This window comes from Temnothorax americanus, unplaced genomic scaffold (genome assembly GCF_048541705.1).
Source record: "Temnothorax americanus isolate GAGA-0224 unplaced genomic scaffold, ASM4854170v1 Scaffold1, whole genome shotgun sequence".
Lineage (NCBI taxonomy): Eukaryota > Metazoa > Arthropoda > Insecta > Hymenoptera > Formicidae > Temnothorax > Temnothorax americanus.
The window spans coordinates 1605658-1709374 of record NW_027509230.1 but is presented as its reverse complement, the minus strand read 5'-3'; the positions used below and the strand labels follow the sequence as shown (position 1 = coordinate 1709374).

Genomic DNA, 103717 nt, shown 5'->3' with positions numbered 1-103717 from the left:
CAACAAAGGAAATTTGATAGGGGTGGATAAAACTTTCAAAACAAAGATGGAGTAAATTTACAATTTATAAGATGCACCCTCTACACTTACAGCAGACACTTATTTTTATGACCTCACGTTTAATTATAGAAAACTATTTATTCCCAATCTCTCTCTCTCTCTCTCTCTCTCTCTCTCTCTCTCTCTCTCTCTCTCTCTCTCTCTCTCCCTCCGCCCTCCCCCTTTTAATTACGGAAGTCAAGTCATATTGAAGTACGTTTGGCGTGAAACATGATGACATCGCGAAAACGGCATTCGACTGAGAACCGCAGAATGATCCGGATCTCGTGAAACGGAAATGTTATCTGACTGACTGACTCCAGCGATTCTAGTGTCTTGCGCGCACGAGCGCTCCGCCCGGTGACCTCATTTACTCGCAACGAAAAGATATTCTTATCGCCCGTGTGTCTCGCACAACGTGCGTGAACGAATGGTTTCAAGTCCGGCCCGTTATTCCCTATCCCCGCTAGATACCTTTCGATCTTCTTTGTTGTTCGTGCTTTGCTTTGTAAATCGCTCTACGCCCGACGCGCGATACCCGACAATTCCCGATAAACGATCGTATTAATAGCTGATTTTAACTTCCTTCTGTGCGTTTCTTCATATAGAATATGATTGAGCTTAACATATGTGTTAAGTTCGCCTTGAAAAGCGAACATGAGATCAATGTCTCATTCTCTGAAGATACAATAGATAAATGCGAACAAACAAGCTTTCAAATTAAATTGATGTTTCTTTTAATCTACTTAACTCACTACTCGTCTATAAATAAGCTGAAAGATTACATTGATTAGTTGCAGCATTAATTTATATAAAAATGTATAAAATGATTTTAAAACTACTAAGAATCTTTTTAATTATGCTCTTCGTTGACATTTAATTTTAATTTAAATTTTATTTCACCTTAAGATGAAAAAAATAAAAAGAATCATTATATTTACATGCAACGTTCTTATATTTTCGTAGTTAATCTTGACACTAGAATTTTGTTAAAGTTTTCAGTTAAAACTAATTAAAGCTAATTAAAGATTGTAACTCCAAGTATTTGTTTTTCATCTTCTTGAAGTTTAGCTTACGAAAAATTTAGTCTCAATCGTTAAACTCTGTAAGAAAATCATTAGTGTTGCTACGATACGTAAAATAAAAATTATTTTAAAAATAGCCAGCAAATAAATCTCAATAATGCTCGCATATAATGCTTAAAATTAATATTAGAAGACTTTAATAATCATATCTGCAATATTTCTCTGTTCAAAAAACCGTATTATTTATTATTTATCACATATCAACATTTTCAACGTTAACTCATATTAGCGCGTCGATGCTTCTAATTATTCCGCACATATAGTTTATTCAATAGTTAACATATATATCAATACGTATTGTTTTGTAAATATTATTCCGAATAAATTACTACCGCAGTCCATGACATTGATGATTCCTCTAACAACAAGTGCGCTATCGTTTATGTCTATTTACGGTTGATAACAATCGCTGGCTAGCCAAGCGAGAAAACCGTGACTAATTTAGCTCGCGGATATCGTAACCGGCTCAATCTCCGAACGCAAATCGGACCGGTCGGCCTTCCTCGGAAGTGGTTCCGCGATGATGCGATCTACCAGTGCGAGAAGAAAAAAAGAGGAAGCACGAGATGAAAGGAGAAAGAAAGATAGAATGATGCTCGTTCACTTTGTGACACGATCGGGACAGATTTCGCGAACGAACGACAAGCGTTTTCGACAAGTTGACAAAGAAAAAGGACGCAAATAAAATTAATAATAAGAATAAATTTAGCTAGACTAGACAACGTAGTTATAGTGCGCGATAGTCGGTGAACAGCGTCGGCAGAAATAAACCGTCTCGATGAGTCAGAAAATCCTCCTTCGTCTCATCGTTCACCGGGCTCTTCTTTATATTTATTGTAAAGCAGATGCACGGCATCCGATGCCGACGCTCGAACGAAATGTTGGTCAACGCACCTAATAAGCGTTCGACGTTCGAGCGTTCGAGAGATACGCGTTATCGGCCGTCAATCTGGAAATGATAAGGCCGACTGTCTGCTCGCGAGAAACAAAATCAAATTCCTAAACCTACGGTAATGTAAAACGAATGAATGAAGTTAGAGGCATGGCAATGGACACGAATTATCTGCGAAGTTTTCATTGAGAATATACAGTGGTCGTTACTCTCGTACCTCGCTCGCTTATTTTGTCGACTAGCTTGATACCCGGTACACTTCGCTACGGTATGCGAAGAATTTTAAATTCACCCCCGAATCTATGATTTGCCCCTTTAAGGGTTGATTAGAATAAAATCTTGAGTTATGTTTTTAAGCATTTGTACATGGGTAACCTTTGTAAGCAAAAACCAAGTCGATATCTCATCGGGCCTAAGAGATATTGAAAAATCCATGAAAACAGATTTTACCCTTTTTTACCCTCTTAAGAGTCGAATTTCTAAAAATCCCTTCTCAGTAGGTGCTTACGCTATGGAAGGAATATACTCTCCAAATTTCATGTTTCTAGGGGTTGATAAGTCAGTCAGTCAGAGGACATTTGTTTTTATATATAATATATAGATATTTGCGTTGTTGATTTATAATCAGTTGCGTTGTTTCTTTGACTCGCGGCGCGTCTACTATACGTGTCTCACTTTAAAAATTCAAAAAATAAATCTCTCGCGATATTATTCCCGTAATTTGTTTTCTCAATTATCCGATACTTCTGTTGTACTTTTATTGTAAGACTGATAAGTAAACGCTTTTTGATTATCATTGTATATATATTGTACTTATATATAGCAGCACTTTTCCTACCGTATCTGTGTAAACGTTATTGCGCGTGACACGAGGCACGACCGTGTCTCTTGATTTTCCTACGATATCTGTGTAAATATATATATATTATCTGTAAACACTCGTGTGTGTATGCGTATGTGCGTATATCTGTGAGAATACATTGGTATCATCAATATCTTTCGGCGGCTTCGACGTGCACACTGATGCAATTCATGTCTTGCGCAACGTTAGAATATTTTTTACGTTTATAAATTAAATCTTCGTTTGAAATCATTTTAATTTAATATCGATTTGTCGTTATTTTGTTCCGAATTTGAACGTAAAAGCAAATTTTTTACGCTACAAAAGACACACCGCCATCATTTCTATGCAGTCAAAACATTGTCATCTCTTTTTTAATGCTGAATCATTCATTCGTTATACATTCGATTAATTAATATTCATATTTAATTCTTGTAATAATATTACAAGAATGCAAAGTTGTCAAACGGTTTGTTCGCGCACAGAATGCATGCAATATCGTTAGGTATAGAAAGCGTATAGATTTTCTTTATTGCTAGCTGCCATAAACAATTCGTAAATAGGTATTATGCGCGCAAGCAACGTGGAATCGTTAAAATAAAGAGCGAATACATACTCGTTAGCTACGCAGAAATATCCCGACGCGTAAAGCTAAAAATAAAAACAAAAACCAGCGGAAACCGGAGATAAGACACAGTTGTAATATGCATTGAAATTAATGCATGTTTTACTACGATGCATAGTACGCCCCGAGGGAATACATGTATTGTATATTTAGTGGGTGTGAGAAATATGCTAGTGAGAAATACAATGGAATATGCGCACGACGCAAGCGAGCGTATCTGAAGAACGACACGAATGACGATGACATCATCGACAACGCATGCGCTTGAATGGTAGATCCGATCCATGACCGTAGCCTCGCGTACACACGACGAACGGGAATTCGTTAATTCTCGCGATAAGAACGTAATTTAACACTTTAACTAACAGAGTCCTTTTATGTTTCCAATTTCATCCCTTTTTTTCGCAACTTTGAATTTCTAAGCATAGTATACACATATTTTTTGAAATTTTAAGAGCTTTAATTGAAATGATTAACTGATGTAACACGACTGCGTTTCTTTTGATTTTATTATTACCTTATCTATCGACAACCTCTTTGACAACATGACTTACTATATCTCGATATTTCACCAAAGTTTCATCACTCTGACGTTCTTTGAACTCTTTGGACTATGATCATTAGCCAATTCTCATTCGGACTTCAAACTTCGTGTGAAGCATATGTTACTTTTAGATCAATCTTGAAGTAATTAGCTCGTCGGAGAATGTCAGATTTTTCTTCTGCTTATATCGAATATATCGCATCGCTGAAGATGATTTGAAGCAGATCCGAAAAATTTGATATTCAACTCTATATTTTATTGCTAATTAAAGAATATTTTATACAAATAATTTATACTTCTATACAAATAACTCACGCACTGATAACCGTATTGTACTCTTTCAATGCCTCTTTGATTTGTTTAGCTTCTCGAATGTCGCCCGACCTATGTGGCGTACTGTATATTCACCGCGTGTCCTTGTGATATTATCTGTTAGTTGTATATCTAGATTTCTCGATCTTTATTATATTAAATAACGCGAAATATTATCTCCTCTCAAATATATTTAGCTTAATGACGACCTCACGAGAGAGAGAGATATTTCTTCGAGAGAGAAGAATTTTTATTAATAAGGATAGGACTATTCGAAATTTTTTCTACATCGAATTAAGCACTAATTCATATGTTAGTAGATAGTAGATAGTAGTTTATTTTAACAGATATGATGATATTACCGCATCAATAATATTATGCTTCATCAATTTATATGTAAACTGCATTATATAAAATACTTTGTAAACATTATATTTAAAATTGTACTTAAAAAAACGTACGTATCAATAAATTCATCGGTGTAGAAGAAAGAAAGAAAATGCTTGCATAAGAGAAAGCGTAACGATATTAATAATAAAGAAATTTGAATATTATACCACAACTACTAAATAACATCGGAATATCCAAAGATATCCAAACATCCGCAATGAAAATCGGTCGACATTTAAAAAGTTCAGAGCAATCTTAACGTGTTTGGAAAAAAACACGTACATATATATACACTCGACGAGCTTATAAACTCAAAATTACGTAACGGCAAAAAACTTGATAAAGAAAAATAGTCTCGGCATACGATAACGGTTATCATACCGATACGATGCGGTGCGGCGCTCCGATACGGTGCAACCGTCTAAAATGTACATATACGTAGGAGTTTCATTTGATTGCGACATTCCAAAACAAGGTTACGTGCTCGTCGCGCTCGATGTAACGATATATACGCCGAAAACACAAATACCTCGAGTCGTACATCACCTGGTACTACGATCGCACGTAGCTACGTTACTGGGGGGGCCGCCGCGCCGCGCCGCGCCGGCCGCGCGAGAGCGGAGAGAGCGCGATGACGCGTCGCGACGCGTCGGGGTTACGTCCGTCGCGTTGCGTCGCGTCCGCGTCGCGTCGGGTCGTCGGCACGCGTTCGCTCGAGCCGCTTGCCGCGCGCGGCCGCGCGGTCCGCCAGTCGTGCGCGCGTATCGCTCGGGACCGGGCGCGTCTTTGAGGATTCATCGGCATCGAAATCGTGTCGCGCGACCGCTCGCACGCGAGAGGCACGGCACGGCACAAGGGAAGGGGCAGCGCGGGGGCCGTTTCTTATTTTTTTTTTTCCACCAATCAGCCGCGAAACTCCCGCGAGAGGTTGCGCGCGACGGCCTTGACGGGCACGCGCGTCGGGAAATACGCGAGCGATTAGAATAGATATACGAAAGATTATAGAGCGGCCGGGCGCGGAAATCCCGCGGAAAAAGAATCAGCGGTTTCCTCGGTCTCGGTGTTGACGCGAGAGACGAAAGGAGAGAGAAAGAGAAAAAGAAGAAAGGAAGAAACCGCGAAGATAGCCGCTGCCCACTACTGCGACGCGGCGCGATGCCGCGCGATGCCGCGCGCTGCCGGGCCGACAAAAGTCGCGGCCGCAGATAAGGATCCCGCGAGTGTTCGCTCGATATTGGAGCCGCGCGACGTAGCGCCGAAGGTCGTCGGCGACGTATACAGCGACACGCATGATCTGGACTAACTCCGAATCAGAGCACGCGGGTGTGTTTCGGCCACGTTGCATTGGTGCGTGCGTGCGTGCGTGCGTACGCGCGCGTGTGTTTGTGCGCGTGCGAGAGACTGGATCGTTCGCAGAATCGCAAACGAGTCTCCATCTTTCTCTTTCTCTCGCCGAGATCTTGGCAGATCTTGGTGGAGACTATAGTCGTTTATTATTATCGCGCTGTACGACGATCCGTTCTCCAGTCGCTGGTGCCGAGAGAAAAACTGAATTTTGAAGCAACGTGCGCGCGCGCTTGTATCTTCAGTCCAGATCGTTGATATAACTCTAAATGGTTGTCAGGATTGTTAATGCGGGTACATGTATACCTGAGGCAAGGCGCTCGCCCTACTTTTCCCGGGATAAACCCTAATTGGATGCAACGTGACGCGGAAGTGACGGTGTGCTGATCGCGAGGAGAGCGGTGGAAATCGAAAATCCGAGTAGGAGAACGGAGCACTTGGGTGGGACGTGCGGCGAAGAGGCCGAGATACGGAAACGACGCGTGAAGCGTCGAATATCGCGTGTCGATAAGATCGTGGAGTCGATCGCCTCGAGATCGGCGCACAAGCGGACAATCGCGCTCTCCGAGCGCCGAGCACCTTTGCGAGCGGAGGCTTGATGAAATGCGGTTTTTCTGACGCGGTGTTACGACGTCGACGCGCGACTCACGTGGCGATTTCGAGAGCGGAGCGTCGAGACGACTCTCGTGTGAAAGCGATCTGTCTTCGCGATTGCGAAGCCATCAGCGATTCAGCGTTATTCGGAGAAAACGCATGAGGTAATTAATTACCCATTACCCTATTACGCTACGCGACGCAATTTGTCCGAGCAATTTAATCGACTTGACTCATATCTCAAGTCTGTCATTGTATTTGCAAATGTATCAGTTTATTGTAATTTAAAAAAAAATGAAAAAAATAAAAATTCTGAAAGGAATTTCGTGTATCGCCTTTATAGACAATAATCATGAATAATTATTAGGCAAAAACTTTTTAGCATTTATGTGCGAATAACATTTTCAAGTTCTATAAAGTACTGTTAGAGTTTATTTATGCATGCACATATGAGATTAATAAAAAAATTATTCTGTAAAACAGTTTTGCTATATCGATAATTATTTGTTTATTCTACCACTTGTAATATCTTTTAAAAAAGCCTGCTATATGTAAATTGCTGAAGCAGCTTAATTAATTATCTCGACCGACTCGGATTTAAAAACTGTCATGGAACTAAATTAATTCTTTTTTAGAGATTTCAGATCTTTTTATTACATAGATTGTACAAATCAGTCGCATAAATATATATACGTAACATATATATATAATTTACATATTATTTACAGTTTGAAGTATTCGTCTGCGATATAGCTTTTTAAAGACTAAAGATAGCGGAGAATATAATATTTTCTTATCTATTTACGTCTTTGAAGTACAGTTCTTAGAAAACACTTCATCATTTATCGTGTTATTCCAAAGTTGTTAATGGAGGAGAAAACATATATATGTATGCTTTGAGCTTGGCGTTGTTTCTCTTGCGATTTTGTTGAATTTTTACAGCGAAAACGTCATTATTACGCACGATCATGCATGTGTGCGTCTGTCGTCATGTACGAATGCGTGCGAGCTGCGGGCGCGTGGTTGACGGTCGCGTGCTCCGCGGGCGGAGCTTATATCCCGGTATATTGAATTAACACGATTACTCAGAACCGTATCGATATTCTTAATTGCTTAATTGCTTTTAAAATGCGTGTCCGTTTCTCGCGACGCTCGGCCCTCCAGTGATCGTGCATTCATTTTAGAGTTACGAATCTGAAAAGGCAAAATCGAGAACGGAACATTTCATCCGGAAAATTGAACTTTCACTTCCATCTGAAATCTAGAAGTCTTAAAATTTTTTGAAAAAAGTAAAGTTGCGAAATCGCGATTTTAATTAGCTCATTTCGTTGAAGACTTATTTGAATATGATTGTCATCGTTTGCTTTCGAGCCAATTTTATAATCAGGTTTTATTTTTCATTCGACGCGGAGTTAAACTTTATTGAGAAAAATTTGTTAATCAAATTCTTAAACGGTCAACCTGGTCGCAACCTTCGATCGGAGATTTCACAGCGAATTTAAGATCGAACGTGAATATCAAATGAATTGGATTATAAGTCGAAAAATGTAACCAGCTTAACGAGATTTGAAAGTAATTGTATTTAACGATGCACTCTTTTGTTGATGGCAATTACAGTAGACCCCTATAAACGGGTTTATACAACACGCATTTTTAATATTTATTTTATATTTCTCATAATAATATATTATATATAAGGATTCTCGTATAACACGGAACGTACTCCCCCGCCCCCGTATTGTATACGAGGCGAGGTACGAGGGTCCACTGCATTTGTGAATTAATCCTATAATGCTTGGATAAAGATAGTGAGCATTATTAAAAGATCTTTTAATACATCAATTTGATGTATATATAAGTTCTCCGAATTGTTTACTTCGGCTAGAGCACAATTGATGAATAACGAACTTCCATTTGATTTCCGCTATTCAAAGTAAAATTAGTTCAATGACCGAATAGATCAATCAATTAAATCGTCATTTCTGAATCACAAGTTGGATTCTTTGGACGTAGTACTTTTATTGTTGCTGCTTGAACGTTCAGCTTTTTTGCTATACATCACTATTTTCAACGTAACATGTTTTTATAAAAGTTTCTATAAAAATTCCTTGATATTAATGCATCTCCATTATGCGTTTGAAGAGACTAATTAAGATCCTAGGACGATAATAAACGACTATCAGTCTATTTATCTAGATATATGTAACATTGTCACACCTGAGGCAGCAGTCACGCGTTCTGTGTATGGCGCATTATATTATTACCTTGAGGCATACATCATGATAATCTTATATAATTAATTAAATTAGCGTGTTGAAATTTTTTAATACACTTAATAAGTCTATTATTTTAAAGACTAAATTTAAATAAACTCCACTCAGCTTTTAAAATGTAAAAATTTATTTCCAATTTCCACGTTTCTACAATTATGGATCAAATATGAAGATTTGCTGGCTTGTTGTTAAAAACATTTAAAAAAATAATTCTATATATAATTAAATAATTATATATATTATATATTTATAAAAATATACGAACAAGGAAATTATTAATAATAGTAATTAAAATAATCAGAACTTTATTTTGCATGTAACAAACGTTATGATCCATGTCGTAGAAATCGATTATTAAATGATGATAACGTAATTTTTGTTGTCTCGGGAACGTAGGTTATCACGAAGTTTTTAACGACCTCTACACTTCGAATGTACTCATGACTTCGTGATGTTTTGCAAAATTTTCCATACTTTTATCAGCAAACATTATTATTAATTGAAGTAAGAAGACTTCTTGATCTGGTTCTTGGATTCTGGGAAAAGTTTATGCAAGCGTATGCGCGTGTATTTTCTGTCAAACAATATGTGATGTTATACGTTAACACACATACGCTTACGTTTACAACAACTAACGAGCGCGATAAAACTGCAATGTCAGCAACAAAATACATCATACTCCTAGATATCAACGCGTATAATAATGGAATATATATGTATATTAATCTTACAATCAGCTCATGAATGTTTTCAAGATGGAACTTGAATTAATTATACTTATGTTGGATTAATTTTATGGTATTTATATGTAATTAGACAATGAAAATTAATTTAACAATAAGTAGCTTTAAATGATATATAGAATACTTGGTTTAATTAAATTTTATAAATATATATAATATATAATACTTATCTCTCTCTCTCTCTATATATATATATATATATATATATATATACTTTTTTAAAGATTAATGAAAGAATAAATTGTGTAATAAGTACACAAAAATGTAAATTTTGAATTGAAGTAATATTTTTATGTATAAGTCTTACATAATTTTTACATTTAATAATAGATTTATAAAAATCTGTCAATATTTCAACTATCCTATAAAATTTACTTTTGCTATTATTTATTTCACAGATTCACATTAGAACAAAGTCTCTAGAGATCAAGAAGACATTAACTGAAGAATTAAACGTGCGGAAAAAACGCGTAAAAACGGCCTTTATTAATTCTCTTTGAGCAGTTATTTATATTACTTGTAAGAATAAGAGAAATCCAGGCAGCAAACCATGGCCAATTCCGCCCAAATTACGTCGATCCGAATCGAGTTGAGGTTGCAACGCGTCACGATTCCGGACTGTTCATCCGTGAGCTCTTTGGAGGAGGATTACGGATCAACCGAGTCCGAGGATATGTCTATTAGCCCGAACAGGTCTTGCCGCTCAAGCGCGGACGCGGACAAAAATTTTGACCTCGACGAGGACTTCCGCGAAAAACTGACCAAAGATATAATCGAAAAGTTCGAGAATCTGCAGCTTGCGCTTAACAAAGATACCAACGAGAACGTTGGTATCGACAGGACGCGCCGCATCAGTAGCGAAAAAGTGGACAACATAGAGTATTGGGACAGTTGCAAGTCGCAAACGGGCCATCGTGCTAATAATGAGGACATAAACAACAACGAAGACAACGTCACGGCTTATGACAATAAAGGTTGCCTGCCGCTTAACATACGCGATGACACCGGTGACGATTCGGAAACCGAACAGGCGGAACGACAGGAGGAGCATGAGGACTCTGATGACGATTCTGATTTGATCGAACGAGGACCGATTAAGCCCAATAATGTCCAATCCCCTCGGGAACACCCATACTCTATGATAAGCTGGCTGTCGCGTGAAAACAATGACGCGCTGGACTACGACAAGACGGCCGAACAGATCCTGAGGATCAAGGATTATAGCGAGAAACTGAATCCCTGCTTGGATCAGTTGTCGGATTCGAGCCGAAATCAGGCATCGATCGGAGCGATGGGTCTGGCGATGAATATTAGCTGGACCGGAGAAAATAACAATGATATCTTTCATAACGGAGATCTTGGAAACGATGTAAGTTTTGTTAAATTATATCTTTCGGATATTGTGCTAACGATGACGTTTTTACGTGATTATACACGATTCTCGTAAAGGTGTCATTATATCGCGTGTTGAAATAAATTGCGGCGATTCAAATTGAAACGCATTCTTCCAGATAAATTTACACAAAAATTTCAAAGAGAACATAAGAAAAAAAAGAAATGCCATTTTCAATTAAAAATTGATTTTTGCTTTACCCCAATCTATTTTTTTTTTTTTTTATAAACACACTATTGATAACGAACGTATGCCTGCAAAAAAAATCATTGCCATATATATAGAACGCTATTTGAATGTATTGATCTGGATATTTCGAATAATTATAGTCGGGGAACAGCTACGTATATTGTTATGTTAATTTCCTCAATTTATCTTTATGAGAAAAAAATCTTCTGATTATATACGCGTGCATATTAGGGGAATAAAGAAAGTAAATTAAAAATTTAATAAATATTCTTCCCTTATGTATGTCGTTAGCAATTACATAATTACTCGGCTGATAAGGGAAAGGTCGCACGCGCGTGTCGACGACCGAGATTCGACTATCGAATACGACGCAAAAAAAGGTCCCCACGAGTCCCGCTCTGTGAAAAAAAAAAGGATTTAATCTTATCTTATTTCAGACCGCGGCACTTCCTTCCATAGTCGTCGACGAGGGAGAGGACTGCTTGATGGACATCCTGTCGCGTAGCGATTTACAAGCCGCGCGGGTGCTCTCAGACTCCGGCAGTCACTCAATTCCTTCACCAGGCGCGAAAACCTGGTCCGATTCCCCGGCAAGCAGCTACAACTACGTCATCTCGAGGTCGAACAGTCGGGCGTCGAGTCGCGCCCAGTCGCCGGGTTCTGCCACGAACTTGGAGTCGCCGCAGATGCATGTCAACGTTATTGGCAGCCCGCTCGGTTCGCCGCAGGTAAGTCCCGCGATGGCGCGATAATTTGCATAAATGTATGAGGAGCGTGCATAAGTAGCACTTGGACGAGTCCCGCAGTCTCGGCGCATGCCTGGATAAAGTGAAACGAGTCCGCTGAAGCGCTAGCTAGGCTCTTGCGCGAGCGAGACTACACTGCAGGCGACTGCAGGGTTTAGCCGCACTCCGAAAATATGTAATATTATGCCCGGGTGGAAGATTAAGCTGAATTTGATTAAATACAGTCGCAAATTAAAATACAGCGCAGCTTGTTTATTTTGCCACATTATGTCACGGTATCAGCTCGTCCGATTTATCTCGAGGCTAACAAGTAAGCCGTTGACTATACATTTTTATAGACAATACTTTTACGTGTTGAATAGAGATTACTTTTTTTTTATGTTACTTGCATGATATTTCTTTCGTCTATTATATCAATTTATTTAAAGTTATTTGATTACAAAATATAATTATGTCAAATATGTTAGAATTTATTTCTTGGACACACATATGTGCAACTTGTCTGTTCACTTATCATGACATATAGAAAATGCTATAAAAATTAATGAATATGTGCACATACACACTATAAATCCATAATAAGAGGTTCAAATACTTAAAACTGTCCAACCGATGCCTACGTCGGCGTCGCATCCATAAAACACCTTTTATCGCGGTTTGACAAGCCTTATAAAATATTCAAACAGCTAGCTGACAGCTTGTATAAGTTTTAGTAGCTACTTGTTCCGCTGCGACCTAATATAAATACGAAACGAATTCACGACAGTTAGTACGATTAACCAGACGCCTCCTTTTTGCAGGTCGCATCGTCGTATCGGGTGCCGCGAGCGTTGTCCTCCTCGTCCTCGTCCAACCAGTCTTACAGCGACGTGTCCAGCCCGTCGAATTACCAGACGCCCCTGAATTATCAGAACGAGGAACAGCTCGGCGAATCCTTATCCGGTTGGAAAGGCGTCTACGATTCCTCGGGATCGTCAACAGTAACGATCGTCAACAGTAGCGACACTATCGATTTGCTCCAGCTTGTAGAGCAGGTCATAGAGGAGGACAAGCAGAGCAAGACGTTGAAGGAGCCGCAGGTTGCCTCAAACGCCCCTTCCTTCTCGTCGGCCTACAACGACCAGTGCGTATCCGTGCGAGCGTTGAGGAGTGATCCGAATCCCGCATCGCGCAAATGCCCCGCGAGCGGCATGCGAAGCGAGAAGCTGGAGGCTTGCTTGGGCGTACTCAACGCGAACTCCATACAGGTCGGCGGTCTGCCCATCGACGGCAGTCTCGTGTCGGTCTACGCGAGCAAGGGAAGCACCGGCGGATGCGCGATCGTGAATCGTGCGGTGAACGGGCACTCGGCCGATATCGAGCCAAGATATTACGAGCCGAACGTGAAGAACGGTGGCCAGGTCAACATTGTGCCGCAGCACGACGCGAACACGCTGCACGGGGTCGGACTGGCCAATGAGACATCCGCAAAGACTTCTGAACAGAATTTGCGCGCGTCGCGGGAGAAGTACACGATGTTCCATGCCGCTGGTGGAGAGAAGAAATACGACCAGCCGCCGTCGATGTTTGTACCTAGCGACTATGAGATACCAACGATGGTCTCTTCATTTGTACCTAGTCGTCCACAGAGGTAAACTTGAAAAAGTTATTGCGAAGACGCAGGATGTAAAAATGAAGTAAATGAGTGAAATAGATGACGGTGATTCGAAAAAATTGGTTGATTCTTAAACGTTAGTCAATGTTTGAAATATTTCATAAAATTGACAAAGAAAGTGATTATTTTTTAAAATGATACCTCTCTTTTCTTGGAGATACAATCAGAGTTTCAGCTACGTTCCATACTCCTAAATATGTTTTAATCGCATATTATCATCGCGCTGATGTTGCTCGCGAGAATGAAAAAAAAAATACGTGTTCTTTATTTCCACGAAGTTATGTAATCAAAATTAATGGCAGATATCCCAATGAAACGAACGATAACGAGAAGTATTGCAATAAATCAACTGTTTAAGTTTTCAATGGCATATTTATGCTGTCGGTACCTTCGGGCAATCGGAAAATACGAGTTTAATTATAAATCAGTAGCAATCTAAATGCACACACATATCATGTATATTACAACTAATTGTAAACATTTTTTTGTTAAGTTGGATTGCTCGATATGATTTTAATTTGCACTTAAGTAAACCGTCTGTTTAAATCGAGTCGTAATACGGAGTTTTGAATGTTGTCGTTTTTGCGCTATTCGTGTTAAAATAATCATCACGACTTTCGCGCGAATAAGAGTGATAAGAAATGTGGTTAACGACCCGATTTGCCTCGGCAGGAACTCGAATCGAGACATAATACCGTGGCCTTCGCTGAATTTGCCATCTGTAAGAGCGAGCGAGAGGCTGAAGGAAGGATTGCGTCCTAAGGAAGTGGAAAGAGCAATGAGTAATCTGCTGAAGAAGTCCATAGAGGAACTAGCGGCCACGGACGAGGATGGTGACACGTAAGTAACGTGCTCCATACTTTATATGTGAATGTACGTGTAGAGCGCATTAAAAAAAAAAAAGCGTACATCTCTCTCATACCGCGTTTATTTAAATACATTAACTGACACTGTCAAACCTTCTTCCGATGCAGCAGTGTTGCATATGCAATTGGATAATAAAAGCTAATTACAGTCTGACGTTTGAAAAGTAAACAAAAAAGTGACAATAAAAGCCACCTTTTTCCGAATTTTCTTTCTGACCGCGTGCTAAATTATGACTTTCGCGTGTAATAGAGCACTGATGTGCCTGGTGGGTAATCCAGAGGAGTTAAAGAAGAAGAAAGCTTATTTGGTGCCATTGGTTGAGAGATTGGGCAACCTGCCGGGTGCTCTATCAATGGTGAATAATCGCAACGAGGACGCTTTGTACTTGGCCGCCATGAATTGCCCGGAAATGCCGTACGTCACCGGATATCTGGCCGCCGCAATGCTGCAGAAAGGGATCGATATCAACCAAAAATTATATCATATGCGCGTGAGTTTTCTCATAATTCCTTTACTGCGAAAGTCGTTTTTGTATGCTTAACTCGCCCTAACGCGAATCGGTCGCGCGTTTGCGCTTTAATCGGATACTTATATTACAATCACAGATGAGTTTGGACGAAATAATTCCAATTGCGTGGAAAAGGTTCTCTCTTATCTCGCCGAAGTAATCGCGCGCGCGATTATTCATTAATAAATACATTTTCGAATACATTTACGATTAATTGCGCATAATTACTGAATAATCGCGCGACACATGATGATCATATTGAAAAAAGAACAAGCGTAATTAACGCGGTTTAACACACGTTAAAGACAATTTTACAGGCGATGGCAAATTTTCTGATACTATCGTTTCCGTTATTTCAGGGTGACACGCTGATACACTCGGTCGCGGCACGCGGCGATTTCCACGGGGAGATCTTGGCGGAGCTGCTAGCGTTGAAGACGGTGCAAGGGAAGCCTGTGTTCGACCTACTGAGGCGCAATAACGATGGTTAGTTAAACGGGAACAAGATTAAAGAGAACGAAATTACACAGAGGTCCGATTCTGGAGATAGGGAAATAAGAACGCGTGTGCGTTTCAGGGAGAACCGCTCTTCACGTCGCAGTCGAATCGCACGATCCCACCGGAAGGGGCGTCAAGTCCTTGGCCACGACGCGTCTTCTCTTGCAGAACGGCGCAAATATCCTGGTCAAAGAGAACAAGTGTGGCGACACCGCTTTACATATGGCAGCCTCATTGAGTTGCGATCCAGCACTCGTAAAGGTAATCCACCTGAGGGATTTCCCGGCTTCGCGCGTTAGTTGTCCGTGAAATCGCGAAGATACCTGTATAATAATCGGCTTTTTGTTTTGCTGACAAAGTGATATTTATACGTTCTGCATCGTATCGCCTCTTGGAATTAAGAAGAAACGTTGTCGATATATTCGAGAAACCTTGCGATTTTTTTGTAAATAAGAGAAGATAAACCGAGAATAACAGCAAACTGTTTTGATACAGTGATATTATCATAAAATAATTTTTCAATTGTTCAATCCTAGGAGATTTTTCTAAATTAATGCTGACGCGCGTTAATAGATTTGTCTTTCAATTAATTTTAAGGGACATTTAATTATATTCATTTATAACAAATACTATTAAAATGTCAAATTGTTAAATATTGACAACTCGAAATTTGCAAAGACGATCTTGTGTTACTCAAGTTTAATTAAAAAAAGATTTTACTCTAAATTTTCCAAAGACCTTGTAGCTAGAAAGAAATGCGCGTCTTCTGAAACACGTTACGTGATAACTCAGTTATAATGTTGTGCTCGAATAAAATGTTTATTTTTTATCTCTTTTTTTCCATGTCTGACTGGTGGATAAGACCGGTAGAAGGATCCACCAATCAGAGATGGCTATAGAGAACAAATAGTTGAAGCAAGAAGTAATTGATCCATTCACTTTTATTCACCCAGAATTTCGCGCGATAACCCCTGACATGCAATAGATAGTGTTATCAAATTTGTTTGCGGATGACAAAACAAGTGTTATGTTAAGCGTTAATAAAAAATCAATTTCGTGCATTTGACGCGTTTGTTCCCTACCGTATTTACATTGCGAACACGCACGATAATTGTCTCTTCTTTGAAAAAGACTCTACTGTAATATCTGCCAAACTGTTATTTTACATTTTATCCCAAAAGAGCGTTTAATCATAATAATATTTCACAGAGAATTACCCCTTTTTTCTTTCACAATTAACATAGTACTTCTAAGATATAAAATGTCACATTTAGCATTCCGTATCCCCAAATAAATGAAATCTATTAGTAACTTCAATATTATTAAACAAACAAATTATTACACAAAAGATAAAGAATATTATTAAATTAAAGAGATATAAATATTTTGAAAAAAAACACTATAATGTTTTTTAAGGTAAATTGCGGATATTCTTTAATACACTAGGGATTTATTTGACACATGCAGACTTTATTTTAGAATTAAATTTTAAAAACGATGTATACTGCGCGATATCGTCGATTTCCATGCAAAATATGTTCAGACTTTTCTCGTGTTTTCGCAGGTGTTGCTGTGCAAGGCCACTTCGAATGTCGTGAACGACATCAACTACATGTTTAACACGCCGCTGCACATGGCCGCGTCAGTCTCGAATACCGTAGTAAACTTAGAGAAGCAGAAGGAGGTCTGCCGACTCCTGATACAAGCCGGAGGTCAAACAAACATAGTAAACCGGCAAGGGAAGACGCCGCTGGCGCTCGTGTCGCCAGAAAGAAAAGAGGCCATCAAAAGGATATTCCACAAGAAAGCGTGAAAATGATAAACGCGGAAATGAGATGATAATGATAGTGACGCTCGATGATGGGCTCTACATAAGACTGATCTCTGCGGAAGTATTTAGGAGCGCGAACTTGGACTCCTTGGCGCTTTCCGCTCCATTTCGTGAACTGCTGCGGCAGGATTCGCGACGTTCATCACGAGCAAACCCTCAAGACTGTGACTCAAACCGGAAAGGAGTACCAACGATACGTACAACTTTATTAATAGCGTGAAATTGCGGGGAAATTGTTGTAGTCCCCCCCCCCTCCCCGAGTTGCCAGTCAATATGAAAAAACGTAATTTACTACGCTGGAACATCTTTGTATTCGTCTTGTCTGTTTAACACTAGATATGAACACAAGTCCTTATTTTTTAGTACCAACTATCAATGTTCTTCAAACGGAAGAAATGAAAAATATACATGTTACATACATGTATTTAAAATTATACAATATTTTCTGATTTTTACTTTTAGAATTTACTATTCTAGTTGCAATCTAGTGATACGTATATAATATAAATTTAATATAAAAAGAGACTAAAATCAAACAGGCACATTCAACTAAACATACGAAACATAAAAGTTAGTGTGTCTCAAGATATCTTGGTGTTATATGTCGCTATGCCTTTGACTTAACAATTTATGCAGTTAAAACAAATATTATTATTCCCTTAAATAATATAATTGTGTAATTATATTGCACTCCAATATTTAAATGGCTAACGGAAACGGATATTTCTAATACCTCAGACCAAGTGTTTTCTAGAAAATAAAATTATTTGATTTCGCTTATCTAATTCATAATATTTCCTTCTCTTTATTTCTTCTCAATTATATGAGTAATGCCAGCTTGCATTCTCTTGGTTTACAGTATATACTTATAGTTTGGATGTACAGAAGGTACTTTATTCAGTTGCTCAAAGATTCACTAAATCACGATATTAGCAAAGCGAAATTGTTTTATTCTAATATTTACCGTGTCTTTCTTTAATTAACGTGTACATATCATTTACTATCTTGTAAGCTAACGTTTAAATATGTATTAGTTTCAGCCATCGAACGCCTATATATGTATATAGTGTAAATTTTACTCTAACAAGCCAGCTTGTTCCACGAAGCGAGTTTCCCCACAGTTTCCCTAGCAACTCATTTGTTACACTGACAACAACGGGAAAGAAACGTCTCATTGAGAAGTTTCCTTTAATTTTCTTCTTTGTATTACATTATTCGTCATTTTTACTCGGAAACGCGGGCTGAAAAGAATGAAGTGCTAAGTCAGACAGCTACAAAAATCGTTACGTGGAACACTCGTAAATATTGTTACGGCATATAAGAGGGAATAAATCGTGGCGCCAGTTTTTTTATTAATATATACTTTCTGGTTGTTCCACAAATCGAAAAGCTGGCGCCCGCGCCGTAAAGACAGATTCCGCTATAGCGAGCGGTGCGGAAGTATTGCGGCATGTTGCGAAAGCGTGTATGCGTGAATGCGCGAGTTTTGTTGGACGTGCGTCGATAAAAGTGTGCTACATTAGCATATATGTAAATCGTAAATACATTTTTATACACACAACTGGTGTGCGCCGTTTGTGGTATTCCCGTCTTTTCCGCACCGCGAGCGATGTTGTAAAATCCCCTGTTTAATTCTATCCGAATCGCTTCGTGCGATGTATCATAATGCACATTGAATTCTTGTTCATTGATATATAATGGCAGTGATCGAATAAATCAAACGTTTCGATACGGTTTAGACAGCAGAATTCGGAGGCCCTGATGTGAAAATAAAATGGGAGCGAGTCTTGTCTATTCCCATAAAAAGTATTCTACTGTTAAAAATAAATAGTCAAAAACGCGCTACATTTTGTCTTGAAAAAGATCACATTTTAGCGGATAATTTCTTATTCAATTATAGCGTATTTTTATTATCCCTAAAAAATGGGAATAATGATTTAGTTCTACGATTTCAACGCCTGTTGTGTCTATAATGATCAATCCGCCACTGTTTAGCAGCTGACCTAATGTAGATTAACACAATTATTATTCTCAGCATTTCAAAGTGATGAATTATTAAATTTACAAAGTTAATGGTTGCACAACCTCTCATCTTGATCCATCACACGATTTCTTTTCCTTATATATTTGCGTCGCACATGTATAATGACTTAATTCAGGGAATCGTAGGTATTACAAATTAATACAAACTAATTAATCTATAATTTAATTTGCTGTTGCGTTATCATAATGCGATTATAACGAGCATGTCAACAATTTTTACAATTCTATAACAATCACATATATGTAATTGTATATTGTATATATACAATTATATAATTTTCTATAAGAATCATAATCTCTTTATAAAATGTTCAATTTGAAGATGTATTTATTGTTCTTTCTACGTGTGACATTGCAATATTAATCTAAATAAAGATTATGTGTTACTTAAGCTATAAATACGTTTAAAATGATATTATTAAATATAACGTACTTTTATTTTTACATTCACAATAACCACGTAAGAAATGCAGAAGCGATAATTATAATACTTTGAATGTTATTATACCGAAGCCTTCTCACAAATAACTTTCATTATGAAAAAAAGATAGCCATATAAAATAATACATGGCAGACAAAAATCAATCAATAAATCTTCGTATAATATAAATGTAAGTTATATCTCATCTATTTCATAGGTTATTCTTCAATTTCTGTTGACCAATTCGAAATTGATTTTTATTACTTGTTTTTAATAAAAATGTCGAAATACTTACGATTTTCCGTGTTATCAGAATTTCAAAGCGGAACAAAATTGATTTAACTTGTTTATCCGGATTTATACTTCATTATAAAAAATAAATTCAAGAAAATGGACTATTATTTTTTATAATTCCATATAACGTTACATGCTTCATATTACATACACTCATCTTTCTTAAATTAAGTCCTAAACTAAATTTCTATTAAAAAGTAAGATCTACTGGAAATTAAAAGAATAATATTTTATTATCCATCGCTAAAGTAACTAAGTTTATAAATCTAAAATATTCTGAAAGTGTATCATTATAACATCAAAGCCCACAATTATGATGCAACTTTGTAGCCATTAGGATGGTGTATCACAATAAACGTTATCAGAGCAGTTAATATTACAACTTATCGTGGTAGTTCTTAGATATTCTCTGCCACACTGACCGCGTTTATCCGGTGCATTCTCTCACCGTGCAGCACAAACGCGCTAGTATTGTCAGGCTGCCGATTACATTGTAATATCAGCGAGCGTGCCAAACCCTGGACTCCACGCGGCTACCGGAATATATTTACTAAATAGCACGTTACGATACACGTGTGTCAATCACCATAAAAAAGCGGCGCGAAAGAACTGTCTATCTTAATCGCGCACTCGACTGTGGATTCATCCGACGCGACGGCTGAATGCGATACCCAAAACTAGTCATTGTCTGCTATCGTTACGATACGTTCAACATCGAGGAAGTGCTTGCTGTTCCGGTGATTTCTTCTTGAAACGACAAAGGATTCACCGACAGGAAACGTCGCCGAAACATCACCGGAAACTTGAAATCTGACTATAGTACCAAGTGCCAAGAGATAAGGACTCGTAGAAAGCGCGAATGGGGAAATTTTTAAAGGAAAAGGCGAGAAAAAAAATCTAAGAAGTTTTACCGTGCGGAAAACCACCAAGTTCGAAAATATGAGAGCGTTTCTTTCTTATTTTTTGGTTTCAAAGTCGGATTTATTGAGACTGGTAACTTATACGTATATATATTCATTAGCGTCAAAAAATTCGTCTTGGAGTTTTTACTCTGCGAACTAGTGTATTTTACTTGTGTTCGAAGGGAAGTCAATCTAGAAGAAGTGCGTTCATCTAAAAACAATCTTTAGCTTAACATTAATAATAAATAACATTATTGATTTTCTTGGAATTAGTTTCTTCGACTTCATCTTTGTGCTGTCCCACAAAAATATCGCCTGCTTTCTTCTCTTTCATGCTGTACTCCGCCGCTCGCTCTTACACAAAGAATTTTTTTATATTTACAATAAATTGGCACATATAAAGAATATCCTTATACTCGTAGTAAATTTTATGTAAAAAGACGAAGTATGGTGGAAGACTTGACATTCGAGTCTGATAAATACTTAATCGCTGAGATTTTCATAAATTTTCGCAACATTCAGAGATAGAGCTTGATTTACATTGTTTTATCCAAAATATGCATTAAATTCAATAGAATTATATTAAAATACAATTTGTGATTGATTAATATATTTGTCTTTAATATGTGTGTGCGCATTTACGATATTATTATTTATTTTGAATGTATATCTGCCTTTGATTAGAAATTGTTTAAAGAAAAATCAATTTTTTTAGTCATAGGATCGTATCTTTATCAATCTGAAAAACGAAACATTTCCTTTCTAATTTCCCTTTCTAATTTCAGTGCAAACACAATCGACGGTGAGATTTTATACACAGATATAGCTGTATGTGCTGAATATGGGAGCGACCCTACTCGTTGTAATACTCACTGCGGCATTGTTCGCGACTGCAAATAAAATCAACGAACAATGTCAAGTTCACAATGAAAAAAGGATTGCGTGTAGTTGCATCGGAAACGAGGTATGCTGACTAATTCTTCCGTGTCATATCGTCGTATCTTTCCTTTTATTCTATTTTTTTATTAGCTTTAAAATAATATTACTAAATAGTACTGTGTATAACTAATGATTTCGCTATCTCTTCGTAAAAAGTGCTGATAATAAAGCGTCCGTTAAACACACAAGGACGCAAAATAAGTTGACGTAAAATAGCTGGATACGGTGTGTGCACTTGATTGATGGTTCTGATTTTTCAGGAATTTCTCCTACCAGAGGAATACGATTACAAGAACATTACCAGCGTGTCTGTCACAGGATGCGTTTCAGCGAACCTCCATTACGCCAGTTTTCCGGAGGCGAGCAATCTCGAGGAGATGATAGTTCAGAATATCAGCGGCAGCCTCAACTTCGAGGTCTTCTTTACGTCGAACCGCGTGAAACTGCTGAAGCTTTCGAACATCGGCCGGATACCAAAGATTATGGGCCATACGTTCACGAATCTGATAGCTATCGACACACTCGCGATCGAAGACGCGCTCATCGAGAACCTCGAAGAAGAGTTATTCTCTCACATCAACGTGTCGCACTTCATCATGATGAACGTTACGATCGAGCGAGTGGACCGGCTGCATGTCTCCGAGGAAGGCGGCGCGACATTGCGCATAGTGAACAGTGAGCTACGTAATGCCAAGGAAATCTTGAACTTTGCTAACTTCGACAAGATCGAGATCACCGGCTCCAAGTTTGAGATGCAGAAACCGGGGGTGATGTCTATCCAAGCCACCGTTGCTATCGTGAGGAACAGCATCTTCTCGAACGTGAGCATGAACCTGGTCACCACGAACGTCATCGTGATAAACGGCATTTGCGCGGATGGCAAGAGCACTCTGAGGCTCAGTTCGAAGCACATCAATAGCACCGACAACAGATTGCCGAATGAGATAGCGTATCCGGGAGGTGATCAACCTGGGGGACCGGAGCCGTGGGATCCCCAGGGGGGCCCCCGGAACCTAACGATTCGGAACAACACGGTCTGCAAAGCGGGCAACTGCAAATGTTCAAAGAGCAGCGGACAGGCTTTGTATCAAGCGGCTATCCTAATATACATTTTCTTGTTAACCATAATTATACGTTATATTTGATGCGTTCATGCCGCGACACTAAATGAAAACGGTCTTATAATTTAAGTCTGATTAGATGAAATTGATCTGTGAAAAAACCAATCGAATCTTGACTCGATATATCAAAAGATGAAATGATGATCTGAATAACGTATAAAATGAAGAAACAAGAATCCAAGATAAATCCAAAAATAACATTGGTTAAATAAATTATGGTACTTGCGTCCCTCAAAGAATAAAAAATCAAATCAAGATTGCATTGTCATAACATAATCACTTGGTTTTCCTTTGTGGATTACAGAGAAAAACATAATGACCAAATTTTCGAATTATTTTCCTATTAATTAGGTTCTCCAATTTGAAAATCTGTTGTTTTTTTTTCTTTTTTTTTTACTATTTCTTAACTATTTATTATATTTTTATCATTCTTATTTAAAAAATGTAATTACGTTAATATTGAATTACAATTGCATGTATAGAAAAAATGGAAAAAAATAGCTAAAGAGAAGCCTGAGAGTAACGTATTCACACTTTATATGGAACCCATTCACATTCGTCTCTATGTATATAAAATATGCACATTGAATTACGTAGCTACGGATATTTCCGGTGGGTAACACGCTATGTCTACAGTTCTGTTCCACGTTACGTACACGATTGTTTGATTCTATTCCGTGCCATACCCAAAATGTAAGTACGTAACAATCCATTATAAAAATAATAGCTAAAATGGGAGTAAATGTTTTTTTAAGCGTCAAGTATACTTTTTATTTTAATAGTTTTGTGCAAAACACGCCAAAAAAATCTTATTGATATACACGTTTTGTGCATATTGAAGCGCCAGTGGACGAGTCCACTTAAAACGCGTCCACTCTCAGGCTATTTTTGGCTAGAAAATATATCTATGTCAAAATATGAAATGTATATATACGTTAGGGAATCACAAAGCATATCTTTATTCAATTCACAAATCTTACAATTAAACAAAATTTCTCTAATACGCATCAATACATTAAAATAACGAAACTTATTCAAAATACAAAAGCTCTCTAGTTACAAATTATAGAACAATTACAGATTATAGAACAAAATAAATATTACTACAAAATTCCGTATTGCTGTGTTTCTAAGACTATACATATTTCTAACAATTGTATGCACTTTTTTCCTATATATACGTCTAAAAGATATGAATAAATTATAAATATCAATTATATTTTATGTTCAAGTATCTACATTGACCCATGTTCCTCCGGATGCTTCGATATGTAAATCAATTCCGATCTGATGTAACTCCAGAGCTTCCTTCAGATTATTAATTTCTTGCAACATCTGTCTATTGTTTTCTTCCAAACGGCAAATGGTTTTCTTGTATCCAGTTAACTCCTTCTCATGCATTTTTTGTAATAATTTGTCTCTTGGTGTAAAAGAACCTGTATGGGCCAAAAAATCATTAAAATCTCTCGATTTTTATCACATAGGTATATTTGTAGTCAAAATTGCGTTATGTACCAAGCATCAAAATCTATGTAATGCATATACAAAATTTTTGGAGTATACCAACTCCTGGCCAATATAATCAATTCATAATGCAGCCAAGTTAAACTGGCTGTATTTATTTTTGCGCACGAAGAATTTTACTTGAGAATAATAAAACTGTATTTCATTAACTAACTAACTCGTTAACTAACTCAGAAAGTATCCTGTGTATATATATATATATATATATATATATATATATTATGATACATATTATATAAATATAAAAAAACACACACACACCACACATGGTCGTACGTTTAATAAGAATAATTAGCTTAAAATCATGTTAAGTACTAACCAGCAGATTTTTGTAACTGCTCTTGGAGCTTCTGACTATTCTGCGTGATTCTTCTTATTTCGTGCTCATGTTGAGTCTCTTTAAACTGAGCTTGTTTCTTTAGCTTTCGTATCTGTGAATCAGACATTTAACTTCAGTTTTTGTACATTATTCAAATCAATCTGTATAAGCATATTCTACATAAATTGAGAATTACCTCTTCCTTTTCCTGCTTCAGGTCGCGTGATGCATCCTCAAATTTAACAGTAAGTCTCCTTTCTCTCTCCTCTACTTTACATATCGTATGTTCCTTCTTCTGTAAGTCTTCCTTCAAGCGCTTTATATGATTCTGTACATACATTTGTTATTAAATATTATAATTTTATAAGCAGTACATAATTTCCACACATACTCACCAATCATTTTACTGTGCAGCGTGGAAAAATAAAAAATATCTCAGTATACTTATACATGTTTTAAGTAAAAGCAAACTCACCTTAAGAGTAACATTATCATTAACAGTTCGCTGATTTAAATCAATCAATTGATCGTGTAATTGCATTAAGTATCTATGCTTGTGTGTCAACTTCCAAGTGGCATTTATCACTTGTACACATAGCTTTTTCAACGATTCTGCGCTTTGCCGATCATTGCCTACGGCTACCGGTGGGATACCGATCAATGACTCAAATTCCTATAGATTTAGACATCAATCAATATCTGTATATATACTTATGCGCATTTTAATAAAATTATTGGCCATATCTATCTCATTACTTCATTCAGTATATGCAAAGACTGTTCTAAATTGTCCTGTTTACAGAATACAGTTTCTTCGCTAATAAAGTCGTTCCGTTCAGCAAGCATACTTCTCAAATCCCTCTTTGGGTAAGTACCGTTGGAAATTGCACTCATATTTATCTGCACATATTTTTTTATCGTTAGGATGTATATCGAGAGTAAAAATAAGTTTTTCAATCTTTTTTAAAATTAACAAGTAATATTCAATTGTTTCAAGCAAACTACATAGCAAATAAAGCAAACTCACACAAACAAAAATTAATTATATCCGCAATTTAATACTTCATAGAACAAATTCTAATGCTAGTTAAATTCCTCTTTGTCCCCAATTAAATGTCGATTGTTTATCGAGCGACTCATGTCATATGCAAAGTATATCTATACGAATGTAATAACAAACCCGCAGAAATATGCTACATCTTATTCTTTACTGAAGTAAACCGACTCTCTTTTTCAAGCATAATTGAGCAGTCACATAATAATCACTTTTACATTATCTTTAATATGAATATAATTTTATCAAAAGATAAACATACTAAAAAATTATAAATTTTTCTGATATTTGTTGCAGAGATATTAATATTAATATTTATTTTTCCAACCGTTTTATATTATAGTCAAATAGAGTGTTTATATTTGCACAATTACCCTAAGGAGATTGATCTGCTCTCTGTAATTCCTAACCTCAATGATTCCCTTTTTCAAACATATATCTCTGCCCCTAGATATTTTATATTCAGCTAGATAAATTTTCTAATAAGTCCCTTTTTCATATTTTTATACTTACAATATAGCACTCTTATTTTATTATAATGTCCTTATTTCATTGCAAGAATATAGTTTGGTTATTTTCTCTGTTTCTCCTGCACTCACACACACAACAACAACCCCCTACAAATCCTACGACCTACGATCACTAACCGAAATCTAAACCTAAACTTTACCCTCTCCCGTGCATGTAGATTCCTCTTTCTCTCGTTTTAATTTTCAAATAGATTTTCAAATACGCCGAATATCACAGAAATTTTACAATCAAACAAGCCAACAAGTTATTTACAAAAAAAATGTGTACAATTTTTAAATAAAGATAGATTTTTATAGCAGGTTATTGATTTTAATAAAGTAATTATTGACACTTGAAAGTTTTAAATTTAAGAAGAGCAGATGTCATCTTTGATTTCTGATTGAGAAAGAATCTATAATTTTCTACTTTTAATTATTTCCTTGAATAATTTAATAGTTATAGGTAGAATTCTATCCTGTAAAATCTCTAACACGAATTATATATATATTTTTTAAATTGGGCTTTATAGAAGAAGAAAAGTAAATGAATTATAGGTATTCGTGATTTATTGATCACAATACGTGCACCCTATTACATATAAATTTGAAGCGTGTGTACTTATTTATCATATACAATATCAAAATTACAAATTGAATTTATACATATATATATGCTAGCATATATTATTATTATGATATTAGTTACATTCTTCTAGCAATTATTATCACAATTTGTTTAATTGCACGTCTCAATGTATTAATACACGTATTTTCTTCTCGCATTCATTCCTAAAGTTATTCAAGATTGACTGGAAAATACACATTTCCGTTTTTTAATTTATAAACTTTGAATTAAAAGTTGACCACTTTTTAAACTATGAAGACTATTCTTCTTAAATCTTAATTCCTCTTAAATCAAAAAATTGATTTTAAAAATCAATTATTTTGCCCATTCATAAATTTTCTTTCGCAATTTTCATTATTAATAATAATCACATTTAAATAATTTAATTTCATTTGACTATGAAGTTAATTTATTATTCAATTTCTTTAATTTAACATTGTATTTTTTAAACTTGCTTGCGTATATTAAATACAGTATATAAAACGCTAATGTATATTAAGATACAGAACAGTATACATATAAAAGCTAATATTTCGAATAATTAAATAACTTACATACACACACACAAAGAAACACTATATGACCTGTACCTCTATAATAATTCCTTCTCATGATTAATTTCTTTGCAAGAATTTATCTATATATTACATAATTTGTAATGATTCATTGAATTTCGTTTGATCGTGTTTCACGAAATATAGCCGATAATTTCTTAACAGTGACTGACTTTTTGTCAAATTTATAATGATTTTGACGTTCAGAAACCAATAGGGAAAATTTATGAATCTTTTATATTAATGTTGTACTGCTATTTAAACTCTTGAACTTAAGTTTTAAAATCAATAATTAATCAAATCTACGTTGAAAACTATATATTCGGAGAAAAGTTAATCTTAAACACGTGACAAGGGATGCGATTAAAGTTCGCTGCCGCATTCCTGCTGTTCATTAGGAAACGTTAAGATTTCTTCAAAAAAGTATTTGTGTCATTTTTAAATCACCCGCATTTAATTATAAAAATGTACTATACTTTTTCAATGTACTTAAACACTTGTTATATCGAACTTTCGTTTAATCTTTTCCACAATGCCACGAAACGGATAAAGTTTAAATCGTGAAGTTTTAAGATTAGTAATTAATGAAATCTACGTTTGAAAACTATAATATTGGGAGAAAAGTTAATCTTAAACACGTGACAAAGAAATGCAATGAACGGAATACATCTTAATACTTCGCGTGAATTTAAAGCCTGCGTCAACGGCCATTTCCTTGAGACGCGAACAAACGAAATTAAATTTGACGGTTAGCTTTGTATCTATTTGAAAGCAAAGATTTAATATAAACTACATTTGTATACTACGTGTGTGTATATACAAAAGACATATGTATTACCTCGCCCTCCTTCTAGTTATCTTTGTGACAAAGCAGGGACCGTATATCCGGTTATTGTTCTTTGAACCAATCTCTCGCGCAAAACGACCGTTTGATTAGACACGATGAAGCGATTTATCCGGACGGCGTTATACAACTTTTATTTCTTCATAGACAGAATAGGCTCGCAATCAGACATAAATGTGATCTGGACGTGTTTACGGTATTTAGGCACACATCTACGAAGGAAGCGGGAGGGTACACCTTGGAGGATCCTCGATAAAGCGTTCTTCGCCGTCAACGGCGAATAAGGCCCTCCATCGTGTACCGTTCTGCTTCTTTTCTTATACGGCGTTCATCATACGTATATAACGGAAGATCCCAGTTAGCTCATTGCATCGACAATGAGCTGGGACTTCTGGACCGATCCGTATTTTCCTCTTCGCAGATGAGATCCATAGCTCGCATCCGTCCTATGTCATTCCACAGCACATAGGAATGTTTAGTGCCGGACACTCTACGCGCTTGGCTAAAAATCAGTAAACGCATTGTGTGAGAAATAAAAAATCAATTACTATAAGTGAGAAATATAGGTAATTGGAATTTGTCTTTCAATAAAATCTTTCTTTTAACGTTAAACTTCTTTGTAACCAAGTTAAAATAGTCAAATTAAAATTCTGTATAAACGTGAGGTTTATTTGAAATCAAATAAGATTTCAGAAATCAAGAAAGTTCGTCATTTATTTTTTCATAAAGAACTTAAATTTCAAGAAACCAATTTATTTTTAAACAATTATAATTCGAAAACTTTTAACATTTTGACAATTTATCTGAATATCTAAAACTGATGTAGGTACTTACGTTTGAAACCAGTCGTAATTTGTGACGTAAGTTTCGTCATGGCAGAACTTTGTGTACAAATCTATTACAGGATAGTTGACAAAAGAGGTATCTCTTGTAGACGGATCATCCGCCAGAGATCTTATCCAATTGTTGAAGGAAAGGAGCGCCATGCTTTGTTTCTTATAAGAATAGATGCTGATATTAGCCAAAGGTGGAAGAGTACAGATAGTGATGGCTGTGTTAGAAAGATGAAATTTAGACCGAAGAACTTGCAAGAGCTCCGTCATGTCTTCTATCATCTCGTCGCAAGTGGCGTTCTGAAAAGAATCAAATATTGAAAATAGTAAAAATCTGGTTACGTTTTTCAAATGCAAGTAAATAACAAGCTTAAATTCATTCAAAGGTTTTCTTATTAAGATAATTTTTATCTGAGATTTCAATAAACACAAGTTGCCATTAATATTTATATTCAATTTACTTCTCGATACGTTTAGTCGTGTGCGACCCGGACACGCCGAAGATAGGGCAAAGCCAAATTAACATACGTTGTAAACATCAACCGAGCCAAGCAGAATCACAACACGATTGGAGATGGAACGGATATTCCTCAAAGCTCGAGTACAGTCGCTAATAGTCTGTCCGGAGATACACAATCCACAGTGCAATGCTAAGCTATCTGCAAAGTGTAAAATAATGAGAAATACAAAATCCACAGTTTTTATCTTAACTTGAAACATATTTATTATCTATCTTGAAAGTTATCGTATTTTAACTTTTTTATTGCGCATTAACTACTTTGATATATATATATATATATATATATATATATATATATATATATAAAGTAATAATAATTTTAATTAAATAAGAAACGGAGTTATACTTTTTTTGAGTGGAAAAGGAATAGGAATTATATATAACGAAGCCAACGCGTGGATTTCAATATAAACAGAACTTGCTGGAAATTTCGTAAGAAAAACTTTCGTGTGCGACCTCGTACCCTTGTATCTCCAAATAGAATGATGAAGATTTCGTATTGCAAGTTGTAGGAAGAAATCGTCACCAAGTAATTGTCGGCCGTTTGCAACAGGTTCATATATGCTGTCCTAATATAATATTAACGTAACAGATTAAATAATACTTTGTAATACTTTTCAGAAAGTTACACTCACTTGTTTCTTCACTTCATTTGTTTCTATTACTACCGGATGATGATTTTCTTCTTCTCTACTCAAGAAGTTATTTTTATACGCGCCATCTAAAGTAAAGCAATTTATTTATTTTAAAAAAATATCTTTTTTATAAAACACGATCGCTGGTATTATTCCAAATGACTTGTGCGACAATGATATTAAAACATAAAATTTTTAATTGTGAAGTACAGAGTTAAATATAAAGAGCGCTGTTTCTGAGAGCACAAGCGAAAACTAAATTAAATAAAAACTTCGTAAAATGTAAAATACTATTATCTCTCTTTACAAATTTAAAATGGATTGAATATCTTACTGGTTCCAAATAAATTTGGGTTACGACGATGTGCGAGATCTTGATTTCGTCTATTGGCGCGATTGGTATTATAAATTAATCTGTTCTTTTCTCTACGTTCATCATTATTGTATCTAAGATTGCCATCATTTCGCATAAATTGTTTATAGTATTTATTCTGAAATAAAACGTTGTTATTGATTTTTTCAATATATATAATTATTATATTGACTTTATGTTGTAATACAAATTCCCGTGAACGTACTCTTGTCTTTGAATAATCTACTTTTTGCCTTCGTATAAGTCTGTCGATATGAGAAATCTTAGAATCGTTTATTCTTAACGTTACTTCGTCGAAATCATTCCAAGTTGTTTCCAAACCGTCTATAGTTTGCAAAAGCGCACGAAGACTTGAGAATCCCAATCTACGATACGGAATAGATTCTCCGACGACAGTTTGAAACTCATCTGCAAAAGCAGCACATTCTCTTATTCTTACATTTATTATTTTACGGTATAGAATTCCCTGAATATATATAATATTTCATCAAAAAATTTGAATAATAAAAGCGTTTTCTTACTATAATAATTTTACAACATTTTAATGTAATTTTTATTTGGATAATTTTTATGTTAAATTAATCTTAAAGAAGTGAGCTTGTATATGAAATAATTTAATTGCGAGAAGCTCACAAATCTTACTATAAACAAGAACAAATAAAAAGTAATTCATAAATTTGCGAATTTTACAACTGTATATAGAATCTGAGTTATTAGTTATTGGTATCTAAAGAAATCAATGAGGTATTATTTAACAGTTTTTATACAATATACTGATATTTCTTAACAATGAACATTCTTTTTCTCTCACGTAATTTTATAAATCGAAATAATATACAAAGAATGATAATACTCACCGTTTAGATCTTCAATTGGCACGCCGCCTTTCTTCGAAATTATGCACGACTTGATCAATGCCACCGTTTCTTCCATTTCTACGTTTAATTATTAAGTTTCATGTCTGATTATTAAAAAAAATAATTTTTGAATTTAAACTTGCTTCTCAGAGAAACTTGTAATTTTACACAAGTGAGTACGTTTATTAACAATTTTGCACTTGTACGCGATACGTGTCTTGTTAGAAAAATTAACTTTTGTAAAAGTTCTGCAGTCCTGCTGCTGTGATCATAAGTTCAGACATGATTCAGACCGACGTTCGCACTCGCGAACGGTATACCGAAGAATGAGAGTCGATTCATCACACGACGATACGACCTACCCCCATTCGTATATCCCAACAATGGCCTGGAAAATTCCGTCAATTCGTAAGCACGGCTCGCCACGTGATATGATCTATGTAGAAAAAGTACTGATATAAGAAGAATGTATATGTTTGACAACAACGTTCGAATGAATGTAGCGTGAAATCTTCCGCATTCCTACCGTTCGTTACGATTCTGACGGTTGTGACGAGTCCGAAGAACCACGATCTTAAATATTCCAGAAATTTCGGGCATCTTTAATAATAGCTTTAATATAACTTACATAATTTTATTTTCTGTATTAAAATGTTAATTTACAAATTTTGTTAAGCAAATCCTTGATTTATAGATTATAATTGAACATATTAATTTTGTATTTGCAGTTTATCATATTTTTCAAATGCAAGAATTATTTTAATAATCTCTCTCTCTCTCTCTGTGTATATAATTATTAAATAAATATGTATAAAAATTTTTACGAATTTATGTCATATATATACGCGCTATCTTTTCAAAATCTTAAAACAGACAAATTGTATTTAACATGTACGTTAAACTTTATGTATAATTTAACATATATATTAAAAACATATTAGATAGTAATATATCATGTATCATATATCATTTTAATTACAAATTTACAACATTCAATATTTTTAAAAGTAGCAAAATATAAAAAATTAATTAATGCTTACTTAAAATTAAACAAATAATGAAATTTTATCATCTGATAATATTTTTGAAGTTTAATTTTTCATATCTTTGTTGAAGATATATATATATAACAGGATATATAACAGCTCTTCATTCTCAAATATTTATAATTTTAAAAGTATTAATTAAAAATATATAAAATCTGTCCAAAATAGAATAATTCAAATATACATATGTATGTACGAAAACTCGATAAAAATATCCTACATTACAATTCTAATCAGGTGATCAATATGCTCAAATATTCAGCTCAGGTAGCCGAAATGGCTTGAAATAGAACCATATTATAATACGGACTAAAGGAATCAATTATTTTTATTTATTATTATTGCTTCTAAATACGTCTTTCTTTATTATAATCTATATATTTTTATTTCTATTTTGCAATATGATTTGTATATATACAATTATAAATATTCTACAATAATTATATTATGATATATATCTCTATTCACGAGTTCTTAAATGTGCGTCTTAACAGTACTTTTAGAACAGATTAATTCTTTTGATATTGCAGAGACCGAATATAAGTTGCAATTCACCGAAGTACAATAATTAACAAATTAATGTAAAAAAAATGTTGAATTTTTATGCTATTATACATAATTACATCCATTAAGATATATGCCTATACATTAATACAACAGAATATGTACGTATAGTGAAGTATTTCTCATGTATAATATAATGCATCTAAAGAAAAGGAATAGCATAATTTTACATGCAAATATAAAATATAATCATTCAATAAAGAAATAAGGAAAAATTTGACATTATCAAGGAATATATTAAGATCATGTAGAGTCAGAACCAAAGTATATTTTTCGAGAGGTGCCGATTGCGTGAGATGTCGATACTTACAAGGCCTCAGCCTCTCGACAAAGTTCTGGAAAGTTTTGACGGGTCAGTAACTCCGAAAATATTTATGTCGTCCCAAACTATTCTTACACTCGCGACATGGATATTTTTGGCTAATGTTGGGCAACTCCCATATATGTTTTGTTGCTTTCTCTCTAATTACGGCTATTCTCTGAGAGAACTAAAAATATAGTTTTATAAATCGCAAAAATGCTTACGTGATTTATTTTAACGTCACCAACAAATTTTACACAACCGTGTCGTGTAATCCACAAAAAATTGCAATATAATTTCACATTTTTAATATTTATTCCCCTTATATATAGATTAAGTGCCAAATGGAAACACGCAAAATATCTTTCTTTCATTGAAAATTATTTATTGACACATTTATATCCGAGAAACCTTAACATTATATTATTAATTTTTTTTCAATAAATAAACTAATTAACACAAATCTTTGGAATAAAGTTTTTAGACTTCTTTTTAGATAATCTATGTAACTTCTTTTAAAGCTATTTCAGCGAGAAATATGTATATTTCTCAAGTCATTGAAAAAAAAATCGCCTCAACATTGTTTTTGAATAAACAGCACAATCTAAAGAATTTAATTTATTTTTCCATTTTATATCTTTTCTTTAAAAAATTTTCAAGATTTATATAAAGAGTGTATATAAATCTCCGAAAACTTACGCGTTAAGACAAATATATTAAAATAATGAGAAAATACAGTGTTTTTTTATGTGTCTTTCATTTTTACTATATAAAGGAAAACTTGAAACGCCTATCATGAAAGCGTTTACATATCGCATTACTCGGCAATCTTCCGCAAACTGACGCCCCTCGCCCTCTATTCTTCTTGCACCAACGCTTCCGATACATCGGTTCATCTCCACGGTGGATGGTGGTAGAGTGCGCACTTGTTACGAAGGGACCCTCGAGATATCAAAGTTCTCGAGGAGTCTAAAAGGTCGCGCGGTGCAGGAGGGGTCAACAGATGTTGAGCCGAAGTTGAGAGTTTCACTGTGTCATTGTGTTGCAATATACGTTAGCTCAACTATCTGCATGTTTCGTACGGTATTAGAACACTGCAGGCGCTATACGTGGTATATCGTGGAACTCAGTTTCGGTAAGTTAAATAAATCATGAAAACAATATTAAAATAATTTGTCAAATAACAATCTACGGAGGATCCTTTTATCCTGATTTAGTAAATTGCTAAATTTAATTACCTGTATTTAAATAATGTCAACGACTCCGATTAATTTAAAAAAAAGCAAAAATTGATTTTTGCCAAAACTTTTTGTACTAAAATATTATTTCTACTTTCAGTAAGATATTAATGCAAATTGGCAATATAATTAAATGCGTAATATACTTTTATTCTGAAATTCGTAGATTTTAAAGATCTAGTTACAAGAAATCTTCTAATTTATCGCCAGTCTCTGTAGAATTGTTCCAAGAGATTCATGTCTACTAGTAGAGATGCAACAGATATCAATTCCCCGGGAAAGAACCCATATCCAGATTGTAAATGCACAGCAGAATTCATTTAAGCCAGATATCCCGTCGGCAGCGGTCCCATTCAATGGATTAAATAAGTAATTACAACGTTCGCTAAACGTGCATCACGGAAACGAACGGGACGGTATATCGCGGGCGGAAGACACGTTGCGCGAAACAAACGCGTCGGTCGTGTCTCGATGCTTTACGAGGGAGAGCATCTGGAAAACGCTTTCCAGCGTATTAAACGCACGGCGAAAGCTTCCGCGCGTGATTACTTGGCCAGAGGGAAGACAGGGAGCGAGCGCTTTGAAATTCGACGCGGATCTGCGCCGGAAAATGTATATGCATGTTAAAGAAACAGCCGTGCGAACAAACAGTCCACCGGTCGAGCCTGATGTCTGGCGATACTGCGTGACAAATGACCGAGAGAAAGACGAATTTCAAATTTGCTAAATGTTTAATTTACCGAACGACCAAATGCCGCAAGTCTATGACTTCTATTAATCTATTTAAGCAACTGCTCATCTCTGCATCTGTAACGCCCTTATAAGGAATTAACCCATATTTTGTTTAAATTTAATTTAATAATTTTTAAGTATATATCTCATTCCCTTTATCTCTGCCTACACTTCTAATACTTATTTCTTCTTCTTTTTTTCTTTCACGATTATATACCTGTCTCGTTTTAGAAAGACTAGAGTTACAGTTGTATCTTCAATACATTGATCGCGGTTATATGGCTCGATCAAGGCAACGTAATCTCTGCCTTGAAGACTAATTGATATGTGCATCAGCTAGTTGAAAACCTATGCCTCCAGTCTCTGTGAGAAAAAGGTACAAAAGCTGCAGCTGGTTAAAAACACTTTTTCATCTGCATTGTAATCATCTCTGCGCTTCTTTTGTATGCGTCTTCTGGCGAGGCTGCGAAAGCCTCGCCTCGGAATAATGAAGCGCGCTCGACGTCGTCGTATGAACTGCTTCACGGCGTGCTTTTTAAGGAAGACACAGAGCATTGTGAAATCCTTCAGAAGCGCCGAGCAACCTCGGTATCGGGTGGCGATCTATCGCGGCAAAACATGGGCGATATATGAGGGTGCTTTATGGGATATGGGAAAAGCAGGGAAAGAAAGAGAGAACGAGAGCGAGGAATCCCCATAAGAGATTCTAAATTTGCCGTTAATAGCGTGACGTGACGAATGGGAGCAGATGCATTCGACGTGCCTCGTGGGACGTGCCCTGTTTTGAAAACGTGCCGATATTCCGGCAAAGCCATGCGATGGCACTGACGAGCTTTTGGATTTACCGTAGTCTTAGAGTATGTCCGGTCTCTCTCTCCCTCTCCCTCTCTCTCTCTCTCTCTCTCTCTCTCTCTCTCTCTCTGTGCAATCCCTCCGCTCCGATTTCCCGTGTCACGGCTTTCACGGCTAGCAAGCGCTTCTCCGTGCGTATCTCATAAATCGCTGGCAATTCCAGCTGTCCTCAGTGACACGACAATCGGTGACCCGGTCAAAGAGCGCATCGTACTTAAGGGTCGCACGAACGAAAGTAACGTAAACGCTTTTAACGTGAAGTAGAAGCAGAAGCATTTGCTTTTCACAATGTAAGACGTAACCCGTGATTCATACAAGTAATTTCAATTTTTGCTCTACTACAAGTTATTGGCTACCTAAGATAAACAAATTCCGTCATATAAATTAAATAATCAATAAGTGATCGGTCATTTTTATCAGAACCGTTGAATAATCATTTAACGTGATTTACAGAAGATTGGAAATTTATTATTTATGTCGACTGAAAATTTATACGTACCGAAAGTTTACGGTGCTCAATATATGTAACTATCTATATACCGATGCAGCTTTTTGCGGTGCGCCAGAAAGAAAGTTTTTACGACACTCAAGGCACTCGAGATTTCCGTTTAGGTATAAGAATGCGCGGAGGAAGTGACACTTGGAGTGGAAGCGATGGCGCGACAGCTGACATTTTATTTCGTTTTCCTCGGATATGATGGAGTCTGAAGTGGCAGCGTATCGTGAAAATGTAGGCGTAGTCGTTTCAACAAGCTGCTTGGCGCCTTTCCGACACATTTTAAACGATTTTGACGATATATTCGCGCATGTTACTGAAGTAGGAGATGTTTGTTTTCTTCTTAAAATTTCTTCTTACAATGACCTATAAGTGAGAATGACCAAAAGATTAGCGTTTAGATGTTAAATGGAGACACGTGTTAAATGTTCGCCAACGCCGATACGTCGTAGCGTTAAAATATGTGGTCCTTAATAGCGCAGTGATAGTTAGCCGGCTGATTAATTATTCACTGTCTGATAAATGACTCTCGGCGAGCTAAACTGACGAAAGCTAGCTAAAGAGAATACGAAGGAGCGCCCCGAAAATCCAGTGCAAAATGCGAACGCGTCGAAAATTAACGAGAGAGAAGTCGCGCTTTTCTATCGGTTTCTCTTTTATTGCTTTATAGTTTCACATATTTACAGCATCGCGGTATCGACGAAGCTTACTTACGTACTACATGATCGATACGCTCGCTTGCAGGCACATGAAAAATTCGGCGATTGTTGAGCATATCGAAAGACAAACGTCTCGCGTAAAACTTTCATAAGGCATTTCGTCGCATTAGGAACTAGACTCATAATTTTAGACTTTAAATGCAAAACGATGTAAATGCGGGAAAATAATCTTGAAAATATGTGATTAGAAAAACCTCTATATCAGATGCCTATTGTTATTCTGGCAAAAAATTTGGAAAATTTTATTTGTTTGTCATGAAGAGAGCAAAAGAAAAAGTAAGGGAAAAAAAAGGAAATATAGAAGCACGAAGAATATTTTTGGCACTCCCGTCGTTTTGCATTTTACATTTGTTATAATATCGCTAATATCAATATCGCTAAAAGCGGACAAGTTAAAAACAAATCTTTTTAAATCATAAAAAACATTAAAATAGGACCGTTTACTTCATAAATATTTAAAATTAAAATAATCGTAAAAAAGTTGCAACGAATAACTGGTAATAAATTTTTACCCCGCTATGAATTTTCGTCTCCGCCACTTTGTGTTATACCAGCTATACAATATCTTAAGTTAATCGCGCGCGCAGAGAGGCTAAGATTATTCTTTAAGATATTTTCCTTTGGTATAGATAAAATATTTGACTATTCCACACACAGCGCTTCCGATATCTCGCATAAATCTCGCATTTATCGGTAACAATTGGAAACCTATACTTATATTTGCGTGCTTTCGCCGAATTTCCTGGACTTTTTAATCGCTCGCAATCCCCGTAATTCTCGTTTCGATAAAAATCAAATGCCAGTCCGCGTTCGGCATGACGATTAAAATTTATACGGTGTTTCAGAAATCACGTACTTCTTTTCTGGGGTTTCTTTGAGTTTAGAAACACACACGGTTCCTTTTTTTTTTTAAATTATACAATTATATAGCTATTATTCGTTATTGACTCGTTAATAAAATGATACAGGTATCATTCATCTCCTCGTTCTTATCCGCGAATCACCAAAATTATGCCTTCAACGATTTTTGGAGCATCCTGCGTAATACGACATCAGGATTATTCTGAGGAGAGTCTTTGGCCGTGTATGTACGTGCATCGAAATATCAAATGTCACATTGTCGCTGTAAGAGCTAAGGAAAAAGACCGATCCGAAAGGATTAAGTCTCGGTACCGTACAACTTCAGTGATGAGACGAATAATGACTTTCAGATGATGGCTGCAATGGCCCGTTTATGCTCTGCACGATCATACTGAGACAGTCCAAGCTGCTTCCGTTATTTTGCGAGGACAACACCTCGGCCTGGTCGAAACCTGGAACATAAAAATACGAACAATATTAGAATAATATACCTCTCGCCTAAAAAATCACGCGCACTTTGCGTTTGTTATTTTGTACAACGTCGCCTCCACTTAATCCCGTATGCATTGCTGTATGTTAGAACGTTAGAATATTCCTTTTCTAACAAGTCGAAATTCTCAGTGCAAGACTTGGACTTCATTTTCACGCCGCGTTTAGCACAAAAAGGTCATCGCAATTCTCGAGGCAACGAGCGTAGTCTTGCAAACATGAGAGCAAACGTGCGCACTGTGTGCAAAACGTTTAAGCGAACTTTAGGTGCTCTTTGACCGTCCTAATACGTCTCCGTCGTAACGTATATCTAGATACGGATGAATTGTGAGCGTTTCCCGAACGGTAACCGGGGACGGCTTCTTCTTTCCACTTTTCGTTGTCCTTCGCCGCGGAGAAAGCATTTGCATAAGTTATATACTGCGACGTTAAGGGCTTTGAAGCCGTTATTCTTGGCACCGATGCGCGCTTCCGTCTTTCTGTCTTAAGTCCGACTTGTATTTTTCCGCCCACGTAGAAAGTACATAAATTCACAACAATGGTTATATTATTTGTGTAATTACACAATACACAATATCAAAAATAAATGTTATACAAAAAGTAACCATCTCTATAGAAACAATACTCGCTTACTTAGCTAAAATATATTCTCTTCTAATTTCGATTGTATAAAGTACTAGATATTTGTAGAAACATTTGTAGATAAATAGAAAACATTTTTAATTATGTATCTATTTACGTAACATTTTTACATTGCGGCATCTGTTAATTATCTATAAAAATTTGGAGTCATTTAGAATTAAACCTAATATATACACGTAAAATATAAAAACTAAAAGAGATTAAATATTTGCACAGAAAAAAAGAGATTTTTAAATGCAATATTCAGATATTTAGGTATACGCGAATATTTGACGACCCTAACTCTAATGATAGTGCAAATATCTCGCGACAGATCATCGAATCCGTTGATGACTAATTAGCCACCTACACTCCACCAGCATTTCGGACGTGTTGCTGGCACGAAAGTGCAGGTAAAGATATATTTGCTAAGAGCTTAACCAAGAAAATGGACAGCACAAAACTAATAATATTAGTTGGAACGACGAATGCGCCGACATGCGTCGATAAATATGAAAAGAAGAGACAGGTCTTTTTTTTTTTTTTTTTTCATTTTCCATCTGTCTTCCATCCTAAAAGAGACGTGTATTTCAATTTTACAAAATGCGGATTGTTTGCCCAAGTTGATATTTGCATAACAAAAATATCGAAAAGACAATAGACTTTAATTTTTAAACAATCAGTTGAGAACAAGCAATTTTTCGCGAAAGCAATCTTCGCGAAAATCGATAAAGACATTTTTATTTAATTCCAAGTGAACGTTATTTTAATAAAATTTTAATTGGAAACTTAGTTGCTAACGCGATTAGCTCCGGAAATAAAAGAATTACGAAGAAAAATGGGATCTAATCAAACTTTCGCTAAAGAAAAATCGATTTTGCATTAAAAAAGATCTCGGGAATAAAGTTTGTAGAAGTTACTTACTTAAATCTTATATACATATAATAATTACACAGAGATAATGTATATATATGCCGTCATCGATGCTTAATTTTTCATAAATATTGGAAAAACTCTGATTCTCGGTGCCTCCAATCTCCATAAAATTAAAAACAGCGTAGATTCGAGAAGATTATAAATATTCATGGATCTTAGATGCTAAGATAATGAAAAAATGCAAAGAAGTATAGCTCCCGCTTAGTATCTGACGAATATGGAAATGACGCATATCAGTAAAAATGATAAGAGACAATTCCAGGAAACCAGTAGCAGTTTGATAAAATTGCACTAGCAGTTTAATAGAAGAGAGCTGAAATCTGAACTTTGTATACCTATAAACTGTATTTAATTCAGACAAATGTGCGTTCTTTTCCCAGGCGCTTTAACTTGCCGCATCCGAGTCTAAACTGGAGCCTCTTTACGTAACAAATGAAGAATATATTGACACAACATGTTGAAATGTTAATATTAATAAAACTAATTAATTAGTGTCATAATATATAGTGACATATAATGTTTGTAAATACATTTTTCATCGAGATATATGTTTTATATACCTATATATGAGTATTCTGCTTTGTTTTATTGCGCACGCTTTGAACAAGAAAACTCCTATTTTTCGGCCATTATACGTACACATTGTCCCGAGACAAGAGGCTTTCCGAAAATCAGCACAGAAATATCCCGCAACAAACGTTAATCAGGATTGAAACGATTGTCTGGCAAGGCACGAACGTTGGAGTGCGCCGAATATTTATTTATAAATCACGGGACGTATACATATATGATACTCGCTGTCATACTTCTGCGGATGATATACTGCCTAGATTGCTTGCCAGATTCGTTCGGTATACCGCGCAATCACGACACCGAATAGATCTCGATGCTGGCGTAAATTATTTACAGGACTGACAACTCTGTCAACCGCAATGTAATTCTCGACGCGTACGCAGACAGACAGGTATTTCTGACATACGATTCTTTCGCCTATAACTCTCCGACGACGTAATGAAACACAAAATGTGCCGCAATTAAGCAAATTCGAGTCATATTCGAAAGAATTAATTTTAGACACTGCTCGTGTATTCTGGATATCCTTCTATATTTTTCCACCGTAATATGGTGTTTGAAGCATAAACATTTTTGGAGAACCAAAGTGTTTAATTCTATTTATTACGGATATTGTTTTGTTTCAACTTGGCGTAAATATTTATTAATAGCATCACCTAATAATTGAAAGAGATTCGAATGAGATACGCGAAACGCATCAATTACGGATGACAATCAAATTAATCTTCTTGTAATGTTAATGAATAAGCGAGATTGGATCGAGAAACAGCAAGCACCATATTTCTCAATTATATTTCTCACGAATCGTTCTATATCGTGCCGAGACGCTCTAATCGATTCAGCAAATCGGTGGATTAAATCGTAATGCCCTGTAACATTCGGTAAGAACGACAGAAATAACTGATCAACGAATAAACGTACGGGACATGAATTTGAGAACGGAAGCGCATCTATAAATATATATAGATAGAGATAGAAAATGTGCACGCGCGACGCATCAACGTCAAATCGGAAAAACTCGTCGAAATGACTCGGCGATATGCATACGATACAATAAATTAATGTTGAGCATTTTACTGCGTGACATTATTGCGACATTATTGTTATCTATGTTATCTATGACAATAATTAGAAGGGATACAACATTGTGTAAAGTGTTTCAGAAATAAAACGGTTTTTCGTCAAAACTAAGGGGAAAAAAAACTTGATTTTCACCGTGAAATATTCAAGGGTGAAATTTAAACCAATACCTTGAGTTAAATAACATTTTGTTATTTTTAACTATCATGTGTGTCAAAATTTATTATTTTAATATAAAACAATACTACTTTAATTCCCCATTGGTTTAGTTAAATTAACATTGTTTTAGTTAAATTAACTAGGATATATTGACTAGGAGCAGAGAGTGGTAACCTAGGAACTATAGGAATAGTTGAAAATGGCTCAAATTGAGTATAATTTGACACTATGAACTTAACAGTGTTGCTATAATATTCGCACAAAATTTAAATGTTTCACAGAGAGAATTATACAAGTTTATATACAATAAACTGTCTTTTCCTTGAAACTGAGAGCGAAGCTACGAGGCATCCTACTAATTGGTTTGCCAGTTCGTCCGACTCGTCTTTGTGTACATCATTAAAATAAGTTGCACTTCGCCCACGTAGAATAATTTCGGGTGCGAAGGCTTAATGTTCTCGGCGGACTTTTTTTGGTGGAAAAATAAAGAAAAGAAAATCCCGGCGGGGCAATGCCGCGACGAGCGTACTTAGAGTCTCTTGTCCCCGGGAGGTTCGGAGTCACCGATGCGTTTCTTGCTAATGAGGAGAAATCAAAGGTGCGTTGTGCCGTTGGAGCAGGTCGCGCGCATTCAGCAAATCGTCTAGGACACGTCTTTGAAGACGGAAATGCAATTAAGTCGTCTCAATTTACTCGCTGTCCTAAGCATCCGGTGTCCTAAATAAATCGCGACTTTTTCGGAAACACTTTCTTCGGGCGCAGCATCGGTTCGCTCATCGATCATACGATTGTCGGAGACATTCAGGGTTCTTATAATGAAAGTTTACAATTGCGTCAAGATATTCGCACGTCAGGTTTACTTTTACAAGTCATTGCGACGGTGTTATTCAGTGATTATTTAACTGGCAGTTCTGACATTGGCGAATACTACATAATCGTCGTGACTAATTCATGAGAATATAGTGTAGCCATTTTTTACATTAAATTCACAGTATTGCGTATTATCTGACTTCATACACGTGATATTATAATACACGTGATATTATAATTCTGAATTTATTCATGCAAACAGTGGAACTTCGTAAATGTTACAGCCATGATACTATTGTATAAATTAATTAGAATTAAGTATATTTACATAAAATTATGCACGCATTGCAACATTATGCCTGCCTCGCTTATTTATGAATCCAAATATAGTTACAACAAGTTTTTGTCGTGTAATATTAAATATAATGTATGATTTAAAACCCGAATCATTCACATCGCAAAATTCTCTTGTAAATCAAATAAATCAATTATTACTCAATAATTGAATAACAAACTGCAAACAATTCGTTAAATAATTTTTAAGATCGACAGTCTCTCTAATAGCCAATTTCTAACAAGGAAACCTGGCAAACTCGAAAATTCTAATTTTGATGAAACTTTATTACTCAATTTATGGCAATTCACACCTGATTTTAACGAGCAGCATGTGTGAGATAGGCACGTTATTAAACATCAGGATTCGCAGGTGCATCAGCGATATCGTATTTACGCGTTCGATTCGTCCCTTTATCGATGGCAAGTAGGAAAATTAACGGGGTTTCCGGATACATTAGCGGATTCTTGGTGCGCAGCAAAGTATGTACCTTGGGTGCAGTTTCGTCCGCGCTTAAATTCGTGTTCCGCCAGGTTGAGGACTCTGGCGACGATGCGTCATACTAATGTACCGTGGCAATATATGGCACTCCGGTGCCGGTGGCTTAAATTTTCTTATCCCCCCGACCATGAAGTAGTATACTACTTCATGCTCCCAACGAAGGTCCGGATATTTCTCGAGATAACTTCTCGCACGTGCACTGATGACGACGTCGCGCCGAGCGTCGACGAGGAATGTTAGGTAAGATGAACGTATTATTAACTATGACTTAATTATTATTTTTACGAACTTCTATTTTCTATTTAATGGGTAGAAGAGACAAATTGCAATATTTTGTAGAAAAAAGAACTGTCGATCCATCTGGATAGGATTAAAATCAAAAGGTATATCCATCTATAATCACTATCAAAAATTCCGATAATCGGATTTTTCGTCTGTTAAAAGCTACCCAAAGCAAAAGGGAAATTTGAGAGATTGTAATAAATCATGACAATATGTTTACGCTATTGACTAATAAAATAAAAGTTAATACGGATAACGTAACTCAAGATAGCGAAATTATAATATACCTTATATAAATAATAAATAGAGTTTCTCAATAACGTTTTAGTATATAAATCAGAGTGGAAATAAAAGATTGTACTTGCACATACGCAGTACGTACTATATCAAGCAGATACACGATCCTAAAGGTTTCGACGCTGCGTTATATTAGTTTACTGATAAGCAATAACAGTCACTAATTATCCTCGGAACTATGTAACTTACGAGGACGCGCGCTCGACGCGCGTCCCTTTGAGTGCTCATGCAACGAGTCGTTTTGATCATTAAGCGCAGAGTAAACTTCTGCCCTACATCTCATACGAGTCATACGGTGCGTCCAAATCAAACGACACGTACGTAAAGGAAACACATTAGAGACGCCGCGCGCCGTCTCCTCCTCTGCGGTTCGCATACTGTAGCTTTACGAGCATGCTGTCGTGCATTCGTACGAGCCCTGCTGTAATCCTGACGATCAAAAGAGCAATAATTCGCGGAGGATAAACAACTTATACATTGTGCATACGTTGAGAACGACCATTAGTCCAGACGGCGACGCCGCGACGTGAGAGTTACGTCCTGGACTTAAAGTGAGATTCGAGCGTCAATGTGTTTTGTGTTTTAACGTTGCATTTTTACACGCGAATCCCGAGTAAGTCTACATACGCGTCTTATAAACGGCACTCTTAGCTCTTGGCACCTGAACCGTGTAGAAAACTTGCGTTTTAGTTGTGACTCTAGACGTTTCTTTTATTTTAGCGGAGAATCTTTTTGTGCGTATATAATTATTCGTAAATGCAGATTGCCTTTAATTAGCATACCTATGTCCAAGTAAAATTATATCGCGGGATTGCAGGCCAAAAGCTCAAGTCTCGCGCGTGTGTCACGCAACAGGATCAAACTGTGTCGCTGAAATCGCCCACACTCTCAAATATATTCCATCTACCATCGCCTCCCTGTATCTCGTTTTATCCCTCGCATCTCGCACACGCGAATCCCGCGAAGTTTTTCGGATACGCGAGGGAAAACGACGGCTGTTTTCGAATAACATCCACTAAATGGGACGTAACGGCGGGGCATCAATTAAAATAATCAGGCACCGCGCTAGCGGGACACGCTTCAGCGAGCCGCTTGGCAGCGTTGCTCTTTCTCCCCCCCCTCTCTCTCTTTCACTTTCTCTTTTTCTTTCTTTTTCTCTCTTCTTGCACACCTTACTATAGATAGGATTCTCGCGCGTTCTTGCGCGCGTGTACGGCACGGGACACGTTCTAGCGCAATCGTGAATTATGAGCCCGCTCCGCGATCGTGTAACGAGGAAATTCGCTGCCGCGCTTATTTTGCCACCGCTTTATGATCCAACCAATCTTCCGATGCCTCAGCATCCGACTCGAAGAAGTCCGAAGTCCACGGAAAAGGGAGGAGGAGGGGGGAGAGAAAAAAGAAATCCACGTGCAAACATCCACGGGATTTGATTTACTGGTAAGGTCAAGCGCGGAGTTAGACGTCAAAATGTGATGTCCTTGTGCAGGTGTCCTTGTAGATGCGAGTGATCTCCCCGAAAAAGATAACAAGCACGCGCACGCAAGGACGCATTTATTTCAGCGTAAACTCTATAACAGGCCGTTTACATAATCGAGCTCGTTCGCGCGCTTTACGCTCGCTCGACCGGCACGCCGACGCGTGACGGATGCATAATCGCTTCTTCCCGACGCACGCGCTCGCCACCGGTCCTCCTTTAATTGACGACTTTGTCTCACGGAACGTTGGATTTAATAAAGCCGATGGAAATAGCCCGGATGGACCGAAATCCCTGTCTTCCATTTGGGCCCTCGAGACAGATACGGAATGAGCAAACGAAACATCTCGCTTGCAATAGATAATTTACAAGGAAACAGATCCAAGCCCCTCTCTTTCATTTCCAATTTTGATGAGTTTTGGATTTTTCGACAATTTTATATTCAAAAAATTAAAATATTTTTAAAATACTTCTATCACACACACACACACACACACACACACACACACACACACACACACACACACACACACACTCACTATTGTTTTTGAGAATTTTTAATTATTTTTTTACACTAAAAGCTTATTTAACACTGCGCGGACACCGTGGCCCTTTTAAGGCACATTCAATTTTTCGTATTTTACAGTTTTCTCTTGACGTTTCAACACCTCAAAACAAAAATTGCAACAGTTTCGGCTTTATGTAAGTATAGAAATCACTTTTTACAACTTTAAAGATGATACTTGAGTTTTTATATTATAGTTTCTTGTAACACAAAAAATTCAAAACCCCTTTAAACTCAAAAGTCTCAAAGTGTCCGGGCAAGTGCTCCAAAAACACGGTGTCCGCGCAGTGTTAAAGATAAATTCAACAGTATGTAATAAAATTATTTTCTGAAAGTGTATTTCTGAAGAATAGTTTATAAAGATTCTATATATAAATTGCGTATGTGTATATAATAACAAATATATATATAATTATAAATAATTTTAATATATAATAATGATAACGTGTTCTCTCTTACCAATTGTAAGTAATAAGAGAGAAAAGTTAATCAAACATTAGCTCGATATTCAAATATTTTATTAGAAAAGATGAAAGATGAATTATAATGATGCAGCATATACGTATAACATTAATATATGCATGTCACGTAACAGCTTTTTTTTATTCGCGACTTTGTGCGTTGCAAGAAGAAACGTTATAAAGGTATTTGTCGGTTGCGGCGCATTAACATTTCAATGCGGACGTTCGTTCTATCAACAATTATTAGTCACTGCATGCAAATCACTACCAGAATAAAGGTATTTAAAATATTTCTGTATCATTTTTTTATCGTTACTTATACTTTTAACAAGTAACAAGAAAAAAATAGACTTTGAAAGTCGTGGTTAGCTGTGCATGTATTTATGTTATGTAACATTTAATTAACAATTCAATATACAAACTTACGACTTATAAGCTTACAGTGGATAAAAGAAGTATTTGTGCACACCAGTTTTCTTACAATAACTTTGTTGGAAGAAATAATAAATAATTACGAATTGCGTCCATAAGTAACTTATTACATATACATACTGTATGTAATAAATTACTTATGGACACGGACACAATTCGTATTTATGTGTTATTCCTTCGAATAAAGTTATTGTAAAAAAACTGTATGCAAATACCTTTTTGATCCACTGTAAGGTTATATAAGTCGTATACGTTTCAACTCTGCTTCTCAGCAAAGCAGTGATAAATAAAAATTATTAATCTATAACTGACAAGTAGCGAATGGATAAAACGATTATACATATAAGGACTTATACATCGATTTTCAAAAATATATTTTCAAAAAATAATTTTGTCATATCCGATTGAATTTGTGTTTAAATAAGCTTTAATTTGGATATAAGAACATTTCAAAATTCTTAAAAACAATAGTAGGTAGTGAGGATCTAAAGATATTTCAAAAAATATGTTTTCGAAAAATCTGGATGCTTCATTATGTATCTGAAAGTACCTTTAACACCATAAAAATTTTGTTTTGAACATTTTTACATATTATTTTACATAATTCGCTCATTTGCTGCAACAACGACACAACTAAAAAATCGCCCTTTTTGAATTATTCGTACAGGAAAAAAGTTTGTGATACATGTACTATTTACAGTTAAATCGACATTGCTCAATTTTCACGAACTCACCCGAGAGAGCAGTTGTGTCGCTATTGTGCCATATCATTTAGTGAATTATGTACAGGTTGCGCTGTCTTATCTCAGTCTTATCTCAGTCCTATCTCAGTTGTAATTTTGTCATTGTACTGAGAATTCATATCTAAATATCGTAAAATTCGAAAACTTTGTTTTCTCATATATAAAACTCTCTCAATTGTTTCAAATTCTTCTCTGAGAGTACCCGACTTGTGTAATATAATGGAAGTATAATATCAACTACAAAAAAAAGAGAGTAAAAATTCAAAGCTGACTCGGTTTGACGTACAAAGAAAAAGTTTTTTTTATACAAGAAAGAGAGAGAGATTTCGTATCATATAAAAAAAGTTTCTTTTGTAAAGGGAATGAATGGAACTCAAGCGAATACACGAGCGAATGCGAAATAAAATATAGCTAAATTTCAGTTAAGTAACACAAAATATATATCTTTCACATGCTTCTTCCGTTTGCTTGTCAATAGTGCTCGTTAATGCTAATTAATCCCAAGTTATTTTCATAGTCGACCGCGCCGTGACGAAACGGCACCGGGTTTAGCATGGCATTGTTATCGGGCTCGTTTTTGCGAACCTCTCTCTCGGGCGATGAGCACCGCGATGCTCGGATTTCGTCTCGCGATTTATCAAACGGACGTATGAACGATCACCGGCATGTCTCTCGCGCTGTCCTCTTGCAGAAGCTTTCTGTAACCGATACTAATTAACCCGCCGCCAACTTCGAGCGCTTTGCGTTCAACGATGAGCACTGAAAAAATTTCAGTCACGTTTATTTCAGTAACTATTTTCTTCGGTAATTAAAAATAATTTTTAAAAGTACAAAATTTTTAAGATTTTCTTTTTTGCCATATTTTCCAAATCTTACATCTTCAAATATTTCCATAATATTTCGATTAAATCTAGAAAACTAATAGTTATTTATAACCGCTAGATGATTAATGATCGATAAAAAATCAAGCAAAAAGCGCTTAGAAGCAAAAATTACAGCAAGAAAATAAAAAACAAAATTTGTTTATGAGCACAAAAAAGAATACTGTATATAACTTTGCCCTTTGGAATAAGTGATTAAATATACATAAAAATATTAAAAAAGCTACTTAACATATACGCATATTGAAATCAGCAAAAGATATTAATTCTTTTCCCGAAATTATATTTTTTAGATTATAGTGTCCATGATATTTCCATAGATTGCCCGAAGGACTTCAGGTTTTACCGAACATAAAATTCTTTTATAGTTGTAATTAATTAATTCTTGTTTATAATTTAAAAAAACGGCAAAAGGTTTTTCTTTCGAAATGCTACCATTTTATTACTTTTGTGTTTTTCATACTTCATCCGGACAATAACCGGGGATTATTCATAGTATAGAAAGCATTTTTTATATATAGTAGTAGCAATCTTTTTTTGCTTTAAATAATTGTATGAGACTTGTAGCTCGCCACACTCCGGTCCAATGGACCGCTGAACGTTTTTCGGTTTTCTAGTTTTCACATAATAACATAATTTACTAGTTTTCTTATAATAAATTCAGTTTAAATTTAAATCATTTTTTTTATCAGATATTATTATAAACATTTAATTCTGTATTTCTAATTTCTACAGTAGAAACTTAAAAATATTAATTAGAATGAAAATGACAATGCGACAAAGTCCAGCGGTCTCACAATCCACGAAGTGGCGAATCATACTATACACGACGCAGAGATGGACATCCGTGGGGTTTTAGTGTGGGTAGGCTGCGCGTGTCATTCGTGGCACGCGTGGAATCCCACACTCCCCTCGCTCCTCTCCCAGGAAGGCGAGGGGGTCTTCCCCCCTGTTAAACGGGGGGCTATTGGGTAAACCGGGTTTATGGCCCGGGATCCCAATAGTTAAAGATTTCCCCACGTAAAAAAAAGTGTAGCTAGCTAAAGTTAAAAAAGATTCTTTCCGCATCACGTCAATCATGTCATTAAACATGTTAAATGTTAATTAGTTCTACATGTGTGAAAGTTTTTATAATGTTGTTCCAACATAGAAGACTTTAGTACAACCATCTTTGTGGTTTTATTATTATTATTATTATTATTATTATCAAATCAACACTGATATACTTGTATATACGCGACAATATATAATCTTCTTATAAAAATTTCAATTTTTTTCTTAATTGAACCATATAAAACTTTGTTTAACTATATGAATGACTTCATTCAAGCAAGTTTTCTTCGTTTAACGCAGCATAATCTCATTTCAAGATTAGATATTCTTGCGTAATACAAGTATATTAATGTTGATTTGATTCTTCTTGTTTTTCTGTGTGATTATTCCTATATTCTATATGATCTTGTTTACTCTTATCATACAACTAGGCAAGTATTAGATTAAAGTTTAATAGAATTCGTGATATATTATCGGCATGATAAATAGGCACACACTGTATTGCGCGCGATAAATAGAAGCACTCTATTCCTTCTTATTTCTCCTTTACTCGACATATTCGTCGTATATAACGCGAGGAAATCGCGTCTAATGTCGCGTCGTCGGTGTTGCCGCGCAAATGTAGCTTGTTTTGGAGCCGATCCACGATACTTGCCTGCGTGTATACTTCTCGTTACGTTCTTGGCAGCGGGTACGCTTTCGCGAGAAATCCGGAAAGCCGCGCTCGCTGAGGCCGCCTGAGATCGGCGCATCTGCGAGTGATAAGCGATGAACCGCGAAGCCAGGAGCAGCAGTGAAATGGACAAACTATGATACATGGATAATAAAGTACACGGATTCGATCGTTGATCGTTGATCGCAACAGTGATTACCTGTGGTTAAGGCTAATATTGTTTCATTTTTTTTTTCTTAAGCTCAGTAAAATTTTCCGATTCATTCTTAAGCTCACTATATGCTATTTAAAATTTATGTCAGGATAGTACATTATTTGTAATTTTATGTGTCGTGTAATATGAGAAATGATAGAAGAATCAGAACAGAATATATATTGAAAAATATGCACACATATATCAAGAATATATACATTAAAAATTTATAAAGTAATATAAGTTATCCTCACTCTTTTCCCCGCATAACCGGCAAACTTTCATAAAATCTGACAAATTATGAATCGCTTAAAGTAGGCTTCAAAGCCAAGGTGTCTAGCGGTCATGGAAACCTGGAAGATTTCCATAACCGTTATACACATCTTTAGATAAAAAAAGGACAGAAAATGTCATTTTTTAAGAATTTAACGAAATTCCAGAAAATTCAAAAAATTTCATGATTTTTCCATGACATTTTTTGTCCCTTTTATATCTAAAGAAGTGTATAGCGGTCATGGAAATCTCCCAGGTTTCCATTAAGCTGGCCACGCCTTAAGCTACTATCACAAGTCAATAACTTACTGCTTACGTCTTACTGCATACTTACTGCTGCCATTATAGACGATGCTAAAGAGTATGTAAATTCGAATCAAACGTCTGACCTCATTTTACGACGCTAGTTGATTCTTTCGCTGTATACATATATCGTGTTCATATTAACTTAAAACAAATAAGATATTAAATAAATACGAAATATAGGTTACGTAATGTCAGCATAGCTATAAAAGTAAGAATAATTAATTAACGACGTTAAGTGTGTGTGTAGATGTCGAATAACCTTATTTAATAATATATTTGAATTAGACTTCTCGTATTTTTGAAGTGCCGTTGCTTTGACTTTCTCTTATTTGAACCTTGGACTTTGATGAATATCTAAACACATCAATTCTACTGTCATAAACAGCTGTCATCACACAAAAAACTGTACATTTTGTTTTTTCGATAAATCTTAAAAAATTAACGGCAAAAATAAGTTATTTAAAAGAAAACAAGCTTGACATTTATTAATTTGTACAACAATGTAAGATCAGACTATTTTTTCAATAAATATTATGTCATTATACATTTTTATAGTTCAAAATGTGATACTTCTAAATAAAGTAAATTTACATTTTTTTCTTAATTTTAAATATTTCATAACCAAAACACAACATCTGCTTGCCATTTATTTCTGATTTATAATAAAGAGAAATCTCTCTCTCTCTCTCTCTCTCTCTCTCTCTCTCTCTCTCTCATATTATTAATATACAGCATAAATATAATATATTTCTTCATCATCTTATACATATTTTTATTGCAGACTATATTGCTATTAAGATACGCAAAAATTTACAGAAAATATTATTATTTTTATTAATTTTCGCATAAATTTTCAGATAATCACGTTTCAAATTTCTACATTTTTATATCATCTTTTAATAGAAAAGTAAATGTAAACTCTTAAATATAGTTCTAAATTATACCTATTAATTGCGCTTTCCAAAAATTAATTAGAATCGAACATCTTAACTACATAATAATATAATAATTACAATTATAATGTCAAAGTTTTAAGCTAGTTTGAAGCTTAACGAATAGAACTCAAGTTTAAGTATATCCTATTAATAGTCATAGTTAAGTCATAGACCTTGACTTTTATATACCGATGATAATGCTAATTCTTCCAGTTCGTTGTCCGCATAAATATACGGTGTATAAACTATAGAATCATTCTAAATTAAAACAAATTTTTAATTTTTAATCGTACATCTTGATTATGTTTATTAAAATATTTAAGATTTTTAGGTCCAATTATATTTACTAGTTACCAAGTACCATTCCAGACAATTCTATTCAACTTATTTAGAATTTGAAAAAGTAAAGTGAATGCAAATTAAAAGCCAAAATCAGCTAAGCACCAAGAATCAATATCACTCATCTATTTGTTCGTAAAATATTATACAAATCAAAAATATAAAATTTATTTCCCATGGATAACAAATTGCTATCTTTGAAATCCAATGATTTAAATAATCGAGGATTTTCAGAGATATTAGTTTCTTTTTTAAATGAATATGTGATCCGACCTTTTTGTGTGCCAGAATGTATTACGTTATCTCACGGTACATTCAGCGTCTACATATTAAACTGAGTCAAAAAATTTTCGCCTCTACATAATTCGACACGAATCGCGTCACGAATCAATAATTTAGTCACATAAAAAATAATAAAAATAACATTTATATATGTCACGAGACGAATTTCGGACTGAGATAAGTGAGCATGAGATACAGGATGTTCCAAAAATACCCACGGTAAGATTTATGACGATTCGATGATAATTTAAATGCATTTGAGAGAAAACTCCCAATAGTTTCGACCAAACGTGTAAACATCGGATTGAGGCTTAGTTTAATAATGTGACTTCTACTTTACACCTGTTTACTTTACAACCTGCGTACGTTGCGATATCTACATAAATATATGTTATAACGCAGGTATATATCGAGCATCCGGATCCAGCTTCTCATCAATACGCTGCAAGAAACAACTGAAGGACAATTATTTCAAAGAACACGATGAAAAAGACGGCAATCGTTACTGTTCTAATCGCCATCATGATAGGCCTATTACAACTGTACCTACCAAACAAGTATAGCTATCTTTACGGCAATGATACAGGAGGCTCAAGATTAATGAATGTGCTAAGGCTGGTTGGAGGGACCCTAGATTTCTGGAAAGAAAGTCGACGTTATATAGCCGAACAGGTACCGGACACGACACCGGAATTTGGAGACACGTTTGATTTTATAGTGATCGGCGCTGGTACGGCTGGTGCGACTATAGCCGCGAGGTTAAGCGAAATTTCTCAGATTAAGGTGCTACTAATCGAAGATGGACCCTCTGAAAGTCTATACATGGATGTACCGTTAATTGCTGGCATACTGCAATCAACCAATATCAACCGAAAACATCAGACCAAGCCATCCGATAAGTATTGTTTAGGCATGGAAGGAAACAGTTGTGTTTTTCCAACGGGAAAAGTAGTTGGCGGAAGTAGCGTCCTAAATTATATGATAGCAAGCAGAGGCGGCGCCAAAAATTACGATCGCTGGGCCGAGATGGGAAACGAAGGCTGGGCATATCAGGACGTTCTCAAGTATTTCAAAAAGCTGGAAACAATGGAAATCCCGGAGTTGAAATCGGATAATGACTACCATGGTACTAATGGACCAGTACATATTGCATACCCATCATTTCATACCCCGGTAGCAAAAGCCTTTCTAGAAGCTGGCAAGGAGCTAGGATATCCACTAGTAGATTACAACGGGAAAAATGAAATAGGATTCTCATATTTGCAGACCACGATCATAAACGGCACTCGCATAAGCAGCAATAGGGCGTATTTGAAGCCCGCGCGCGATCGCAACAATCTTCGCGTAACTCTTGAGAGCAAGGTGACAAAAGTGTTGATCGATCCTAGTACAAATCGAGCAATCGGCGTAGAATTCGTCAAATATAATCAAACTATACGTGTGTTCGCGAACAAAGAAGTGATTCTAAGTGCAGGTACCATCGGATCATCTCAATTGTTGATGCTTTCGGGGATCGGACCAGCGAAACATCTTACCAAACTAGGTATAAACGTAGTTCAAGATGCGCCTGTCGGCGAGAACCTTATGGATCACCTAACGTTCTTCGGATTAACGTGGACAATGAACGCATCGATAAGTTTAATAATGCCCGAAATTGTTAACCCTTTCAATCCATACATAACGGATTTTTTAATAAACCGAGCAGGACCGCTCACAATTCCAGGTGGATGCGAGGCCCTCGGTTTCATAAACACAAAACGACCAGAAAAATATGACGATCTACCGGATATCGAACTATTATTCGCTGGTGGTACACTTAAAGAAGATTATGTTATTCCAAAAGTGCTCAATTTTAACAAATATGTACGTCAGGAATGGGCCAAATACGCTGACACGTATGGTTGGAGCACTGGGATAGCATTGTTGAAACCAAAAAGTCGTGGACGGATAACGTTATTGGCTAATGACATTAATGTTAAACCAGAAATCGTACCAAATTATCTCGACGACCCAGACGATATGAAGACAATGATTGCTGGGATTAGAACTGCGTTAAGTATTGGTCGGACAAAGGCGATGCAAGCGTTCGATTCCCAATTGTTAAACATTACTTATACGGAATGCAACAATTACGAATATGACTCTGATGCTTATTGGGCATGCGCGATAAGGATAATATCTTCCACGCTTTATCATTATTCTGGGACTTGTAAAATGGGACCAAGGGGAGACCCAACTGCTGTCGTTGATCCTAAATTAAAGGTATTTTTCTTTAATTCACTAGGATATTTGCGCGAAGTATAATAAGTAATGTAATGTGCAAGTGTATATCCTGATTTGTGAGTTCGTATACAATATATTGCAGGTGATCGGCATTCAAGGATTACGAGTGGCAGATGCGTCCATTATGCCCGAAATTGTATCGGCCCACACAAATATACCTAGTTTTATGATTGCCGAGAAGGCGGCAGATATGATCAAAGAAGAATGGGATTATTTGAAGAAGTCACGTCACACGATAGAGGGTAAACTTTTATAAAGTAATTATATTAATTTGCTGTATTTTTTTAGTACCGCCTTACGATTGTGGTAATAGTACAAACACGTAAATTCATTGTAGGTAAATGTTTAGTATAACGCTCTCCCCTCCGATTTTCTTAAAACTTTGTAAAATTGTTTATTTCTGTGTGTAAAAAACATTCTGAGAAGGAAAATCGTCGCTCAGGTCTCGTTTTTTTTTTAAATTTAATTTCAAAGTTTTGATGTCGGTAAAGTAGGAAAATGATAATTTACGTTTTTAAAATACTGCGCAACTTTATTTCGTCATGGGTAACACACACGCACGCACGCACGCACGCACGCACGCACGCACGCACGCACACGCACACACACACACGTGTATGCCCTGCCTTATAGAGGTTGTGATTTTCGTTAAAGCAGGGCACACACACACACACGTGTGTATGTCCTGCTTCATAGAAATTGTGATTTTCGTTAAAGCAGGGCACACACACACACGTGTAAATGTCCTGCTTTAAAGAAAATCAGAACTTCTATAAAGCAAGGCACACACACACGTGTGTATGCCCAAACGTAAATTATCATTTTCCTACCTTACCGACACAAAACTTTGAAATTAAATTTTTAAAAAACGAGACCTGAGCGACGATTTTCCTTCTCAAAATGTTTTTTTACACACAAAAATAAGTAATTTTACAAAGTTTTAAAAAAATCGGAGGGGAGAGCGTTATACTAAACATTTACCTCATTGTATTATTCGAAGTATACCTTTCAAAAAGAAATTGAACTAAAAGAGTTAGTTCGAGTATTGGTCGATTTAGTTTAGAAAATTGTAAGAGTAAAATAATATTCAAGAAAATGGAAAAGCTACATATTAATTCTGATAGAATTAGTTCAAATTTTTAAAGGTTAAAAAAATATTTTTGGAAAAATAAACAATACAAATGTGTGTGTGTAGATCGCAAAAAAAGAGTTTTTTTTAAGACAAATGAGAAATTATATTTATCTATTAGAGAAAAATCACTTCATAGAAAGGTCTTGAAATTTAATCAAACATTAATGCTGTTCCATTTCCGCAATTTAATTAATTCTGTTGCTGTATTATGTTTATTTTATATCTTGAATAGCTAATCGCGTAATATGTGTATCCTTACAGTTTGATAAATATTAAATTTTTTATTTTATATATACAAGATGTCCCGTAAAAACTGTAACAACACCTAAACGATTCAGACAAAAATTCTAATACCAAAATGTCGAGACTATAATAGTTTTTGAATACAAGCATTTAAAATTAATGAATTAAAATTCGCACGCTATGTGTGATGCAATACATAGTGCTAAAGCCAAAAACAGATTATTATTCCTCTTGTTAATATCGATATAACGGTTACAAAAATGAGATGTTATTATTCTTAATCTTTATATATATATATATATATATATATAAGACATCCTGTACATATATTAGAATAATTAATTTCTTAAGTCAGTTCCACACCAAATAAACAGCGCAAACGGACACGAATAAACGATTCATGAATAACGCTGCAAATACAAATAAATCCAAATATATCGGAAAACTCATTCTCCTCTTGTCATTACATCAAAAGAAAAACGCATGTAAAGTCTAATTAAAAGAAAATCGTAACATTCACACTATTAAGCATTCTATATTTTGGGAGCTTTCCAGCAAGCGACAAAGGTCGACACTAACGTCATTCTATCTTTCTTTTTTGACAATAAGTAACAAAAACAAAACGGCACTTGTGTCAACTTGTGTCGCTTGCTGAAAAGCTCCCTTTATAGTTTAAAATAATCGGCAAGTATTTTTTGCAAATATTTTGCAAGGTTTTAAAATTCTTAATATTTTATAAGTTTTTTTCTACTATCACATTGTATTTCTTCCTGGTTATAATAAATTTCATAAACTAAAACAAAATTAAAATTATTTTATTGAATTCCACAAAAAATACTATTTTATTTATTACATAAAATATTTTATGTAATTCTCAAATATATTAAAATATTATACATATATATATATATATATATGTATCGTATATAACATAAAATTTGTATAGAATAATGTGTAGGTATGCCGACAGTCGATGCATACCTAACGATCGTAGTCTTCATAGTTCAACTTATATAATATTACAACAAATTCATTGTATATATATTCATTATATATATAATAATTTAATAAAATTAATATTTCTTATTTATATTCATACAACATTGTTGTTTATACCGAAGTACGACAAGTATATTGTTTATATCGAAGATCAGGACTTCGCCGCGCGCAATGTCAGTTTTTATTTCTGTATGATCTTCTAGACAAATAATGCGAAATGTAAAATAATCTACCATTAATGTAAAAAATAAAAAAATTAAACAATATATTGCAGTACATTCAAATAACAATAAAAATTACACACATTCAGACCGAACAATAATTACCAAATAATAATTTAATTATGAACCTTTAACACTTGCCAAACTGTTAAAATAAAAGAATTACTGTACTCTCTCTATTATACGAAATAAAAGACGACAGTGATCACCACGCTATCTTACGGTGCATAACCATTAACATTTACCCAGTAATCTATGCATCATCTTTCATTGCAAATTGGGTTTTCCGTGTAGTAGGAAAAGTGGTCGATTCGGAATGAGTGTGAAGTTGGTCGCACGTCGCTTCGCTCGTGCGACCATCACACTCATTTGGGCTCGACCACTCTTCCCACGAGTTGTTCATACAATTTTTCCTAACAAGAGCGTGAAATAGGCCGCTTTTGGCGTTTGTTTTGAGTGAGCAAATGAAGCCATTTCTTAATGTTTACAATTTCATTTCTCCACTAGTTAAGAAATGGCTCCATTTCTCAACGCTTACGTCATCGATTGCCAAATGGATCGTTTTGCTCACTCAAAACAAGTGCGAAAAGCGGCCAGTTTCACGCTCGCGTTAAGAAAAATCATTTTTGTACATGGAAGAAAATTTGCGTTTACTAACCAAAAAATTGTAAAATGCTAATTCATAATATTGCACTATATTATAGTATAAGAGAACTACATATTAAACATTACAAAAAAACATTAAAAATAATAGAATTGATTTATCATATTTATGTGTAAATGTGACTTTTATCGATTTTGCATTATACATCTTGTATCTGTTTCGACAGCAGCTAACAAAACGTACCTTGAAAATATACAAAAAATATTATTGAAAAAATGATAGTAATTACAATTTTTTGTAAAAAATATTTTCAGCAATTTCAATTATTTTAAATGGTTTTATTCAGCAAAAATTGCATTTTTATTTATGAATTAAATAGCAACGTGATCTCTCCTTTTTCTCGGCCTACAGGCATATTTTATATTATACCATATTAAACAAAATACGCATCCTAGAACAGAACCTCCAGTCAAGTTTTGAATTTTACAATATCTCATAAGACATAAGAAAAAGTTGTTTTATCATTATATCAAAAAATATTGCATGCAATAAAGTCAAACGTTTCATAAGATGACCCCACAAATCATGCTGGAAAAAAATCGATGTACGTAAATATGACCTACATGACTGAGACAAAACACAAGAATGCTCACAAAAGCATGAGGTCTCGATGAAAATTAAAAGGCGTATTCTCTAGAAAGTTCAGTTTATTATTTAATCGAAAATCAGATATCAAAATCAATTCGACAACATGGACCAAATAAATAATGTATAATAAAAGATTAACAATTTAGAAGATCTAACGTTGAAAAAGTAAAATATTAAAACATTACATTGAAAATATTAAAAAACTTCTATCAAATATTAGATTACGCAATAGGTTAATTTTTCACATTACTATCGGCATTCCTGCGCCGTTAAAACAAGTTGCCTATTATGACATAAATATTAATCAAAAGGTAAGTCGCATATAATTAATAATTCAGAAGAACCGATGTTGCAAAAACAAAATATTAACATACATGATAAGTTTAAAAAAGACTCCTGCCAAATGTGAAATAGCGCAATAGTCATTTATTTCTTTAGTCTGGAGGAAAGAATAGCCATTTTTTTCTCTATCTCTTCGTCGTGACATTAATACAATCTTACGAATTCTTTGGAGGGGACACAAGCATATAAAACTATGTATAATACACAAAGAATCTAAAATTGTTCAGTTAAATTTTATGAAGCCTCTACTATAGTCGTGAAAAGTGACAGCATATAAGGTGTAAACTTAAAAGACCAGATATATCGAACGACCAGGCACATTTCCTGTTATTACACATTATTCAACATATATTTAAAGGCCAATTATTATTCAAATATGTTGAACAAGATTCCGAGTCTCCTCCACGTTCTCAGTATCGGTACAATAATCAACTCGTCACATGGGCACCCATACTATAGTAGTCTTCATGGCAATAGTAATAACGGATGGACGATGCAAAAATTATTAAGCTCAACTATTGATTTCTTGAAGCAGAATCGACAATATGTAGAACAAGAATTACCGAATATGACACCCCAGTTTGGAGACAGATACAATTTTATAGTGATCGGTGCCGGTACGGCTGGTGCAACTCTAGCCGCAAGACTAAGTGAGATACCTCGAGACAAAGTGCTGCTGATTGAAGCTGGTTCCCATGAAAACCTCTTTATGGACATCCCATTGTTTGCTTCTCTCCTCCAGGCGAATAACAACGTCAATTGGCGCTATCGGACCAAGTCATCCAACAAGTACTGCCGTGGCATGAAAAATAATAGTTGCCATTGGCCGAGTGGAAAGGTAGTCGGTGGCAACAGCGTGCTAAATTTTATGATAGCAAGTAGAGGCGGCGCCGAAGATTACGATCGGTGGGCCGAGATGGGAAACGAAGGCTGGGCATACCAGGACGTTCTCCAATATTTCAAAAAGGTGGAAACAATGGATATTCCAGAGCTAAAATCGGATATTGACTATCATGGTACCAATGGACCAGTAAATATCGCATACCCGCTATTTCGTACTCCGATAGCAGAGGCCTTTTTAGAAGCTGGCAAGGAGCTAGGATATCCACTAGTAGATTACAACGGAAGAAACGAAATAGGATTCTCATATCTGCAAACCACAATCATGAATGGCACTCGCATGAGTAGCAATAGAGCGTACTTACATCCCGTGCACGATCGTACCAATCTCCATATGACTCTTCAGAGCACGGTGACAAAAGTGCTGATCGATCGTATCACAAATCGAGCAATCGGCGTAGAATTCGTCAAGAATAAGCAAAGAATTCGTGTGTTCGCGAATAAAGAAGTAATTTTATGTGCGGGAACCATTGGATCATCGAAGTTATTGATGCTCTCCGGCATCGGACCAGCGAAACATCTTGTAAAACTGGGCATAAACGTCGTCCAAGATGCGCCAGTCGGCGAGAACCTTATGGACCACTTAATCTTCTACGGAATAACATACATAACAAACGCAGCGGTCGGTTCATTTCGGTTCATCGATCTGATAAATCCTATTAATTCGTATATATCGGACTTTATAATAAATCGAATTGGACCGTTAACGACTCCGAACGGGGGCGATGCCATCGGTTTCGTCAACACAAAATACCCAGAAAAGCAAAGCGATTTACCAGACATTGAATTATTGTTTACCGGTTTTACATTGAAAGATTTTCTGACCCCAAGGTTATTAGAACTTAAAAATTCCATAATTCAGGAATGGGAGAAGTACAGTGGCAGCTATGGCTGGACTGTTTTACCAGTATTGTTGAAACCTAAAAGTCGTGGTAGGATAACATTGTTGGCTAACGACGTTAATGTTAAACCAGAGATCGTGCCGAATTATTTCGATGATCCAGACGACGTCAGGACAATGATTGCTGGGATTAGAACTGCATTAAAGATTGGTCGAACAAAGGCGATGCAGGCGTTCGACTCTCAGTTATTAAACATTACTTATACTGAATGCAACAATTACAAATATGACTCCGACGCTTATTGGGAATGCGCAATAAGGATTCTCTCAATGACACTTTATCACACTTGCGGCACTTGTAAAATGGGACCTAGGGGAGATCCGACTGCTGTCGTTGATCCCAGATTAAAGGTATTTGTAAAAACATAATAAAATATTCAAGCAGAATATCATAATAAGCAGCATGTAGTTTATAAACTCATATGTAATATTTTGCAGGTTATTGGTATTGAAGGATTACGAGTAGCAGATGCGTCCATTATGCCCGAAATTATATCGGGGCACCCAAACATTCCTGTTCATATGATCGCCGAAAAAGCAGCAGATATGATCAAAGAAGACTGGGGAAAGTCTTAATTATAATAAATTTTTATGAAGTAATTGCATTACTTTATTTTATTATTTCTTACTCACATACATGTTTACTTTATAATTACGACGATAATATAAATGCTCATATTTGATTTACTATTTGTGAGGTATCTTTCAAAAAGCAATTGTATTTAAGAAAGAATTCGAGTATTAGTTAATTTATTTTATAAATTTGAAATGTAAGTGTAAGGAACAGAGAATATTCAAGAAAACAAAAAGTATTAATTCTTTTTTATAAACTTTTATTTTTAAAGATTAATGAAGTCTTCTCCAAAGATATGACAATGCAAATATGTATAATTTGCAAATATATATAATTTGGCAAAAAACCACTTTTGATTTAAATTGAAGTATACAAAGTATTTTGAAGGAAAATTACACATAAAAACTCAATTATTTAAATAGAAACCATATAAAAAGGCTCTTGAAATTTAATTAAACTTCAATATTGTTTTTTGCCTGCAATTCACTTGATCTTTACTCTATTTATATTTACTTTACATCTTGAATAGTTGTGTGGTACGTAATATATTCTTACAGTTTGATAAATGTTAAGTGTTAGTATCTGTGAGCAACTTTGTTAATTAAAAACGGATTTAATGGATTTAACGGCACTCTCGAAACACGCAATTATTCATATATATAAAGACTATTTAATTTTTACTTATCCAAATATAGACCAAATAAACAACGGAATAGTAATATCAATGCCTGCAGACAATTGTAGCGTTACAATTACCCCCTTGTAATTGCTTGCTTGTTTTTACCACACAGAGATAAATTGCCTCATTGTCAAAAACCGAATCGCGTTGTGAACAGAGCATTTCCTGACCTCAAATCTCAATAAACTTTTTTTTTTTTTACTTTCAGGAATCTTATATATCGTCCTCGCACTTGTACCTTTTGGCGCGAAACCCAGGAAAAACTACTAAAATTTGGAACGCATATATTTCACAGAGAAAAATATTTATTTACATTCATTATTTCTATCATATTTTTATTTCATGGAAACAATATTACTTTAAACAAACATTATTTTGTCGAATGCAAATTTTGTAGTTTTATTGCATTAAACCATATTGTTTAACAAAAAAAATACGATTGTTTGAAATAATATGTTTCGACGACGATAACATTTTCTTTGATTACACGAAATATTACTCAGGAAAACAGAATTACTTCCTGCGATAGATTGAAATAAAACATTTAAATGTTATTTGTTTTCTTGCGATCTCTCTCGCAGACGCTGTATACGTTAAAAAAAAAGCGAAAACAATTATTCACATTTTTCGACGGTCGAAAAATTTGCTGTGCGACAGTAGTTTAATTCAAATTAAAGTTAGCAATTCATAATATTATCAATTAATATATAGTTATCAGGTGTGAGAAACGTCAAATCTTAATTCCGCATTATCTAAAATTGGCAACATATTAAAGACTGAAGAACGTGGTCAGGGCTATCTGTCCTGTTTTTGATGGAGCAATGTGTCCACACTTCATTGACGAATTGTTTTTTTATAAATAGATAATGGTGCGTAACTACAAAAGAAAGAATTTCTTTAAAACGAATAAGGTAAACATATCTAATAAAATTATATTCAAAGCGATTAAAAGAATAAAAATTGAGCGCGAATCTTTTCGTAAAAACAGCGTTAGACTTTGGAATGAATGTTCAGGCTCTCACTCGCTACTGTAAAAAAGTGACCTACGAGCAACTATTTGATCCTGCAATTCAAGAATCGTCACCAACTTTTTATTTTAAAAATACACGTCAAGTTAAATATATAAGTTTGTCTTAAATTATTAAGTATTTTCTATTTCAAACGCTGCCGAGGATAAAGTAAAGGCCTCAAATAAAAAAAAAAGATTAAAGAATTGAGGGGACAATAGAAACTCATCATATTGAACATAAATAATGTGTTTTTTATTAAGTGGACAGATAGCCCCTCTACGCTTGACTTGTCCACTTAAGGAGATTCGGTTGCTTCATCGGGGGGAGTAGTGGGACGCAGGGGTTTTGGCAACAGCGCACTAGCGTTTGAAGTAGTGGGAGTGAGCAGACAAAAAATCAAGCAATTTATTCTTTAATAATTAATTTTTCTACTAAATGTGCGACAACCTTCACCTTTTTTTCACTCATTTATTTGTAAATTATTAAGTTACATGTGCATATTTTTTTTCCTTATCATTTGCATTTTTTCTTGCACTTATTTCATTTTGAAAGTGTGCAATATGTCATTTCCCATAAGAACCTATGTTAAAAAATACAATTTTTTAAGTCGATTTTTTTCAAAACGAGACGGTGAAAAATTTCCCCAAAATTTACATAATTCTATTTTGCATTCCAGAACAACATATTAAAATTTCATGAAACTGGCTGCATTTTTTTGTAGCAACAAAACCTCCTTAAAAAACTCGCCTCTTTAAAATGTTAAAAGATCAACGATTCTAAATTATGTTTTTTTTTTTTTTTTTAATAGCAAGGTTGAAAGGTTATACCATTAAAATTTTAGCCAAATATCTTTATTAGTTTTTTAGTAAACTTGAAAAAAGCGTAAATTATAGGCACATAGCCCCAGTCCCCCCTAAAATATGTTTGACTGAAATAAGAGTGACTATTTACAATTAATTTATTGCTTGAAATAACCATTGTTAAATTTAATTCCAGAATCCAGAAGTAATAGCAAAAAATGTAAGATTTTTATTAACATACTAGCATGCCCCGACGGGCTTCGCCCCGGAGAACATGTGTATTAAGACACGCAAATAGTTTGTCTCTCTCTCTCTCTCTCTCTCTCTCTCTCTCTCTCTCTCTCTCTCTTTCTCTCTCTCTCTCTCTCCCGCTCTGGAAAATTTCGTAACCAATTTCCAAAAAGATACCGATTCCCAAAAAGATCGGTAACGAAAAACTATACAGTTTATAACACTCCCCGGGAATTTCTACCCCTACTTCATATATAATTTTTTGCGATTCGGTCAATTAATTCCCGAAAAATTTTAAAATTTTCTGATACCAGCTTCCAAAAAAATCGGTAACGAAAAATTATACAGTTTATAACATTCCCCGGAAAATTCTACCCCCGTTTCATATACAATTCTTTGAGATTTGGTCAATTATTTTCCAAAAATTAAAAAAAATTAGAAAAACCGGTTTCCAGAAAATCGGTAACAAAAAACTATACACATTATGACACTCCCCGGAAAATTCTACTCCTGTTTCATATATATTTCTTTAAAATTCAGTCAATTATTTCCCAAAAAAATGAAAAATTGTCGAATACCGGTTCCCAAAAAGATCGGTAACGAAAAATTATACATTCTATAACACTCCCCGGAAAATTCTATCCCTACTTCATATACAATACTTTCAAAACCAGTCGAATAGTTTAAGAGTGCATAAAGGACATACATACATACATATACATACATACATACATTCATTTATATATATATAGATAGATATATGCGTCTCAGTGGTCGAATTGGTACGACGCCCTACACGGAATGGGGGAGGTTCCAAGTTCGAACCCTGACTGACAATGAGGTAATATTTTTCGCAATAAAATTTAATAATTTAATTTAATAAAAAGAATATTTATATGGTCAAAAGAGTCTTGATAGTCCGGTCAAATTAGCCCAAAAAATAGGGGTAAGGTTACAATAATTCCGATAGAGCCAAAAATTCGTACGAATGTTTGGAACACCATTATAAATGAACTGTGAAAAGTCCCCATACATCCCGTGCCTGGAAAAAATTTTATTCAAGGTCAAAGGTGGCAAAAATGGGTTTTTTGTGTTTTTCAGCCGAATGGTAAGTTTTATCATAAAAATAGCTTAAACAATAATTGTAGATCGTGCAATTATCTATAATAATTGTCTCTATACTTTTTTCTGTAAGAGTCACCGTTTCCGAGATATAATCATTCAAAAAGTTGAAAATACGGTGTTCTTCATAATATGCATAAGTACGCCGCGTACATACATCACTGGAGCTGTAACACAAGTTTCAATAGCTTTCTATCGGTCTATCGAGTCAGCCCTCCACCTTCTACGCCAGTGTAACCTTGAGCAACATCTGGAATGGAATGCGCTTTCTTCTTTCCATCTACGGAGCTTCAAAAAAAATTACCTGCTTAGATAAGTTCCGCTACGTATGTTTTGTAAGAAATACTCGTAACAAAAAACGAGTGCAGTTAGCTTGTCTTCCTCCAACCTCTGCTTCTGCTCAACAACATCTATTTCGGGTATATTATCAAGTTCAAGTGTGGCTTGGTAATCAACTAGATCCAAAGGACTGGGGTTGGAAGTTGATCGACAATACATTGGAACCAATCCAGACTTTACTCCCACCTGCACCGGAAAAACTTCTCAACACAATTTTTTGCAATTGTAAAAAGGGATGTAATGCTAAATGCGGCTGTAAAAAAGTTGGATTGTTTTGTTCATTAGCATGTACTAATTGTCAAGGCCAGTCGTGTTCCAATGTTGAATCGCCATCAGAAGAGGGTTCATACAATATCAGCGAGGAAACATCTGATGAATCGCTCTTGGAACAATCTATTTGCACTCAGCAGGAAGAGGAAGAAGAAGAAGAAGAAGAAGACGAACAACATGAAGAACAAGAAGAAGAAGAAGATGCAGAAGTATTTGATGGTTATGAATCAGACCAATAATTTAACCCAATTCATTACAATTTACACCTCTCATTATTTTTAACATTTTCCATTTTTTATTATTAAATAGTATAATGCTGAATTAAATACGGTCACAATAGTTCGTGGAATAGGCCTACCGGGGAAACCACGTTAAAAAAAACGCGTCAAGTACACTACCTCACAGGTGGCGTGGAAACGTGTGCATATTATGAAGAACACCGTTTTTCAACTTTTTGAATGATTATATCTCGGAAACGGTGACTCTTACAGAAAAAAGTATAGAGACAATTATTATAGATAATTGCACGATCTACAATTATTGTTTAAGCTATTTTTATGATAAAACTTACCATTCGGCTGAAAAACACAAAAAACCCATTTTTGCCACCTTTGACCTTGAATAAAATTTTTTCCAGGCACGGGATGTATGGGGACTTTTCACAGTTTATTTATAATGGTGTTCCAAACATTCGTACGAATTTTTGGCTCTATCGGAATTATTGTAACCTTGAATGTAGAATTTGACCGGACTATGACGATTAATTAGTTTTTTTGGTTCGAGCCAAAACAGGATATATACGGATCGAGACAATCGCTCGGCGAGCAAGTTAGCCTATTTCGTCCGGCTTGAACGCAACGGCTGTACGGCAAGAGCGACGTGATAATTGATAAATCAATCATCTTACTGCATTTTCAAAGAAGCAAAATTGTTGCTTGCCAAGTGCGAACGTGAAAACCATTAGGTAAGTAAAGATGAAGTGTGAACGTGAAGTGTTTGAGAGTTTCTGATGACGGGGCTGGCTGACGTTTGTGTGTGCGATCGCTCACTCACGGATATTTTCTAGTCGCTCACCGTTTTCGTATTTCGTTTAATCTTTCGACACTGACCGTATCGATCCGAGACAAGGAGGATCAAGTGCCATAAGCTTTCCGCGCTTTGCTTCAGTTCAGCCATCAGCAATGTGTATAGGCACACACGTCGTGCTCAAGTCATCTTCAGTTTTTTCGAGTGCTAACATCGGAAAAGTAGTTTGATTCGTTCGTTTCCAAAAAAAAATTTCGTTAAAGTTTGATTTAAAACGAGTGTTTTAAACGATATTGCTTCATTTTTAGAAGCATGTGGCTTATCACATACCAATAGTATACAATACTTTGACTGAAATTATAAAATAGTATAAGTTAAACATTCAATAAAAAAAACATTCACTTTTTATCGAGAAAATACTTATTTTAAGGTAAAGATAGATTTTATTTGAAAAATCAAACAATTGCATTTTATAGTTTAAACATTAGTTTGGTTGGACTTCTGTAATGCATTTTCTTTGGAATAGAATTTTAAGAAAATTTGTTAAATCTAAAGAAATATTTCTCTCTGTGTTCAAGTATGCGCTGCTATGTCCTGCTGAACAAAGCAATTCTGGATCTCAAATCTCAACCAACTATTTTTTTTTACTTTGAGATCTTAAATATTGTCCTTATACTTGCACCGTTTGGCACAAAACATAGAAAAAATCTAAGAATTTTTAATTTCGTACACTGCTCAAAAAAATTATATTAAGACACCAGGTTTTTTGCTCGTTTTTAAACTGTAATTACTCAGCGAATAATTAATGTAAAAAAAATTAAAAACAGATTTTACAGGGCAAACTACTATAAAGTGCTTTTGTTCAATTTTTATCCAGTTTAATACTCAAAGACGTGATCAGCTTTGAATAAGAACGTATTTGAGATATCCAAAGTCTTGAAATTTGCAGCCTTCCGCTGCCTAACAAAAAAATTGGCGAACATAATCATTGGTATCGTCTCAAAATACGGACTTTGCCCTTTCAAATAAAAAATAAAACTTTGTTTTACACCGATTTATTTAGCGAGATATCGCAATTTAAAGTAACCCCTATTTTTTTATTATTTTAGCACGATACCGGGATTTGCGTAACCTGATGTGCACCACGGGCATGTTGCTCGGTTGGATTTTGTACATCACATATGTATGTATATGTGTATGTGTATGGAGTGTACATGTGTATGTGTGTACATGTAAAGGTTTCTTTTAGTAAGAAGTGTTGTCACTCTTCGCCGTATTACCTCGCGCAAGCTTGATCTCATATTGATGCATTTTTTTACATCAGAATTGAGAAATTTTATTCCAAATTTGACGCAGTGCCTCTTCAATCTGATCAAGATTGCGCGCGGTAATGCAACAAAAAAACAACACTTTAAAAAAAAATCTCTACATGTACACTCCATACATATACATACATGATGTGCAAAATCCGACCGAGCAATCTCCCCGCAGTGCACATCGAGTTACGCAAATGCCGGTGGTATAATACTAAAATCATAAAAAAAAACAGAAGTACTTTAAATGATATCTGGCTAAATAATCGGCGTAGGACAAGTTTTTTTTCTTTATTTGAAAGAGTCCGTACTTTGAGATGGTATCAATGATTATGTTCGCCAATTTTTTTGTTAGGCGGTGATGGAAGACTGCAAATTTAAGGTTTTGGATATCTCAAATGCGTCCTTATTCAAAGCTGACCACGTATTTGAGTATTAAACTGGATAAAAATTGAATAAAAAGCACCTTGTAGAGTAGAGAGTTTGCCGTGTAAAACTCTTTTCAAAAATTTTTTTACGCTAATTATTCGCTGAGTAATTACAGTTTAAAAATAGGCAAAAATTTACTGAGAAAAAGTGGTCCCCTAATTTTTTTGAGCAGTGTATATACAAATACGCGCTGCTACTTCCGGTTGAACAAGGCACTTCCGGACCTCGAATCTCAACAAACTATCTTTTTCTACTTTCAGGGATCTTAAAGATTGCCCTCGCACTTGTATCTCTTGACACAAAACGCAGGAAGGACCACTAACGGTATTTAATTACATATATTCAAGTACGCGCTGTTACTTCCGACTAAACGAGGCACTTCCAAACCTCAAATCTCAATAAATTATTTTTTTTTACTTTCAGGGATCTTAAATATTGCCCTCACACTTGTAACTTTTGGAACAAAACGCATGTTAATTTTCGCTCCAAGAACGCGCCAAACTTCAACTATATACGTGACTACAAAAATATGCAATAAAAATAAGGAGTCTAAATTGAAAAATTTGAAGCGACCCTGACTTGACCTTAACGACTCCACAAAAAGTATAACACAGTCAGCAAATAGATCTTCTTAAATCCTACAACTTTTGTCTAAAACATTTCTTCCAAAAATATTTTTTCCTTGATAATTCAATGTTTCGATCTTTTTATTACACCCTGCATAAAACGCACACTTAAAATTACAGGCCAGGTATATATCACGAGCATCTAGGCATACTTTCTATCATTGCACATTATTCCACATATTCAAAGGCAAATTATTATTTAAATATGATGAACACGATTCGGAGTGTCCTCCACGTTCTCAGTATCAGTACCATAATCAACTCGTTACATGGGCACCCATACTACAGTAGTCTTCATGGCAATAGTAATAACGGATGGACGTTGCCAAAATTACTAAGCTCAACTATTGATTTCTTGAAGCAGAATCAACAATATGTAGAACAAGAATTACCGGATATGACACCCCAGTTTGGGGACAGATACGATTTCATAGTGATCGGCGCTGGTACAGCTGGAGCAACCATAGCCGCAAGACTAAGCGAAGTGCCACAAATTAAAGTACTGCTGATCGAAGCTGGTTCGCGTGAAAACCTCTTTATGGATATCCCAGTATTCGCTATCGTCCTCCAGACAAACAATAAAATAAATTTGCACTATCGGACCAAATCATCCAACAAGTACTGTCGGGGCATGAAAAATAATAGTTGCCATTGGGCGAGTGGAAAAGTAGTCGGTGGCAGCAGCGTGCTAAATTTTATGATAGCAACTAGAGGCGGCGCCGAAGATTACGATCGGTGGGCCGAGATGGGAAACGAAGGCTGGGCATACCAGGACGTTCTCCAATATTTCAAAAAACTGGAAACAATGGATATTCCAGAGCTAAAATCGGATATTGACTATCATGGTACCAATGGACCAGTACATATCGCATACCCGTCATTTCGTACTCCGTTAGCAAAGGCCTTTCTAGAAGCTGGCAAGGAGCTAGGATATCCACTAGTAGATTACAACGGAAAAAACGAAATAGGATTCTCATATCTGCAAACCACAATCATGAATGGCACTCGCATGAGTAGCAATAGAGCGTACTTGCATCCCGTGCACGATCGCACCAATCTTCACTTGACTCGTGAGAGTACGGTGACAAAAGTGCTAATCGATCGTATTACAAATCGAGCAATCGGCGTAGAATTCGTCAAGAATAAGCAAAGAATACGTGTGTTCGCGAACAAAGAAGTAATTTTATGTGCGGGAGCCATTGGATCATCGAAGTTATTGATGCTCTCCGGCATCGGACCAGCGAAACATCTTTCCGAACTAGGCATAAACGTAATTCAAGATGCGCCAGTCGGCGAGAACCTCATGGACCATCCAGTTTTCTATGGATTGACATTTACAACAAACGCAGCGGTCGGTATACGGTTATTCGATCTGATAAATCCTATTAATTCGCATATATTGGACTTTATAATAAATCGAACGGGATTATTTACGATTCCGGGCGGGTGCGAGGCCCTCGGTTTCGTCAACACAAAACACCCAGAAAAAAATAATAATTTACCAGACATCGAATTATTGCTTGGTAGTGGTGCAATAAAAGATATTATTTTCCCAAGGATATTCGAACTTAATGATCCTATAACTCTGGAATGGGATAAGTACAGTGGCAGCTATGGCTGGTCTGTTTTACCAATACTGTTGAAACCTAAAAGTCGCGGTAGAATAACATTGTTAGCTAACGACGTTAATGTTAAACCAGAGATCGTGCCAAATTATTTCGATGATCCAGACGACGTCAGGACAATGATTGCTGGGATTAGAACTGCATTAAAGATTGGTCAAACAAAGGCGATGCAGGCGTTCGATCCTCAGTTATTAAACATTACTTATATTGAATGCAACAATTACGAATATGACTCCGACGCTTATTGGGAATGCGCAATAAGGATTCTCTCAACGTCACTTTATCACTACTGCGGCAGTTGTAAAATGGGACCTAGGGGAGATCCGACTGCTGTCGTCGATCCCAAATTAAAAGTATTTGTTTGTAAATACGTATTAGAATATTTATGCGGAATATCATAATCAGGAGTGTGCTTTATAAATTCATATGTAATATTTTGCAGGTTATTGGCATTGATGGATTACGAGTAGCAGATGCGTCCATTATGCCCGAAATTATATCGGCGCACCTAAACATTCCTGTTTATATGATCGCCGAAAAAACGGCAGATATGATCAAAGAAGACTGGGGTTACTTGGAAAAGTCATAATTATAATGAACTTTTATGAAGTAATTGCATTATTTTAATACATTTTTACTCATATATGTTTTTACTTTATATAATTATGACGATAATATAAATTCTCATATTTGATGCATTATATACGTCGTGAGATATATCTTTTAAAAAGCAATTGCATTTAAAAGAAAATTCGCGAGTATTAGTTAATTTATTTCATAAATTCAAAGAGTATCTGTAAGTGTAAATGTGAGAGACAGAGAATGTTTAAGAAAATAAAAAAAATATTAATTCTAATTTTATAAAATTTTATTTTAAAAAAAATTAATAAAAATTTTAAAAATATGTATTGCAAGGCAAATATGTATAATTTACAAATATATATAATTTGCCAAAAAACCACTTTTGATTTAAATTGAAATATACAAAGTATATTAAAGGAAAACCACACATAGAACACATAGAAAAAAACACAACTATTTAAAAATAGAAACTAGATAAAAGTTTAATTAAAAGAAATTAACACATTCTCGAGACCTTGATCTGCCACCCGACTGAAAGTCCGATACCGGAATCATTTAGATATATGTAGGTTAAGGTAAGCAAGATTGCTGAATAATCGCATTTATTCGTATATTTATGGCGCAACGGCGTCGTGCGTGCAACATTGCACTCATCTTAAATGTCTATTAAAAATGTCTAGAGAAGAATACTAGTATATAAAAATACACATAATGACATTTTGAGATTATAAACTTTACAAAGTCTCTATTGTAATCGTGCATTCAGTGACCGCTACAAAAAGTACAAATTTCAAACGAAACAAGTATATATGTTAAGCACGCAGGCAAATTTTTTAATATTACATCTTATTCGAGGCATTCAGAAGTTAATTATTATTCAAACGTGCTGAACAAAGTGTCGAGTTTCCTTTATCTTCTCAGTATTGGTGCAGTGTTTAACTTATTACATGGGCACACATACTATAACAGTAATTACAACAATGATATCAGAGAATCAAAGTTGTCGAAATTACTAAAATTAGCTATTGGAATGAATAATGTCTTGAAATAAATTATTCAAATCAAAAAACACTGGACAAGACACCGCAGTTCGGACATTTTTGATTTTATAATAATTGGCGCCGGTACGACTGGAGCAACCATAGCCGCAAGACACTCCTCAAATCAAGGTACTGCTGATCGAAACTGGTTTCCACGAAAACTTCTTTATGGATATCTCGGTGTATACTCACATCCTGCAGTTCAACATCAATTGGAACTATCGAACCAAATTGTCCAACAGCTATCGCCGTGGCATGAAAGATAACAGATGCTTTTGGCAAAAGAGAAAAGTAGCCGGTGGCAATAGTATCAGAGTTTCTAGTTTAGCTATTTAATTAACTGCAGAATACATAGAATCCAAGATCATAAATTTTGCCTAACTTTTTAAATTCATAATTATATAATGTTCATCATAAAAGAGCTGAATCACTGCTAATTATCCTCTGAAACTCAATGTGTAATGAACATTAAATAGAATTTGAGCAGTGCTTATATATCCGTTATTACTTTATTAAATACTTATTATTAGATTTAGTTAATTATTATATATAAGGATTTATTTTTTTCTTTTATCATTATATTGTGTAGCGTTATAAATATATTTAGTAACGTATACATTATTAAAGTAAGCCTTAAACAAAACTTTTCGTTCAATGAATGTCAATCGCGTGTTCATTATTAAAGCTAATTTTCTACAATCAGTCATATGTCGAAACGTAGCCGGTGTTCCAATAAGGAAAATTCGTTTTCGAAAAAAAATTTTCTCATTGAATCATCGGCTGCGTTCCAATATCCGACTCCGACATACGATTGATTGTAGAATCGCCCTAAATAGAGAGAACATATCATTATTACGTGACTCGAATATCGAGTAAGAAAAATATATCAGTATTACGTGACGCTGACAATAATCACTTGAAAGTCATTATTTTGCTGTGATTAAAAGATGATGTGCGATAAAGTTACAAGTTATTTGATAATATCACGACCATCGACCTATATATGGACTGCGCGATCCCTTCTTTACTCGTATATGAAACACGTCCTAAAATATGGCGCATGTGCGGCCAATTTCTGTTTCTTTTCAACCAATATTACGGTGTTGGATAGAAAGAGATGGATATTGGCCGTAATCGCGTGCTGACCTTGCTGTCCTTCTTGCACAATGATGTACGCTTTCGACTTGCGTCGCCCAGTCCATACTATAGGTCGATGATCGCGATAACGAGTCTGGCCTTGGATCGAGTTATGTTGACTGATGAACTGGTGACTAAATCAAAATATGTATCGAAGAAATACATAAAATGACACGAAATTTCGTTTGAACACGTGTGGAAATTTAAACAGGAACCTATGATAAGATTCAACTCGGAGGAATTCGACTGGGAGATTAATGACAGATACAATGTTCTACTTTATCATGCGTCTACATTCGTACTGACTTAATATTTGTATAACAAATACATCTTAATGCAAGCACATATAACGGGCAGTTGAGCACAATTATTGCGCATAGTTCTTTCACTGTTCAAACCCTATCGCGATATGATGAGAAAAGTGACGATCTTTCTTCGTGTTCTTACTGTAAGTGCCATAATTGGCCTATTACAGTCTCAAAGACAATCGCCGTCAAATTGGTATCGTAGACTTTATGACAACAATACGAGCGGATCAAAATTGATAGACTTGAGCATTGGAATATTGAATTTTTTGAAGCAAAACCAACGTTTTCGAAGTCAGAAAGTATTGCATTTAACACCGCAAGATGGAGATACGTTTGATTTCATTGTGATTGGTGCCGGCACGGCCGGCGCTGCAATATCAGCGAGGCTGAGTGAAAATCCTCACGTCAAAATATTACTGATCGAAGCTGGACCCAACGACAACTTCTTCACGAACATTCCTATGGTGGCTCCCATCTTATCTCAAAATAACAAGATCAATTGGAAGTACAAAACTAAGCCATCCGATAAGTATTGTCTTGGTATGAATGATAACAGTTGTGCTTGGTCGGCGGGAAAAGTAATCGGCGGCAGTAGCGTGCTAAATTTTATGATAGCAACTAGAGGCGGCGCCGAAGATTACGATCGATGGGCCGAGATGGGGAACGAAGGCTGGGCATACAACGACGTTCTCAAATATTTCAAAAAGCTGGAAACAATGGATATTCCAGAGCTAAAATCGGATATTGACTATCATAGTACCAATGGACCAGTACATATCGCATACCCGTCATTTCGTACTCCGTTAGCAGAGGCCTTTCTAGAAGCTGGCAAGGAGCTAGGATATCCACTAGTAGATTACAACGGAAAAAATGAAATAGGATTCTCATATCTGCAAACCACAATCATGAATGGCACTCGCATGAGTAGCAATAGAGCATATTTGAAGCCCGCGCGAGATCGCAACAATCTTCACGTAACTCTGGAGAGTACGGTGACGAAAGTGCTGATCGATCGTATCACAAACCGTGCAGTCGGCGTGGAGTTCATAAAAAATGGTCGAAATATCTCCGTGTTTGCGAGTAAAGAAGTGATTCTGTGCGCAGGTGCAATTAAATCACCCCAATTGTTGATGCTTTCCGGAATTGGACCAGCAAAACGTCTTATGGAACTAGGCATAAACGTTATCCGAGATGCGCCAGTCGGCGACAATCTTATGGATCACCTAATGTTTTATGGATTGGCATGGAAAATAAACACATCGATAAGTTTACAACCATTCAAAGTGTTAAATTCTATTAATCCATATATAGCAGACTTTTTAATAAATCGAACAGGACCGTTAACGACTCCGGGCGGATGCGAGGCTCTCGGTTTTGTCAACACAAAACATCCAGAGGAACATCGCAGTCTACCTAATATCGAATTATTGTTTATTGGTGGTACACTTAAAGATATTGCTATTCCATTAATGTTAAATTTTAAAGATCGAATATCTCGTGAGTGGACAAAATACAGTGAGACCCATGGCTGGGCCATTGGGCCAATATTGTTGAAACCAAAAAGTCGTGGACGGATAACGTTATTGGCTAATGACATTAATGTTAAACCAGAGATCGTACCGAATTATCTCGACGACCCAGACGATATGAAGACAATGATTGCTGGGATTAGAACTGCGTTAAGTATTGGTCGGACAAAGACGATGCAAGCGTTCGATTCTCAATTGTTAAACCTTACTTATACGGAATGCAACAATTACGAATATGACTCTGATGCTTATTGGACATGCGCGATAAGGATGATATCTTCCTCGATTTTTCATTATTCTGGAACTTGCAAAATGGGAGCGAAAAGAGACCCGACTGCTGTCGTCGATCCTAAATTAAAGGTACTTGCTGAAGAACACACTGGAGTGTTTACACATAGTATAATAAGTGATATGTTAGTAACGATATGAGTTCATGTGCAATGTTTTTCAGGTAATCGGTATTCAAGGATTGCGAGTAGCAGACGCATCTATTATGCCCGAAATTGTATCGGGACATCTAAGTATACCTGTTTACATGATCGCCGAAAAAGCTGCAGATATGATCAAAGAAGAATGGGGATACTTAAAAAAGTCACAATAGACATGTATATTTTTCAAATTAATTGCACCATTTTGCAGTTTCTATAAGTAGCACGTTAATTTAGTATTAAAGCGATATTATAAACGTCACTCGGTACAATGTACACAGGTGTTGATTGATATATGGTAGGTGAAATAAATTTTCAAGATTTCCAAATAAGTAACATTACTATTTGTTTCTGCACACACACAATATAAATTTTACGTTTGTCACAAACCACACGTGTATCAGTGTTTTGCGAATCAAATAACTTGATCGAAAAAGAATTTCTTCATAAGCTGTTACAGAGTAAGCATGTACACAGTGCAAGTGATGCTAGTTGGCATGGCTGAAGCTTTCACACGCCTGAAGTAACCATATCGTGACAACTTGTCGACAGTGATAGAATTCTACTACTACTCGGGCAACGAGAAACCAAATGGTACAACTACAGGAAAGCGCCTTATGCGACTGCAAACTCGAGTCTGTGATTTCTAAAAGTAATTAGTTATTTAGATCGTTGATTTATATATATATAACTATAAAATATATAATAAATTTGTTGATAAATCCTCCTACTAAAACTAAAAAAAAAATTAAAAAATTAAATCAAATTTAGACCGCGATGGCGTTTCTCGCGTTTTGCGCTAAAGCGAATAAGATGTTTTAACGAATGTATATAGAATCGATAAAGATCGTTTAGCGACATTATTGCATACACGTGCAGATTTCGAAGCTGAGATTGAATTAAATCGATCGATTGATCGATTTATTAAAAATTATGATTTTTAACGAACCGTTCAACGCCGGTCATCGCGTGCGTGAGTGTCGGAGTTGCACGCTCGTGCACACACGGGACTCGCACGCACACACGCGCGCCATAGCACTCATCTATTTTCAGAATGTAGGCCAATTAATCCCGGCGCATTTTCGGCACGGAGGAAAAACGAAAACATTACAAGTGTCTCACGGAAATAGCCGCGGGGATAAATGTCCAAGTACCGGTCGCTCTCCGCTCTCTCGCGCTCTTCCTCGCTCTCTCGTTCCTTCTTCGCTAGCGAGGGTAGTGTCGCATAAACGCAATAATTTAATATAGAATATATGTAAGAGTACCCTGGTTACTTCGACGCACTGCCACCCTGAGAGTCACTTGCGTGCGTGATATGTAGACGTTTGCGCGATGATAAACAGGAAATTCTATTACTTATTTGCGTGTCGTATCCTAATTATATATGTCCTTAATTAGATTTTAATCTCGATTTTTTCTCATATTTTACGTTCACTAATATGTCTCTAATATATGTTTTTTTTTTTATTTGTATTACATATATTACATATATATATCTGTATTTATATTAATAATTTAACGCGTGTTTTATCTAATTTAAGGGAAGCGCGTGAAATCGATTAACAAGAATTCATCACCTAACTCGTAACGATATCTCCGCTCCATTTTGCATTAAGTGTAGGCAGAACACATCAAGAGGCTCTTGATCTATAAGATGACGATGGCTCTAATGGCGTTTACACGGGCAATATTCAGCGTTTACGAGCAGATTAACGACACGCGTAGTAGATGAAAGGGTGTTTTGGATAGAAGTGTTGAGAAACACACTGTTACGTAACGAGAAATAAATTTGTTAACATTTAATGGCACATATGAACGACAGGTATCGTTATCATGACATTTTACGATCCAGATTAGAATAGAGTAGAGTAAATTAAATTGATAACAGTCTTTGTGTTAAACGTGTCATCAACTCGGAATCGAGTAAATGCGTGTGAAATGAATTTCATGCTGAACGGAGAGTGAATATTAATCGATACGTACAATAAGTGCAAATCAAATTTTAAATAAGTATTATAGTTTGATACGCACAGTTAAATAAGCTTATCGAACAATTGCATTCGAACACAATGGGATTCTTTATAAGTCTATGTAAACTAATGCACGTACTAAAACAAACACATATTGGAAACAAAAATCCGGCAACAAGTATCAAGACTGGACAATTAAGTCAAATTTTAAGTAATCTTAAATCTAGATAACAATTATTTTTGAATTTTATCTGATAGGTATTTGTAAATTTAGTGTAATTCATGCATTCGCGTTTATACTATAATGAGTCTAATTCCGAGTCCCCATCCAGTCGTTTTCTATATTTCTTTCATGCTCTTCTGATTTCGATAATTCCTCGAAATAAATGCCGTTTCGCCGAGTGAGCGTAAGAAAGACACTGGATAGACGGTCCGCGTATTTCATTCATCATGAAAATTGACAGCGCGACGCACGTCTTTTTGACACGATCGACAGTGCGATCCTTTTTTTCCTCCTTTCTCTTTTTATACGAGCATTTATGGGCTGACGAAGTGTCAGAGGGAACCTCGGATGGGAAGTCAATTACGAAGATCGAGGCCGCATTGTGGTGGCATCGAGGCAGCCTCTCTTGGCGTGCGAGCGATCGAAATTGCACAGGCGGTCGACCGGAAAATAGGGCCGCGCCCTCCAATGTGCGGTCTCCTGCCTCCCGAATAATTTATCCCAAAACGCGTCGCGTCTTCGATGGCATCGTCGAGAGAGGCGAAGGGGCGAGAGAGAAGCGCCCGAAAAAGCGGATAGACGGGGAGAATAGTACACCGTGTGCATCATGCGAGAACTTGGTCTGCCGAGAGGATCGATTGTCAGAAGGCGACCTGACCGCAAGCTATTGACAAGAGGATTAATCTCATCTCCGTATTGCTGATCGCGTGATTGATAAACGTTGAAAAGAGGCAGCAGCACGTAAACGAACATTGCGAGACGAAATATCTAGACATCTTTTCAACTCTATTAAATATCTTAATCGACCGAATATCACAGAAAGCTCAAATTCAATAAAATTGAATATTTTCAAGAAACGCACTTCAAACATCTTTTATGTGTGACGCAAAAAAAATTTAAAATATATAAAATGTGTACAATGAGAGAACATCAAATACAATTCATAATGCAACATATATAAATATATAAAATGTATTTAAATATAAATATAACTATAAAATATGACTATAAACTGATAAATATGACTATAGAATGACTATAGATAAAAGACAGTCACAAATATCGATTCATTTTCATCACGAAATAATTTCTTTCTATACTGTCTCAGTAAAGCTATGATAAATTGATCAAAGCCTTCAAAGATTTATCATTTACCGAGAAAACATCAGAAAGTTATATCATTTTATTTTTCAAAATACATAAATACGTATTGATATATATATTTTCAATACATTAAATAAATGAAATAAAAATGGAAATGTTAGTCTGTCATAAAAAGTATCTTCGTAAATAAAGATTCGCAATATTGGTTTGATGGAGGTTATTGCCTTCGCGATATCAAGGCTTATTCACAGTATACGTTTGACTACCAACACGGAAAGGGCGGGCAGGCACCAGATGCGACAAAGCATTTTTTTTTTTACCCTTTCGCTTTCAGGGCGTTGCGCAAACTTTTAATAGAGTTTAAAGCACACGGGCGGAATTAAGTTTTTAATTTCAAAGCCAAAGTAAAATGTTTAGAAACTGGACAATAAAAGGCTAGAAGCCTTTTAACTTACGAAGATAATCGAGGAACAAGAGAATTATCGTGACGAGTGAATTATCGTGGAATTCAAAGATGCAAAGAACATTAGTTAAGCTAATCGCAAAAATTTTTATAAGCATAATCAAGAAATTATACTAATACACGAAAAGAACAATTTTGTTGAAGTATATCTAAAAATTTAAGATTATATATACAGATCTTAAAATAATTATTATTGGACCATATATGAAAATAATTATGTAGGACGCTTAAACATGCTGCAAAAAATTATGAAATAGCAACCAGTTTGAACGTCCTACATAATTATTTTCAAATGTAACAAAATTATTTTAAGATCTGTATCTAACTAAATTATTAGATACTTCAGCAAAATGGTGTTTTCTGCATAAATATTGAGAGTCTGACTCATCAAAACAATTTTTATTCGCTGTCGGCGTAAAGCTGATCAAATCAAATTCCACTCTGTATTAATAAATATACAAAGTAAATCACACACACACAAAATAAGATATATTAAATAAATCAAAAGAAATTTTGTTAATCACGGGCGCTGTTAACTAGACCAAGTCTAAAACATTTCGATTCAATTAAAATAATTTAATTTAAGACAATTTTCTCAACTTTTTTTACGTCAGAGAAATAAGAAAAATGATTACTGTGTTTCATTAATGCAAAATTACTTCCTCATGTATTGCATTTAAAAAAATGCAAAAGTTTTATTAGGTACATCGCGCATTTTTCAGCCAAATAAGTGCAAACAGTCTCTTCTGTCATCTCTTATTTAATTTTATTCAACTCGCTTCTATACATCCGAGTATGAACGAAATGATAGTCCGATTATTCGGATTCTGCGCGCCAGCTCGCCCTGCTCTTTTAGCACAGCTCCGCTAACGCGAGCGCGTCGGATAGTCTCATCAGTTTCCGAAGATTTTCGGTTGTACGTGGCGCGATATATATCGCCTTTGCGCGCGCGAGCGTGCGAGCGACCGCGGGGAGAAATGTTGCACCGCAGAAGCGCGCACGGGTGGGCTATCTATAGCGGCGAGTGTAACCGAACGGAGACTCGGGTGTCACTCAAGGATGACAAAACTCATTAATACCGATCTGCTTAATGCCCCGTCTCGTGTCCGACATTAATCTGCTTAAAAATACCTGCCGGGGTGCGCGCGAGTGACCCGCCATTTTAGATCGTCCGTGTCGGTTTACTTTGTAAGTAGCGCGTCGGGACCTCCGCTCCCGGAGATCACGCGACACGCACGAAACACGCGCCGATCCCAACGTTAACGCGCGGGCTGTCGCCTTCGCTCTGAAGATAGGTATACTCCCCGAGAAACTACGGCGAAGCGGCAGCTTGAAAAGAAAACGGAAACGACGGAAGTTTCAATCGCGGTCGAGTCTTATCACTTCCGTTTGCGCGCCGTTAAACTATTTCAGACGAGTTCGTTGGACCGATCATGACGATATTGTTTTTATATCTGACCTATTGTCACTGATAACATACCGATACCACTGTAAGATAGAAATTTATGGTTTCGAGATATACCTACAGTAAACTCCCGTAAAACACAGGGGATATGTTCCGTGTTACATAAATCTGAGTTACACGAGTCACATAAATTATATATATAAATTATGTATGTATATGAGAGAGAAAGAGAAAATATATATTTATAAAAGATGGGTTTATTATAAGAAATGTAAAATGAATATTAAAATTAAAGATATAACAGTAAAATATGTTTTACTTCACTTTAAGACATACAAATATTAAAATTTTTCTGTCGTATTATACAAATCTGTGTTATATGGGGGTCTACTGTGTATAGAATTATCAAACATTTTGATAATATTATCTCAATATTCTAAATACAATTGTCACTTTCAACATTACTCAATCATAATTATCTTAAAAAATCGTTGTAATGTAATACGCACTTCTTAAATTAACAATATGTTAATTTATATAAGTTTCGATTTCTTCAACATAATTTAGATCTTTAACACCTTCACCGCCATGTGTGACGGTCACTGGTGATTGACATTGGAGCTTTCCGTTTATGCCTTATCAGCCATCGGTGATCGTCATGGAGTGACAGTCAAATAAAACTCAACTTTTAAATACAAATTAATTTCAACTTACATATTAGAGATATATGCAATTCATTAAATTCTCGTTCAGTAAAAAATAATTCCAACTTTGTCATAGAATCTGTTAAAAGCACATTACATGATGGCCCTGGAGCATCTATATACATATATGTGCCAAAAAACTACACTTGTTTTGTTCCCTTATTTTTACGGAAATACCGTCTATTTTTGCTGCTCGACGTGCGCGCGCGAGACAACAAACGCAAATTTGATCTTATGGGCTCTTGAATCATGAGGCTGCAACTTCCATACTAATGCTGCCTTATGCGATGCAGATGTTGATGATTTTTTGCGTGACAGAACGAGCGACGAGAATTCGAGGGACTCTAAGGACACACGGTGCACTAATCATTTCGCCATTTCTTCTGCAAATGAATACGCGCCACAGAAAGATACCATACGATCTTTCTTCTAACGACCTTACTTTTGCCACGTGCACTCCATAATAATAAAGAACGTAATCTAGCATCCATACGAGATCATAGATGCATTGTTAAAGCAACATAATTTAAAAATCAGATAATTGGAAATTGAAAGATAAATGTACGCAAATTAATAAGTCCTCCCTTTAGTTCATAATTTGTTACGACAGTATAAAATAGGTAATATTTACTAAAAATAACTAAAATTTTTGTTTTAATTGCAATGTTAATTACCAAGAAAATACACATCTAATAAAAAATTTTTAAATCTATGGTGTATTTTTTTCTCTACGTTGAATATTGCACGGTACAGTCCCCACTAACGCAATATTTAATCACGGTATTTTTTTATTAATAATGTAATATTTATTGCAGTATCCAAAGCTGAATTGATTGTCGTAATTATTCTCGCCACTGTCACTGTTACGTCATTATTAAAGCAACAGTTAAAATTATCGTTGCAATAAGCGGCGTTTCCGTACCGTTTCTTTGTTATATAATTCATACACACATAGACACACAATTCTAGTCACAGCCTCAGGAAAATGCGTCACGAAGCAAGGGGAGTTAGCTAGCGAGCGTCTCGACGTTAAGTACTTTCCCCCGAGAGCCTAAATTTGTATAAGCAACCATACGCAGGGTGAAACGCGAGTAATACCACTCACCGTTAATTGGTTGAAACCTTGCCAAAGGATCCGAGAATTGCCGAAGTCTGTCCGTCACGTACTGCGGCGATTCTCCATTCTGTAAATAAGAGAACGAATGTAGAGCCTCTCTCTCTCTCTCTCTCTCTCTCTCTCTCTCTCTCTCTCTCTCTCTCTCTCTCTCTCTCTCTCTCTTTCTTTCTCTTTCCGAATGTAGCTGTTTCATCGTGTGCACGACGCGATGTTTCATCTCGCGACGCAAATGAAACGAGGCAAATCGCGAGCATATCATTCGTGGTGGAGGTCAAGCAAGCGTGCTCGAGAATAATGGATTCTCAATAGGGGGATTAGGGGAGACGACGGATTCGAATTAAATCGACTAACATATCGCGGGAATACCTCCCGTTAGGAAAGCATCGATCGCGCTAACTCTTCGCTTGATTTCCCCGGTAAATAATAATAAGTCCTGATTTTAATTGCGCTTTCTATATTTCGTTCCTTTTGTCTCCTCTTTCTTCAAACGCAGATATTTATTTTGTTCTTTTACAATTTCATGAAATTATTAAGAATGTTCAATTATATCACAGGAGACACGGTAGTGCTTTTAGAAAAAAAGCACGGTCTTAAGGACCGTAATTTTTAAGAAATTTTAAATGGAATAAGAAAGAGGATGATAAACATATAGTCTTCTTCATTGTTTCTTCACAAAAGATACGAGTCGAAAATTTACTGTAGCACACTATAAAACTGTAAATATCTTCATTTTTCATTGAGAATATTAATGGACGTGAAAACGCGTTTGACAAACACAAAATAGTGAAAACAGAAGGATAAAACTGAAAAATATATACAAAAGTCCGAGAGTGATAAGTATATATCAAAGATACATAGATCGCGCAATATCAATAAACGTCTTTACAGTTTTGTTCCAAATTGCTAAAATTATTCGAATAAAGCGTGATGTGCCCTAATCGCCCGAAACTTCGTGTGACGATAGAGAATTAATCTCTGCTAAGTTATAGCAAATACGAATTCCGGTTATATTCGAATGAACCAATAACCCGACCGTGCTTCAGTTTATCCTATGGTCGAGGATCATCTTGCATCAGATATTCGCGAGCAAAGCGTGACGGCGATAGGCGGAAAGCGGCGAAGGGTGGAATCGCTGGAATTATCGTTACCCAATTTGCTTCTCGGAACGCCGCGCAGACCCGTTCTCGAAGTTCGCGAAATTGGGTCACCGCTGGCGCATCGGCAGGCAGAAAGCGCATCGACGGATGCGCAAATTGAAAATCGAATGCACCGCACATTTGTTCACCGTTCCCCGTTGTTTGGGTCAATAGCGTTACAAATATATATACAACGATCGCTATACAAAACGATCACTTTCTTGAACGCGATTCTATACAACGGCTAATATTTGCCTTTATCATTTCTTCTGTTAAATTAATTCAGATATTTACGAACATACTGCCATGTTGTAGAAAAGATAATCCATTTGAAAATATTTTGTTATGTAATTACGCTTTAACAATAATATAAATTGTTTTACACGTCTACATCATTACTTTTTTTAAGACATGGTAATATTTATAAAAATATTCAAAAAAAAAAGGAAAGGTAAGAAGCTAGAACAACTATATATAAAAATATGGTTTTTTAAATTAAAATCATTAATAAGATACGTATAAAAGCTTATCAACATTATTATATTCCGGCTTCGTCCGAAGAGTATAAAACGTAATGCAGCCTCTCTAAATAATGAGAATGCACTATATGACAAGCCGACTGAAGCTGTCTCTAGCCTTGTCGTCCAAGTACTTGAGTTACCAACGTATATGCCAAGAGAGCCATATGCAGGATGATTCACGACGATGCGGCATAAATTTAGGATTTGCACTCCGACATAATTTCATCATGAGATTTATCTAAACACGGTTGCTATCTCGAGGATTTACAGAACTACAATTTACCCTGCGAAAAAAAGATTATGAGCAACATGCCAGAGGTGAGATAGGAATGCTCGCGGAAATATCTAAACACCGATTGGCGAGGCATTCCATTGGGGATTGAGCTTCGAAGACGATTTCTCGATGTTCGAATTCGCCACATTCGTTTCAGAAATCACAATCCGCGCGTTTTGCCATCCGCGTAATCGCTAATACCTCGCATCGCATTCAATTAATCCGGCCACGTTCGAGAGCCCTTTCGAACGGCTCCCGTGATGCGCATTACATAGCGTCCTAATGCAAACCATGTAATCACGCCACGTAATCATGACATAATTGCGGTAACGCGCGTGACTGTGAGCGGTGCGCGAATTCGGCTCTAATTAGACGATAAAATCGTGCAGCATAAGCCGGTGAGAGGTGAGACGACGTCGCCGAAGATGACAGAGGAAGAGAAGGAGGAGGAGGAGGAAAGAAGAAACTTGTACCTTCATAGCAGAAGATAGTAAACCAGGAAAGCAATTATTTTTGTTCTCAACAAAAACCTGTAAGGTGATTACGAGTAAATTAGATTTACATGGACAACTTCGATATTTAAGCTTGATAATCAATTAAACATTTTGGATACATTGTACGTAATTTCCCTTAAGTACGGAATCATCCGTCTTCTGGGATGCGGAGAAAGGAGAACCGAGAAAAACGCGTCCCTCATATCGTCTTTAATGAATATTTATACGGCAGCACACGGCGCAGAAACAATTTTTCATCGGTCGACTTATGCCATGCCGGCGGTCGTCGTAAACCCCAAAGGATACGTCGACTCGAGCCTCGATTTAGGGTCGCGCGCAAGCTGAGAGGGCTTTACCGAAACAAAATGCTCCCGAGTCGAAACGAGGACCGTTACTTTTACCAATCGTAGATTCTGGGAGCGACATATACGCGTAAGCGTCTCACCGCGCCCGGGCGTACAAGGGACATGAAAACACGTTAATGTACCCGCTGGTAGCAGGCGCGATAATGCATCCGCGGATCGCGACGACTGAATAAATTCCGGATAATCGCGCGGCCGGGAATACGAGGCGCGCTTAAGTGCGAGATATTCTCGCCCGAGCGGGGGCCTCGGATTGCTTTGCGTTTTACCGGAAATCTCTGGAGACGTATGAGCGAGGAGGAACGCCAACGGATATCTCGCGGTGCTCGGCGAGGCGACTTTGACACCGGCGTGAAGCACCCGCTTGTCTCTATTCGTCACAGTGTATAATCGTAAACTCAGCGCTCGCAATTTATCGATTCCGCGGGATGACAACAAATTACGCTTACGAACTTCTAACGCCCGCGAGTTTTGTCTCAGGGGGGTCGTTTGACTGTACACCGTGCAGTAACCAATTGTTTTTATATATATATCTTTTTTATATAAATAAAGTAAAAATTCTAAATTTTGCTCCTTTTAGCTTCTTATTGTTTTCACGCGGCCAAATTGTCGAGTAAAGATAATAAGAATTTCGCACAAAAATTATATCAAGTTAAGAATTCAAGTTTCGCAACAAACGAAAGAAAAGGTTTCATCTTTTTTTTTTTATCGATTATCCTCCGGTGAGTAAAACCCCTGTCGCCAAGTAACCCGCTCGCGCCGTCGTGTGTCACATTTAATCTTTTATTTGCATCAAAATAATTCAATACGTTTCTCAAAGGGACTCAAAGGTCTAGACGGCAACGCAGTAATTATTGCATTCGATCTATAAACGCAATACCTCGGTGAATACTACCAGGCAACATTCCGGATAAATATATATACAGCCTACGTATGTGTACCCTTATCCCGTGAACTCATCGTGAACGTTATTGGAAAATAAACATTTTCCATATATAAGACATGTTTTCGTAGCATATTTTTATAGCATTCAGTTTCTGACAATAAACCTCTCGCTTATACAAAGGTCTGGCCTGATTACGGCCAAAGTTGATAATAAATTATACAGATCTAAATTATTACTGTCACGCAAAGATTCGAGCTCCGGTAACACTCACGTTCTCTTGGCCGTCATTTCATATATTATATTATAACGTCAAACACGTCAGAAAATGATATTAAAATTATTTGCAATTCACAGTTAGGTAATTTCGTGCCAATAAAATTATCATAATGCGACGAAGAATCCTTCAATCAGAAGGTTCGTTGTATATCACACACAATATCGCTTCCGGCAATCGTTCCCTTCGGGTTTACGAATAATCAGACAAATGTAACGAATTCGATGGACGTGTAAAAGAAGCGTAAAAGAATGGTCAAAAAGTAATAAAAAAAAAATCGAGTAACCGAGGATGAGAACTATATGGGTAGAGAACAACGAAGCAGAGTTAGAAATCAAAGCTTAACAAGAAAGCAGTCATTCCGATCGACAGTGAAAGCTCGTTTTCCTCGTCAGTGGCTACCATCGGAGCATGGTCGGCGAATGCGCATCGGATGCATTCCGGGGATGGGGTGCGAGGGTGCGGAATGAAGAGTTCGTGATCGGGAATCGCTTCCCGTTCTCCACCAGGAGAGAGAAAGTCGGCTGCGTTCCTTCTCCCTTTCCTCTCTTTCTGTTTTTCCTCTCGCGCTCACGTATCGATCAACGTGGCACGTTGGAATGCCAATCACCCATCCGGCCTGCGAATTCATTCTTCTTCCTCTCTTCCTTTCCTTATTTACCTCATTTACTCCCACGCTCTACGGGCGGCAATACACCCCGCTAAACACACCCCGCGCACATTTTATTTGGCCCCGTATCATCTGTTTGTCCTCGGCGTATCTATATGCGGCGTCGCGGCGGACTATTCTCGGAGTAAAAGCGATTCCTCTCGCACCGCTCATCGCCGCGCCGCCGCGTGTTTCGAGAAACGCTCCGACATCCAGCATGATACGTTCTCCCGGCAGTGATATACATCCACCGTAGAAATCGAGGTAAAACAATGTCCACTCGTAATCGAACGAAACAATAATCGAAAATGAAAAGTTCATCAATTTGCAGCAACATATATATGCGGACATGTGCATCAGACATCGATTTCTAACAGGAAAACAATCAACATTAATCTCTTTCTCTCTCCTTCATGCTTTTTTTTTTTATTCAAACCAATTCTTTGATTCTAATAAATCTTAAAATAGATGTAAGTTGTAAGTAAAAATAATAAAAATTAACTCATCTTAAAACTTAATTTTTCATAATTAATTAAACATTTTTTGACAAAATCAAAAGGCAAATCAATAAATTTGTATTGGTTCGTGTAAAACTATGTTATACGAACCAATACATTACTAATTACAAATAATATAGAGCGTTTACACAGACAAACGTGACAAATTTCTGCGATTGCGAGACACGAATCGCACATAATTAGCTTTAAACACGGCGTGCGTGTATTATCATTTCAGGGAAATTACTGCGATATCAGTACCAATCACGCTCACGCGTGTATGTAACATCGGAATGCCAACACGTTCTCGATATTTCCGAGTATTAATACATCGAACAAAAATCCCTCAGCGGCAATTCGCGTCGCTGCGTCGCTAGGGTCAAAGCAAGCTCGCCGTTGCAACAGCGAGCGAAGGGTCGGCAAGCAAGAGGGTCGACGAAAGCGCGAGACAAATTGAGCCCGGGCTTTGTATAAGACGCGGCCTAGGCCGCGGAACGCGAGCTCGCCCGTCGTGTCGCACACGGACAAGAGGATGCCCGGGGCGAAGGGATCGAGGGCCCCCCGCGCTTCCAGTGCGTCGTAATAGCGCTGCACGAAACGGAGGGAAAAGGGATTCTTGAGCGAGCGCAGGAATTTCGCGGCAATCCCATCGCAGCGACGCACCGCGCCGTCGCGTCCACGAAGATTCTCTTCTTCCCTGACTGGAGTGGAGGAAGGGAGATTACACAATGAAATATATTTCTCCGGTCTTTCGCGCGCGAACACGTCGTCGGCGCACCCTCGCTAAATATAAGCCCGCCACCTCGCACCGGCAAAGTCCCACAAATCACAATGCCGCACAAAAAAAAAACAACGCGGGGAGAGAAAAGATCTCCCGCGTCGGATCCATTAGGTCAACTCTTCCCTACCGCCTCTATATATCTCACCTTGCTGGAGAAAGAGAGAGAGAGAGAGAGAGAGAGAGAGAGAGAGAGAGAGAGAGAGAGAGAGAGAGAGAGAGAGAGGGAGGGAGATTGATTGATTGATTGAGAGACAGGGAGAGAAGAAAAAGGATGAGAGGTGGGGAGGGAAAGAGAGGGAGAGAAGGGCGGAAAAAGAGAGAGAGGGGTGGAGAAGAGCAGGGAGGAAAAAGGGAGAGAGAGAAAGGAGAGAGAGAGGGGAAGAGGGGAGGAGAAAGGAGGAGAAAGGGAAAGGAGAGAGGAGAGAGAGAGGAAGAGAGAGATGGGGGAAAGAAAGGGAGATGGGGAGAGAGAGGGCGAGAGAGAGAGAGATGGAGAGAGAGAGGAGAGAAGAGAGAGAGGGAGAGCCGGAGAGAGAGAAAGAGAAAGAGAAAGAGAGAGAGAGGGGAAAGAGAAAGAGAAAGAGAGAGAGAGAGAGAGAGAATTACGACAGACGATCGGGATCATTCTATAATACCACTCAAGATAAGCATTTTAAGCGCCAAAGGGATAAGCACGCTTGCTGCCTCTCGAGAAAAATAAGCTCGCCAAAGTTCAATTGGATTCCACTCTCGTTGCCGATCACGCAGATCTATTTCTCTCCCTTGGGTGCAAGGCCAGATAATTTATACGATACCTACTCTGAACCGGGTCCGATCGTTTAAACTTTTTCGCTTTTCGACCCAAATTGGAATACAATATTGAACAACAACACACACAACGGCACTTTATATTGAGACATACGAGATTCTCAAAACGAGTTAAGAACCTTGCAAAACTTAAAACGTTAAGAATTTTCACTTTTAAAGTTACTCATTGAATTCAGCAATCAAATTCATCGCGTAAGTTTTAAAATTAAATATATTTGTTGCTTTAATCGCATTTCATTATAATCAAGTATTTGTTACGATTTTCTTATTTCTCGACGATAAAAATATTTACGGAAATAATAAAATTCGTAACTGTGAGTAAATATGAAACGTACATCTGCAATAGATAGTAGCAGTGGATAAAGCTTGATCGATCGGATGTAACGCGTCGGGCAACGAGAGTCCGATGAAAGAGAAATACAATTACATTCCAATTAACGTCTGAAATCGGAGTGGCTCTGAGACACCTATCCGCGATATATATCACTAACGATCGCTCAATGTAAAACTTAACGAACCCAGCAAAATGGAAACTTTCATTCGCAGATTTATCATTGGGATATACACTCGCTAACTCTACGTAAACTCTGCGAAGGTATGAAAATATGATATCACGTCACGCTTGCGAATTGCGAAACTCTCTCTTACATGATAATTTATAATAGATAATAATAAATAAGTTGCTTTGATAAACATAAAATGATATTTTGCAAGTGCAACTCATGTGCGTAAAAATTGGTTTTTTTTTTTATGAAAGTGAACCATAGTCGGATCTTATTTCAAGACCGTCTTAAGTAATGTCTTAAGTTGCTAATGCGGTCATTTGATTGGCTGGATGGAGTCTTAAGACTGCCTTTGACCAGACGATCTTAGATATAAGATTCGACTATGAATACCGCCCTAAGTGTATTCTCAAAGCCTCTTAAAAAGTTATATTTAAATAGATTTTATAAACTTCTGCCCAACAAATTTATATATAATTGCAAACATATGATATATTGCTAGTATATAACAAATTTTGTAAACTCTGAACACGGTAATAGCCACGATTAATTTGAGTACAACTCAAATTAATGCACATGAGTTGCACTTGAGTACAATTCAAATTAATCGTGGCTATCACCGTATTCAGAGTCTACAATGTTATATACTTGTTTGCAATTATATATAAATTCGTTGTACCGAAAATTTTATAAAATTTATTTAAATATAACTTTTTAAAAGGCTTTGAAAATACAGTTAGGCCACTTTTGTTTAAAAAAAAAAGCAATTGTTATGCACATGAGTTGCACTTGCATCGACATATTTTCGTTACGATAATCACCATAAACGACAGCGCGTCCTTTTGAGAGCGAGAAACTCGGGCATAACCCTTTTTACGCACACTGAAAAAAACGATGATACGAGCTTAATGGTGTCGCGGGTCAAAAACCATTAGAGCCAATGGGTCGTGTGCGATGCACGTGTCAGACATGTGTGTGACTATGTGACTATGTAGACTGCAACGTTTAAATGCATCTTGTTTTAAAGGTACAACATACTACTTTTTTATGAGAATCTTACTTTTTATCAGATAGAAACGTTAAATTAATTGTGAGGCAAGTGTAACGTATAATTTTAATTTAGCTTATAATAAAATTAATATATATATATATATATATATGTAGGTCCAGAGGTATGTTCCGGGACTGTTTACGTTTTTTGAAATGTACAGTCCTGGAATATAACGCATATATATGTAATCTGATTCAAAAAACTGTCCCGAAAATTGCCGTAAGACATCAATTTTTTCCAGGACAGTCCTGGAAACTGCCAAATGTCCCGGAATATACCGATATCAAAAATAAAAGTCCCGGAACATACTTCCAGACCTACATATATATATATATATATATATATTAGAATTTAATAATTATTTTATAAATTGTTCAACAAATTATCTTAACACTATTATAAAGACCGTTAATTTTATTAAAGTGCAATGAAAGCATCGTTATAAGTATCTCGAAATTAAATTACTAACCTACTTTAAATTCACACATAGTTGAAATCTCCAAAACTAAATCGCAATTTTAACGTCAAAAATTAGAAGATTACCACGGCTACTGTTGCCAAAGATTATCTTGAATTATTCCTTATAAATATTTAACATCAACTTTAATGTAAAATTTAAATTCAAAACACGGAGTTCTCTCCACTGAGATTAATCTCGTTACACATGCCGATCTTATTAATTTGATCTATCGCACACGTAATACGTACTATGCTCTCAGCGGAAGGGTGATCCTGATGTCCGGAAGGCCTATTTCCTTGCAGCAGCGCCTCGAGACTCTCGATATACTCGATAGCGTTCCGTAATATCTCCACTTTCGGTAAACGTTGGTTGGGGTTGTTGCTCGTTCTCCTCTTGAGCACCTCAAAGGCCTCGTTGACCTGTAATAGAAATTACATAATTAACCACACGCGTCGCCGACTATACACACAGCAATACAGCGCGCGTTGTTCAAGAAGGAGGAAGTCGTGAAAAATAACATCGCGTTTATCCGTCAGCAGAATTTCTTAAAACTGCCGAATACGCGAAACATCCGACACGAAATATTCATTTTATTATGTGTGAAAAGTTCGTTGTGTATATGTCGCATTTTTATTTTACTCAACTCTTCTTCATATTGCGTATACAGACACGCGGGCATCGGATTTCAAACGACTCTCAACAAGATTTAACACTTAGGCCCATCCTCGAAACGTTATTCGTCATTCGAATCGTCCAAAGCGGCGCGGCGCTTAGTCGACGATCACTTCGTGTACGCAGATGTTTTCCTTCCGTCAGCGCGTTCTCTTTGAGATTGTTTACTTCAAAAACACGATTCGTGCATGCATGATGTGCTTTAAGTAATTATAAGCAGACTGGCCAAAACAGCAACGTGTATATTCAGTAAACAAAAAATGCGATTTAAATGCACGTCACGACTGATTCACCCCCCCCCCCCATTTCGAACGCAACATATACGTTTTTCGAAAGAAACACGATGAAAACCTACGTATTATCAGAGAAAAAATATAAAAAAATTTAGCGAATTGCTTTTCGAATTGAACTTATTAAATTGGCACGCCGCCATTGTATTCGGCACGTTATCAGTCCTTTATAAAAGCACGAAATGAAGAACACGCGTGTCGTTCCTGGGATACGAGACATCTACAAAATGTGTGAAACATGTGGCTTTAGAGGGTTTAGGGTTAAGAGCCTGACCTTTCTCAAGCGCCGTCTCTCGCGCAAGGTGGCGGCTTTCCTTCGATCGACGGTGACCGTCTTCTTCTTGCAGGCCTTGCAGGCCCACAGGAGACACCTGCGCGGCCCATGCGGCGAGCCGGCATCCAAAACGTGGGGATGGGGCACATGCTCGAACGACTCGCCCTCGTTCGCTTCGCTCGTCTCGTTGGTCTCGTTGGTCTCGTTGATCTCGTTAGCTTCGTCGGCGTCCGCGGAGCCGGACTCGAGGTCGGCCGAAGCGTCCGCCGATATCACTGACGAGGCGTCATCCGAATCGAGAGTGTACCGAGACTGCGACCTGAGAATCACGAATCTCTCTATAGGTATCCGTCTAAATTATTGCCGGAAGAACGTGTTAAAAACAAGCAATCCTCACTTTTTATTGCCCCACTGAGGCATTATTGCTGTTTATCTCAGAATAAATTTAATTGTTGGATTAATTTGATTAGAGCACATCGCAAAATATTATATATACAGAGATATTCGATTTCCGACAAAACGGTGCTTATCCTCGCACGTATATGTATACATATACATACCGCGACATAAACTTCGTTTCGCGGGAGACGCTGTTGCGGCGCCGCGCGCTGAACGTGAAAGCCGCGTTGACTTACCGGTCGCTGAAAGGCCCGGCATAGGTATTTAGTGAACAAATTCGTAGAGAGATTCTTGCCTTAGTTATCCTTTAATTATCGCCGGCAGTTAATGACGGACGCAAGCGCGTCGGTCCGTCAGGAGGCGGTTTCCGCGATTGGACACGTTCCAGGTGGTCCCGCCGAGAATGTATTTCCTCGCCGCGAGAAGACGCCTCTCGTCTCGAGGGGAACGGTTGTATAAAGGCGAAACGCGAAGTGAACGAAGTGAAAATGATTTAATATGCGGTAAAGCCGTCATCAAGTCTTCATTGGAGATAATAACTCCCGTCTGTGGCTCGATTCGATCATGCGACAACTATAAACGCGTCGATCTCATTTAAACTGCATCGCAAAATATAAGAGTCAAAGAAAAGCATAAAGCCAACGGCAAAAAAAATTCAAACAAACTTGTTAGATAAGATGACACAAAATTGTAACAATTATTTTCGACTTTTAATTATCGTGAAGATATTAAGTTATCTTTCTACGTGTTTTCGAAAATGTATATTTAATTAACTATTTGAAGAACTTTTTAGTCAATTTCATTAATTTTTAATGAGAGTAATTATGACACAGCAGAGGAAAAGAGAGAGAGAGAGAGAGAGAGAGAGAGGGGAGGGAGAGAGAAAGGAAGGGATAGAGAGAGGGAAAAAAAAGAGGGATAATATACTATATAAAGAAATATATTTATGTATGCCAAACATATGCGAATACGAATTAAAATTCGCTATGGAACAAAGGTATATACCGTTATGCTAATGCTATAATACTGATTCATAAAAGCGACATACCTATTGCAGCTCTACGCTTTGACAGTAAAACAGTGTTGAATAAATCTGATATGGCCACGCCAAATCCAATAATGTCCCGATACTACAAAGGTAAAAGCCAAGAGAAGAGAAATGCATAAAAGATTGATCCTAGTACGCGATACAAAATGTAGTAATCTGTAAAAAGGGCTGTATTTATACATAAATATGAACTAAAAAATAAGACTACCAACCTCATTTATCATTTTATTAGGATAATTTGAAAGAAATTTAAAAAAAGATTTCGTATTATAAATATATGTATTTTTGTTGTATTATTGTGCTTAGTTCAACAAGGCATTTTTTTACACACATATAATTTTAAGCTACGATAGCATCAGAATAATGGATAAAAAATAATAGAACACACAATGGCAAGTAGTAAGTAAGATTCCAATGATGATTGATTCCAATCACATGTTGAATGTCGCAAGGAAAACGATAAGAGAAATGAGGAAAATAGACAAGTCTTGAAGGGATGATCAATCTTGTCATATGGCGCAATGAAGATAATTAGTCATATTTTCGAGGGTATCCATCAAAGTAACTGAAGTTTTCAAACGCTAATTCATCAAATGTCATATTTTTCTTACGAAAATCCAATACTTCAGGAAGAATAAAACTATTTTTCAATTTTTCCGACGATATATTGTAGACAATTTTATTCTGTCTGATTTACTCTATCGTCTTGAACTATAAAAATAATTCTTGTTTGCAATTTTAACTTAAAAACATGTCAAATAAAATGTGCAATACTGTAAGAAAGATAAGAAAAAGAAACAAACGACACACAGATAAGAAATTCCGAAGAGATCCTGGTTGTTATTGGGGAATTAAATTTCTAACGAAGTGTATATATATTTTAACAGAACGATACAATTTAGAAATGTTCTTCGCAGAATATATACTCGAACATATGTGGCATTGTGGAACTGTATTTCATTGTCTTCGTGTGCTACAATTATTTCCGAAGTTACGCTTACATTTTATGAAACAACTAATACAGAGGCGGAGGGAGGCAAGAAGGGAAAGACAAGCAAGATGCTATAAAGTTATGATGCACTGACAGAAACGGAAACCGGAACACACCGAAGAAACAAACCGAGTTAATCCTTAATAAGAATAACAAAGCTTTATATAGTGCTCGTAATTATAAAATATTATACACCTATACATATAAAGACATATTTTTTTCAAAACTAATTAATTAAGCTTATTTAAATGAAATATAATATCAATTTTACATGAATGTTTGTTAAAACTAGATTAATGGAATGTTTCGCAAAAAAACCTATAAATTGTCTTTAGCCATTTTTTTTATACCACAATTACTTGATCAATAGTATCATACAAAGAATATAATAATATTGATATGCATGAAATCATATTATAAGATTTGTTGTAGCAAAATTTTATTTAAAATGTCCTTATATTGTTTCATTAATAGGCTGCAGTTACAGTGGCCTAATTTTAAGCCTACCTAACAATACTAAAAATGTAACCTGGATAACAGCTCACCTAATTCGGTCGTTGCGATAATTCAACGAGCCGGCTGACGCCAAAACGTTGTTAGCGCCGATAATCCTTGCGCGGTCGTCCGTGTCCCTTCTGGTGACGTATCCCTGCAGATACTCGGATTCAGTCGGCGTGTAGACGCGCCGATATCGATGAGAATGATGAGGATGATGATGGTGGTGGTGATGGTGATGCAAATGGTGACGGTAACCGTCGTAGGCCGATCTCGTGACCGCTTCGTAGGCGTAAGGCACCGTATCCGTCACGAAGGTCATCATCTCACGCGATTCGCGTCGTCGGAGAAAACGCGCGACGTCTCGTACCGTATCGGTCACTGTACTCGATCTCTTGAGGCAGCCCTCGAAGCACACCGATCCGTCCACGTGTTCATCCTCGAACACATCACGGACGAGACTGACGAAAACGATGCGAAATCACGCGTAGTTTAATTCAATTTTTTTCTGAGTGACATCACCTGCGTCTTGATCGCCGCGTTCTCCATCAAACAACCACTCGTCTGATTTCCTCAACCGTAGGTACTTCAACTATTGGGAAAAGATTTGATGTGGATAGAAATTGGCTGAGCGAAGATATCTAGCAGATATGATCTTTCGAGATGACAGTCCGGGTTGTAACGCAATCAAGCTGATTTGAAGACAAAAATGACCGACGCTGAAGGTCGTTTCACCTGTCGTAAAATCGCGACAGCGCTTCTTCTCTCTGCTTTCGCTTGTCGCGATGGCGGTTAATTTGCTTTTCTCTTTTTCTTTCTAGAAGAAATGATGAATCACTAATTCCGGTGAGGACACGAACGCATTCAATGGTTGATATTAACTCTAACTCCTCCTTTAACTTCTTCGTTAACTTTGCTGAGTCCAATGCACTTGGCCAATTCCGTCCAAAGTGCGGGATTTTCCGCTCTGATTCGCTAAAACCACTAAGATTCCACCTTCGCGCGTCGCTCGTTACTCTCAATTCACTCCTCTGTTCGCTGTTTTTCGACCGTGCGGCGATCTTTGCATATTCTTGCCCGACGCAGCTCAGACTAATTCGGTCATGAATCGAGATAAAAAAGACCGATTTTCGCGAGAAAAACGGAAATACTTTATGGATCTTACGAGACACAAGAGTCAAAACGCTTCGCGTCGATCGATTGCGCGCGTAATTCGAGATGTACGGCGCGAACGCATCACTTTCGTCTCGTGATCTATATTCTATAAAGATCGCATAAGAACGGCAAGCCGCACTCTTCAACCACCGAAAAGATGTATTCCGAGAAAGATCACGCTATATCCCGATGTCGCGAGTGTCTCGTGGAAGATTTTTGCCGGCGGAGAGAAAACTTTCGGCGGTTATCCGACCGATCGCCGTACCAGACGCGGACAGATCCGAAAACCTCGTAGTCGGAGATCAGAGTGAAGACTTGGGCATCCTCCTGGTAGTTATCGGTCCCTCCGCCACATGGCATCTCTTGACGCGCGCGAGCGCGTGTCGTTAAACTCGCTCGGTCGCTCGGGCAAGCACACTCGCTCGCGTAGGAGACGCGTCGAGATTATTTTACGCGTTACATGTACGTCGTCGACGGTCACACCCAGGCTGACTATTTTTAAGGACGCCCAGCCAATCACGACCGGGGAAAATCGCCTTCGAACCCGGTGTCGCTCCGCCTCTGTGCTGTCATAGATGCACAAGTTTGGCAGGGACTCATCACGGGGTGTGGTTTAATCATTAATGAGGGTTAGATTCGTCGGACGGGGGCTTTCAGCCGCAGCAAAATCACCGACGAACGGCGTCGGCTATTACGCGCGAGCCTGGGGTTTAAATCAACGTTGGTAGCACGGTGGTCCGAAAGCATAACAACCCGGACGAAGTGCTAATCGACTAAGGACTGCTATCACGAACATTAGTTGCGGTTAACTGAGATTTAAACGTTTCTCCGTTTCCCTTCCTTCTAGCCTCCTCTGGAGGAAGACGGTTGATCATCTATCGTGTTAACATTAACTAATGTTTCGGATAGGGACCCTATATCATTCAGACATTTCTTTAGCAATAAAATGCAACATTGATTTATTATTAGATAGATAACTCTTTTGAATTATTCCAAGTACCCTAACAGACAGCGCACCTAACGTTTGATAATAAAATAAAAACAGGTGTGCAAATGTCATGAGTTTTCTTTATAATTATTATCGATATTATGATGTCTTTACAAGCCTTAAAATGAAGAAATAGTGGTAAAAAAGGCTCGATTTCAAGAGATCTTACATCTTGATTCATCGCATTGAATTATTGCCAGATAATGTAAACATAAAGTGCTTTGAGAAAGAACATATATACCCCCGCCTAATTTTTAACATCTCGATAAACCGTAAGCTAAAACATTTCGATTCATTTCATAATTAATTACAAGATTCAATCTTTGATCGTTTTCTAATTTAACTGTGTCAATTGTATACGTATATATACGTATATTTCATCCGACGATAGTTTCTGCGGATATTGCGGCTCGCGCCAGCAGTTTCTGGTACGTTCCAGCGTAGGATTTGAAAATGCTTAACTGAAACGTAACAGTTTATAGTCAGACACTAGCAAAAAGAAAAATTGTTCATTACAGCGGACCATGGTTTTTGACAGATATTCCAATACGCGCCCAATAGTCGATCCGATTTGCGGTCTGACTGAAGAGAGCGCGCGCGCAAGAGAGAGAGAGAGAGAGAGAGAGAGAGAAACCTATAGTCCGTGGAACTGCACATATATAGATAGCTACCAATTCGCCGGCTAGTTACGCAGATACGTAAACTTTATGTAAATCTAGCGGGGTCTGTCACATTTTATGCTCCGCGCTTTCACAGAATTAAAATAGATTATTGAGCGTCGAATAAAAGCTAAAATTACCCTGGCAGCGATCCAAACGCACGGAGATAGAAAACGGGGTGAAGTTTCAGCCTACCGAACATCGGTTCCGTCGAATACCGATCGCCCCTACGATCTGCACTCACGCGTGTCCACGCGAAAACGGTGGCGTTAAACGGCGGTGATCACGTTTTCCTCGACAGAGCAACGATCGAACATCAGAAATCATAAGTCACGTCCCGCGTAAACGTATTCAGAATCCTATACTATACGGCATGCAGCGCACTGTGTGCCGATTATAGGAAAACAAAAACAGTTCACGAGAACAAACTCCGATTAATCGGTGTTCCAGAGACCCAGGTTTATTGACCTTTTACAATCCTACATATGTCGAGTTTGAATTGACACGATACTTCTGGTCTTTTGCATAGTTTTCCAAAGAATTGAAATGTGGTTTAGAATTATAATCAACAAGTTACATATTTTAATATTACACAAAAAATAAATAAATAATTATTATTGTTTCTATATATATAATTTATTGTTTATTATTTAATAAAAATAAATAAATAATAAAAATTCTTTTATTTCTTTTATTAAATTTTTCTTTCTTATCATCTTTTCTATTATTTTTGTATTAAATCAATTTCAAAATATATAATGAAATACTTACTACTCTTCGCTCATTTATAAAACAACAAATGGGAAAAATAAATGACTCATCAAGCATGATGAAATATAAGATGATTTAATGACAATACGTTACGTACGTAATTTTACAGTATTATGTAATTGTCAATTTTGGAACCGATTCCGCGACCCTGGGGTACCTCTTGTCAGAAGAGACAAAGCCAATTATCGTTGAAAGCGGTTATTATCGGGCGACGTTAGAAATCTCCGAGAGATGAGAGTACGAGCTTTCATACCCGCCCGTAGACGATGCCGTGTACACCGCGGGTGTAAAAACGCGCCCTTGCGACTCTCCGGCTCTTCGACTGTCGCGAACAACCCGATGAGAAGCGGAGGCTCGGACTTCATTTCTCATTCGCTGTCGCAGCATTCGGTGGTACCTACATACCCGAAGACACCCACGTAAACTCCCGCATTCCCGCATACTGTACAGGAGATGCACGCACACGCGCGCGCACGCCCGTCGGCACATATGGATATGTAAACACGAATATATACACATACACAGGTACGTAGGGACGATGACAAGTACACGCGTGCGCGCGCGCGCGCACTCGCAAGCACGGGGTAGTCCTCCCTTTTGCACCACGTCGTGGAACCTCGGCACGGCTTCGGATGTGCTCGTCTCGCCAGGGTCGAGAGGAGGAGAGAGCAAGAGGATCGCAAGGAGCAAAGAGTACAAACCCCGAGGAGCGAGACGCAAAACGGGTCACTCTCGCCTCCTTTCAGGATTCGGCTGGCTGGGATACCTACATCTGCCAAAGTTCACGGGAGGGCAATGCCTCGCCCACTTTTGCGAGAGCATCACCGGAACTATGTCTTAACCCTTTAACGTCAAGCACCCCACCTCCTTGCTCTCGCGGATTTTTGTTTTTCGAATCAGTTTTCTAGCATCTTTAAAAACTTAATTAAGAGAGTAAATGAAAAAAAGTCGGAAAATTTTGTTTAGTAAATGGAAGATCAAAAAAGTTAAAAATTCTGGATGCTTAAAAAGTTGAAATTTTGTTCCCCGAAAAGCTTTTTTCCTCTAATGCCACTCGAAACGACCGTACAGAAAAAATTAGGGCTACTGAAATTTTCAGAGCACTTCTCCAAACGTATAACAATTTTCTTGTTTTAAACGTTCTTGCTAAATTTTTGCTCGATATCGGGAGATTACATTTTACATACTTAATGACTTCTCTTGCTCAATCAATCTCTCATTTCTCTTACTAAGAAACCTTAAAATAATTGGCTGCTTTCTCAGAATTCCTTTTCACAATTTTAATGCAAAACCAACTTCTTGCATTTCGATCTGCGCATTAAATCCGTAATATTTCCAATTAACTTAAAATTCCAAATTTTCTTGGAAATCTGGAATCAACGGCTTGAGAAACATCGGAGAAAGGTCCGTTGAGAAAATCGAGCGTAATGAAAAGTATGTACTAACAGGCTGCCTCGGCAGCCAAAGCTCCGATGTCCTTTCGCGCTGCGGCGTCGCGCGTCGCGCGTAGTTTCGGTGTAATCCAATGTGATTTCGTCAGCCGTCTTGAATTCTCTTCGGCGTGTATCGGCCGGAGTGTTGCCTGGATGCCTTGGATGGTTTCAACGTCGAAGGAGGTTACGACGATGCGACGGGTCGACGCGACGTCGCACAGATCTCTCCCGACTACCATCAGGAATAATCACGCAAGCGCCCGCTCTCTCTCTCTCTCTCTCTCCCCGTCAATCAGAATAATTGCGATGTTAACTCGACACTTATTAAATAGTTGTCTTTATACACAGAATAATTCTCCTTAACAGGAGCGACGAATAACAAACCACGGGCATCCATAGAGCGGCCGAAATAGAATGACGAATGGGAAAAGCGATTTGTCATCCCGCCACCGAAATCAAATAAGCCGGAGAGACATCGAATCGTTAAATGTTACAACAAATAAAAGACTCGGGAAAATGATAAAGAGAAGCGAAACAATTCTGACTGTCGCTTTTATAGTAGATTAATTGATAATATTAGTCATCGATATATTCAGCGAACAGTAAATATAAAAGAATCTCTCTCTCATTTAATCGATAACTAGGGATGTAGGGTGGATTTCATCTCAGCTTTTCTCATATGCTAGTTTTCCTACAAGCAATCTGAAATTTTATGCTGTTAATAAACTATTTTCAAATTAATTTTTTGGCGCAGTTGAGAATATCAAGATATAATCAAAATTTTATGTTCGTGCACTTACATTCTACTATTAGAGTAGGAAATGTCCTACGTTTCAAGCTGCACGATTATAGGAACATGTCTCGGATTTAGGTTAATCCAATTTGCATTTTTCAAGAGTTTTAATATTAATAAAAAGTGCGAAATTACTTAGTATTAAAATTAAATTCACGATATTCATAGCAGAGATCTATTTTGTCAATAGCTCTAAATATTATCTAGATTTTATTTACCCAGAATGTTATAATAATTACGCGAGAGTGCTCCTTCTAATCAGAATAATTCTAACGTTTAATCTCGAGGTATGTACAGTTGTACAGCTTTATAAATAAATGATTTGAATGTTTAATTTATAATCGTGCGAAGTTTTTTACATCCAGAATTTGTTATATCACTTAATATAAAATGCAATTAAATAGATGATAATATACTTTTTGGAATTATTTTTTATAATTATAAAATAAATTCCGAAAATCAGCATTTCGATTAAATTTACAAAACATAATATTGAAATAATATCATGTTACACAAAATGTTTAACATTATTAAATATATATAATTTTTTTAAAATACAATTTTACAAATAATCCATATTTTATAAAAGCATATTTGTGCAAGGCAATTAAGAATTTAATTGTATTTATATTCATACGACAAATGTCAACAAAATAAAGATTTACGTTCTAAAAATTCCCAATTTATTTTAATCAATCGCTTCATTTAAGTGAAAGTACTCTAACAAAAAAATTAGGATGTTATATATAGTTTATCATGTGGCAACACAAAACTTTTGTTCGCTCGAAGCTCCATTTGTTTGGATTTCGGATTCTATACGTCGTCATTGACGTAGATCCTCTCTTTCTCCTTTCTCTCTCTTCTACTTCTCTCCATCCCAAACAAGCTTAATCTATCACATCACGCATACGCGTCGCACGGGTTTTACGTGTTTAGGCGCTTCTATCCGCTTTTAAAATAGAAACATATTGAATCTGTTAGTTTTAAGTTCAACATAATTTTGTATCGTCTATCTTTAGTTAGTTTTAGTTTCTAAATTTTGTTTCTCTCGCCTTTATTCCCCCCGATGAGACCTCTCATGATTGACTCACAGAGTCAACGTTTTACATTAAGATCCATTGACTTATTGAATGTCACGTAGAGTGTATATAATACGACATAATATCGCGAGAGACGTTACAACATGAATCATTTACTGCAAAAATCAGCTTTTTAAAAATAATTTAAAAATTTTTTTAACATAATCATTTTTCAATCAAAAGATTCTTACTTATCTACTTATCTAAATATCATAGCTTTATTATTTTTAAATTATCACGCACAACTTATTTATTCATGCAATTATTTGAAATATCTCTTTTATTAAAATCTTTATATTTAAAATATTCACTCATCAAAAAAAATATATATATATACATATATATGTAGACAAATTTTACCACTTTTTGCATTAAATTTATGCAAAGTGTAAATGGTGCAATATTTCTA

The 103717-nt window shown here is 36.4% G+C and overlaps 9 protein-coding genes across 14 annotated transcripts; 6 read left to right on the top strand and 3 right to left on the bottom strand.

Moving 5' to 3' along the window:
- The first annotated feature begins 5134 nt into the window (after nucleotides 1-5134).
- LOC143897867 (uncharacterized) lies at nucleotides 5135-18927 on the top strand. The gene is made up of 9 exons (XM_077406819.1): nucleotides 5135-6830; nucleotides 10081-11051; nucleotides 11702-11992; nucleotides 12811-13640; nucleotides 14337-14504; nucleotides 14781-15021; nucleotides 15399-15525; nucleotides 15617-15798; nucleotides 17102-18927. Exons 2-9 carry the CDS (start codon nucleotides 10233-10235, stop codon nucleotides 17348-17350), a joined length of 2907 nt encoding a protein of 968 aa, XP_077262945.1. The 5' UTR covers nucleotides 5135-6830; nucleotides 10081-10232; the 3' UTR covers nucleotides 17351-18927.
- Nucleotides 18928-20304: 1377 nt separating this feature from the next.
- Nucleotides 20305-24031, top strand: LOC143898163 (uncharacterized). 2 transcript variants are annotated; one of them, XM_077407465.1, is made up of 3 exons: nucleotides 20305-21009; nucleotides 21814-21992; nucleotides 22228-24031. In XM_077407465.1, exons 2-3 carry the CDS (start codon nucleotides 21870-21872, stop codon nucleotides 23110-23112), a joined length of 1008 nt encoding a protein of 335 aa, XP_077263591.1. In that variant the 5' UTR covers nucleotides 20305-21009; nucleotides 21814-21869; the 3' UTR covers nucleotides 23113-24031. The 2 variants fall into 2 exon arrangements, with proteins under 2 accessions (XP_077263591.1, XP_077263584.1); XM_077407458.1 differs by having other exon boundaries at nucleotides 20305-21119.
- Nucleotides 23913-26645, bottom strand: LOC143898210 (afadin- and alpha-actinin-binding protein A-like). Its single transcript, XM_077407512.1, has 6 exons — nucleotides 26499-26645; nucleotides 25688-25831; nucleotides 25407-25604; nucleotides 25128-25259; nucleotides 24932-25043; nucleotides 23913-24524 (listed from the first exon to the last, which is right to left on the bottom strand). Exons 2-6 carry the CDS (start codon nucleotides 25823-25825, stop codon nucleotides 24316-24318), a joined length of 789 nt encoding a protein of 262 aa, XP_077263638.1. The 5' UTR covers nucleotides 25826-25831; nucleotides 26499-26645; the 3' UTR covers nucleotides 23913-24315.
- On the top strand, nucleotides 25759-58174 carry LOC143897968 (putative GMC-type oxidoreductase Mb1310). 4 transcript variants are annotated; one of them, XM_077406995.1, is made up of 3 exons: nucleotides 25759-25798; nucleotides 53642-55501; nucleotides 55605-58174. In XM_077406995.1, the coding sequence occupies exons 2-3, from the start codon at nucleotides 53723-53725 to the stop codon at nucleotides 55776-55778; spliced, it is 1953 nt and encodes a 650-aa protein (XP_077263121.1). In that variant the 5' UTR covers nucleotides 25759-25798; nucleotides 53642-53722; the 3' UTR covers nucleotides 55779-58174. The 4 variants fall into 4 exon arrangements, with proteins under 4 accessions (XP_077263121.1, XP_077263109.1, XP_077263115.1 ...); XM_077406983.1 differs by lacking the exon at nucleotides 25759-25798 and adding an exon at nucleotides 44173-44287; XM_077406989.1 differs by lacking the exon at nucleotides 25759-25798 and adding an exon at nucleotides 46750-46805.
- LOC143898120 (uncharacterized) lies at nucleotides 27044-32077 on the bottom strand. Its single transcript, XM_077407347.1, has 8 exons — nucleotides 31736-32077; nucleotides 31084-31286; nucleotides 30840-30996; nucleotides 30506-30591; nucleotides 30334-30439; nucleotides 29879-30009; nucleotides 29352-29650; nucleotides 27044-29019 (listed from the first exon to the last, which is right to left on the bottom strand). The coding sequence occupies exons 1-8, from the start codon at nucleotides 31809-31811 to the stop codon at nucleotides 28881-28883; spliced, it is 1197 nt and encodes a 398-aa protein (XP_077263473.1). The 5' UTR covers nucleotides 31812-32077; the 3' UTR covers nucleotides 27044-28880.
- Nucleotides 37602-98015, bottom strand: Nau (myogenic-determination protein nautilus). Its single transcript, XM_077407477.1, has 5 exons — nucleotides 96481-98015; nucleotides 93498-93816; nucleotides 92510-92680; nucleotides 83555-83633; nucleotides 37602-38996 (listed from the first exon to the last, which is right to left on the bottom strand). Exons 1-5 carry the CDS (start codon nucleotides 96753-96755, stop codon nucleotides 38866-38868), a joined length of 975 nt encoding a protein of 324 aa, XP_077263603.1. The 5' UTR covers nucleotides 96756-98015; the 3' UTR covers nucleotides 37602-38865.
- On the top strand, nucleotides 59771-62103 carry LOC143898015 (glucose dehydrogenase [FAD, quinone]-like). The gene is made up of 2 exons (XM_077407027.1): nucleotides 59771-61863; nucleotides 61951-62103. Exons 1-2 carry the CDS (start codon nucleotides 60088-60090, stop codon nucleotides 62086-62088), a joined length of 1914 nt encoding a protein of 637 aa, XP_077263153.1. The 5' UTR covers nucleotides 59771-60087; the 3' UTR covers nucleotides 62089-62103.
- LOC143898002 (glucose dehydrogenase [FAD, quinone]-like) lies at nucleotides 62304-72372 on the top strand. Of its 2 annotated transcripts, XM_077407008.1 has the most exons (5): nucleotides 62304-67501; nucleotides 69566-69629; nucleotides 69729-69908; nucleotides 70052-71909; nucleotides 71999-72372. In XM_077407008.1, the coding sequence occupies exons 4-5, from the start codon at nucleotides 70137-70139 to the stop codon at nucleotides 72143-72145; spliced, it is 1920 nt and encodes a 639-aa protein (XP_077263134.1). In that variant the 5' UTR covers nucleotides 62304-67501; nucleotides 69566-69629; nucleotides 69729-69908; nucleotides 70052-70136; the 3' UTR covers nucleotides 72146-72372. The 2 variants fall into 2 exon arrangements, with proteins under 2 accessions (XP_077263134.1, XP_077263141.1); XM_077407015.1 differs by lacking the exon at nucleotides 62304-67501 and adding an exon at nucleotides 67546-67993 and having other exon boundaries at nucleotides 69729-71909.
- LOC143895939 (putative GMC-type oxidoreductase Mb1310) lies at nucleotides 74675-77253 on the top strand. The gene is made up of 2 exons (XM_077403448.1): nucleotides 74675-76512; nucleotides 76604-77253. The coding sequence occupies exons 1-2, from the start codon at nucleotides 74725-74727 to the stop codon at nucleotides 76751-76753; spliced, it is 1938 nt and encodes a 645-aa protein (XP_077259574.1). The 5' UTR covers nucleotides 74675-74724; the 3' UTR covers nucleotides 76754-77253.
- Nucleotides 98016-103717: the final 5702 nt, after the last annotated feature.

Bases quoted from the DNA above. Each gene is read 5' to 3' on its own strand.
- LOC143895939 (XM_077403448.1), top strand. From the start codon at position 74,725: ATGATGAGAAAAGTGACGATCTTTCTTCGTGTTCTTACTGTAAGTGCC. The intron at 76,513-76,603 runs GTACTTGCTGAA...AATGTTTTTCAG, and splicing joins TCGTCGATCCTAAATTAAAG to GTAATCGGTATTCAAGGATT.
- Nau (XM_077407477.1), bottom strand. From the start codon at position 96,755: ATGATGACCTTCGTGACGGATACGGTGCCTTACGCCTACGAAGCGGTC. The intron at 93,817-96,480 runs GTGAGCTGTTAT...CGTGATTCTCAG, and splicing joins TATCGCAACGACCGAATTAG to GTCGCAGTCTCGGTACACTC. The intron at 92,681-93,497 runs GTCAGGCTCTTA...TTTCTATTACAG, and splicing joins AGAGACGGCGCTTGAGAAAG to GTCAACGAGGCCTTTGAGGT.
- LOC143898163 (XM_077407465.1), top strand. From the start codon at position 21,870: ATGGGAGCGACCCTACTCGTTGTAATACTCACTGCGGCATTGTTCGCG. The intron at 21,993-22,227 runs GTATGCTGACTA...CTGATTTTTCAG, and splicing joins GTAGTTGCATCGGAAACGAG to GAATTTCTCCTACCAGAGGA.
- LOC143898015 (XM_077407027.1), top strand. From the start codon at position 60,088: ATGTTGAACAAGATTCCGAGTCTCCTCCACGTTCTCAGTATCGGTACA. The intron at 61,864-61,950 runs GTATTTGTAAAA...AATATTTTGCAG, and splicing joins TCGTTGATCCCAGATTAAAG to GTTATTGGTATTGAAGGATT.
- LOC143898002 (XM_077407008.1), top strand. From the start codon at position 70,137: ATGATGAACACGATTCGGAGTGTCCTCCACGTTCTCAGTATCAGTACC. The intron at 71,910-71,998 runs GTATTTGTTTGT...AATATTTTGCAG, and splicing joins TCGTCGATCCCAAATTAAAA to GTTATTGGCATTGATGGATT.
- LOC143898210 (XM_077407512.1), bottom strand. From the start codon at position 25,825: ATGAGTGCAATTTCCAACGGTACTTACCCAAAGAGGGATTTGAGAAGT. The intron at 25,605-25,687 runs GTAATGAGATAG...CTAAATCTATAG, and splicing joins CTTTGCATATACTGAATGAA to GAATTTGAGTCATTGATCGG. The intron at 25,044-25,127 runs GTAATTCTCAAT...TCTGATTCACAG, and splicing joins TGAAGCAGGAAAAGGAAGAG to ATACGAAAGCTAAAGAAACA.
- LOC143897867 (XM_077406819.1), top strand. From the start codon at position 10,233: ATGGCCAATTCCGCCCAAATTACGTCGATCCGAATCGAGTTGAGGTTG. The intron at 11,993-12,810 runs GTAAGTCCCGCG...TCCTTTTTGCAG, and splicing joins GCCCGCTCGGTTCGCCGCAG to GTCGCATCGTCGTATCGGGT. The intron at 15,799-17,101 runs GTAATCCACCTG...GTGTTTTCGCAG, and splicing joins GCGATCCAGCACTCGTAAAG to GTGTTGCTGTGCAAGGCCAC.
- LOC143898120 (XM_077407347.1), bottom strand. From the start codon at position 31,811: ATGGAAGAAACGGTGGCATTGATCAAGTCGTGCATAATTTCGAAGAAA. The intron at 30,440-30,505 runs GTGAGTGTAACT...ATATTATATTAG, and splicing joins CAAATGAAGTGAAGAAACAA to GACAGCATATATGAACCTGT. The intron at 29,651-29,878 runs GTATGTTAATTT...GATTCTTTTCAG, and splicing joins GCTCGGTTGATGTTTACAAC to AACGCCACTTGCGACGAGAT.
- LOC143897968 (XM_077406995.1), top strand. From the start codon at position 53,723: ATGAAAAAGACGGCAATCGTTACTGTTCTAATCGCCATCATGATAGGC. The intron at 55,502-55,604 runs GTATTTTTCTTT...AATATATTGCAG, and splicing joins TCGTTGATCCTAAATTAAAG to GTGATCGGCATTCAAGGATT.